The sequence below is a fragment of the Miniopterus natalensis genome, chromosome 1 (assembly GCF_054644295.1).
Source record: "Miniopterus natalensis isolate mMinNat1 chromosome 1, mMinNat1.hap1, whole genome shotgun sequence".
Taxonomy (NCBI): Eukaryota; Metazoa; Chordata; class Mammalia; order Chiroptera; family Miniopteridae; genus Miniopterus; species Miniopterus natalensis.
The window spans coordinates 84968414-85112592 of NC_142081.1; the positions used below are offsets into that span (position 1 = coordinate 84968414).

Consider the following 144179-nt stretch of genomic DNA (forward strand, 5'->3'; position numbering starts at 1 on the left):
AGTAAATTATTTTCTCTCTCATAAAAACAACCACCCTGGAGCTAGTCTGTCTAGAGCTGACATGCCATTACTTGGTGCTAGAACACCAGGGTCTTATCTTTGGCTTCCGCTTCATAGTCCAAGATGGCTATTCAAACTCCAGCTATCACATTACATTGTAGCCAGAGGAAGAAGAAAAGTAGAAGAGACCTTTTCCTTTAAGGACATCCTGGATGTTCCATGGATTACCTCTGTTTATACCCTATTAGACAAAATTTTGTCACATGGCCACATCAAGCTACAGAGAAGCGAGGAAACGCAGTCCTCCTCTGGACAGAGATGGGCCCCACTAAAAACCAAGGACTCTACTAAGAAAGGAAAGGAGAAAACATATTGGGAGAAAGCCTTTTGGCCACAGAGGGCTTTTTTATTTGTGGTATTCCATGGGTAAATTTATTTACTATATAAATAGTAAATACTATTGAACAAAGAAGTAAGTTTCATATAGAAAACTATAAAAAATCTATTTTAGAATTTTGAAAATGAAATTTAATTTTTCTAAATGCTGACTTAAGATGGCTTATCTTCTTTGACATAGCTGATGAATATTCCTTTTTCTGTAAGTATATTTTGTGATGCAAGAAAGAATGAAAGCCAAATAGAAAACAACATTTTAAAAGGAAAGAATTCAGAACTACCACACAGTTGCATACCACCTGGCAAGCAGACAACTCTAACATAAGTTTGGAGCCGTGTCGATGGAGTCATATGGCCCTACTGGGTCGGGCTGCAAAAACATGGATGCCCCCTGCTGCAATGCATTTAACGCAGTGGCCTAAAAGTGCATAATGCAGGCCAATAGTGAACTAAAAGTATATTTGTACAGAAGTTATATTATCCCCAAATGATAATGAGGCTTAATCAAGAAATCTTGGACAATTACATGCATGAAATTATCAAAAATTTCCTTCAAACATGGCATGAAAAACTTGGTACCTGGTAATTCTATCCTAAATTGGATTAAACAATAGCCCTCCCTCGATCTATCTCCCAGGAATTTAAACTGAACAAACTGCTTAGATGTGCATGTTTGGAAGGTTTTACAGAATTAGATCCTATGATGTACTGATGGAGCATTAGGGTCCGTCAGGAGAGTGTTGACTGGGGTAATGATTGCTAGCTGCAGGATCCAGGGAAACGCTACCCCAACAAGAAATAATTGCAAAAAATATTAGAAACCTCTAGGGTTCTGCATCACACTCTACTCACTAGCAAATTTTACTTTCACAAAGAACCCCAAATGGGTGTAATCTTTCTAAAATTTAGGAGAATAAAAGGGTCCTAAGAAACCACTTGGAGGCTTTCCGTCCACTTTGATTCAAAGACAGATAATAATAGCTCAAGGACAATACAGAAATCTTTGAGGCAGTGATAGCTCTTTTTTTTTGAGAAATGCTGCCAGTTTATGTAGTTTCTAACATTATAAAAGGAATAAAACATTTATTCACAAGAAAAAAGTGCAGTAGCTTGGTAAAAAGTAGATAAAATAATGAACATTTTTCATAAAAGGAATTGGCTTTTCTATTTTAAAAAGTTGCTTACCATTTTAAGGTTTTTGTGCTGTTTTGCAAAAAATAATTATGTAGAGGAAAGTTTGCATTGTAAAATTATCTGGATAAACCAGGGATCTGAATAGGTAAGGCCTGAGTAACTGTTATTGTAGCACTTGAACTCCCCGAAAAAGTGAAGTTGCCTCATATATTATATTGAATAACTGGTCCTTCTGTTTTAGGGTAACTTCCTGGCAGAACAGAGGGCTTCCTTTGGATCCAGCCTGCTCTCTTGTAATATTGCCGGGGTTGCAAAAGAAAAGACTAAAATGGGGACCCAGAAACAATATTCCATCAGTCTAAAATTTTAAACTGTGAGTAAATGAACATAGGTACAAGTAGACCATGCCATGCAGATTACATTGATAATTGTGGTTTTGTGAGCAGGGATTGGTTAGCATTACGGGGTCATCTGATTATCCATTTCACATGAGATATATAGTATTATGGTTAGATGCTACTTTATCTGGATAATAAATTCTCACACAGTGGTTTTTACAAATTGTGGTAAAATATATGTAACAAATTTTACCATTCAAACTATTTTAAGTGTACAGTTTTATGGTACTAAGCACGTTCACATTGCTGTGCAGCCATCGCCGCCATCCACCTTGCAGCATCCCGTCCGAAACTGTGTGCCATTAAAGAACTCTCCCTTACCCCCTCTCCTCCCTCAGACCCTAGTAACCTATATTCTACTTTCTGTCTCTATGAATTTAACTATAACTGGCAACTCATCTAAACAGAATTATACAGCATTTATCCTTTTATATGTTTTATTTCACTTAGCATAATGTCTTCAAGGTTCACCCATGTTGTAGCTTGAATCAGAATTTCCTTCCTTTGTAAGGCTGAATATTTCATTGTATGTATATACTATATTTCGTTTACCTATTTGTGTCAATGGAAACTTGGACTGCTTCCACCTTTTGGCTATCAGTTTGAGCCCCTGCTTTCTTTTGGGTATATATCCAGAAGTGGAGTTGCTGGATCATATGGTGATTCTATTTTTAATTTTTTGAGGAATCTCAATACTGTTCTATGTAGTAGCTGCACCATTTTACATTCCCAGCAGCAATGCACAAGGATTCCAGTTTCTTTATGTTTTCATAACTTTTTTTTCTTTGTTTAGTAATAGCCATCCTAGTGAGTGTGAAATATAGTATCTCATTGCGTTTTTGATTTGCACTTCCCTAATGATTAGTGATGCTGAGCACGTTTTCATGTACTTATTGGCTTTTTGTCTATCTTATTTGGAGAAATGTCTATTCAAATCTTTGCCTATTTTTTAATGTTTATTCTTTTGTTCCTGTTGAGTGGTAGGGAGTTCTTTATATACTTTGGATATCAACATCTTATCAGATATATGATCTCATATGTTTTAAGGGGTTATTAAATCCTAAGTGATGGGTAAGTAGCAGAAGACTCATGGGGATAGACACAAGATTTGTATAAGTGAATGAAATATACTAACAAGCAGGTTTCATGTTTAATTGGAAGAAGGAATAGGTTAAAGCTAGAAACACCCCACAAATGTCAAAGAAAAAGGGTTTGATCCATCACCCTTAGGCACAGTGTTTTGTTTTTTTACTCCCCTTAATGTTGGGATATGGAGTTAACTCAAGTTTTGCCCTATTTTTCTCTGAACTCAACAACAATATCAAAGCCCACCCCAGATAGATCAATAATTTCCTTTAGAGCAGTGTTTCTCAAACTTCGCTCACTCAATTTTTGCCATATTCGCATAATATGTAACATTTTAAAATAATTTTCTTTAAGTCAACTCAATTTAAAAATTAATCTTAATATTAAACTTTAAAATCAATATAGTAAGTGGAAAACCAGAATCAGGTGAACTTCCAGCTATAGCAGATTACAAACATCAGTTACTTTTTTTGTCATCTAGGACAATCCTTGCTGGTGGCCCTAGATAAGCATGCCCTCTCTCTAACAGGGAGCCCACTTACATCTGCCAGCATGCTGCTGGACAAAGCTATTTATCAAACAGGGCATGCTGTTCAACGGATAGTGCACAGGTGTGTGCCTAGGGAGTAGAAATAGGCTGAAGGTGGCACACTGCCTCGAAACTGGTTTTTCCATACTCTACTTTGGGAAACACTGCTGTAGCCTAGAGAACAGTTTTTGAGATTTTGTTCTTGGCAGAAAAAGCCATAGATTCCCTCAGGGTATGTCTGTATATGTGAAGGAAAGGGAAAAAGGGGATGAAGACCCAGTTGACCCAGCTGTCAGTTCTCTGAAGGTAATTCTTTAATTCAGTAGTTCTCAAGCTCAGTGGTGTCAGGATCCCTTTACATCCTTAAAAATTACTGAGGACTCCAGAGTTGTATGGGTTTTATCTATTGATATTTACTATATTAAAAATTAAAACTGAGAAGCTTAAAAAATATTATTTAAAATAAATATGTTAACAAAGATATTCTTATGAAAAATAACTATTTTTCAGAACAAGAGTGACTTTATTTTGGTAAATCTCTTTAATCATTGGCTTAATGAAACTTAGCTGTAATCTCTTATCTGTTTCTGCATCCAGTCTTTGGAAAACATCACACATCATGTGGCTTCATGAAAACTGCACTGTACATTATTATTCAGTGAAAAAATAAAATGTTTTATTATTATGAAAAGTTTTGATTTCAAAGATCTTTTGAAAGGGTCTTAACTATTCCCAGATCATATCTGAAAACTTTGCTTTAATTCATTTAGAGGTAGCATATTATACTGGTTTAGAGGGGAGTTCCTAGAGCCAAACTGCCCCAGCTCTGCTACTTTTATTTTGTGACTTTGGCCAACTAATTTTACTTTGTGCCCTAGCTTTCTTATCTGCAAAATGAAAATAATAATAAGGTAAACATAAGGGTAATGTAACTATAAAATTAAGAAAACAAAATGGATCTTGAAAGAGGTACATGTAGGTGCTCAGCCTAGTTTTGAACTGGAAGGCCATTTATTTTAATTATTTCTTAGTTTATATATTCAGTTGAACATTTTTGGTATGTTTATCAGCCACTTGTATTTCTTCTTCTGACTCATCTTTTAATATATTTTATACAATTGTCTGTTGTTAGCTTTTTTATTGATTTTAGGAAGTCTTTGTATAGTATATATAAAAATTTCTTGATTTTTAAAATATATTGTAATTATTTCCCCCAAATCCTTAATTTATTTATATATTTTAAAATATATTTTTATTGATTTCAGAGAAAGAGGAAGGGAGAGGGAGAGAGAGAGAGAGAGAGACATCAATGTTGAGCGAGTCATTGATTGGCTGCCTCCTGCACACCCCCCACTGGTGATCGAGCCCACAACTCCGGCATGTGCCGTGACCAGAAATTGAACCACAATCTCCTGGATCATAAGTTGATACTCAAATGCTGAGCCATGCTGGTTGGGTCATAATTTATTTTTTAACTTTGTTGTGCATTTTTCATCATGAAGAAGTTTTAAATGTGTTTTTCAAATCTATGGGTCTTTTTCTCCATGGCTTCTTTGTTTCATATCCTGATACTTCTAGATCAAAACTATTCTAAAGTTTTAGTATTTTATTCTTCAATTTTTATTTAGAGATGTAATTCACCAAGAATTTATTTTTAAGTAAGATGTAAAGAGGGAATCTAATTTTTTCTTCAGAACTGGTAGCCAGTTATTTCAACATCCTTTCTTAATTATTCCACCAACTTTTTAAAACACACTGATTTGTTATAACCACATGGATTTTTGTACTGTTTAATGAATTCCATAGAGTATTTATCTCTTACAATATCCATAATACACATTTTAAATTACTTTAGCTTTATAGTAAATTTTAAGGTATGGTATTATTATTCTCTGTATTCCTAATTTCATTTAGTCCTAATTTCTTAGATTGACACCAGGTATTTTCACATGAAGTGCTCTAGTCTTCCAATTTGTAATCTCAACTTTGTGCTAAGATCCAGTAAGTGTGTAGTACAATGTGTCAATATAAGAAACATCCAAACCTGTAAATAATTTTTAGAAGAGTTTATTTGAGACAAACTGACAACAATACTGGGAAGCAAGATTTCAAATGTTCCATGGAATAACAGTTTTGCAGTTTCTTTTATACATTTGGGATTAAGGATGGAGCAAAGAAAATTACATGAAGGTGGGAGAAAGCAAGGTACAGGATAGTTAAGATTACGTGCACCCTTGAGGGTGGTTATGCCTTTGAGGTGTCTGGAAAAGAGAATTACTTATGGCATTTCAAGGTGTGTTAACCTAGATGCACAAGAACGATAGGCAGGGCTTGCTTAAAAACCTTTTACTAAAGTTACAGGCCTGGGGTGTGACTACCCACCATGACCTTCCCAGTTAGGAATTAATGATCAGATCACCTTGTGAAGTTACTCTTGGTCAGTGAACTGTTATATATCTCCTTTTCATCCACAAGTGTTTTAACAATTAGTAAGTTGTTAAGGTTTTTTAATTCATTTATTCATTCTTCAACAAATACTTATTGAGCACCAACTATGAGTCACATACTTGGGATATATCAGTGAGCAAGAGACAATGGTTCCTACGCTTGTGGAACTTACATTAGTGGGTAACAGGCAATAAAAATAATTAAGTAAATTATACAGCATGCTAGAAGGTCACAAGTTTTATAGGCAAAATAAAAACAAAGCAGAGAAAGGGAATTCATGAGTACATGTGGAAGGGCTTCAATTTTAAATATGGTGATCAAATTAGGCTGCCCGGAGAAAGTAAAAATTGAGCAAGAACTTAAAGGAAATAAGGAAGTTAAGCCAAGTGGATATATAAAAGAATGCAGAATAAACATCTTGTGCAAAAACCCTCAAGTGGTAGTATCCCAGATCATCTGAAGGACAAGGAGGCCATTGGAGCAAGCAAGGGCAGAGAATTGGAGATGAGGTCAGAGAGGAAGGGGAGAAAGGCTTTTGTATACCAATGTTATGACTGTAGGTTTCACTCTGAGTGATAAAGGGAGCCATTGAAAACTTCTAAGTAGATGACACAGTGATATATTTTAATCCTCACTCAAGGATATTTTTTTCCCATTGCTTTTCAGAGTGGAGGGGGAGGAGAAAGAGACAGACAGACAGGCTTGTCAAAACAAACTACCACAATTCTTTGAGGACAAGGTCCATTCTGCTCTCTCGGGCACCAGGCATCTATGCCAGAAATGTAGGCTGCTGTCTTCAAAACTGCTGTCAATGAACTGGGGATAAGGAAATGGGGCCACAGTAAGTTTAAATGACACAAAGCTCCTGAGGTTCAACAACCTTTTTCTTGATTGTCTGTCTGGTTACTGTAATGTTTGATTAGCTTCCAGAGTTCACATAAACTTGATTCTAATAATATTTGCAATTTATATGCTCTTTATGTAGAGGGACATATCCTTGGAGTTCCCTACTCGCAATTTTTGTTGACATCATCTTCAAGTGACTGATCTTGAAGAACCTCAACATTTGGTAGTGGAGTAGAGGAAGATGGGTCTATAAAAAGAAATGAGAGTAGCTGTCAGAGAGGTAGGATATAAACAAGGAATGTGATGTATTATAGAAACCAAGGGAGAAGGGTAATACAAAGAGAGTAGCTATTGGTGTCAAATATTCTAAGATCAAGAGGAAAAAGACTGAAAAATATTCAGTGAATATACATAGAAGTCAAAGAGTGGCGTTAAGATTATTTCTCAATGGGGTGAAATTGGTATTTTGATCAGGACAATTCTTAAATGTGGGGGACTGTCCTACACATTGCAGCATGTTAGGTATATCTGACCTTTGACAACTAAACACCAGTTGCATACCTCACCCTTGTTATAATCAAAATTATACAAGTCAAAACCAAAAATACACTGCCATACATTTCCAAATGCTCCGTGGAGAATCAGTACTACTTACTGAAGAAGTACTGCCTTAGGAACACATATTTTGACAAAATATGAATAGAGGAGTGAAGAATGAAACCAGGGAGTTGTCAGAGACGAGTCTTACTGGAATTTGGCTGAAGTGAGGAACGTGACAGCAAGTAATTGGGGTCAAGGAAGGTGTTTTTTTTGTTTGTTTTTTAAATATATCTTTATTGATGTCACAGAGAAGAAGGGAAAGGGGGAGAGATAGAAACATCAATGATGAGAAAGTCATTGATCAGCTGCCTCCTCCACACCCCGCTCTGGGGATCGAGCCGACAACCAGGGCATGTGCCCTGACAGGGAATCCAACCGCGATCTCCTGGATCATAGGTTGATGCTCAACTGCTGAGCCACGTCAGCTGGGCAAAGAAGGTTTTTCTTTTTTCTTTGGTCATAGGATTCAGATATGCTTAAAAACAAATGAAAATGATCCAGGTGAAAGGCAGAGTTTGAGTACACAAAGGAAAACTGATAGTGTAAAGTAATTGAAGGGGTAGAAGAAAAGCATATGTGAAGGAAATAGCCTTACAGGACAACACAGATGTATTCCAGTTTCCCTGCTTCCTTCCTTGTCATATAGACTACTCAACCACAGTAGGCAGTGTCACTTTTCTACTCATAATTCCATGGTTTCTCATCTCAGATTAAATTCCAACCTTCTTATAACAGCCTATTTGAGCCTTCATAATTTGCTTCCCCACCCTCTCTTTTAACCTATCTGACCTCATTTCCTATTACTTTCCCCCTCAGCCACTACATTTCACCCATATAGCTCTCATTATTCTTGAGCATACCAGCACACTCCTGCCTCATGACATTTGCTTTTACTGTTCCCTTTGCAAGGGACCCTCCTCTCCAGACATTCACATAGCTTGCTCCTTCATCACATTTCAGGTCTTTGCTCAAATGTCCCTTGCTTAATGACCATGCTATTTAAAATATTACTCCTTAATCTGATATTTCCTGTCACCCTCTATTCTCCACAGCACTTACTACTTTCTAAATTACTACCACATCACTTATGTATATTGTGCCTGTCTTTTCCCACTAGTATATAAGCTCCAGGAGGGTAGAGATTTTTTTGTATTGTTCATTAATGTATCCTCAGTACATACTGGGTACTCAATAAATTGTTGAGCAAATAAAGAGGATAAGTTGAGTATAAGTAGATCTGCATATTTGGAAGCAGGAAGAAATTTCCATTTGGTGGCTTTAGTTTAGGAGAAGTTACCTGCTGACAGTAAAGGGGAAGCAGTAAAATAAGGGGGATAGGTTCAATAAGAGTGGATATTTGAAAAACTTGCTGGAGTGATGGGAAAGTTGAACAGAAAAATGCAAGATTGCTGGGCTGTACTAAGGGTTCATTTGATTTGGGTGATCATGAGATTTTAGTGGAATTTATCCGTTCTATTGTTAAACAGTCTTCAGCAGCGTGTAGCTGCTCAGAAGTACTAAAAAAGTCAATAGTGGAGTTAATTCTGGCCAAAGTTTTGCCAGACAGAGGAAAAGGGTTTAGGGCAGTGATTTTCAACCTTTTTCATCTCATTGCACACATAAACTAATTACTAAAATTCTGTGGCACACCAAAAAAATGTACTATATTTTTTGCCAATCTGACCAAAAAAAATGTAATTTTATTTTTAATTTTTTTCTATCACCATTTATCCCCCCTATACCTACTTCCACCTCCAGCCACCCCCAGATATAATACTAATTCATTCACAACAGATGAGTATTGTTGTGTTGGCTGGTGTCATTTTTTAATTTGACAATCTAAGAGAAAAGAGGTCAGTGCCCCTGACTAAATAGTCAGGTATTGCATGTTTTCAAATTCTTGTGGCACACCAGTTGAAAATCATTGGTTTAGTGTATAGTTCTCAATCTTGGCTGCACTTTATATTGATATGGTGCTGTCCTGGAGGTTTTTATTCCCCTTTTGTAAACAGTGATTTTTGTTGTAGTTTTCCTATTTTTTCCCCACATAGTGAATGAAAGCTTCACATTATAAATCTGAGAATGAGGGTCTCTTTTCAGTTACGTATTGTAGTTAAAAAATAAACTCCATAAGAGCAGAGACCAAGTGAATTTGCTTAATACTATGATCCTAAGACATGATACACAGGTGCCAGGTGCTAAACTTATAATTTACTATTTACAGACAGACCTATATACTATCAAGCCAATTTTAGATATGAGGGAGCAAAATTTCTGAGATTTTAGTGATCTGCTAGTCAATGATGTAGCTAAAGCTCTACATTCTGTCATTCTGATTCCAAAACTCATGATTTTAAACACTATACTATGTCGAGTTTGAGGGGAAGGCAAGGGCAAGGAAAAAAGATACAAAAATAAAAAAAGGACGTAAAATTTTCAGGGAATACAGCCTTATTTTGTGACCCTTTTGAAATTCCAGCAAAACCTTTCTAAGGCCCTTTTACAACTAGAGATTGAGGACTTCACTTTTTGATTCTTCCTCCAACACTGAAATCAGGATCACCTATAGACTATGGGCTAAAAGTTCTCCTGCACTATTGGTTGATATGTGTTAATCTATTGGTAGAAATATGGGTCTTTTGCTCATTTACAAACTTGAATTCACTCTTTAGAGAGAAATAAAAACAGTAGCCTTAAGATGCTATACATGCAAATGTATGTACTTTTTCAAATGTTATGTTACAATATAATATTTTATCCATATTAGGAATAATCCAACTTTCCCCATTGTATTTGTGACAGCAGGGTTGGATTTATAATTCTTTTAGGAAAAAAACAGAAACAGAACCATACACCTTTTTCTCATAATAATTACAATACTTTGCTATCTTCTTTGTATATATTTTTATAGGCAAATATTCTATCATTCAACAAATATTTAAATGATATGTAACAAAGAACTTTCTTATTTATTTAAAGTTCCTTTATCGTTATTGTTGAGAATATTACAGATGTCCCTTTTTTATCCCCACTGATCCCTTCGACCTCACATCCATCCCATCCCCCCGACTTTCTCCATACCAATTTCTGTGTCCATGGGTTATGCTTATAACATGTAAGTTCTTTGATTAATTTCTCCCTACCCACATGCCCCCCTCCTCTGAGATCTCTGTTTGTTTCATGCTTCTATGTCTCTGGATCCACTTTGTTCACCAGTTTATTCTGTTTATTATATTTCACATATAAGTGAGATCATGTGGTACTTACTTTCCTCCGACTGGCTTATTTCACTTAGCATAATACTTTCTAGTTCCCGCCATGCTGTGCCAAAGATCTTTCCTCTTTACAGCTGCATAGTATTTCATGGTGTAAATGTGTCACAGCTTTTTTATCCACTCATCTACTGATGGGCACTTGGGCTGTTTCCAGATCTTAGCTATTGTAAATTGCGCTGCTATGAGCATAGGGGTGCATATATTCTTTCTGATTAGTGTTTCAGGATTCCTAAGCTATATTCCTAGAAGTGGGATCACTGGGCCAAATGGCAGGTTAACAAAGAACTTTCATTCTAGTGGGAGATAACCAATAGACAAAATATGTAACATATTATGTATCAAACTGTATAAGAAAAATAGAGCAGGGTAAAGGAGAAAGGGTGGTCAGGTACCATCATATATAGTCCTTAGAGGAAAGACCTGAACGATTGGTTTGAGGGGAAAAATTAAGAGCTTGGTTTTGGATATATTAAGTGTGTGATGCTAGTGTTTAGGATAAAGGTGTGGGCTAGAGATTCAAATGGGGATTTCATTTAACCAAAGATCTGGATGGGATTGCCTAGTGAGAGAGAACAGAGAGAGGAGAAGCAGTCCAAGTCGTGAGATTTGAATTCTAGAGCACTCTAGCATTTAGAGGCTGGGAAATGAGGAGGAACCAGCAAGGAGACTAAGAAATAGGAAGAGAAGCAAGAGGAAAGGCTATTGCTGATCTTGTGCAGTTTCAATGGAGTGTGGGTTCAAGAGGGTGTAGGAGAAGTGGAGGTGAAGTTTTTCTGTAGAGGAGAACAGATGACAGCAATGGGGTAACATGTGGAGGGAGATACGGGTCAAGGGTTTTTTGTTTTTGTTTTTAAACAAATGGTAACTATTAAAACACATTTATAAGTTGACAGAAGTGATCCAGTTCAGAGAGAAAAAATTCACAAGGAGAGCAGACAATTCCAAAGTAAAATGGAACTCGATGCAAAAGTGGCAAGTCTGGTCTTAGGAAATTTGACAGTTTACCGTTACTGTAGAGTGTAGCACTGTATTCAGATGTAGGAAGATTGGTAGGTGCAAGTGTGAGGAGGCAGGACTGTTATTTCTTCTATTTTCTAGAGAGATAAGCGAGATAATGACTTATGATTGAGGACTTGTAGTCAGCAGCCTAAGAGGGCAGGATAAATGGATTAGGGAAATTAGTCTGAGGGGGTGAAAACACAAGAAGCTCACTTCGGAGTTAGCATGATTGCGTGTTTTTCTCCAGCCAAGTTTAAGTGTTTCTGAAGCAAGCATACAGTGAATTAACCAGGGTTTAGGTAAAAATGGAGGAAGAGAGAATTGGAGGTATTTGAAAAGAGGATTTAAAACAACAGATAATGGAAATCTAAGGTAGGCAATGAGTTTTTAAAAATGGGTGTAACATTTAAATGTGTAAATAGTCAATTCTCATTATTTGAGGTAATGTTCTATAAAGTCACAATAAACACTGAACTGCTCCTAGGGGAAATACAGGATTAGGTACCTGACTCTAGTCACATTTTTGTCAACCAATCAGGAAATAATCTTGTTTTATGTTTCTGTTTAGAGACTTTATTTAACATATATTGATTTATTAACACTGAACTCATGGCCAAGAGCACTAGTGATAATAAGCCTGAAGGGAGCTTATGTAGGACATGTGTTTTCTCCACAAGACACAGCACACATAGCCTTCCTGTGCTTAGGAATGAATACCAGACAGCACTTCAGCACTATGCTGGGAGAGGGGGCATTTAAAACAGCAAAATCACCAATAAAAAGCATGAAAATATGAAACACTATATATATAGTGAAAAGCACGTTTTTAGTATGCAAGGTGAAACAATAAGGCTGAGTGTAGCCTTGTGTAACTTCATCTGAAAATGTGTCAAGCAAGTTAAATTTTTTGCCACTCTGCATATGGGTATGAATGCTGCATTAACTTGATTTTGGGTTTCTAAATAAATTTTAGTGAGTAGTCGAACCTGAAAACAGAATCTGTGAATGATGAAGACTGACTGTACATTGCCTGGAACTGTATTCTCCATAGATCAGCCCAGTTTTGCTGCTTTTGATCAAATGGTATATATATATATATCAATGTGAGCAGACATCTGATTATCAAACAAGAAACACATTTTGCTGCCAGTTTTCAAAGTTTTCTGCATAAGGTTTACACGTTACCTTTTGTGCTTCTCTAATGTGATGTCTCCTGTCTTCAATGTATTTGTTACAAGTGTTAGAAATTATGTAAGACTCTAGCTTTCTCATTTCAGTCATTGGCAGTTTTTTCTTTAGTTACTGACAGCTTAAGTGAGCATTAAGTAGGCTTTTACTAATCCTCACAAACAGCAATTATCTTAACATTTGGCTGGTGGATGTGACAAATTATGTAATTATTCTTATTCAATTGTGATCTCAGAGTCCTTTCCTCATATCATTCCATCTCTTCATTAGGTCCTAAAATAAGGTAACTTGTTGGATACCAAATAAACCAGTTAGTTTTTATATTGTTTTTTGGAGAGGTCTTGTTTCCTCCAATTTGTTTACTATTTTGCTTTTTTCTTCTATGAAAATAATTGTACTTTTACTTCATGTGCATTACAATCCTTTTTTATTACTGTTGCAAAAGGAGTTTAAGAGCACGAAAAAAATCACCTGAATACCACCACCCTCAAATAAGACTTAATTTTTTTGGTATACTTGACCCTGCCCCCCCCCCCCCATGCCAGTGTTGCTACCGTGCCTGTAGCAGTCTGTAAAATTAAATTTGTAGCAATTTCATTTAACCCAACATAGGCTTTGATTCACACTCCGAACCTCCAAAAATGAACTAGGAGAAAAATGGTAAATTAAGGAGAGGGTGGATTAGGCAAGGCTGGGGGTGGAAAATCTTAAGCAGGATGAGTGGGTTCAACACTTTTTCCAGGTCACCCATTCTCCTAAAACTCCAGGCTTATCCACCTTTTAATTCACTGCCCCAGCGGGGCTTCCTGCTCAGTCTCAGAATCTCCACTTTACATGGCGTAGGCACACGGCCTTGTTGTCCTCTACAAATTATCCCTAAAACCTTCACATTCGTCACTCCTCGCCGGGAAAGCTCGCTTCTGGAGATGTGACTTACTTCTAACATGCCGCGCGCAAGCTCCAAGCAGCCCGTGCCCGTCGCAGGCCGGTGGCGCGCTAGGCGTCGGGTTAGAGGCTGGTGCTCAGGCCCGGTTCCGGCTCCAAGCAAAGGGCCTGAGTGAGCTCCCCACCTCCATGACGGCAGCTTCGGTCGCTGCTCACTGGGGAAGCTCCGGGGTAACAGGTCGCCCACGGACGGATTTGCGACCACCCCGGCCAAGCCCGGAGGGGGGGGCACCCACAGGGCTCCCCTAGGGCGCCCTCTCCCTCCCCGCCCCGGTCTCGGCGCACGCGCAGTAGCCCCAGCCTCCCTTCCTTGTCCGATATGGCTTCTCTCGCGCCCCACCGTCCTCTTCCCGGAGGCGGCTCCCTCCCTACGCACCCCGGGGCCCCTGGGACCAGCCTCGAGCGGGTCCCCAGGCAGGACTCTTCTTAAACTGGAACGGCAGTGGCCGGACGTGAGAGCGAAGAAAAGCAGCAGCAACCGGAAAGAACTGACGGCGAGCCAGGCCTCAAAGGAAGAGGAAAACCGAAGCGAGCCGAGGTTTGCCGAAGGCGGCCTTCCGGAACTGCGCGGGGAAGGGAGGAGGGCTGAGGGTGGTAGAGGAGGGGCGCAGCGGAAACTGCCGAGGTTTGCCGAAGGCCGCAGCCTCGGAGTTGCCCGGATGTAGTTGGTGGAGCGGCAGCGGCGGCACCGGCGGCGGCAGGCGGAGGAGGAGAAGGGCCAGGCGGCGGCAGGGGGAGAGGAGGGCAGGAGGCGGCGGAACAGGAGTAGGTGAAGGCGGAGGAGGCAGTCGCTCTCCGCGGGGCTGAGCAGGACGCGTCTTATTGCCCCCCCTTCCCCGGTTGGCCGCTTCCGCCGTGTAGGTGGCGCCTCTCCCCGGGCTGAGAGTGAGCGTGGTGTTGTCGGAGGGAGATGGCCCGGGAGCGCCGGCGCCACTAACGGGGAGGTGCTGAGAGTCGCCGAGGGCGCGCCGGACCCTGGTGCCGGTGCTGCCGCCCGCCCGCCTGCCCGCCTCTCGCGGCTGCTCTCCCCCCTCCCCCGACACACACTCACAGGTCGTGCATTGATGGTAATGTATGCGAGGAAACAGCAGAGACTCAGTGATGGGTAAATTGGCTTTTCGTTTCTGGCTGGGCCGCGGCGGGGGCGGGGGTGGCGGCGGCAGCGGCGGCGGGTGGGGGGGGCTGTTCCTCCTTATCTGCTGCTGGCTGAGCCGCCATTTTTGTTGTTAACCCTGATCCGGATCGGACTGGGGAGGAGGAGCGGCCGCGCGAGCAGGCGAGGCCGGAGTGAGTGTGGAGGGAGCGCAGGGCTGGTTCGCGGCGTTTCGCCCTCGTCACCGCCTTTAAAAGGGCGAGTGTGCGTGTGCGGGCTCACCGCCGGTTCCTTTGGTAGGTGTCCCGCGGGGAGGGGCCCTGGGGGGGCACCCGTTTTCCTCCTTCTCATCGAGATGTTTCATGTCGCCGACTCTCTTCCTGTTTTTCAGCTGTCACGACCGGAGGGGGGACTCGCAGCCTTACCAGGTACCAGCCCAGACCGGGGAGGAGGGGTGGATGCGGGGACGGAGGGGGAAGGGAGGACCTAGTACTCGAGCGCAGGCTTCAGAAGTCGCTACAGGCCTTTCGGTGCAACAAATCCGAAACTAGCACCGCTGGTTTACTTAAAATGTTGTGGTTGGGTCCTTTAGCGCTCCCTAGCAAGGTTTAGTGACTTATTTTGACAGGTGAGTTGAGGAAGTTCAGTTTTTTAAGGAAAAAAAAAAATCATTCCCAATCAGAAATGACCTGACTCGATTATTTGGTATGAAAGAATCGTTGGGGTAAGGTGATAGGTGTCTTCTGAACCACATGTATTGTATTGTATTGTATTGGGGAAATAAAAGTTAATGTTAAGGTACTAAAATTAGATGAAGGGCCTGGGAAGAAACAACTAATTGTTTTGCAACTCTAAGTGTGTTGTAAACCACTGTCCCTTCCCAAGTTAATTGTTTTTGGTGCAAACAGTTGCCTTACTAGTTAGTGAAAGATAGTGCTTTTGGTTCTGTAGGAATTGAGATCTTTGGATACTTGGATAACTCATTCTAATGTCGATGGTTCTAGGGATGTAAGTTTCTTTTTGTTACTGCAGTTGCTGCATGTAAAGTTTTAAAAAATTGCGATACAGGTGGCGCCTGTTTTTAGAGGGGGGAAAAATCTCATAAATGGTTATGAACTATCAGATGACACTAGAAGTATCTATCGTCCGTTTACATTTAGTCACTTCAGGGATAGGAGAGCAGGTTTCTAAGCTGATAGTTAACTGGCTGGACCAAGTTAAAGCTCAAGTTAAAAACCCTGAATCCCCTGATTTGTAAACTATTGGCCATTATATTTGAATATCAAAGATTAAACCCTACTAAATCTGCTGCTCAAAAACATAATTAGTTACACTTGTAAAAGACTGGTCTATCATGGTTGTCTTAAGTATGCGATAGGATAAAATTAAGCCATTATTTTGAAGTAGTTCATTAAGTTTCATTGTGTTAGAAATATCAGCCAACTTTTTTTTATACCTTGAAATTGTTTCCCACACCTGTCGGTAGGTAAGGGAGGATTGAAATCCTTTTTTGAGTAGGAGAATTGGAGAAACCGATGCTTTTCCTTTTTTGTAGCTTTGCAGAAACATCTTTAATTAAGCTCATTATACTTTCATCTTTGCATCAGTTGTAGAGTGGAAGTAGATTACAATAGTACTCAGTTTTTACTTTTCTTTAGATTTACTTTTTAATTCCCAGAAAAATTTATTGAGGAATTAATGTATCAAGGTATTTGATTTCATTTATTTATAAGATACTTTATGGACTGGTCCCTTTTTTTTTTAACATAAGGTGGTATGATTTGTATGAGGAGCTTTATAATAACTGTTAGGCATTTACTTAGACCTTGTCTGAATAACTTAAGGGCATAATTAAAAATGGAAATTTTAATTTTATTGATATAAATTCATAAAACTTAAGTTAAAACAAAAAATTTTACAGTAAAATGAATTTAGAAAACTAAGTTTAAAGTTTCAATTTTTTGTCTCTTTTTGGGGGGGTGATGTTTTACAGGCACTTAAGTATTCATCGAAAAGTCACCCCAGTAGCGGTGATCACAGACATGAGAAAATGCGAGACGCCGCAGATCCTTCACCACCAAATAAAATGTTGCGGAGATCTGATAGTCCTGAAAACAAATACAGTGACAGCACAGGTCACAGTAAGGCCAAAAATGTGCATATTCACAGAGTTAGAGAGAGGGATGGTGGTGAGTAGCCTTTTTTTGTTGAAACTTTCACATATATTTATTTTAAACAATTGCTCTATGTAAAATAACAGGTGGCAGTAATATTTCTAGCTTGCAGACATTGCTGTATGGTTATGTCATGAAAATTTATTATTTCTATTTATTTGATTCCTGAACTAGTTATTGTAGAAATAAGATGCTGACAGGAGCATCTAAAAATTGGACTCCAGGGGCTAATAATACGAGAATGAATTTATGAATATAGTCTACCTGATGCTTTATTAATTGTGAGGGAAATTCAAGACATTTTCCCAAGAAAGGAACTTTCACCTTTTTAAGTAAAGATTTCACTTTATTTGGCTTAGTTAATTTTGAGATTCTTGTTGTTGTTTGAACCTATATATTGAGGGCCTCAAATGTGTTTCCTAATGATAAGTTATGAATTTAAAACAGGTGTTTGGAGACAGTTCACAGGTTAAAAAGCCATTTCTGATTTTGAGAATTACTTTTGGGTTTTTGTTGTAAGCATTTAAAATTTATTTTCCATGTTTCCCTGGATCTTATTAATGTACCTTCTATGTTCATTCAGATATTCAACTTTTAAAAAGTTAGCCTCATTTCTTTTGTATAATGCTAGTACCTTCAGGTATTACCCTGCCTTCAGCTCTCTGTGGTAGGAGGTTGAGAAAAATTCAAATAAACTCAATAACTATTTTCAGGCTTAATTTCCCCAAATTTACCAAAATACAGGTTTCACTTCTAAATTACCTTTCACTAAGATAATTAAGACATCTATATTTTCCCCACTATAAGATCTTATATCACTTAAATGAATATTGTTTGAGATAAATATACAATATTGATTGTGCTTTTAAAAGCTTCTAAAGAAATTCAGAGTGTACCCAGTGGCTTTCTGCCTCTGATTGTCAACTAGCTTCTCAGACTTTGCTTACTTTTAAAAAATACTCTGCATCTTCTGGTTCTCTTTTATGTCTCCTAGGAAGAGTTAGTTTTACTCAGTGTGATCAAATGTTGAGAAACATTTGCCTTCTCTGTGCATAATTACTAGGTTGAGGAAATTAATAGTTAAGGAGATTTCATTGATATGGAATAGAAAATGCAGTTCTCTCTTGAGTATAGCTATAACTTTGTGCTACTTATGCAGGTAAACCATATTTTTGTTTGCAAGTAATAGAAGGTGGGTTTGGTTATTAAAGTATTAGTTCTTTGATGGCAAAATTACTTAAACTTAGTATTTTCAGTTTTGTGGGTAAATTTTCTATAGTGTTTTGTATAGTCTGAGATGATACTGTTATCAATCACTCTTCTATAGTGGTTTTCATTTCAAACCTTAGGTCTTGGAAGGCATGTGCTATGTACTGTACTGTGTTTTATGTTTAAAATTTGACGATTGTGACAAAATAGGATATAACACCTCATCTCCTTAAACATAAGTATCTTAGGTTCTCTTTTAGTGATTATGATCTGGTTATTCTGTCATCTGTCGTCAAATTCAGAAAGAAGTCAGTTTTGGTGCTCTAGAGAACTTGATGTACATTTATACTGAATCATGCTTAATAAATTCTTTTACAGGTGAAATAATCTTAAAAAACATTCTGTTGCTTATTTATTCAACAACATTGGGCATCCACTGTGCCAACAGTGGTGTGGTAATCCTGGAAGTAAAGATAAGATGCGTTCCTGCCCTTGAAGCTATTCTTAAAGGCTTTGACTCTTGAGAGTTAGCGGTGTAGCTGGCTTCTTTTTCCTTATTCCTGTTTTCTTCAGTTTGATTTTAATTTTACTTCCTATGTGAACTCCAGGTACCTCTTATTGGCTTTTAGTTTCCTTTTTACTTGCATCTGTTGCTGATGTTTTCTTAGCTCTATTTATAAGAAACTTCTTTATTTTTCTTTATTTGCCGAGTTAGGCCTCACCTCCTAACTTGCTTTTTAGCTGCTTGCCTGTCTTCCTATGGAGCCTGTTAACTAATTCTGTAACTCCATCCGTATTTGTACAATCTCTAAAATACTTGGCTGCAATATTCCTTTATATTTTGTAGGAATAATGAATACCATAAAATAAGAGATCTTCATTCTGGAGTTCAGAGTGCATCTTTGATGTTAATTCCGTCTTTTAAAGATGTAAAGTGGTGATTGTCCCTTCATATAATACTTAGACATTTAGTCGTTACACTCTAGGTGTTTTCTTTTATTGCTGATATGTGTTTGAAACTAAGCTTTTAAAAGTACATATGTTTAATTTTATTACAGGCATTTGTGTTTCCGTAGGCTTTTATCTTTAAATATGGATTGAAATACATATTAAGATTAATATATATAAAGTCAAAGTCATTATCCAGAGTCAAATGCAAGTGAGTTGGATTATCTATGCTCTCAGCATGTATAAGAAACAATGTAAGAATAGATTACTGCCCGGCTGGGCGTGGCTCAGCGGTTGAGTGTCGACCTAGGATCCAGGCGATCAGGGTTCGATTCCCGATCAGGGCACATGCCTGGGTTGCGGGCTCGATCAATGACTCTCTCATCATTGATGTTTCTCTCTCTCTGTCTCCCTCTCCTTTCCTTTCTCTGAAATCAATAAAGATATATTTAAAAAAAAAAAAAAAGAATAGATTACTATTTTGTTTATTGAACTCATTTCAAATTTGTTATTTTTTTACTTTAGGAATTTAAAACTAATGATTTTAGTAAATGTCTAATAATTTAAGTGGGTATGTGCTTTGATTTGTAACGCATTTTACAAAGCAAGTTAAACAAATGTATCTGTTGTTTTTCATGGCACCTTGGATTTCCTTGAAAAGTGACAGTTTAGAAATAATGCGCAGAAAGGAGTTTAAGGGATACAGTCAAAAGTTTGAAAGCAGGGATTGAGAAGGATTGTCACTCTAGAAATCTGTACAGACTTATTGCAACATAGTATGCACATATAAAAGAGGTTTTATCCCTTAGGATTTATTAAGGGAATGTAGGTTATCTTGTAAATTAAGGGGAAATAAGTTGTTTTATATATTCTGTGATCTCTCTGCAAATCATAATCTTTTGTTTAGAAATAATCAAAAGCAAGAATCTTTTTTTTTTTTTTTTTAAATATATCTTTATTGATTTCAGAGGAAGGAAGGGAGAGAGAGAGTTGAATTGAAACATCAATGATATGAGAGTCGTCATTGATCGGCTGCCTCCTGCACGCCCCCAACTGGGGATCAAGCCCGCAACCTGGGCATGTACCCTGACCGGAAATCGAACTGTGATCTCCTGGATCCTAGGTCGATGCTCAACTGCTGAGCCACGCACGGCTGGGTGACAAGCAAGAGTCTTAGGTACAGTTTTTAGATTTGTTCTTTGTAGCTGAGATATGTTTTTAAAGGTTCATCTGACATCCAAACCTCAAAAGAGGGAACATACAATACAGGTTGAATTTGTATTCCATTTGGTTTAAGTATTTTTGTGTGTGTGTGTGTGTGTGTGTGTGTGGCTTTTTGTTTGTTTTTTGGGGGTTTTTTTTGAGGACCAGCTCTAATGATTATTTTATCAAATAACTTTAAATTTAAGAATGATGATAGTAGTAAAAATGAGTTTAGGAATGTTTACAGGGTTTTGTTGTTGTTTTTAAATATATCTTTATTGATTTCAGAGAGAGGAAAGGAGAGGGGGAGAGAGAGATAGAAACGTCAATGATGAAAGAGTCATTGATTGGCTTGCAGCCCGCAACCGGGGCATGTGCCCTGACCAGGAATCGAACCCCGATTGCCTGGATCCTAGGTCGATGCTTAACCACTGAGCCACGCCCGGCCGTGCTACAGGGTTTCTTTAAAGGTGTTCCATAAAACTTCAGCCTCTTTAGGCTTGTTCTATTTTCCTCATCTTTCATCTCAGAATTAGCTAAGAAACTTATAAGACATATTTGGAATACCTCTTAGAAACATCTTTTTAAGAGATGTCTTAGCTCAATCAGTTAATTGAAAAATATTCTTTATTGGGTCTCTAATTTGTGAACTTTAGTTAATTTGCATAGCTCCTTAGGTAGCATTCAGATCTCTTTTGAGTACAAAGGAAAATTGCCTTTGGTGGTTTGGTAACCATTGTTTCTAAAAGTTTTAAAAATTTTTATCTGCACAGTGAAAGTTTTTATCTTGTTTTGTCATTTAGCCATATCTGGAAATATTTGAAAATATATTTGTAACTAATTTTCAAACAAAGATTACTGTAATTAACATTTGAAGGAATTGTTCAGTGGGGCCATTTGGGGATAATTGGTGTTTTTATAGCTATTTAAATATAATTTAGTAATGTTTGAATCTTTTCACATTGGATAATAGACTGGGGTACTTGTATAGCACAGCCTTATAGTTGGTTATTCTAATAACTCGGTTTTGAATAAAAGGAAATATGCTTTGCATTTGTAATGTTAGACAATACTATGAAAATGAAGTCTCATTTCATCCTCGTTTTGATCTTGGAAGGCAGATAGAACAGAGAATATCTCTGTTTTACGGTTTTACAAATGGAAAATTTACTTATATAAAATTGAACAGATAGGGCTGAGTCTAGAAATTAGTCCCTTCTTGGTAAGTTGTAATTGCCGTTGGAGGTGAAACATAAGGCATACTGAAAGCTTACTTGGTTAGTATTTACTAAAGCACAAATTAGTTTAAAGGTGATTTTGCTTGTATTCTCTCAGTGCTTTACCCAACTTCCTCCAGTGTGGTTACATTTTACCTAATATAGTACATTATCAAAACCAGGGCATTGAAATTGATACATTGTATGTGTATATTTGTAGTCTAAATTATCTCGTCAGAGTTTCACTTTGGAAAATAAGTTTTAATGTGAAAGCTTGCCAAAATTTTTACTGGGAAGAAGCCATTTTTCTCAAGTTAAGCTCTTACATTCCAAAATTTGTTTTCAAAGCAACTTGGAAGTTTTATACAGAATCTAAAATTTGGATTTCAATACCATTAACTAATGTTAAGAATTTTTCTAATGAAGATCAGAGATAGATATTACCTATTTTTATTGATTGATGCTTTATAGAGAAATGTTAAACTAGGCAGATAAATTTGCATTGGATTTCCATAGATTAGTTTTAAAAGATCACAGGAAACGGTTATTCCATTTCAAGAGAAACAATACAGTTGCCACATTAGCAGTATTAATATTTTTGTTCTTCAGTATTTTTTCCTTAATTTAAAAAAATGCTTTAAATATTTGTGCGTGTATTTGAACCCATAGTCTTAGTCATTAGATTTTTAACATGTTTTTTGTTTTTTTAAGATAAGCTTATTTTGTATTGTTCTTGATGCGATGGTATTTCTATTTCACAAGCAAAATATTTTGGGCCCTAGCTGGTTTGGCTCAGTGGTTAGAGCATCCGTCCACAGACTGAAGGGTCTCGGGTTCGATTCTGGCCAAGGACACGTACCTCGGTTCAGGCTTGAGCCCTGGCCCTGGTCAGGGTGCGTGCTGGAGGCAACCAGTGGATGTCTCTCTCTCACACTGGTGTTCTTCCCTCCCTCCCTCCCCCTCTCTCTCCCTCTCTTTCTCTCTCTCCCCCCTCCTCCCCTTTTCCCTCCTCCCCCCCCCCCCCCCCCCCCGGAAAAGCAATGGAAAAATCCTCAGGAATGGTTTACTTTGATTTTTTAAGGCAGTATTAATTGAACTGTTTTTTACTTGTGCAAGATGTATTTAAAGTTCTTGGTGTAATATACTTAGGATTTTTGTCCATAATTCACAGAAAATTTATATATTCTAGATTGTCTCTCTGTTAAACATCTGTTTATTGTCTTATTCTGTTGTACAGAATGGTTTTGGTGTATGTAGTATATCATTTTGTTAGGATGCTGGAAAGAGTGAAGATAGCAGTGAAGCAGCAATGAGCTGGGGCATCTGTTACAGGGATTCTGGTTTTTTTGGTTTTTGTTGTCTTTTGTCATTACTCAAGGATATATTTTTATTGATTTTTAGAGAGAGGAAGGGGGAGGCGCAGACAGACACAGACATCGATGTGAGAGAGAAACACAGATGAGTTGCCTCCGGTACTCTCTTTGACTGGGGATAGAATCTGCAGCCTTTTTGGTATATGGGATGATGCTCCAACCAACTTAGCCACCCAGCCAGGGCTTTACAGGGATTTTGTAACTGGAACCACATCTGTAACTGGATTCTGCTTTGGGGACTTCATACTAAGAACTGTAAATAATATTTGTCAGTTATGTCAAAAGCAGTTATTGGGGACTTAAAAATATATCCTATGAAGAGTCTACTTTTTATGATTTATATGGTATTTCTTAATTTTCAAAGCCCTTTACATTGTTTCTCACCTGATTCCTTTGAAATAGGTTAATCAGATTATTCCTGTTTCACTGGAATAATCGCTGAAAAGTATTCAGCCTGTTGCTGAAACTGGAAAGCAAGTTTCTTTGCTATTCTTAAAATCTTATCTCCACCTTCAAATTATACTTCAAGTATAACCACTTCTCTGTACTTAAAATACAACCATTGTAGTCTTGGCTTAACACCTTCTCTTACCAAGACTCTGCAAGAGCCTCCTGAATGGTGTCCCTGCATCCTTTTTGTTTCACACAATTATTTCTCCGTGCATTAACCAGAATGGTCCAGTTCAGAAGCCCTTCAGCTCACATCACTCTCATACTTGGAACCCTCCAGTGACTGTTACTTACCAAGGCCTATAAAAGACCCTGGTGTCTGGGTGTTTTTTCAGCCTCTTCAACCACTCTTCCTGTCATTTGTGCTGCTCTGTCCATACTCACCTTATAGGAAGTTTATTCTCGTCTTAGGAGTTCTGCACATTATGCTCTTTACTGGGATGTTTTTCTTTCTGTATGTCTTCCTGGTGCACTCTCTCACTTCAGTAATGTGTCTGCTTAAATGTCACCCTCTCACAGAGGCCTTCCCTACCCTTCCTGGTCACTCTGAAGCAGGCATCCCCATCATTGTCTGTCCTTTCCACTGCTTTGTTCTTTCCTTGTGCTTAACATGACCTCATACTATTTACACATAGTCATTCTACCTGACATAATGTATTCCTGAAAGTTACAATGCTACACAAAATCGCACCACAGGATTTATGGGGAAAATGTGTTTAACGGGGGACCAGAGTTAAAAAATGTCAGTGGTACATTAAAAAGAAACATACTACCTAACAAAAATCATAGCATAACATATTAAATGGTTAAAGAGTACATGAACAATATAATACATATGACTTTACCTTGACAAAGACCTGAAGTAGGCTTGTGGAAGTGGACATCTGTTGGAAGGATTGCAACTTGTGAATCATTGTGAAGTGATGGAAGGAGGGTTATCTGAAATAACCCTCTGAAAGTTGTAACACCAGTTGTGGTTGGATATGACAACTCATACGGTGAACTAAGGTAGCTGGCAGATGTTTCAGGTATGTGCGCGCATGCTTTGTGAATTCCCTGTGTAGCTTGGTTCAGCTGGTTGCAGCTAGTGTTTCTCGAGGTGAAATTACTCATAAGTAAGTGGGAAATTTGTGTTGTGCTCAAATAATTTCCTGGTACATCTAGCACTGAAGCAAATTTGTGTTTTCAAAATAAGTGTTATAGCAGAACTGACTGTATTTTAGTTAATGTTTGCTAGTCTTATAAGCTCCACAAGAACAAGGAGTGTGTTTGTTTTGTTAATAATTTTATCCCTATGTATCACTGTTGCCTAGAACTGTGTCTGACAGCTTGTGATAATATTTCAGTATATGGGTGGACAAAAGAATATTGGGATTGTCATGATTTAAGGGAAATGATTGCAGTTTTCTTGAACAGTGATTCTCAGATTTGAATGTTTATACTATTACGTGGGGATCTTGCTAAAGTGCATATTCTAGTTCAGCAGTTCTGGGGTGGAGCCCAAAGGTCTGCCTCTCTTTAACAAGATCCCAGGTGGTACCCATATTGCTCTCTGTATGTGAGTAACAAGGTTCTAGAGCCAGCACTGTCCAATGGAAGTATAATGTGGGCCATAAATGCAAATCATGGCATGGTTTTCTAGTAGCCATATTGAAGTAAAAGTGAAGTGAAATTTGAGTATATTTTATATATCTTAATATATCTAAAATATTATTTCAACACGTACTTGATATTTAAAAAATGACATTGCAATCCTCATGTTGTGCCAGGTCTTTGAAATCCAGTATTTTACACTTGTAGCATATTTTAGTTTGTAACTAAGCACATCTTGTGTGCCTATTTGCCACATGGATAATCATTGGCTTCTGAATTGGACAGCACAGTTCAGGAGAATATAATCATCTTGTTCTGTGTAGCTTTACAGATATTCCTGTTTCCCTAAAGAAAAATTTTATATGCCTTATTTTTAATTTTTTTTAAAGTTCTTTTTTTTAAAAAAAATATATCTTTATTGGTTTCAGGGAGAGGAAAGGAGAGGGAGAGAGAGAGAGAAACATCAGTGAGGAGAGAGTCATTAATCGCCTGCCTCCTCCACGCCCCACTCTGGGGATCTAGCCCATAACCTGGGCATGTGCCCTGACAGGGAATCCAACCGCGATCTCCTGAATCGTAGGTTGATGCTCAGCCGCTGAGCCATGCCCAGCCAGGCGTCTGCCTTATTTTTTAAATATACTAAGGTAAGGTTGGAATTAACAGATTCTTGAACAATGGGCATACTTTGGACATTTTGCTGGTAGAGGGTCTTGCCTTTGATTTGTTGAAGAAAATGCAACATCTGGAAAGTACAATAAAATGATGTATGACTGTACATAGTTCTTGTAGTAAAAAATTTTTGTTCATACACACAGAAAAATTAGAAAATGGCAGAAATGGGGAAAATAAAATTGCCTCAAATCCTATCATCTTGAAGGTAAATCAGTTTTTTCATAGGACATGTTCTAATGCCATAAAATGTCTGAAGGATTTTATAAATAGCCTTTCCAGGATTTTTATTAAAATGCTTTCAAATTGTTCTGTGCTCCCCGTTTTTTTTTTAGTTGTTATTTAATATCTGCATAGTGGACTCAACAGACACTTGGTGTTAACAATATCAATCTGAGAGGATCAACTAGGAGTACTTTTTAGTGTGTGCTTAGAGATTATTAATACTTGCCTTACCTCTTATGCTTAACTAATGACTAAAATTTTCTTTCAGTTTTGTTTTAAAGATTTGTTTCAAATGCTTGTGACTAAGTGACCTTAGAGACACTACTAATATCTGAGTTCGTGTGTCCATTCCCTAAGATTGTTGTGGGGTTAAATGAAATTATGTACACAGAACACTTATAAACATTTAGCTAAGTGCCTGGACTGTGACCCAGTATATTATTAGGTTTACTCTTATTCCTTTGACTAATGAGTTAGTGTCAGCTCAGCAATTTTAGGCCTCAAGCCCCTGCTTCCTTCTTCCTTTAGAGTTAGGAAGGAAAATACTGGCAGTCTGGCAAGGGCAATTCTATCTAACTTGGTACCTGCTCTTACCCAGGACCTTGCAGTTTAGGGGCTTTTACCATAGATGTAGGAGTTCAAAAACCAAAAACACATTTAGGGTAATTTCCTCAAATTTGGCAGCTTATTAGAATCACCTCAGAAGCTGTTAAAGCTACAAGTGCCCCGACTCCATCTCCATTTGTATTACTTTGAATCAGAGCAGCAAGGAATGGAGCCTAGAAAACTGGAACTTCTAAATATTTAATTTAAATTTTTATAAACTGCAGATCTAGGGAGAATACACACAGGAGGAACAACTCTGAACTGGACATTAAGGAATGTGAATTTTATCATTAGGAATCTGGAAGAGTGGTGTGCGTGTGTGTGTGTGTATAAAATTTTCCAAATTTATGTTTATGTGTTTTGAGTTTTAAAGAATTTTCTTCTGTCATCTTTTTTCTTGATTCACAGATGTGTGTGCATATTATAGTTTGTACAATTTGTATGCATTAAATATTAAAATTAAACATTAAATAGCTAATTTAATATTTTGTGGTATGGACATCTTAATACCCTAGATCAGACCTAATGCCAGACAGTGGAGAAGTTTCTAAGCATATTAGCAACTGGACAGGTCAGTAAGATGTATTTGAGTAGTATCTGGAGCCACTGCTGTTGCTTTAAATAAGTCTTTGGTACTTCATATTTTCCCCTCCCCTACCCCCATCCCTCAGTCCCTGAGACAGTTAAGTGGTAAATTTCATTTAGCTTTTATCTGTTTGAGAAAGAGCCTTCACTTGAGTTGTTATACTCGAACTGACTTGAGGTGTTAGCAGATAGTTTTCTTGAAATGACCTTTAGGAGCAATTGCATTTTAAAATAAATTTATGATTAGTGTAGTTGATATATTTAGATAGTGCTAGTCTTTTGGTTTAATCTTTGATCGCTTCTAAATTGTGTGACAGTATGTCAGAAAAGCATGACATAATGTTGGCATCTTCTGAAAAGTTCTGACCTGTACTGGACTCATAGGAGCAGTACTTTCTGGTAGCCAAAACGCAATACTAGTAAAATATTATTTTGGAATATTTTGGCTTGGATGAGGAGAGGATCAAAATAAAGTGTTTTGCATTTAATACTTGATTTGTGAAGAAAAATTTTGCAGACTCTTCTAGCTTCATAAAAGTGTGCTGGTGGTTGATCATGAAAACATTCATTATAATAGGGAAAAGCTAGGGAAGTTGGAACACAGTATTGATGCGCTGTTAGCAGTTTTCTTGACTGCCTGCAGCCTTTGCTAGGATGATTTGGTCAGGTTGTTTCTGCTACCCTGTTCTTTATCAGGGTTTTAAAGCTTTCATGTTTAATTTTGTGTGCATAGATAGTGAGTCTCATTTATCACAGGATCTTTAAATTAACAAAGAATATTAAGGGTTAAGTCACAAGGCTGTACTTTTTAAAACTGTAGACTAACCTTAATTTCATATTTTTGTGTAATAATGTTCTGTCCTTGTGGTTTTCATTCTTCAGACCCTGTCCTTTGATTTTCAGTCCCACAATGTTTTGGTTATTAGACACGTTTCATAAAATCTTTTAGCTTGAGTATTCTCTGTCCTTGTTAATGCTTGATAAGTCATCCTTGGTGTTTTTTTTATCCTTTGTTTAGGGGGAATTCTAGACCTTACCTCATTCTTAATGCTATAAATTTAAACATACTATTCCCTTCATTAACCCTTAAAGCTTGAATTTTATAGTCCTTCATTATGTTCTAGTGACAAAGTAATTGTTCAGATGTATGAGTTTTCCTCCCTACTTCCTCATAGACTTGACTGGGAAATCTTCCTATCTCCTATACAGAGAGGACACTGAAGTGAAGAGAAAACACTATCATGTTCATGCTGGAAAGTGAGCATCTCAGAATAGATTTCTGCTTTTAAATATAGCTTGAAAATTTGAATAATTTACAATCTCTGAGTCACCATTGCCAAGAAGTCCAAGCATCTCTTCTCAACTACTTGCTCTTCTCCCTTACACTAGTCATGCAGAACCACTTACCTAGTCCTAGAACATCAGATGCTGTTGTCCCTTTGTTTGTGTTTTCATAGCCAAAACTGTCCTCTCTCCACTCCTACCCCCTTTTTTTTTTTTTTTGCAAACCTCTTAGTTTTTTAAGATACCATTTCTTTATTGTGTGAAGTCTTCCTTGAACCTACTTCTGTTACAGCTGTTTTACAGTGAGTTGTGATTATTTACATAAGTGGCTTGCCTGCTCTACTGTAAGCTCTTAGAAGGCAGAGACTACGTTTTAGTTTTTATTGTGTCAGGGCCTGGCATATAAATGAAGGTGCTCCATAAAGTTAAATTAATGTCTTATATACCATTTGACATATCTTGTACACATGTCAGAAACAGGGGAGTGGCCTCCAGAGAATTAATTGGTTTCGATTGAAAGTTAATTTGTTACTATTATAGAATTCCTAAAATGGTTGCATTGAAGTTGCTTTTGTACTGTTATTTACGAAGGAATTAAATAGTTTATTCACACCTTCAGGAACCTATGTAGACTTTTAGTTATAAACTTAAAGAAAATGTGTACATAATTGGTATGTTAATCCCAACACATTATTACCAATCCCTTAAGTGGTCTTGATAGTTAGACTAGTATTAGTTTCTTTATTATAATCCTATAAAATACTATGTAATTTGAATAATAAAATGACATTTGAAATTCTATAGCCTTTTTCCCTCCTACCAGGTTTGGCTCAGTGGTTAGAACGTCGGCCCACAGACTAAAGGGTCCCGGGTTCACTTTGGTTGTGCGCTCGATCCCCGGCCGTGGTTGGGGCAAGTGCGGGGGGCAACCAATGGATGTGTCTCTCGCACATCAATGTTTTTCTCTCTCTTTTTTTCTCTCTCTTCCTTCTACTCTGAAAAGCAATGGGAAACACCCTCAGGTGAGGATTAAAAAAAAAAAAAATTCTATAGCCTTTTTAAACTAATTTTGACTGCTTTTCTACATCATTGTTTCTCAAATTCTCTTAAACCCATGCCCCCACTACTTAATTAGATTGAAGTTTTACTTTATATATTAGTATATTAGGCAGAATAATCAGTTGGGCTTTGGGGTTTAGCTTTTTGGGTGTCTGTTTTCCAAATATAACTAAATTTGAATAGTCAATCCAGTTTTTCAAACTTACTGAAATTAAGAATTTCCCTAGAAATTCTTATATGTGGTTCTCCATTTCCTTTATCCTTGAGAATCATTGCCCTAATTGTTTTTAATGATAAATTCATTGTGTTGATTTTTATTCCTAAAAATGACTGAAATGTTAACTGCAGATCATTTTGTATCAGGAAAAACAAAGTTCAAAAATAACGTGGCATGCTGTATAGCTCTTGAACTTGTGCATTTTGATAATAAAACTGTGACTTTTTAAAAATAAACTCATTGAAAGAATATAAACTTTCAATCCAGCAGCGACTCAGTTGAAGCCTTTTGGGATTGAATTCACATCTTGTTGAATATTCAAGAGCCATAGTAACAGATCATTCTTAATTTCTATTTTATTTATTTATTTGACGAATGGGGAAAGAAACATTGATTTGTTGTTCCACTTATTTATGCATTCATTGGTTGATTCTTGTACGTGCCCTGACCAGGGATCGAACCCGTAACCTTGGCGTATTTGGGACAGCACTCTAACCAACTGAGCTACCTGGCCAGGGCTTAATTTCTCTTTAATCCCATTTTGTTTTTGATCTGAAACAATGTTAGCTAACTTTCCTTCTACCTTATTTACCAATGTTTTCATTGAATTAGTCATTATTTTTAATAGTCAGACTTCAATTAAAAGATTAGCTTCAGATAATTGAGTGAACATATTACAAACACTGAAATGGTTTCTCAAAGAGAATAAATGTTTTGAGAATTGACATCAAGGAGACTCCTTAAGGTGAATGCTTTGAAGGTTCCTATTGACTTTTTTGTGTGAGTATTCTAATTTTTGTTTTTTTTTTAAATCATTACATTGTCATCTTTCCAGTATTTTCTCAGTGTATATTATTTAGGATATATGTGGTTTTTCAAAAACTATCGTCTCCCTTTAAAAAAGCACTAACTTTTGTAGAATTTGGAATGATGTATTATGAGTTTTCCTCCCCCTAGGCTCAGAATTGATTAAATCAGGAGAAATTCAGGTTTATTGTTCAGAATGATACTTAAATTTTCTCTTTGTTAGTCCTGTCTCTTCTTTATGTGTGTGTTATATGCCTTGAGTCAACTCTGACTTTTGGTGACCCAATGAGTGATGTCCACAATGCCTTGTCCTCACTAGCCCTACTCAGCAACCCTGTGGACTCATGGATAAGTTTTATGGAGTCAATCTATCCCACACTTGGTCGTCTTCTTTTCCTACTGCCTTGTTTTTCCCAGCATTATTGTCTTTTCCAAAGAACCCTGCCTTCTCATGATGTGACTAAAGTAGTTAGAACAACTTCAGTTTTTTTGTATTTGCTTTCAGTGATATTTCAGGCTTAATTTACTATAGGACCCGCTTTTCTAGGACCCAGTTGTTCGTCTTTCTGGCAATCCAGGGTACCCGTAGAGCTCTCCTCCAGCAACATATTTGAAATCTTTTTTTTTTTTTAATCAGCCGTCTTCATTGTCCAACTTTGGCATCTGTACATTGGAAATATGAGGGTGTAGATGATCTTAGCCTTGGTCTCTAATGACACATCCTTGCTCTTAAGTGATCCCTAATTCTTTCATTGCTGCCCTTCTGAGTCGCAGCTTTCTCTTCTCTGCTTTGCTGCGGTCTCCATTTCAACTGATGACTGAACCAAGGCAAGCAAAATCTTTTTGTAACAATTTTGATTTCTTTATTGTCTATGTTCAAGTTGTGTATTTCTAATGTAGTCATGATTTTTGTCTTCTTGATGTTCAAATACAGTTCTGCTTTGGCACTTTCAGTTTCATCAGAAGTTTCAAGTTATTGCTATTCCACCAATTTTTACTTCTTTCTCTGAGTCTGGCCTAGTTTTTCCTATGACATGTATACAGATTAAACAGATAGGGAGATAAAATGTACCCTTGTCTGACATCTTTGTTTATAGGAAACCATTCAGTCTCTCCATATTCTGTGACAGTGACTTCCTGTCCACAGTATAAGTCACACATTAGGACAATCAAGTGCTGAGGTACACCCATTTCTTTCAGAGGAACTCATAGCAACTCATATCTTATGATCCACTCAAAGGTTTTACTGTAGTCTATATAACATAGTCTAACTTTGTGAAATTCTTTGAAGTACTCCAGTATCTCTGTCTAATCTTTTCAACGTCTTTTAGATTGGTACCAATGGAGAAAGACAGAGAAGCATATAGAGAGCTGATTTGTTTAGTGCAGTGTTATTTAAAAGACCCTTATTGGCTGACCTCTGGTTTTTTAATGTACATGTCAAAGCATCATGTTAAGGAACTACTGCCAAATAAAATTTAAAACCTAAAAAAAAAGGCAAATCCTAGAGCCAGAACTATTTGCATATTAACTGTATTCTGATTATAAGAAACTTTCTCTTTGGAGACATTGTGTGTATATATATATATATATATATATATGTATGTGTGTATGTATATATTTATTGCTAGATAGAGATAGATTGTTGTTAACTGGATAACAAAAATTAAGGTGAGAAAATGTAAAGTGGAAAGAGCACCAGTTTTGACATCTGGATGTTGTAGTTTTTGTTATGTGGTTATTAGTTTTTTGACTGGACAAGTCATAGCACTTCTTGGCTGCTGCTTTTATTTTTTTCTTCCCCCTTTTTTCATTTAGGTTGAATTGATAATTTCCAAGGGCCTTTCCAAATAAATGGTTTGAGAGGGATATAGGAAAACCCTCTGATTTTTGTGCTTTAATTTATGCTTTCAGATACTAACTTTCAGATATAAATGTCCTGCCATTTCATGGCAACTAAAACTCTCCCTGACAAAGGTATAATAACAGTATGTTTGGCTTCTTGTGTTTGTGTGGGAATCTTTGGAATATTCCCCACCAGTGTACATTTAGCATGTTTTTCATGTCTATATAGAGAAGAGTAAAACAGCATGATAGTTTTCTTCGCATTTATTAATTTAGATTGAAAAATAAGGTTGAAAATTTTCAGGAATATTATAAGCAAAAGTCAAAGTTCTTATTGTATGTACTGTATATGCTATAAAAATCCGTTTTGTTTTTTTAAAAAGTGTTTAGTTTGTAACCTTGTAATACAGCTTCCAATTTATTGTCTTAAGTTGCCGATCAAATACAGTATTTTTTGTTTCAAGTTGAGAAGTACTCATTCTGACTCTCAAAATACTGAATAGTAAACATATTAAACTTAATCTATTGCTGAAATACCAGTTTCTGGTGGGTTTACTTTAAAAATAGCCCAGCTGGCATGGCTCAGTGATTGAGCATCAGCCTATGAAGCAGGAGGTCACAGTTCCATTCCAGGTCAGGGGACATACCCGGGTTTCAGGCTTGATCCCCAGTAGGTGTCATGCAGGAGGCAGTCGATCAGTGACACCCTCATTGATATGTCTCTCTCGCTCCCTCTCCCTTCCCCTCTGTGAAATCAATAAAAACGTATTTAAAAAATGAAGGAGCCATGGCCAGTGTGGCTCAGTAGTTGGGCATTGCCCCACACTTAAGGGTCTCGGATTGGATTCCTGGTCAAGGGCATATGCCTGGGCTGTAGGTTCGATCCCTGGCCCTGGTTGTGCCTCGTGAGGAAGGCAACGATTCACTGTCTCTCTTATGTCCATGTTTCTCTCTCCGCTCCTCCTTCCCATCCTCCTCCTCCTCCCCTCCCTTCACTCTCTCTAAGAAACAGTGGAAAAAATATCCTTGGGTGAGGATTAATAAATAAAAAATATGAGAGAGGCACTAATTTTATATTCCAGAAATTCTTTTATATTTATTTTTAATGTACAGTCTTTTCTGGTATTTACATCATAGGTGAGATACGTAGGGTATTATAAAACAAAGGCATTATGTAATTAATATAGTGCCATTTAAGATTGCCATTTAAACTGGTTTTAAGTTTCAGGTATCTTAAGTATAGTGTAAATGTGGTTTATTTTATGTAAATGATATTTTTTGTCATTTTTGTTTACAGCGGAAACTCTGGGAATTCAAAATTAATATCCTTGCTGTGAGCTTCTCTTAGGTACCAGAAAAAGTTTCAACCTTGTGTTCCATATTGTTCCTGTTTTTATCTAAATGAACCTTTATGACCTAGCTGCCATGCAGTTTTATGTGGATTCTTTTTTTCTTTTTTTTTTTTTTAATATGTCCTTATTGATTTCAGAAAGAGGAAGGGAGTTAGGAGAGAGAAAGATAGAAACATCAATGATGAGAGAGTCATTGATCAGCTGCCTCCTGCACACCCTCCATCGAGCCCACAACCCAGTCACGTGCCCTGACCAGGAAGTCAATGCTCAACCAGTGAGCCAAGCTGGCCGGGCTTATGCATTCTTCTGCCCACAATTTCACTTAGGAAAACCAAGTCCTCCTGGATTGCTTCATGCACACCTATCAGAGTGCAGCTCCTGGGACTCTTGCTTATTTTCCTTTTGGCTTTTTCAAGTTGGCTTGGGTAGAATTCTCTGAGTAATGAAGACAGTGTGCTTCATTACTCAGCTTTTTCTCAACCTTGTGTACCAGCTGGACTTGGATTTTCTGGAAATATTTCAGTTGAAGAACAGGAACAAAGGTTTTAATAGCTTTCCAACCACCACCAACTTCAATTTCCTTGGATGCTGTGACATTCAGCTCCTGTAGCTGGGCTTTGAGGTCTGAGTTCCTCTTCCGCTCCAGCAGAGCCCGGGAGATGTTGAACTCAAAACTCCTCCGACTTCTTCCCATTAGGCTTCACTGTCTTGTTGCTGAAACCAAACATGGCCTTTTCCTTTGGTGAGCGCTGGCCTGGGAAGAGCTAGTGTAAATGTTAATACCTAAATTGGCAGTATATTTTTGGTAAAAGTGGAATTTTCAAAATGCAGATATCTAGCATGAGTAAATATTTGTAATGTGTAGGTTTTTATAGCTATGAAATGAGCACTGAGGTTTGGGTGAAACATTGGTTGTCCACTTACTAGTTGTATGAGCTTAGATTCTCCTCACATCTTGGTTTTCTTCACTTTGCTTAGTTGTTGACTTTTTTAATGCCATTATCCTCCCTTTTCCCCAGTATCCACTTATGAGTCTCTTACATCTTGCCTCTGAAATAGCTCTTGAATCTATTCATTCTTTCTAACTCAAACTGTTACCTTCTTTTGCCTGAATTAAATCATTGGCATACTGTCCCTTCCCCCCAGTTTATTCCTTGCTAAGAGAAGCACATTTGCTCATTCTTTGTATAAAAATTTTCCGTGTCTTCCAACTGCCCTTAAGATCAATTACAAATGTTTCAATGAATATCTTGCTGCATCTCTTTGTATTTTTCTAGCCCTCCTATGTGCTTCAGTTCTTTGAAGATAAGAGTTCTGTCACACATAGAATTTCCACACATGCTGTTTCCTTTTAGAATACTGTTTGTCTTCCAGCCCCTTTTGCCTATTAATTCCTGTTTTTTGGTTTTCACTTTAGAAGTTACTTCCTCTAACCGCCCAATCCCCAGTCTAGGTTGGTTAGCACATATATATTGCATGTAATCCTTTATGATGGTGATTATCTTATAGTGTCCAAAACTGAGCTGCTTGTTTTTCTCTCTCAAACCTGCTTTTTGCAGTCTTTTGCATTTTGTTAAATAGAAACTACAGCCTCCTGGTTGCTCAGGCCAGTAATCTCAAGTCTCCTAACTGGTCTTTCTGCTTTCCCACTTTTCAACTCTTCAGTTTATTCTCAGTGCACCAATCAGATCAAGTCACTCCTTTGCTCAAAACTCTCTCAAAAGTCTTTTTAAAGGCCAGAAGGCCAGGCCCTATGTGGTTTGTTACTCCCTCCATTGTTATCTCTGTGACCTTAAGCCTCTAGATTCTACTCTTGCACTTTAGCCACACTGACCTTCTTGTAGTTCCTCAAGCATTTCAGGCACATTATTGCCTCACAGTCTCTGTCTTTGCTCTTCTTTCTCACTGGATATCTCATACTTTCTATCATTTAGGTTTGAAAATTACATATAAAATGGGTGAATAAGAATAATTACTAGAGAGTAATACCATTGAATGAATTGAAATGGTATAATCAAAAGGATTACAGTGATTTCTGTGGCAATATGGTCCTTACTCAGGACAGCAACAGATAGTTCAAATGTTTGGTTTCTTATAAGTCTTTTCTCCTGCCAGAGGAGTAAATATCTAATAAAGACTAAATCCAGTGCAGTTATTTAGGATCTTTAGAGGGCTGTTTTCTTTCTTTCTTTGTTTTTTATTAACAAAAAGTGAAAATATACTATGAACTATACTACCAGTAATCTTTTTAATACACTAATTTTTTTAAATTACAGTTTACATTCAGTACTCTGTATTAATTTTAAATGTACAACTAAGTGGTTATAAAGCACTTTACAAAGTGGTTCCCGCACTGCTTTAAGTACCCACCTGGTCCCATACATAGTTATCAAGATATTCACTCTATTTCCTATGCTGTAATCGACATCTGTGTCTGTTTTGTAACTGCCAATTTGTACTGCTTAACCCCTTCACCTTTTCACTCAGCCCCCAACCCCTCTGACAACTGTCAGTCTGTTCTCTGTATGTATGAGTCTGTTTATATTTTATCTTGTTCATTAGATTTCACATATAAGTGAAATCATACAGCATTTGTTTTTCTCTATCTGACTTATTTCACTTAGCATGATATGCTCTAGGTCCATCCATGCTGTCACAAAAGAGTTCATTCTTTTTTTACGGCTGAGTAGTGATTCCATTGTTTATATTTACCACAGCTTTAAAAAAAAAATTACTGATTTAAAAAAAAAATTTTGATTTCTGGGAGAGGAAGGGAGAGAGAGAGGGAGATAGAAACATCAATGATGAGTCATTGATCAGCTGCCTTCTGCAACCCCTACCTGAGATTGAGCACACAACCCAGGGATGTGCCCTGACTGGGAATTGAACCACAATCTCCTGGATCATAGGTCAGTGCTCAATGGCTGAGCCATACCGGCTGGACGTGTATCTCAGCTTTTTATCCATTCCTCTGTTGATGGGCACTTGGGTTGCTTTCATGTATTATATTTCCACTTATGTTAAGTTTTATAAGTTTTTCTGCGTTCTTCAGAACACGCTTCAGTATATTTCAGAGAAATTTATATTTGTTATATTTTAGAGAAACATTCTGGCTTTTTTTTCTTCTTTTTTCTCATGGTCAGAAACATGTGCCACTGTTTTTCAAACTGTGTTTCAGGGACCACTTTTCCCAGAATTGTTGGAGTTTTTAAAAATACTGCTCAGTCCCACTTAAGACCAACTGAATCAGAATCTCACATTTACTATCCCAAGTTGTGTTGATGCACATAAAACTTGGACAAACACTGCTTTTTGCTATGTGAATGATAAAGTTATATGGAGTAGAGGAACTACCAATCCCATGGCATGATTAGTGGCAGAAAGTCTGGGATAAATTTCAGTTTCAATTTTTTAAAACTTCTTTTAACTTAAATATATTTAAAACTTTAAAAAGACTATAACTTGCCCCGGCTGGTGTGGCTCAGTTGGTTGGAGCTTTGTCCCATACACCGAAAGGTGTGGCAGGTTCCATTCCCATTCAGGGCAAATACCCAGGTTCTGGCATTTGATTCCGGTTGGGGTGCATACAAAAGGCAACTGATCGATATTTCTCTCACACATTGATCTCTCTCTCTTCTCTGTCTCCCTTTCTCTCTTTAAAAAAAAAAAAAAAAAAAAAAGACTATAACTTAAAACTGTAATGCTAAGTTAACCTGGACCCTTTATATCTGCAGAAGTATCCTTTATTTTTTTCTGAAAGCAAATACTACATATTTTGGGTTTAAGTAGGATCCATTTGGAGTTGTCAGTGCTCAAGCACCTTCTAATTCTTAGTGACATTTTGTCACCTAGGAATTATACTAGAGAATATTAGGAATATTCTTTGGTCAAACCATAGAAACACAATACCCTAAAGATTTTTATAAACACCTACTTTATAAGGAAATATCTCTTTATCTCAGTGCTTTGGTTGCATCAGAAAAATTTAGGTGTTTGTTACAATAATTGTGAACTGTTTTACATTAGCACTCAGGTTTTACCGTGGATGTGAGTGGATCATTTTGGGTTGAGGAGGTCTGTTTTTCCTTCCTACTAGTGAGAACTTTACCACTTTAATCCATTTAGTTATATCGGTTTTAAGAGAGAATTGTCTTAAATATTTAGGACTAGTAATTGATGTGTCTTTTGATTATACTTCTGAAAAGGATGTATGAATCAAGATTATTTAACATGAAACAGTCTTTTTCTAATAAAAATGGGTGTTATACCCTGAGGTGTTTAGATATTAACACCTGTACCTGTGTAATTGATTAATAAACCATCAGGCACAATCTAATGAATTTTATTTTTTTAAATTAAATTTATTGGGTAAAAAGATTATATAGGTTTCAAGTTTACATTTCTCTGATACTTGATCTGTATATCTGTATATTGCATCCAAAGGCAAATCATTTTCCATCACCATATATTTGGCTCCTTTTATCCTTTCTTAACCCCCTTTTTCCACCGTTCCCTGTGATAACCACCATACTGGTACTTGTCTATGAGTTTTGGTTTTATATCCCACATATGAGTGAAATCTTAGGATTCTTAGCTTTTTCTGACATACTTATTTTGCTTAGTATAATGTTTTTAAGGTCAATCCACATCACAAATGGCTGTATTTTATCTTTTTTATGGCTGAACAGTATTCCATTGTGTATATTTATCACATCTTTATCCAGTCATCTATCGAAGGACACTTTAGTTGTTTCCTTGACTTAGCCACTGTGAATAATGCTGCAGTGAACATAGAGGTGCATATATCTTTGTGAGTAAATGTTTTCAAATTTTTCGGGTAGCTACTCAGAAGAGGAATTGCTGGGTCACATGGTAACTCTGTTCTTAATTCTTTGAGGAACTTCTGTACTGTTTTTCATAGTGGCTGTCCCCAGTTTACATTCCCAGCAACAGTGAATGAGGGTTTCCTTTTCTCCACAACCTTTCCAACACTTATTACTACTTGTCTTGTTGATAACAATCATTCTAATAGATGTGCAGTAGTATCTCATTGTAGTTTTGATTTGCATTTCCCTAATAGCTAGTGAAGTTGAGCGTGTTTTCATATATCTGTTAGCGATTTGTATGTCTTCTTGGGAGAAGTGTCTGTTCAGGTCCTCTGCCAGTTTTTTAATTGGGTTGCTTGTTTGGTGTTGAGTTTTATGAGTTCTTTATATATTTTGGATATTAACCCTTGTCACAACTGTTGTTTGCAAATATCTTCTCCCATTCATTTGGTTGCCTTTTTGTTTTGTCCTCAGTTTCCTTTGCTGTGCAGAAGCTTTTTAGCTTGGTATAGTCCCATTCATTTATTTTTGCCTTTACTTCCTTTGCCTTTGAAGTCACATTCAAAAAATGTTCTCTAGGACCAAGGTCCATAAATTTAGTACCTATATTTTCTTCTATGAAATTTATTTTGTTTCAGGTCTTATTTGTAGGTCTTTGATCCACTTCGAATTACTTTTTGTACGTGGCACAAGCTGTAATCAAGTTTCATTCTTTTGTAAGTGGCTTTCTAGTTTTCCCAGCATCGTTTTTTTGAAGAGGAGTTCTTTTCTTCATTAAACGTTTTTGGCTCCTTTGTCAAAAATTATTTGCCCATATACATGTGGCTTTATTTCTGGGTTCTCAATTCTTTTCCTTTGGTATGTATCTGTTTTTCTGGCAGTACCATTCTGTTTTGATTATGGTAGCTCTGTAGTATAATCTGAAGTTGGGTAATGTGATACCTCTGACTTCATTCTTTTTTACCAGGATTGTTTTGGCTATTTAGGTCTTTTTTGATTCCATACAAATCTCATGATTCTATTTCTTTAAAAAATGATACTGGGATTTTGATGGAGATTGCATTAAATCTGTATATTGTTTGGAGCAATATGGCCATTTTAACTGTTGATTCTTCCCATCCGTGAACATGAAATATCTTTCCATTTTGTTGTGTCTTTTTCAACCTCTTTTAATAATGCTTCGTAATTTTCTGTATATAGGTCTTCCACATCCTTTGTTAAGTTTGTTCCTAGGTATTTTATTCTTTTGGTTGCAATTGCAAATGGGATTGGTTTTTTGCATTTCTTTTTTTGAAATGTCATTGTTAGTATATGGAGAATGCAGTGGATTTTTGTACATTGATTTTGTATCCTGCAACTTTACTGTATTTGCTTATTGTTTCTAATAGTTTTTTGGTGGAGTCTTTAGGGTTTTCTATATAAAGAATCACGTCATTTGCAAAATGTGACTCTTTTACTTCTTCATTCCCAATTTGGATGCCTTTTAGTTCTTTCTCTTGCCTGATTGCTCTGGCTAGGACTTCCAGTACTGTTTTGAATATGAGTGGTAAGAGTGGACATCCTTGTTTTGTTCTAGGTTTTGAAGGAAAAGCTTTCAGTTTTTCACAGTTGAGTATCATATTAGCTTATTAGTATCATTTTGTCTTATATGGTCTTTATTATGTTGCTGCACTGTCCTCTATGTATTTTATTTAGTATTTTAATCATAAATGTATGTTGTATATTTTGTTGTTAATCCTCACCTGAAGATATTTTTTCCATTGATTTTTAGAGAGAGTGCGGGGCGGGGAGAGAGAGAAACATTGATGTAAGAGAGAGACATTGATTGGTTGCCTCCTGCATGTGCCCTGATTGGGGCCAGGGATTGAACCTTCGACCCTTCAGTGCAGGCCGACTCTCTTAACCACTGAGCACTCTGCCCAGGGCTTGATGTTGTATCTTACAAAATGCTTTTTCTGCATCTGTTGATAAGATCATATAAGACACTTATTTATTTATTTATTTATTTATTTTTAAAATATATCTTTATTGATTTCAGAGAGAGGAAAGGAGAGGGAGGGAGAGAGACAGAAACATCAATGATGAGAGAGTCATTGATCAAGCCCACAACCCAGGCATGTGCCCTGACCGGGAATCGAACCCTGATTACCTGGATCCTAGGTTGACGCTCAACCGCTGAGCCATGCCCGGCCGGGCTCTTTTTTTTTTTTTTTTTTTTAATGTATCGATTTGAGAGAGAGGAAAGGAGAGGGGGAGAGAGAGAGAGAAACATCAATGATGAGAGAGTCATTGATCAGCTGCCTTCTGCAACCTCTACCTGAGATTGAGTACACAACCCAGGAATGTGCCCTGACTGGGAATCGAACCTCGATCGCCTGGATCCTAGGTCAACACTCAACTGCTGAGCCACACCCGGCTGGGCTGATAAGATCATATAATTTTATCCTTTGTTTTGTTAATGTGGTATATTACATTGATCAATTTGCATGTTTTGAACCATTCTTGTGCCCTTGAAATGAACCCCACTTGATCTTGATAATGTTCCTTTTTATTTAATATTTTGTTGTATTTTGATGTGCTAATATGTTGTTTAGGATTTTTGTATTTCTATTCATGAGAGATACTGGTCTGGGGGGGGTGTGTGTGTGTGTGTGTGTCCGTGTGTCCTCACACAGTGTATTAAGAAGTACTGCTGCTTCTACAATTCTTGGGAAGAGTTTGAGAAGGATGGATATCAAATCTTAGAATGCTTGGTAGAATTCACTCTAATGAAGCCATCTGGTCCTGGATTTTTATTTTTTTTATGGAGGTTTTTGATAGTTGTTTCAATTTTTTCACTGTTGATTGGTTTATTTAGATTTTCTAATTCTTCATGATTCAGTCTAGGATGGCTACATATTTCTAGGAACTTACCCATTTCTTTTAGGTTATTGAATTTGATTTCATGTAGTGTTTCATATTCTAGTATGATTCTTTGTATTTCTGTGATATCTGTGGTAACTTCTTTCATTTCTGATTTTGTTTATATGAGTGTTTTCTCTTTGTCACTTTTATTAATTTTTTCAAAGAACCAGCTCTTTGTGTATTAATTTTTTGTGTAGTCTTCTTGTTCTTTATTTTATTCAGTTTTGCCCTTATTTTTATTATTTTTGTGTGTGTGTGTGTGTGTGTGTGTATCTTTTTATTGATTTCAGAGAGAGAAAAGGAGAGGGAGAGAGAGAGATAGAAACATCAATGATGAGAGAGTTGTTGTCATTAATCGGCTGCCTCCTGCATGCCCCAACTGGGGATTGAGCCCGCAACTCGGGCATGCGCCCTGACCGGGAATCGAACTGTGATCTGGATCCTATGTTGATGCTCAACCACTGAGCCATGCCCGGCTGGGCTATTATTTTCTTTCTTCTGCTGACTTTGGTCTGGTTTTTTTTTTTTTTCTTCCCTGATTCTTTAGGATGTAATGTTAGGTTGTCTACTGAAATTTTTCTTGTTTCATGAGATAGACCTGTAGTGACATAAACTTCCCTCTTATTACTGCTTTCGTTGCGTACCAGAAGTTTTGATATGTCGTATTGTCATTCTCATCTGTCTGTATGTCTTTTGATCTCACCTTCTTTTCTCTCTGACCCATTGTTTAGTATGTTGTTTAATCTCCACATATTTGTGGGGGTTTTTTGTTTTTTACTTTTTGCAGTTGATTTCTAATTTCAAAGCATAGTGGTTGGAGAATATGCTTGGTATGACTTCAGTCTTAAATTTGTTGAGGCTAATTTTGTGACCCAACATACGGTTTATTTTTTGAGAATTTTCCATATGCGCTGGAGAAGAATGTACAATCCGATGTTCTCGGAGGAAAGGCTCATTAGTTGTCAGTTATGTGCACTTAGTTTAATACATCATTTACAGCCGATATTTCTTTATTGATTTTCTGTTTGGATGATCTACCTGTAGCTGTCAGTGGGGTGTTTAGGTGCTCTATTATGATTGTATTTTTGTCAGTTTCTCCCTTTAGTTCTGTGAGTAGTTGCTTTATATATTTCATTGCTCCCTGATTGGGTGCATATATATTGAGAAATGTTATGTCTTCTTAATGTAGTATCCCCTTTATCATTTATAATATGTCCATCTCCATCTTTTGTTACTGCTGTTATTTTGAAATCTATTTTGTCAGATATAACTACGGCTACACCTGCTTTTCTATGGATGTTATTTGCTTGGAGAATCAATTTTCTACCCTTTCACTTTGAGTCTATCTTTGTGTTTGCAGCTTAGATGTGTCTCCTGAGGCAGCATGTGGTTGGCTTTTGTTTTTGATCCAGCCTGCTATTCTGTGCCTTTTTATTGGTGAATTCTGTCCATTAATATTTAGGGTAATTATTGCTGTATGAGGATTTTCTTTAGCCATTTTATCTTTTGTTTTCTGGTTGCCCTGTGTCTCCATTGGTTCTTTTCCTTTGTGTTTCTGCCTGCCGTTTTTGTTTGGTAGTATTCCACATATTTTCCCTCTATTTTTTAAGTTATGTGTCTTAGTTTTGGAGTTTTTTTGTATGGTTACTATAAGGCTTATGAAAAAGAAATTTTCATATATACAGCATTCCTTTTCCTTTTGAATGTCCCTGATCTTCACCCTCCTTTGCAAATTCAGACCTTTTCCACCCTTACCTTTTATGTTTTCTCTTTCACAAATTATCCCTGTTTATGCTGTTTGTTGGTGATCTTACTTGTATTTTTGTGACCTTTTGTTCTTTGTTTAAGGTAGAATAACCCCTTGAGTATTTCCTGTAATGGAAGTCTTCTAGTGATAAATTTACTTAGCTTCTGTATGTCTGGAAAAATCTTTATTTCTCTTTCATAACTTTGCTGGATATATTATTCTTGGCTGGTAATTTCTCTCATTCAGTAGTTTGAATATTTGGTTCCACTCTCTTCTAGTTTGCAGAGTTTCTTTTGAGAAGCCTGATGATAACCAAATGAGCTTTCCTATGTAGGTTATTTTCTTCTTTTCCCTGGCTGCCTTTAGAATTTGTTTTATTTTTAATTTTTTGTCACTAATTTTTGACAGTTTTACTACAGTGTGCCTTGGAGAAGGCCTTTTGGATCGAGGTATTTAGGTATCTTGTTTGATTCTTGGGTTTGAGGATCTTTCTGTAGGTTTGGGAAGTTCTCATCTGTTTGAATAGGCTCTCTGGTCCCTCCTCCTCCTCTTCTTCTGGTGTGCCTATTATTTTTATATTGCTTTTTTCTGGAGTCAGATAGTTTTCATAGAGCTGTTTAATTTTTTATTTTATTTTTTATGCTCAAGTTTTTCTCCTCTTCCCTCTGCATCATTTCTAGATTTCTATCTTTGATATCACTAATTACTTGGTGATATCTGGTCAGCTGTGTTTCCTGTGCTCACTAGTTCATTCTTGATATCTTCTATTGCGTATTTCATCTCCAGAATTTCTATTTTTTAAAGTTCTAAAATTTTTTCAGGACTGCAATCTTGAATTTTTTGTCATTTAAGTCATATATTTTTCAAGTCTTTAAATTTATTTTCTGGAGGTTTTTTATTTTATTTCTGAGTTACCCCATTACCTTGGTTATTTATGGTATTTGATGGATTCCTTCTGTCTAGGCATCTTATCAATTCTCTAGGAGATTGATAAGTAGTCTTTCTATTGTTTTCGAGTAGCTGGCGATGAATCTGAAGTTTTTTAGCGCTCTTGCACTTTGGCTTTTCAGACCTTTGTAGTGTGGTGAAAAATGGCCTGTGTTTCTTGGGAAGATAGACACCTCCCCTGTGATCTGGTCATTCTGGTCCCAGGTGACCAACCCTGCAGGGTAACACAGTGGACAATGAGGCTCCAAATCTGTGAAATCCCAGTGCTGCCCCCGCAGCTAGACACCACTGGCAGTGCAGTCTCTCGTGGGAGCTGGGTGAAGTGGGGGAACCTTGCTGCCTCCTTTGTTGCTTAGCCCTCCGAGTGGACCTCTGTGGAGTTTTCCCCCACCCCCACCTCCCAGCTTCTACCTGAACCTGGGATTAGTTGCAAAGTGCCCTTTGCTCAGGGAAAAAGTGTTTCTGTAACACCAGTTCTTGGGATTGCAGATAATGTGCCCTGCAGTCCAACAGGCAGGGGTGAGGGGGGAGGCAAACTCTGGGAAGTTAAGGGAAGGTGACCAGGCTCTGGCTCCATGGCTTTGTGTCTCTGTCTGGAATTCCATTTGCCATACAACCATGGCCGCACCTCTGTGCTTTGTCACTGTCCAGGTCACTGCGCTCACCTGAAGCTCACACTGATCACTCCAGAAATGCTCACTAACTGTTTTTGCTTCTCCTGGCTGAAGGGAGTTCCACCCACAACCCGATTACTCCCCTCTTAGCCCCACAATGAGATCTGGGCTGCAGGTCTGTGTCTCTCACTTCTTTGAGCTCTTTTTCCTTTTTGCCTCCCCAGTTCACTCCTTTAGATATTTCAATGCATGGATCTCTCAGGCGTGTTTGTGCATTGAGCAGGGAATCTTCTGTTGAATTATAGCTGTTCAAATTGTTGGAATTTCTGGGCTATCTCTCACTCTGCCATTTTTTGATGTCACTCCTCTATATTTAATGCATTTTCAAACTGTATTAATGTCATACAGTATTATCATTACCTATACAAATCACCTGACATTTTGCAAACTCAGTCCCTAGAGATAAAATCTACTTCAATGAAATTATTTTTCTTCAGTTTTATGTAAGCAAACCAACCTGCGTTGAGTTGACAATTTTTAATTTTCTCCTTGGTCCTTATTGTATTTAATTGTGTCAAAGGTTACAGTTATTGATATTAATGAAAGCCGGTAAAATAATACTGAGTTTGCCTCAGAATTAGTAAAATGTGGTATATGCAACAACTTCGAGGAATCCCAAGATGAGACTGTCCTGGGGAATAAAGACACTTTGCAAAGAGTGAGACATAATTTTTATGCGCTGTAGACCTTTTAGTTGATATAATTGGCAGACACCTAGAAGTCAGTGGTTGATTGGAAGTTGAAAGGTTAGAAAATATGAGAAAATTGTAATGAAGAATCTGTATTAGTGGATTGGTACAAATCAACCAAGTTGAATTTGTTGATGTATAACAAATGGAATGTGTAAACTAAGAAAACATTAGGGGGAATGTGAGAGATTGGTATGGCATACACAAATATATTGAGAACCTGTTGTGTGCCAGGCAGTTGGGATATTGCAGATAAGACTGTCAAGACTGTCCTCAAACTGACACTCTTAGGGGGAGATAGATAATAAACTAAGAGTTAGAGAAAAGTGCTGCCTTATAGAAAAATAGAGCTGAATAAGAGGAAATAAGATAATCTTGGGAAGTATGAGTTGCTGTATAGAAGTAGGTGTTGCTATATAGAAATGAGGACGGTAGGGTATAGGAATTACATTCCGGCAGAAAACAGTAAATGTCGAGGCCTTCTGATAAGACTGTGCTTCATGTGTTTGAACAAGATAAGATAGCACCAGTGTTTTTAGGGTGGAGAACTGATACAAGATAATATTAGAGAGGTAGCAAGGTCCTCATGGAAGGACTTCGTAGGCTTTGAAATGGATTTAGCCTTTTACTTTGAGTAAGATGAAAAGCCCTTGGAGGATATTGAGTGACTTAATCTGTGTGAATAAAAGAAGAGAAAGGTCACTTCGGACACTTGAGTTAGGTGAAGTAAGAGTTTAGGGTGATACAGTAGAAGTGGTGTGATTCTCGAAGTATTTTGAAAGTGTCATTTGGTGAACTGGAAGTTCAGAATGACTCCCAATATTTTTAGCCTAAGCATTTGTAAGCTGAAGTTGTCGTGTATTGAGATGAAGGCTATAGAACAGAAGGTTTGGGGTGTGGGGAGAATTGGGAGTTTTGTGTTTTGATTGTCTTAGATCTGTAAGAATCCTGTTTATGGCACCAAATCATGTGGAGTAGGCAAGTGGCTATGAGTCTGGAGTTTTAGGAAGAGATTGGGCTGGAATTATCAGCACTTACAGTGACTTTAAAACCATGAGACTAGGTGTCATTAAGACTCGAAAATGAGTTAAGACCAGGGGCCTGCAGGTTCTCTGCAGGGCTAAATAGTAAAGGGAATGGGTGTGGTCATATTTCACCAGCCAGAAGTTTGCCCACCTCTGCTGTAGACCCAACGGAATGGCTTTGGATTGATCCTGTGGTGCTGTAATGTTTAGAAATCAGGGACTTGACGAGGATTAGCAAAGAAGATTGAGAAAAAGCAGCCATTGCAGTAGAAGAGAACCTAGTCCTGGAAGCCAAGTGAAGAAGTATTTACATTGACCTGTTGAGAGCAGTTTCAGTGGACGTGGGGGAGTGAAGACCTGATTGGGATGGATTTCAAAGAGTAGGAGGTGAAAAAGTGAAGACAGTGACCAACAAACTCTTTATTTGCTATGAAAGGGAGATAGAGAAAAAAAAACTGGCTAGAGTAGGATGTGGGTTAAAAGACAGGATTCTTTTCTTTCTTTCTTTTTAGAAGATAGGGGCCACTGAAGCATATTGGTATGCTGATAGAACCAGTTCACTGGAGAGGCAATTGCTGGAGCAGTGTTGAGATTTAGTGTGTGAATTAAAGGATTGGCCCTACATTGGAGCATTAACATTTCACTGATAAAAAGAAAGCAGCTTATTACTATTATAGTGTATATACTGATTATTATTGGCTGTTTAATTATAGCTGTAGAGATCACTGGCACCGGTGGTTGTTGTTCAATTGATTGTAGAGGGAGGGAAGGAGAGAGGGAGGGACATCGATTTGCTGCCTCCCATATGCACCCCAACCAGGAATTGAACCCCCAACCTGGATTTGTGCCCCAACCAGGAACCAAACCCTTTTGATATATAAGACAGTCCATCCTCCAACCAACTGAGCCCCATCGTCCAAGGCTGTAGCACCAATTTTTAAATTAAACCTGGGAAGGTTTATCTGAACTAATAATGATGTTTTGTTCAGTGTTGCTTCGTTATAAAGTTGATGAGATGCCATAGGAACTTAACTTTTGTTTATATCAATTCTATTGTAAAATTGGTTTTGTTATTTGTTTTACTTAAAGTCTCAGAATTATCTATGATGCTGAGTGAGGACTTCTGTAGTTGTTAAATGGGTCTCCTTGATGCTTTCAAAATGTAGCCTTTGGTGCCATGTGTGTTCTGCAGAAGTGCCTTGCAGGTCACTGTTAGGAGCAAGAGAAGAGAGACTAATTCCACTTCTATATGTTTTGTATAAATCTGTTCTGGGTAAGATTCATTTGGAGTTTCTTTTCTAAAGGCTTTGTTGAAAACCACTTTTCAAACATATTCTGTAAATATGTAATGATAGATGTTGTGTTTAAAAGAACTGTAATGCAAGGTGATCATCTGCTCTAGCTCTCCAGAATTTTGTACTCCGCACTCAATTTAAGAAACAAAACATCAGTTAAGGAAGCCCCTCGTGCATTACCCTTTCTCAGTCGACACATCCTCTGGACAGCCCTCTCCACTCTCTCCCCTTTCCCAGAATTGTCCGGATAAATTCACATTTATCTATTTTCTTTTGAAAAATATTTAGCCAGAAACGAAAAATTCGCTCTTGATGGTGTCTTTAGAAAAGGATATCTTAAAACAGTTTACATTAGGGTGTGTGGATATGTGTTGTTTTTATGGGATTTGACCCTAAGTGGAGAAACGGAGATTATAGAACTTTAAAGTTTCTTCCTTAGGTGGGATTGTGGGTGAAATATATAGCTTCTTCTAGACTATTGATTTAGAATCTTTCTGGAGTGGGGGAAAGGTTAGGTGAGAGAGGAGGGAGACAGAGAGCCAGGAACTGGTTTGTGATTTACAATATGCTGCAGACATTTGAAATGAGTTCTATTTTCTAATTTTGTTTCACTTAGTTCCTTAAGGGCAATGACAGTAATTAAAAATCTGAGTCAAATAGAGTGGTCTAACCATTTATAGCATACTTCTGATACATGTTGCACTAGCATTTAGTAGATGGGGAGTAATGTGATTTAATGAACAAATAATATTATAGTTAATAGTTTCCAAATTTGAATACTTTAAGAACATACTTTTAAGAGATAAGAATGGTAACAAAAATTAATAAAATTGACAGATATTTTATCCCTTACCTGAAAGGGTTAAACTAATTAAATACTGGCTATCCTGTAGCAAATGTCAATTATATAAATAGTGATGCATTAACAGCATTGTAGTTGAATGAAAATAACAAAATTAGCATTAAGGCGAGGAACCCATGTTTGTCTTCCACTTACTATCTGTAGCCTTGTGCTTATTTAAATAGTTTTGTTTTTTTTTGTTTTGTTTTTGGTCTTTTATGCTACTGTTTGAGTAAAAATGTATTTGGATTTAGGCACAGAGGACCATATTATTCTTTCAGCATTAGTCTTTTGACGTAATCTCTTACAATAGTGATGTTTAGTAATGCCTAATATCTCTGTCTTTCCTTAATTTTGGCTTACAACTAAGTTATGAAACTTTGGAGTTAAACAAAAGGGGTAAAGTTATATGTGGCATTGCTTTTTCTTTTATAAAAAATATTTATTGAAATTTAACCTTTCAAAATGGTGTATTTTATAGCACTGATCAATTAGGTTTGGGAATTTCACAGTGAGTCTTTAAATGAAGTATCTTAACTCTTTTTTGTTACATTTAACTTTTTCAATTTATGGCAGTTTAATGATAGCTATACAAGAGATTCCACTGTATTTTTAAGGACTCTTACGAGAAAACAGTACTTGAACAGAGACTTTCTTCCTGAAATGGCATCAAATCCAGAAGTTTTTTTAAAAAATTGAGGAACAAGAACAATGGGAAAGGGAAGTGTAGTATGGAGTTCGTTGACACTGTTGTGTAATATTGGTGTTGTCAATAGAAAGCAAACTTATTTCCTTGGAGAAAGTTTTGATGTTGACTGAAGTCATTGTGTTGGGATGAGAAAAAAATCAGTGGAGATTAGATGAGTGTGTAGGAGTGATTAAACATACATTAGTGGAGATAGCAAGTTTAGTGGCTATAGTGAGGAGCCATGATGAAAGCACCTTACGCAAAAAGGACTTCATGTTTGGGGTCAGGGAGAGAAGAAAACTGCAACACCTATACTTGTTAATAGGCAGGAGAATAGAAGGAGCAGTCACATTGGGGTTTAAACCGCAGCGTTTGTTTTTTTTAAACTTGGTTTACTTCTTAAAAACCTTTTTATTTTGAGATGATTATAGATTTGTTTGCAACTGTAAAAAAAAAAAAAGGTACAAGAAGATCCATTATACCCTTTTTTCAGTTTGCTGCAGTGGTAACATCATGCATAATTATAGTATATTATTACAACCAGGAAATCAGTATTGATAATAATCCACTTGTCCTATTCACATTCTACCAATTTTACATGCGTGTGTGTGTGTGTAGTTCCATGCAATTTTATCACGAGTAGATAATCATGATTACCGCCACAGTCAAGATACAGAATAGTTCCTCACAATTTCTTCTGCTTCTCTTTTATGGCCATAGCTACCTCCCTCCTTCCATTCCTCCCTAACCCTTAGCAACCACTAATCTGTTCTGAATCTCTATAATTTTGTCACTTCAAGAATGTTATATAAATGGAATCACAGTATGTAACTTTTTGAGATTGCCTTTTTTTACTCAGCATGATTCTCCTGAGAAATCAAGGGATATTTATCAGTAATGCATTTCTGCTTTATTGCTGAGTGGTGCTCTATGGTATGGTATGCTTTAGTTTGTTTAACCATTCACTGTTGAAGGACATTTGGGTTGTTTCCAGTTTTTGGCTATTACCGATGTAGCTGTAAATTCGTGTACAAATTTATGTATGAAATAACTTTTTATTTCTTTGTTACAAATGTCTAAGAGTGTGATTGCTGGGTTATATAGCAGGTTAGCTGCTTAATTTTTTAAAAAAAATATATCTATTGATTTCAGAGAGAGGAAAGGAGACGGGGAGAGAGAGAGAGAGAGAGAAACATCAATGATGAGAGTCATTGATCAGGTGCCTCCTGCACGCCCCCTACTGGGGATCGAGCCTTTAACTCGGGCATGTTCCCTGACCGGGAATCGAACCCCTATTGCCTGGATCCTAGGTTGACGCTCAACCGCTGAGCCATGCCCGGCCAGGCACTGCTTAATTTTAAGCAAGAAAATCTTCACTTACTGTTGAAGATTTTCAAACTATTTTATAAATTATTGCTCTTGCCAGAATTTAATCTTCATCTATAGTCCTCTCTCTGATCACATACTTCTGTAAGTCATTACACAAGTACCTGAATTTTTTTAAGGAAAGGAATTTTACTGAATGCTAATTTAATGTTTCAATAGTTGTATCTAATGTGGAATGATAGTAGATGTACCTGATTTGCTTTTTATTTTGCTCAGGAAGTAATATAAACAGCTCTTCTGGATAACCTCTATTTTCGTATTTGGTCATGATATTCAATGGAACAAATATACTATTTGTTCAGTATATTATGGCAATTTATTTTTAACCTATCAAACTCTTGAGCTGTTATATTTTCACAGAGGTACGTTTTGCTGCTACTCCTTTTTTTCTTTTTTTCTTTTTTACATTTAAAAATCATTGAGTGCTGTCCTGGCCACAGTGGCTCAGTTGGTTAAGTGTGTCCCCATGCACTGAAAGGTTGCTGGTTCTATTCTGGGTCAGGGCACATGCTCAGGTTTTGGGTTCAGTCCCTGGTGTGTACAGGAGACAACTGATTGATGTTTTTCTCTCACATTGAGTTTTTTTTCTCTCTCTCTCCCCCTCTCCCTCCCTGTAAAAGTCAAAAACATATTTTTAAAAATTATTGAGTGTTCAAAAGTAGTGACAATCTAGAATCTGACATTGATAGCAAAGTGGCATAATGTACTACACTGCCATTGTCAAACAAATTTACAATAGAATAAAATACATTCATTGATAAATTACTGGACGTTATTCAATCTATCTTTGAAGATTTAGGAGACTTGAAGTTGCAGTATGTTGTAGCTATGGTAGACCTGTAGTTATAAACTTGGCTATCACAATTACCTGGGAAAATTCAAACATACTTGAAAATCCTTTGATTATTAAAGGTAGTGATATGGGACTAGGAATCTTAACTGTTTATTAAGCACTTCAGTTTCTCTGACACATGGTTAAGTTTGGGAAACTAAGTTCCAGGGAAGAATGATTTCTATCTTATTCTGTTAATGTCTTTGGCATACAGTAAATGATTAATAAATTAAATATTTGTTAAATGAGTACTGTGGGGGTGGGGGTGGAGTGTTATTGACTGCTTTTATAAAATAAAATTACAACAAAGGAAAAGTTTAGAGTATAGTTCGAGTACATTAACGTTTGCTGTATAATGTCAGCCATTTGGCACAAAACGAACAATTATCAAAATAAACACTTGGTAATCATAAGTGGCTGTTGATCTCAGATATTAAGCAGATGGGTTTAGCTGCATTCAGTCTGAAAAGACTGCCAGTCTTTTTTATTTGTGAATTTGTATTGATTTTTCTTGTGATTGTGTTAGTCCTGTTAGTCATGAATGACATCCTGGTTGGGGAAAAAAAATTCTTTGAGTCACATCCATTTTTTTCTTTTACCGCAAGACATTACTACATTGTCTTTTGGCAGTTAGTGTTTCTATGGAGAAGTCTGAGACCATTTTTTTGTTTGTTTTATAAGTGATATGCTTCTGCTTCCTGGATTTTAGGATTCTTTATTCTTAAAATTCAGCGACTTCACCAGGATATGAGGATGTGTCCATTTTTATTGATTTTTTATGACTTTTTTCTGGTACATGGGGAGCCCCCTTCAGCCTCCAGATTGAGATCTTTTTTTATTTCAAGAAAGTTTTCATTTCTTATACTTGTGAGTGTCCTCCCTGTGTTCTGTTCTCGTCTTCAGGACCTCCAGTTTTACATATGTTGGCTTCATCTTATCTGGCTTCTTATCTCTTAAGTGCTGTCATCTCTTTCCTTTTATCCTGTATGCTTTGTGATATTTCTCAGGTTTGTGTTACTTATGGTTGACATTACTTTCAGCAATGTTGATTCTTTTATTACTTCAAATGTAGTTTTTGTTTGTAATGATTTCATTTCTTTAGGTTCCTCCTCCTGTTTATCCTAGCTCTCTCATTTTGTATCCTCTTGTTTTGTTTTGTTTCTTAGAATTCAAGTTCTCTCTACTCTTTGACATAGAACAAACAAAACAGTGTTTGTCTAAGAAGTTACTGGTTTTAAGTATTTTGTCCATCTGCTTTATGTTATATACTCCCACTTTGGTCTCTGCACAGACTGTGATGGTTTCTGTGTACCTGTCTTGAGTGAAGTTATTCTGTTGATATATATACGGGGATGGGCAGAAGTAGGTTTATAGTTGTGAGTACATGAAACAGAGTTTATTCTTGTATTAATATTATTATTTATTTTACAACTTTTGCCCACCTGTATAGTGTTTTCATATTCTCTTTTATTTTCTTATTCTCCTGGACACTATTTTGATTGTAACCTTGGAATTTGGAGGTTCAAATCTGAGTCTAGATGAGGGAAAGAAGTGTGGGAGGTGTCTGGAGGAGAGAGTGATGCTACGGAAAAGTAGCAATTCATTCTGTTTTCTCTGAACTTTCTCTGTATTTGATTAATTTGCTCATCCATGTGAAGGTTTAGAGTGGCAGGGCTCTCCTAATTCAGGTAGTTTTCTACTTAATTGCGCCCAAAAAAGTAAACTTACTGGGCCAGTCAACCCTTTTGTCCCATATGCCTGCCATTGTTTTCAGAATAAGTATCCTAACAGACGTTAGAGGAATTGAATGTTGGCCTTCAGTATTATTCTGCACTTTAGTATAGATTTAGTTGTCTCTTGAAACCATTTGTTGGAACCAATTTGTTCGATTGCAGTGCCTATTCCCTTATTGGATTTGATTAATTTTTTTGTTTGTTTTGATGTTTCTATGTTTGCTATCTATAAAACCTATTCTCATGCTGTCATCTTTTGGGGAAAATTGCCTTTAATGTAATTTTCATTATCAAATTTTTGCTCTGATTTATTTGTTAAGATATAATTATCATTCCAATCATTGAGTGGCTTTTAATATCAATTCAGAAATAGTCTCTTAAGATGATTTTTGCATGCTTCTTTTCAGTGTTAGATACTGCTAGTACCATTTTTATGCGGGTTAGGAATTCCAGCATCTAGATAAATAGTAAATAGGGAACATAAATGTTCCTCTGATTATATATTATGATGTGTGCATGCAATGTGGAGTGTAATGTTGCCATTAAAAGTGATAATGAGGTCCTGGCTGGTATTGCTCAGTGGTTAGAGCATTGGCCTGCGCACTGAAGGTTCTCGGGTTCAATTTCCAGTCAAGGGCACATGCCTGGGTTGCAGGTCTGATTCCTGCTCGGGTCAGGGCATATGCAGGAGGCAATCGATCCACATATTTTTGTCACGTCGATATTTCTGTTTTTTCTCTCTCCCCTCCTCCGCCCTCCCACTGTCTCTAGAATCAATGGAAAAAATATGCTTGCCTCCCTCATGTGAGAATTTAAAAAAAGTTGTTGTTTTTTTAATATAGTAAGAATCACATTTGTTGATGAGAGAAAATATTCCTGGATTTTAAGTAGAGTAATCCATATATAAAGTAGTATTATTGTATCTTTGAGTATTATATGTACATTTTGAAAAAAGCCAATGAGGATAGAGTTATCTCTCCTATATTCTTTTCTGTAGCTTCTGATTATAATAATAATACCTATTCTTTCTTGATAAAAGTTATTGCAATTTCAAAAAATTGACAAAGTCTCTTAATTGGGAATCTTGGTATTAAAAGGTATTGCTTGGTCATGAATGATCATTATGTAAAAATCATCCCTGTTTGAAATTTATCTTTTTCAGAATCGGGAAACATCCATCTTTTGCTACTTTTAGTTTTTAATGCTTTTTTAGAAGCATGAATTTTATCAGATGCCTTCTCAATATCTGTTGATAGCATAGTTTTTAAAAATTAAATTCAAGATTTATATTCGTGCAAGTCTTTCAGTATTCAGCCATTGTGCATTCCTGGACGGGGGGTGGGGGGTGTGTGTGTGTGTGTGTCCCTTAATTCTGTTATTGCTCTATGGTTCTTGTCATCTTTGTCAGGATTTTGTATTTGGTTACTTTTATGATTGAGTCTTTCTGGAACAGTTTATACACTACAGGAATTACTGTTTCCTTGAGAGTTTGAAGCAGTTCCTCAATAAACCTATATAATCTAAGTCTGGCTAGAGCTGTGATTGGACAAGAAGGGTTGTGATAATAATAGATTGGGACTGGAGGGAGAGCGAAGTATGTAATACTTGTCCAAAACATGTTGCCGTAAAATTGGTATGTAGGTTAAACATTATCAGTTGTTCCCCAACTTCATCTGTCCTTGGGTTTAGCTGCACAAATGGCATTGGTTGGGTCTTTGTTCTCTGTTTCCCCAGGCCAGGGTGATTTAAGGTATGTATTCTTTGGTTGAGGGGAGGGTATAAACCATTTGCTTACAAGTGTCCTTGGTTAGGGAAGCTAAGGTCTTGCAGTTGGCAAGCTGCTCAATTTGTCTTTGTTTAATTTTCTTGCCTCAGTTTCCCCATTGCACTTGCCCAGGGATTTTCGTAGCTTCTTACTATCCTGCTACACAACCATTTAGCCACACCGGCCAGGACCTTTCTAAATGGTGCACATATGGAGCCAAGATGTTCCAAGATTGTGACTGGGCTAGTGATCCTTAATCCCACACTACCCACATTGCAATAAGAGCAGCTCCTGTTTTAAGTGTTGGGCCTCCAATCATTCATGTATTTTATTTTAGTGTCTTCTGACAGATTCGAGCACTGTTGTAATTACAGGGATTTTAGTCATCCCATGTCAGGCAAGGTCCCTCTTCTCAGAGAGTTTCTCTCCTCAGAAGGAGACAGACAATATAAAGTAGATAAACAGGATGGCTTCATACTATGATTTGTGCTATAAAGAAAATAGTGATGGCAGGGAGCAGAAGGTGGCCAGGGAGAGACTTTTTTAGGGTGTGGCTTGTGACTTGACACTTGAAAGATGAGTAGCCAACCATATAAGGAAAGAATTCTATGGCTTAAGGTTGGGGGGAAATATTAGACAATTTTTCAAGAAAGACTCCTCTTCTTTAGTCTTTTATGTTATCCTTAAAGATACATACTTTTAATCTGCTTTTTCATGATGCACCTGGTACTGTTCAAAAGCATCAAAAATAACTCAAAAGCAAAAATACAATTCTTAATTTTTTAGATCTAGAGTTCTTGTACAGAAGAATAAAATCTGTTTTTTGCTTAGTTTGGCTTGTAAGGCCATTTAATGGCCTCTAGTTTAATTTAGTTTTACACCACTTTTATTTCATACAGGAATCTCCTGTTCTTGTTAAACTAGTTTTACTCATTGCCCTCAGAACTCTTGTTATCCTGTGCTTTCTGACTTTCATGCCATTGCTCATATCGTTTCCCTTGACTGAAGTTTATTCTTCACTTAATTGTACCCAGTTAAATCTCCTCTTCTGTTAGGTAATCTTTGTAGTTTACTTTCTTAATGTAACTGAGAATTTAAGTGTATGAAACATGAAGGCATTCTATATACTTAGTTGAAGATTCCTTTGCATTCATTTTTCATCCATTCTTAGATTGAGGAGTTCCACGAGGCTTCCAAAGTTGAAATCATCTACTTCTTGCTCCATTAGACTCAGAAGGTTAAATTACTTGTAGAGAGATCTACAGGAATGCCAGGACCTTCCTCTTGTTCTCTTTTTTTGCTGTACTGTGTCTCTGAAGGCATCAGCTTGGCAAAGTATAATACTCGGTTTTTCAATACATTGTCCACCACTCACCCTTTCCGATTCTTATGATAATTTGATAACTTTTTCTAAAACCGCTTTTGTTATTTTTCATACTAACTTTTTTCCTTAAAGGGATGCTTTCATTACACTAGCTGCTTAACTAATTTAAAAACAAGAAAACATGAAGTAGGTGAGATGTACTGTAATTACACTGCTTAAAAATAGCTAGTGAGGAGTGGTGTGTGCTATGATAGGAGGATTGTATTGGATGAGGGTCAGGGAGGGCTTTTGTTTTTCTAAAGAGTGGCATTTAAGCTGGAAGAATGGCCAAAAAATGGCCAGGCAGAGAGTGACAGAGGGGAGGAGACAGGAGGATTTAGGGTAGGAAAGAACTGAGCATGTTCTCAAAGAACTCAGCACAGTTCAGCTAACATGCTCACTGCACATATGAGCAAGGTGATGAGTGCTACAGGTTAAGGCTGGAAAGGTAAGAAGGGCCAGAGGAACTTGAATGGCTTCCCTCTCTGTTCATTAAAATTGAAAACACTTGTCATAATCTGAGATACCTGTTTAAAAGATTACTTTGACTATTCTGTACAGTGTTTTGAAATGTAAATGAGAACTAGTGGGAGAGCAGTTAGAATACTAGGGTGAACCTAGGGAATTTACTGGAGTCAGTAAGAATGAGGAGATCCTTACTTACTCTACAAAGCCCTGTAATGCTGTTTGTTGGTCTCAAGTACTTGAGATCACTGAAGAGTCAAGACATGTTGATCATTTTTCTAAGCAAAGAATAGTAGTATAAGGCACTGAATCTTCAGGGTATAAGCAGTTAGAAATCTCTAGCATTTATTGTTACTTTATTAATAAAGCCTTCACCAATTACTCAAATAGAAGGGAGGATAAAAGTCTTAGTCTGAAATATTCACTAATTCCTTTAGTGATGAAAAGTCAGATGGCAGAGGTTAGTAACATAAGTATAGCATTTATTTCAGTCTTGTGATATTTGTAGTCCTACACACTGTCAACCATACCCTATTTGATAAATAAAGGTAACCATAGAGGTTAGATGGCCTCATTTTTATTTAGCAAGGTGGAGGCAAAATACTGCATAGCATGTAGCAGTACTTTTTATTGCTGAATAATATTCCATTGTATAGATTTGCCATGTTTTGTTTATCCATTAATGAGTTAATAGATATTTGGTTTGTTTCCATCTTTTGGTTAAGGATAGTATGCTATGACATTTGTGGACATAGGTTTTCATTATTTTTAGACATATATCTAGAAGTAAAATTGAGGTCACGTGATAATTTGTTTTACCTTTTCAGGAACTGTCAAACTGTTTTGTTTCAAAGTAGCTGAGTATTTTACATTGACAGCAGCAAGTTGTATGAGGGTTTAAGTATGTATCTTCATGGGCAGTTATATAGTCTGTCTTTTTTTAAAATATATTTTTATTGATTTTATTTCAGAGAGAGGGAGGGGGAGAGAGAGAGAAAAACATCAGTGATATGAGAGAGACATTGATCGGCTCCCTCCTTCCCACCCCACACTGGGGATTGAGCCCACAACCCAGGCATGTGCCCTGACCGGGAATCGAACCACTATCTCCTGGATCATAGGTTGATGCTCAACTGCTGAGCCATGCCACCTGGACATAGTCTATCTTATTGACTATATCTATCCTAATGGGTGTGAAATGGCGTCTCACTACAGATTCCATTTGTATTTCCCTAATGGTTAATGTGTTGAGCATCTTTGCATGTCTTTTTTAGCCATTTGTATGTTTTCTTTGGAGAAATGTTTGTTGAGATCTTTCACTCATTTTAAAATTGGTTTATTGATCTCTTTTATTGAGTTGTAAGTCTCTACTAGTAGGGACTAGATAAAAGTTCTTTGCATATGACTTACAAACATGTTCTCCCATTCTGTGGATTGTTTTCTTGAGGACGTCCTTTGAAGCGCAAAAGTTTATCAAATTTTTGCCCTTTTTTGCTTGTCCTTTTGGTGATGGTTTATGCCTATATTTTTTACAGTTTTAGCTCTTGCGTTTAGGTCTATGGTTCATTTTTAATTAGTTTTTGTATACAGTGTGAGGAAAGGGGGTCCAATTAAACTTCATTCTTTTGCATGTGCACATTCCCTTAAATATTTTCTAAAATCCCCATTTTTAGTCTGTAGATAAACAATATATGCTGCCTACTACACCGTAAGAATAGGAGACAGATGGATGGCTCCAAAGGAAATGATGTAATGATGTAAATGTCACAAAGATGGTTTTAATCTCTGTAAATATTTAGCATATTTATTTGGGATAAACATAGGATAGCAGTGCTGTTTTAAAATGAGCTTTATTAATGAAATCCAGTGAGAGCTGCTGCATCTTTAATTTATCTGTGTTAGTATGAAAATTTTTGGTCCTAGCTGTTAACAAAGGAATTGCCTTGATACCATTTGTTCGAATTAGATACAAGCGCAGATGTATTGTATGGTAATGAGATTGTTCTAAGTAGTGAACATCTTAGTAAAAATTTGAAACAAAAACTAAATACTCTATAGTACAATTTGTGTAACAGTTACATCCCTAAAAAATTCAGCATATTGTATAAAGCAGAATTAGGTACGGGGCTCAGCTCAATTATAAGCTGATTTTTCAGACATGGGACAATTCTTTTGAGAAATGTCCTACGCACAGTAGGCATCCCTGGCCCCCTTTTTCTTAAGTGTCAGTAAACACCTTCATTTAGAGCAGTGCTGTCCGGTGAGTTGCGTATGCAATTTAAAATTTTCTAGTATCCAACATCTGGAATTAATTTTAGTAATATATACTATTTAACCCATTATGTCAAAAAATAGTTCATGTAATCAGTATAAAATACTAATGTGCTGTTTTACATTCTTTTTTGTACTGAGTTTTTGAATCCAGTTTGTATTTTGAACGTACAGCACATCTCAATTTAGAGTAGCCACATTTAAAGTGCTCAATAGCTATATGTGCCTAGTGGCTATCACTGGGATAGCACAAAACTAGAGTGAGTAACTCAATTACAGGGGACTGTCAAATGCAAGCCTGTTGTTAACACACACATCATTTTATCCATTTCTCCCCCCCCCCCCACCCCTCCCCAAGAGACATAGTCTGGTTACCACAAAGTTTTTTTTTCACCATCATTGGCTCATATACAGTTGGTAAATTGGAGAATGACACCAGTAGAAACTGAAGTTGTGTTGGTTTATACATGAAATTTTTTTAGGCAAGGAAGATCAGAATAGCAGGATTAGGATTAAACATTCAAATAGAAAGGAAAAAGCCTCGACCAGCTGCTGCATAGGCAAGGCACCCAAAGAAAATTTAAGCCTGCTCCCTAGCTTTGCATGGCTCCTTGTCTGTGGGAAGCTGCACTTTCTTCTCTGTTCATGGTAACTAGACTCTAGTCAGTGCTCAGAACTTTACTTCCATGTTCTCAGCCTCAGCAAACAGCATTTTTGTTTTAATGTTTTTTGCATTTTTAATAGCCCCTGCAGCAGTCTACAACTGGGCTGAGCTGCCTGCCTTTGCTGTTGAAGTTTTTGTTTAGTGTTCTGGTTATAATAAAGTTGCATAATTTTGAATGATTTGCTCCTACTCTTTTTCCCATAAGGCTTTGTTTTTACTGTGCAATTTTGTAGAATTCAAGGTGTTTCAAGAAAACATGTTATGGCAAAAATACCCATTACGGACATATGGCTTTCTTTGTGAAATCCCTTTATTTTAAATGGTTGTGGTCTTTGGTTTTGGAGTGATGAGGACAAAAACCAATGGAAGGCAAATCAGTGCATTACTTAGATTGAAGTATGCCTCAGATACTGACCGCACCAAACAATCTTGAGAGTGCTTAAAAAATTTAAGTCTTGGACCCTAGCTGGTTTGGCTCAGTGGTCAGAGCATCAATCCAGAGATTGAATGGTCCCGGGTTTGATTTTGGCCAAGGGCACATACCTAGGTTGCAGGCTCGATTCCCAGCCTCAGGAATCACTAGGCAGTTCCATTTTTAAATTTTGAGGTAACTCCATACTGCTTTCCACAGTGGCTGCACCAATCCGCATCCTTGCCAACACTCGCTGTTTGTTGTTTATTTCATGATAGCCATTCTGACAGATGTGAGGTGATACCTCATTATGGTTTTAATTTGCATTTCTCTGATGATTAGTGACATTGAGCATCTTTTCGTATGTCTATGGCCATCTGTTTATCCTCTTTGGAGAAGTGTCTATTCAAATTCTTTGCCCAATTTTAATTGAATTGTTTCTGGGGGAGGGGCTTGGTGGTTGAGTATTATAATTTCTTAATTTTGGATATTAACCCCTTATCAGGTATATCATTAGTGACTTTGTTGTCCCATTCAGTGGATTGTCTTTTTATTTTGTTGTTGGTTTCCTTTGCTGTGCAAAAACTTTATTTTTAAAAATATATCTTTATTGATTTCAGAGAAAGGAAGGGAGAGAGAGAGAGAGAGAGAGAGAAACATCAATGATGAGAGAGTTGTCATTGCTGCCTCCTGCATGCCCTCCACTGGGGATTGAGCCCTCAACCCAGGCATGTGCCCTGACTGAGAATCAAACTGTGATTTCCTGGATCCTAGGTCAGTGCTCAACCTCTAAGCCATGTCCAGCTGGGGTATGCAAAAACTTTAGTTTGTTGTAGTCACATTTGTTTATTTTTTCTCTCCCTTGCCTGAAGAAATAGATCAGAAAAAAATACTGCTATGAGAAATGTACAAGATTTTGCTGCCTATGTTTTCTTCTAGGATTTTTATGGTTTCAAGTCTTTAAATTCATTTTGAGTTTATTCTTGTGTATGGTATGAGAAGGTGGTCTAATTTCATTTTTTTGCATCTATCCGATTTTCCCCAACACCATTTATTGAATATATTATCTTTACTGTACTGTATGTCTTTGCCTCCTTTGTCAAATATTAATTGACAATTAAAGCATGCGTTTATTTCTTGGTACACTGTTCTATTGATCTATATGTCTGTTTTTATGCCAGTACCATGCTGTTTTTATTATTATGGCCTTGTAGTATAGCTTAATGGCAGGTAGTATGATTCCTCCAGCTTTGTTCTTTCTCAAGGATGCTATGGCTATTCGGGGTCTTTGGTGGTTCCATATAAATTTTTGGAATATTTGTTCTAGTTCTGTGAAATATACACTTTTGGTATCTTTATAGGAATTTGGTTGAATCTGTAGATTGCTCTGGATAGGATGGACATTTTAATGATGTTAATTCTACCTATCCATGAACATGGTATATGCTTCCTCTTGTTTGTATCTTTAGTTTTTTCCTTTAGTGTCCTACAATTTTCCAAGTACACGTCTTTTACGTCCTTTGTCAGATTTATTCCTAGGTTCTTTAATTTTTTTAATTTTATTTTTTTTGTAAGCGATTCTTAAGGGGATTGTTTTCTTAGTTTCCCTTTCTGATAGTTCATTATGCAACTGATATCTGGATATGTTATTTTGTATCCTGCTACTTTACTGAATTCATGTATCAGTTCTAGTCGGGGGGGGGGGGGGGGGGGGTTTCTAGACTCTTTAAGGTTCTCTATATACAGTATCATATCCTCTGCAAATAATGAGCTTTACTTCTTCCTTTCCAATTTGGATGCCTTTTATTTCTTTTTCTTCTCTGACTGCTGTGGCTAGGACTTTCAGTACTATATTGAATAAGAGTGGTGAAAACAAACAACCCTGTCTTGTTCCTGATCATAAGGGAAATGCTTTTAGTTTTTGCCCGTTGAGTAAGATGTTGGCTCTGGGTTTGTCATAGATGGTCTTTATTACATTGAGGTATGTTCCCTCTCTCCCCACTTTGCTGAGAGTTTTTATCATAAACTGGTGCTAGATTTTATCAAATGCCATTTCTGCATCTATTGATATGATCATGTGGTTTTTTATTCTTCATTTTGTTTATGTGGTGTGTCACGTTTGTTGATTTGCAGATACTGTACAACCTTGCATCCCCAGAATAAATCCCACTTGATCATGGTGTATGATCTTTTTAATGTATTGCTGGATTTGGTTTTGCTTATTTTATTGTGGATTTTAGTGTCTATGTTCATCAAGGATGTTGGCCTGTGCTTTTCTTTCTTCATAGTGTCTTTATCAGGTTTTGGAATTAGTATAATGCTGGCCTCATGAAATGAGCTTTTTGGGAATACTTTGAGGACAGGTGTTAAATTCTCGGGAAGACATCCGGTCCAGGACTTTTCGTTTTTTGGGAGTGGTCCTTGAAGTCTTTCATTTAGTATTACTCAGTATACCTTACAGTTATTAGTAGAAGGCATAAAGACTTAATTTCTAAGTCTGAGGATCTGGTGGTGAATTCTGGTGGTTGTCATGTTCTGAATAAGGACACAAGTACCATAATATATATTGCCCCTCAGAGGGAAAACTATTGTTCACCTTTTGAAAAGCTGGTTGTGTTTCCCAGCCTTGTTTGATCACTTAGAATTGTCTGTACTTTTCACTTTCCCTCTTTTCCACCTCCCTTTTCTAAGTGGGAGGTCAGTCTTATTTGATTAATTCTCCCTTCTTGCTCAGTCAGGTGTGTTTGCTACATTTTTTGGCCAGTTTTGCAAAGTACTTACCTAGGGCTCTGTTTTACTCAGACTGTGGGTTGTATCTTTTGCACCCTTATATCCATCCAGCTTCTGAAGTTTTAGAGGATGCCACGTAGGAATTATTCTGCCTTTTAAATATTGAAGATCCTATCAAGTTAAAAATCATAGGATTTCTTTCTTGGAAACCTTTAAGACTTGCTTCTTACTACTTTTTTTTGCATGTACTACTTTTCTCAAGATACTTTTAATTAAAAGTAGCAAGTCTTTTTTGGTAATGTACAGAGAACATAAAGAGTACACTGGACCATATGGACAGCTTTTGCTTCCATGACTTTGTTGGGCCAAACAGCATCCCTGAAACTCTCACTGGCACTATGTATTATCTTCATTTGTTCACTTGAGTAATCACTGGATTTAATTTTAAAATTCTGAGTTTAAGTTTTATGCATGGCTCTATTCCACAAATCACTTCCTGTTTCTCTCAGCCTTAGATGCTGCCATTATACTACTACTTTTTAAAAAACTTGTGTTCTTATCCTGAAATACACAAATTCATTGTGGGATAGGATGCAAAAAATCATGTGAGTTTTAAAGATGAACAGGAGATTTCAAAGAATTTGTGTTGTAGCACTTTATAGGTATGGCTCTGGAAGATCATAACTACCATCGTCATTACTCTGACCCTGGAGAGGGTGTGCATAATCAATTTGCTTGTGTGTTACTTCAGTTTGGAAAGAACTACATGGAGAAATTAAAAGGCTCAAATGAAATACCCCCAAAATGCTCTGGAAAGTAATATAAAGTATAGCTTTTATTATAGAGAGTTAGCTTAGCTAATTATAGTCATGTTATTCAGGGGCATATCTGCCTCCTTTTAGTTCTTAAGCACATTCTTATGGCTGGAATCAAAGATCTGTTGCCTCTGTTATCATATCATGCTTTCTGTAAAACTTACCAGGCTGGTGGAAGACATACCATTTCTTCAGAGGTTAATAATTGGGTGCTTGTCAATTTTTGAATTTTTATAAAACTAAAATGAAGTGAATTCCTGGATCTTAACCTCACAAGAGATCAATAGACCTCATTCCGAACATACATTATGTTTATAGAGTATTCTGCATATCATGCCTTTTAATCTGTAATGTGGTACTTTTTTTTCTTCTCCATAGATTTAAGCTATTTCATAGAATGTTTTACTGAAGAATGTATGCAAATAAATGGCAGGGCATCTAACCCAGGGTTCCTAATGGATTACTCTGGAGTTCATTTCAGTCAATAAGATTGGCCTTTTTTTTTTCTTTTTTTTACATTATTGCTGACATATTTATGGAAATTTTCATGACAATCTCAACTCTACTATTAGTGTATAAGTATGATATTCTAGTAGTCCATATTACTAGGTGTGTTTCTTATTTTTGTAATCAACTATAAACCTGATTTTTAAAAATTTTATGAGTTACATCTGAAAAGTACGAATTCCTGCGTAATTTCCTTTAAAACTTGGGAGTATTAATTTTTCTTTGTAACTGATAAGAGGACTCACAGTACCCAGTATATAGTCATTATCACAGATAGGATTTATTATCGTGAAAGGATGCAAAGCGTAATTAAAGGTAAGGGGCAAAATCTGGAGGAAACCAGGTACAAGCTTCCGAGAATCATCTTCCAGTAGAGTTACACAGGACATGCTTCATTCCTTCAGCCATGAATTGTGACAACACTTGCAAAATGTTGTGTACCAGGGAAACTTACTAGAAATTTAGTACCCAAGACTTTCACTGAATTTGGCTTATTACATAGGCACCTCTGCCTAGCACTTACCAAAAGTCTGGATTCTTGGTAGGAAAGCAGATGTTAAGCATAAATCATATTGGCACAGTGAGCAGCTCTTACAGTTACTGTTGTGGGGATGCAGTAACTGAAATCTTGGTTCCCACATGCCAGTCAAGGGCAAGCTATACAAGCAAGCTTTTCTAGGGATAGCAGTCTTCAGCCTGCTATTTTAACTTTTCTGTCCATTAAACTTATTTTTGACCAATTTCTAATTGATTTTTTTTTCATTCATACAATGTTTATTGAATAATTTATAGTCTACTTTGTTAAAATAGTTTAGTGTTTTAAATAAATACGTACTGTACAGCAAAATAAAATTAAAAATAAGTAGATGAAGAAACCATCAGGTATTTCAAACTGCAGGCTTGTTGGGAAATTTCCTCTTTGGTACCACCTAAATTGTTCTCAGTAACTAGGTAACCCTCTTTTGTATTTTGTTACGTCACTGGCTTTATTGGGTTTTTCAGTCTGCTTTTAGCTGGCCCCTATCCAAGGTTAAATCTTGGCCATTGCCCTTTCTCTTGCCATACTCTTATTTCATTCTGAGTTAGTGCTTGCTTATTATATGCAAGACAAAGTTAAGAGTCCCCTACTTTTCACTTCTAATGGAAGAGACTTCAAGATCCACTTCAGAATCCTAGTTCTACATAGATCTGCTCACCATTTCTACTTGAATATCTAAAACCTTATAGTCATTTTCTGTCTGTCCCAGTTCACCTTTTTTATCTTTTTAGTTTTTCCTGTTGATTGCAATAGTTAAATGTGTTCTTACTCATTTCTACTCATAAAAACTTATTCTGACTGCTAACTAATTTCTGGACCATTTAAATTGTTCTTCCCTCTTCCAGTTTTTGTTCATTATAGTGTAACCTCCATACCATTGCCAACTCAGTTAAAAACAAAAATATAAACAGTTGAATTACCTTGATGCTGAAAAATAAATATGTGGAATGAATTGAAATACAATTAGATTTATAGTAAACCTTTTTGTATCATTAATCAGTGATTTTGCAAGTCTGGATTTTTATACCTTGGCTTTTCTTAAGACAAGAAAAACTGTCATCCCTGATGATCTCTGTGATGTGTAGATTATTCATAAAGCTTATGAGTTACATTTAGACATTTTTTAGGTAGAGTTGATCCTGTTATTAGAAAACTTCATGACATTTTTTATGACCTTGAAAGGAAGCACATTCCATGAGACTTAACTTTTTGAAAACTTGATATTGTTTTAGTTGGAGAATTGGTGAAACTATTTATGAAACTGAAAAATAATTGCAAAAACATTAATTGGATAATTGTGAATTTCGGGTCTACATTGTTGAATTTGTATGCCTTTTTTCCTCGATATGTGTTGTGTTTCTGTCATTCCCTAATAAAACTTTTAATTTTTAAAAAACCCTAGAAGTTGCTAGAAATGAGGTTTTGCTCATCTAATTATAAATAACATTGTTCCATAGGATTAGCCGTGTAGCATATGTACTCATTAACCCACATCTTTAGTAGGCTCACAAATACTTTATGTATTAATAAAAAGCATGAATATGTATGTATTCCTGATACTATATAAAATTACTTGGGGATTTACAATGATATATTTAAGATATATGATATGATAGACACCAATTTAAATTAAACATGAAATAAAACTTGTAATTTATTTATTTTTTTATTTTTTTTTAAGGGACCAGTTACTCTCCACAAGAAAATTCACACAATCACAGTGGTCTTCATAGTTCAAATTCACATTCTTCTAACCCAAGCAATAATCCAAGCAAAACTTCAGATGCAGTAAGTATATAAACACACTTGATTTCTTTTTTAATTCATTGCAAAAACAAAACAAAAACCCCTCACACTAAGTCTTGTTCAGTCTAATGTCCTAAAAAAATGTTTTTAATCTAAGTTAACCTTTTCTTAATGTATTTGAACTACTGAGATAACCTTATTAGAACTGAGGATAGTCTGAGGACACCATCTTGATATTATTTCATCAGCATTCCTTTATAGAGCAAAATTTTACCATTGAGATATAAAGAACCTTAGATTGTGAAACTTCTATAGCTAAACTGGTTTAGCTTGAGCTCTTCTTTCCATTATATATATATATATATTGAGGATCTACTGTGATTGCATACTCTGTTAGACCCTAGTGACATGTATTAGAACTTTTTCTCAAAGTAAGTTCTGATACATTTATTCAGCAAAAATTTAATAAGGTTTTAATTTGTCAAGCATATGCTAGTTTGTAAATACATAGAACTAAAAAAATGTGGTTCATCTTAAAGGAACTGTCGGGTCTGTGGTGGAGACTGAAAAAGAAACAAAACAGTGTGAAATAGTATAGCATGTTTGGAGAACTATGTGATTCTGATAATATGGTAGAATAAGAGCACTTCAGGTTACAGAGATAAGTGGGGGTCAGATCACAGAGTTATGTATCTTGCCGAGGAATATGAAGTTTATTTATATAAAGGCACTGGAGACCTACTGAATGATATAACTGGTGAAGTAACATCATATTTGCAGTTTAAAACATATTTTATAACTGTGTGGAAAATACATTATAAGAAGGAAAGAACAACAAAAAGGCTATAGAAGTGTAGATTGAATCCAACAGGTTTTTGTCTTGAATATCTGAGTGATCATTAGACCTTAACTGGCATTGAAAGACCCTCTCAGGGTTTATTATTTGTCTCTAGTTGAAACAGTGAGGATAGTACAGTTCCATAGAAAACTGAGACATCAATGATAATTTCATAAAAACAAATGTGGAATAGTTTTAAATATTGTGGTAATCAGGGTGTAGTTGGGAAAACTGTAATACCAGCTGTTTTTAGCACAATTTAATAACAGTTTCATACATAGGATTGATTAAGCAGTACTGCAGGTATTGAGAACTGAATAAAACCAAAAGGGACACTGAAGGGAACACATATATGGTAACCACTCCTTTGAACTGAGGAGCAGTAGGAAGAGGTTGGGGTTATCAGAACTGAATAGCTTAGAGGAGGAGCCCTGCAGAGCTGGTGATAGTGCCATTGTCTAAGCTAGTTCAGGTTTGGGGCAGATAAAAGAAAGCTGGAAACTGAACTGTGTCTTATAGGCTTCTCCTTTCTCCTGCTTTTTAGTCTTTCTCTAATGCCCGCTGTTGGCAGAATCTTAACAGGATGCCAGCTGGCTAAATAGAATGTAATTTGCATTATTCTAGTCCTAGCATCACAGAACAGAATATAGGCAGGGGCAAGAGCTTGATAAACCATTACAGGTGTTATCATCAAACTGCTTGTGATGAGTCATTTTAAATGAGACATATACAGGATTTTAGAATGATTAGCTGTGTTTGTGTGTGTGTAAAATGGCTTCATTAATTCACAAAATGACACCTCTAAAGTTCTATTTATCATTCACAACTCAGATTTGGTGTTTGTGTGCTGTTAGGACAGAGGCAGGGCATGCAGACAAGACATTGTTTTGGTTAAAAAACACAAAAAAACTTAATCAGGGAAAACAAATTTTGATTATTTTGACTTTTCAAGAAATGGATTAACAGTGAAACCAGAAAGAATAAATAATGGGCATCAGATAGCCTTGAAAGAGTCAAATCATGAAAGGTGTCAGGGAATTTAATTATAGAAGTGGAAACTGAAGACCGTCACCAGAATGGATTTGTTATGTGTTTTTGGGGTTGTTTTTTTAATACTTTTTAAAAAAATAGGTTTAATCTTTATTGTTGAAAGTATTACAGATGTCCCCTTATTTTTCCCCCATTGGCCCTCTCCACCAAGCCTTCCCCACACTGTTTTTTGTCCATGGGCTATGCATATAAGTTCTTTGATTATTCTCTTCCCACACATCCCCTCCCCCCTTTCTTCTGAAATACATCAGTCTGTTGCATGTTTCAATGTCTCTGGATCTGTTTTGTTCATCAGTTTATTTCATTAAATTCCACATATAACAGAGATCATGTGATACCTTAACATTATGTGTTTTCAGGATCAGGATTCCCCCTTACTGTAGATTTCAAATATAGGTATATAATTAACCTATAAGTAGTGGTCCTTTTCATTGTAATGTACCCAGCGGTTATAACACATTGGTTACAAACTAAATTTAATCTTACCTGAGAAGAGGGCTTTCACATTTCTGAAGTTTTCTTAAAAACTTTCTTTGCTTAAAATCACTTCCAAAAAAAGTTTTTGAGTAGTGAGTATAAGATAAAATCACCTTTCATCTAATATTTTCATAATGAAAAAGTAAGTGAACAGATGACATTACTTTAACCTAGGTTAAAGTAAGGAATAGCTTTTTTTTTTTTTAAAGGTTTTTTTCCTCTTTGAAGTATTCACGTTTTAAAACTGTCTTTGAAAATCAATAACAATATTATTTAGATTACTACATAGACATTTGGATAACTGTTGAAAGTCAAGTTGAAATTACTTTATTTTTTTAGTATTAGATTAAGATTCACATGTAGTTCCCTCCTAAGTCCTATGATGAACATTTATTTTGTGTTTAATGCAGAGCCTACCTAGCCCATGGTGAATATTTAAGAAAAGCTTGTTGAATGACTCCTCCTCTGTAATCTAAATCATGATAGGACTTACAGGTATTATGCAGACTATTTTAGATAAGTTATGTGTACTTGTGGTTTTTATAAAAAGAGGCCTCTGGATTTCTTCATTTACAAAAAAGTTTTTATTTCCTATTTTAAAGACATTATAATTGAAATCTTTCCTTCTGAGTATCCTTCACCAATTTTGATTTGCTGGGAAATGTTTTAAATTCAACCCTGGAGGACTTTGCATTATCTTCCAACTCCTCTTGTTACCAGTTACATACCTTCTGCATATTTTGGATCTTTTAAGTTTGAGGCTCTCAAGATCTATTCTCTGTAACCAATCTTGCTTAAAGATATTTATTCTACTTAATTTTTTTTTTAAGGAAATTTATTAGAGAACTCTTAGGTCTCCATGAAATTCTTTGTTACATTGGATGTCATCTTTGATGTTATTATTTTATGAACTATTCTTTATTAACAATTCATAAAATAATTCCAGGATTGACTTTTTCCCCATAGTTTAACTTGGAGAAGTAGTAGTCAGACATGTTTTGAAGTGAGTAGAAAGGAAGGTGCTTTTAAGAAGAGAAAAGCAACATTCATAAAAGAGTACTAAAGGACATTTTTAATTGAAGGAGAGCAGATAAGTGGCTTAGTAACTGTTCAGTGCTAGTCTTTTAGAGGAGCCATTTTTAAACTTTTAGTCTCAAGACTTCTCAACATTCATGGACATTGAGAGCTTTTGTTTATGTGGACTCAATGCAGTATTTACCATATTAAAAATTAAAATTGATAAATTTGAACCATACTTAATTCATTGAAAATCAGTTATAAACCCATTATATGTTAACATGTAATATATATGTGTATTAAATATTTTTATTTTCTTTTTTGTGTTTTGTTAATCCTCACCCTCGGATATTTTTTCCATTGATTTTTGAGAGAGTCGAGGTGGGTGGCATCGATTTAGTTGCCTCTCTCATGTGCCCCATCACTCTGGGATCTAACCTGTGACCATTTGGTGCATGGGCCAATGCTCTAACCATTGAGCCACACTGGCGAGGGCTTTTTTTTTGGAGAGAAAAGAAGGGAGAAGGGGAGAGAAACATCTATATGAGAGAGAAATATCTATTGGCTGCCTCCTGCATGCCGCCTACGTGGGATCGAGCTGCAACCCTGGCATGTGCCCTTACCAAGAATCAAACCAACCTTTTTGGTGCATGGATGATGCCCAACCAAATGAGCCACCCAGCCAGAGTGACATATGTAATACATTTTTATGAAAAATATTTCTAAAACATCTCTTTAAATGCCTGGCTTTTAAGAAGAAGAAGATACCTAGAATTTCATGTCTTCATTCGGTCTTTTGTAATCACAAATCTGTACAGTTTGAGAAAACACTGTATTCTTATGATAGAATGAGGAGAAAACCAGTCATCTTAGTTTTATTATGAAAATAGTTTTGAATTTATGAGATGATCTGGGAGTCCCTCAAGGGTTCCTGAACAACACTTGGAGAACTGCTGCTTTATAGCATATGTTGGCAACTACATCAAGCCTAATTTAGAAAACTTGCAATGTTTGCAGGCCTTTTGTTTGGTTAGTTCTTAATTTTAGACTTTTTTAAATGAGAAGCTTAATACCTGAGTGTCTAATATATAACATAGTGACAGTATTGATAACAGCTCATTGTATATTTGAAATTTGCTGAGAGAACTTAAACGTTTTCATCAAAAAGAGTAAGTATTATGTTAACGAGATGGGCGAAAGAATCCATTCACAGTGTAAATGTATATCAAATCAAATAGTAATTTAAGCAAATTACTATTTTATTTGTCAGTTATACCTCAATGAAACTGAAAAATACAGTAGAACAAAATTTAACACCTGCTGTTTGTTGCACATTAACATTTTAAAAAATTATTCCATTAAAGTTTTTCTCCCCCCACCTTAATCTTTTTTGAGGATGGAAGTGGGGTGGTGAAAGCTAAAGTTGTTGGTATGTGATTATAATGCTGTACCCTGGAACACATACTTTTACTAACCTAAGATTTGATAGGCAAAATCAGTGCAGTATAGTAGACCCATGCTCATCAAGGTTCTGGTCTTTGAACTTTTAACTGTTCTGAAGTTGTGCCAGGATATAATTATCATTAAATAAACTGTGTAGTTTAGTTGATTGAATTTTTTTCTTAAAGCAAGACTTTTGACTAGGGAAGCAGTATTCTGATGCAAACTCATCATCTCCTCCAAGACAAGCAACAGTTTGCAAACCATCTCTGAAAAGCACTGGTCTGAACCGCTCTCATCTGCTCTGGTGTCTTCTGTTCACCTGCCTCAAATCTCATTCTGTTGCTTCAGACCAAATTAGTAATCCCAATATAACCACTTGCCAAGCAAAGCAAACCAAAATTTTCCAGATATATTCATACAAGGGCTCAGTTTGTGTAATAATTTAGGTATAGGGAGCAGTGGGTGGTGAAGAACTTTTGAATTTTGCCTTCCAAGATTCCTGCAGCCTGAATTCTGCAAGCTAGGAGGATTGAGCATTAACTCTCTGCTGATTTTAGAGGTTTGGAGGCACAGGGCCGATTTCCAAGTAGCTTCATTATTTTGAGACATAAACTTGAGAGTATAAGTATAGCAGAGTCTGCATTATTTCTTCAAGTACCCTGAAAATTAATACGGCATTTCCAAAATTGGTGTTGATTTAGTGGAAATAGTGGAATATGCAAACCTGTGTTTTGATCCTTTTTCTACTACTAATTAGTTCTGGGACCTATCCTACTTGGTAAAATTAAAGCTGAGTCAGCAGGCATAAAAGTTCTTTTCTCAAGCTTTAAAATTATATCACTCTACACTGTGGTGAATCCAGAAGAAGGATATGCTACCAAAATATAACATTGCATTTTAATCTCAAAGCTTTTTTAAAAAAATAGCTAAATTCATCTGAAGTATACTTGGGATTCTAACAGATTTCCTATGGCCAGTGCAGGCACTTAAACTTTTACTTTTTGAGATCAGTTCCATGAAAACTGGGCCGTTCAGATTTTTCTAATTTCATTCTAATTTTACAGTGCCTTTAAAATACCTGCAAGAGACTGTGTTTAAGAACTTTCAAAAGACAGAACAGTTTCAGTTACAGGAAAAATTTGTGACACTGCTGATTACTATTATGTGAGATAAGGTTTAGTGAATACCCATCTCATGTGTTTTGAAGGTGAAATAAATTCATAGCCCTTAATTAGATTTGTATTTACATTTTAAAATCTTTTGCTTTTTTTTTCTCCTCTGCTAAATAACAGTAAATACAAGCGGGTTGTTCTCTATTACACTTTATGTGATAACTATTGTGCCTTATGAGTTTAGAACTGATGTGCTCTTGTGCCATCAAATCAGTTAGGTGAGAGAGTTCTCTTAACATCCCCTCACCCCCAATATGACTGGATTTCGGCAATTAAAATGATCATAATGGGGAACTTTTGTAATGCTTTTCAAAAGTCAAGATGCTATGAAATTTTCTTCCTATGCCTAGTAAACTAGAATTTATTAATTGTTTAATTGGATATTTATTAATCTGCTTAATTTGATATTTTATAGGGTTTTCCATTGTTATCTTTGAAGGTTTTCATAGGCTAAGGTTTCCTAAAGTATGTATTTTGATAATTACACCTAGATCAGGGCACCTTTATCTTCATAGTCTTTTTCCATATGTATACTTTGAAAGCCATTGACATTCTTGATATTTCATATCAAGTGATTAAACAGTATTAACATTTTCTAATTTTTAAAAATATTTTTAAGCCTTATGATTCTGCAGATGACTGGTCTGAGCATATTAGCTCTTCTGGGAAAAAATACTACTACAATTGTCGAACAGAAGTTTCACAATGGGAAAAACCAAAAGAGTGGCTTGAAAGGTATTTGCTCTTAATCTAATTGAACAGTATTTCTCATTCTTGATTCTGTAGGTTAACATATGAGAACATTAAACATTGTAAGTTTAGGTTTCTTACAGTGATATTTACTCGTTTTAATTGCAGTGACTGGCTCATCATCTGTGTTTGCCGTAATTTCTTTTTACCTTAAAAAAACTAGAACAGACACTAATCAACTGTCCACAAGGGCCTTGTGAACAGTTGGTATAATTAATTTAAAAATTTATATTAGTCTACATTTACTCATCTTTCTTATAACTTGTAATAGAAACCTTTATAGTTCTTGTAGGAAAATATGTTTCCTTCATATATATAGAATTAATACTGCAGAGCTTTGGTTGTAGGATTAATGGCATATAAATAATTGGTATAATAAATATTGCCACCAGTGAGAAACATTAATGTTTTGTTTGCTTCATCCCGTCTGCTACACCAGTTAAGTAATATTATGGCCATATTCAGTTCTTTTATTTTGCATATACCATTTTGTTGAACATTTTAGCCAGAAGTTTTATATGTAGATTCATTGTACCTAATACAATTATTATGGGTTTATTTTTTATTTTTAGAGAACAGAGACAGAAAGAAGCAAACAAGATGGCAGTTAATAGCTTCCCAAAAGATAGGGATTACAGAAGAGAGGTGATGCAAGCAACAGCCACTAGTGCGTTTGCCAGTGGAAGTAAGTATTGTTTTCTTTGAAACAGTAATGATGTTTGATTCTTTCCTGTAGTTCATTTATGCTACAAGTCTAAATGTATAACCATTTATATATGTAAACTAAAATAAATAAAAACACATAGGGTTTCCTTTACGTTGGATCTATTCCCCTAACCTTTACCACTTTGTTTCCTGAAAAAGGAAAGTATGCACAGTGGAATAATGCACACATGTATTCATTACTATCCTTAATGGCTGTAATGGCATTAAGTTGATAAAAATAAATTAAATATTGTGTTGTAGATTGACTTCTTTTTAAAACAGGAGCTTCCCCTTGCCCACCCGCCACTTCCCCACCCTGAATTGTGTACTAGTTTATGGGCCCTTTATCAAATTTTGAGAAGAATTTTTAGGTTTGTTCTAGGAATTCTTAGATTTTTAAGCATTTGAATTTTTCCTCCTATAATTCAAAACAAAAAAGTAGGGGATCTGTTTAGTCTTAGTAGAGGACATTAATATTTTGATGGGAAAAACAATTTGAAATGAAACAGTAGCATAGTTCTGTGGAACTGAATGTTTAAGATATATTTCTTGGAACATTTAAATTTTTATATTAGTGGAATTGTACTCAATTCTTAGAAAACAAAATGCTTTAAAGTACTAAAGTTAGGAAGTTAGGAATATTGTATTTTGAGATGGAAGACTTGGGTTCTAGTCCCATTTCACTTAATATTTTAAATAACTGTGTCTTTTTGCAAACAATTAGAAACGAGATAAAGGCTTTCCTCTCCAGGTTTTTTTAAAAAACAAAAACAAAAATAACAAAAGCACCCAGCTTGTGGGCCTTTTGAACAAATCGTGTGGGGAGGTGTGGGTGGGTATTGAGGAAGAGTGGCAAATGGGTATAAAAAAAAACAAAAAACTTCTTTAGTTATTGGGTTAGGCTTCTCCACTTACTGGCTCATGGTTTCCAGAGAGGAAGAAGGTCAGAGCCTAGTATGTCTGCTTTAGTCTTTCCAAAATAACCTGTCATTTAAGTCATTCCTCCTCCATTGGGGTAGATAGAGTAAGTGATGAAGGGGGTAATTCGAGATCTGATAGAAATATTAATGGAAGTGAAAATATATTTTTTGCTTTTTAAGAAACCATTTTTAAGAAAATCAAATAAGTTGTGTTAATCCCATGACCCAGAAACAGTTGGGGACATAGAATTTTTTTTCTATCTGCATGTAAATGTGTACATGTGTCTCTTCCACCAAAAATAGAATTACATGTTACTGTTCTTAGTCTTTATTTTCAGTAATATTTCAAGGGTATGTTTTCATATCAATAGCTCTGGGTTTGGTATATTGACTGCATGGTATTCTATTTTTAGATGTGCCGTCATTCATAAATAGTCTTCTATCCATGGATATTTTAGGTTGTTTTTAGCTTTTTCCTATTGTAAACAGTGCTTTGATTCCTGTCTTTGCTCACTTATCTGATTACTTCCTAAGGTAATGTTCTAGAAGTGGCAAATGATGGTTCAATAGGTCTTTGTTTGTGTTGAAATATAGTCACTCTTTTTGAGTTTTAAATAATGTTTGAGAAAGGACCTTTGGCCATATTGTTGCTTTTTTTCAAGTGGTCAAATGAACTGTACTTGGTGTGGTGTAGTAATAGTCAATAAGCCATTTAAATGTTTAACTTTCTCTATCCAAAAAATGTTGACAGTTTTCACATGTGACCAGTACTTTGATTTTCATGTAGGGTAAGACTGAAAGCTCTGTAATTCCAACTGCCAATAGAAAGAGAGAGAGAGAGAGAGAGAGAGAGAGTATGTGTGTGTGTTGTATGGAGAAATAGATCTTAGAGCAGTTTTGGGGTTTTTTTTGCAATATAGCAAATAATGTTATCCAAACTTGACATTGAAAATTATGTAGATAAAATGTTTAATTTGATGTTACTGCTACTAGATTATTTTTGTCATCTTGAATATGTGCATCATGGAGTGTTTGCTCGATTGTTAGAGAAACCTTAGCTTGGGGTTTCTCAACAGTAATACCAATGATACTTGGAGTCAGGTAATTCTTTGTTGTGGGATGCTGTCCTGTGTTGTAGGATGTTAACGCACCGTACCTGGCTTCTATATTCTAGATGCCAATACACACCTCCCTTCTCAGTTGTAACAACCAAAAATGTCTCCCAACATTTGTGAAATGTCCTTGTTGTGGGGGATGTGCAAATAAAGTCACTGCTTTAACTGTTCTATAGAATTGTGAATAATAGAAAACTGTTGCAGCTGTATCTTTCTCAGTTCCTATAATGCTGCTGCTGTTTGGTTTTTTTCCCAAAGCTTACAAGTGTTAGAAGAAATATTGTCTTTAGTTTTAATCTGAATATATTTACATTTTGACTGTTGTAATCATACAGAACTAAAAGGGATATTTGTGTGTGTGTGTGTGTGTGTGTCTATGAAATAAAAGTTCTAGGTAATCGAGTGACAGGCTTGGTGGGAATTGGGCATGGTGTTATTTCTATTATGTCTGTTCCTAGAAGTTTCTATTGTAGTAATCTTTTCAGGAAGACCCTAAAATAAAACTTTAAGTTTTATGTACATGCAAGTTGATAGATTGAAGTTTTTTGGCAGTACCTTTTGTTTTGGTTTAATATGTAGGAGTTGTGCACTGATGAGTTGAAAACTGACTTGTAGTTTCAGCATACGTCCTTGTTTGTGCTGTCTTGGTCTCTAGACTTGGAGGAACTGTGAATTGGAAAAAACAATACAGTATTCAACAAGGAGGGCATCCTTTGGTAATATTATCATTACATAGAATATGCTTGAATCTTAAAATGTTTCTCTACTTGGAAACATAATAAACGTACTGTTTTAATTCTTTAGTTACTGATTGGACTGTTGTAATGTAGGCTACAGATTTTTTGATGAATTCAAATTTTGTTACCATGATTGTTTAATTTTTCCTTCTTTTATACTCTTTGTGGAGGCAAAAATACTCCTGAATTTAAAATAGTTTTTTTTCAATTTAAATTGGAAGAAGATCTGTTCTTCAAGTAACTAAAAATAGCAAATAGATTTTTTTTTTTTTTTAACTAAGCTGTGCATGTAGGACTCCTATTTTCAGATAGCATTATCTATAACTTGATTTTATAACTACTTCTATTTGTTTGCATTATTAAAATATTAATTGATTATTTACTTACTGAATGCACAGTTAATTCAGGCATCCCAAAATGAGGTCATTTAAGTCCTAGTACAAACTACTTTAGAGCCCACTAATTAGCTGCTTTAGCATTCAGAAAGATCAGACTAATAAAGCTAATCTGCCTTTGCCGGTTAATCATTGTGGACAGTTCATTTAATTATTATAACCAAAGGTCAATGTTTTAAAAGAATGGACCATATTTACTTTTAAAATTATTAAAATATTAAAAATTACTTAAGTATTTTTAATGTTTTATTTGAACAACTGTGATTCTAAAGAATCCCAAAAAAATTGTAGTCCACTTGAAATCTGAGTATAGATTAGTATTTATAGTTGAGCCAAAATTCTTCCAGCATTTAGATATTTATATGCTAGTAGTAAAACTGCATATACTAACTGGGCTTGCAGTTTTATTAAAAGTACAAGTATGTTGCTAAATTAGCTGATGTTCAAGACAGGATTCTAACATAATCTTTTTTCTTCCCCCTTCCGTCACCGTCATTCCAACATCTCTTTTTTCCAACTGTGAACTAAAGTGGAAGACAAGCATTCCAGTGATGCCAGTAGTTTGCTCCCACAGAATATTTTGTCTCAAACAAGCAGACACAATGACAGAGACTACAGACTGCCAAGAGCAGAGACTCACAGTAGTTCTACGCCAGTACAGCACCCCATCAAACCAGTGGTTCATCCAACTGCTACCCCAAGCACTGTTCCTTCTAGTCAATTTACGCTACAGTCTGATCACCAGCCAAAGAAATCATTTGATGCTAATGGAGCATCTACTTTATCAAAACTGCCTACACCCACATCTTCTGTCCCTGCACAGAAAACAGAAAGAAAAGGTATGCCATTATTACTAGATGTGCTGCACGTTGAACTATATATAGTTTCTTAATTTCTGATTATATTACATTATTTCCGTTAGCTTAATAAGACTCTTAATTATAAATTCTTATTTTTAAAATCTGAGAATGTTACTGCATACATGTAGGTCTAGAGTTAGCCATATTTAGTTTTTTATTTAAATTTTTAATTATGAAGCCTCATAACTGTTTTTTGCCTTTTACACTTTAAAGTCCAGTACTTAATTTATAATACTTAGTAATGGTTTAAATAACTTATCAAATCCAAATGACTGTCCCTTCATATTTGTGTAATTTTTGTTTTTTTGGTGATAATTGTCATGATGGTTTAGTTTAGAAATTGTCTCAATTTTCTATTAATTAAAATTTAAGTATGAATAGAGACATTTTTAAAACTCGACATTTTTATATAATGTTCAGTTATTGGTTTCAGCTTGTGAATTAGAAAACTGATGGGCCACAAGATAAGGAGTCTTAATGTCTGAAGAGTAGAAGTTAAACTTTGCAGCCCAAACTATTTATCCAACTCAGTGCTAATAACCATACAGTGTTCAAAAAAGTTGTAACTACTACTTGGGAGGTGAGACATAAAGAGAAGCAAAGCGTATTTGTATTTGCCTAGGCCACTCACAGTCCTAAACTTATGCTTTATATTATGTTTAAGAAACTAAGGAAATGGCCCTGCCCACTGTGGCTCAGTGATTAGAGTTTCGGCTCTCGAACTGAATGGTCATGGGTTCAGTCCCCCATCAAGGGCACATACCTCAGTTGCAGGTTTTGATCCTGGCTAGATTGGGGTGGGTGCGGAAGGCAGGCAACCAATCGATGTTTCTCTTTTGCTCTCTCTCCCTCTCCTCCCACTTCCCTCCCTCCCCTCCAATTTCCCTCCCTCCCTCCCTCCCTCTCTCCCTTCCACTCTCTAAAAATCATTAGAAAAAATATCTTTGGGTGAGGATTAAAAGGAAAAGGAAAGAAACTAAGAAAGTGAAAAGACAATACATAAATAAATGTGGGTAGGCCAGTTAGCAGGCTAATTACCTGATTAACATTAATAAATGTCAAGGACAGACTTTTAAGTGTTTTATGGGTTTGGGAGATGCTGCGTGGATATGATGAGATCCAGCCACACATGGACCTCAAGCCACATCTGAGCTGATCTCTCCTTGACCCCCACCCTATGCCTAATCTTTCCCCCTTCTAGAGCCCAACTTGAGGGCCAGGGGTAGGTGTACAAATCATATTTATCCTGATACAGAATTAAATTAACAGAGAGAATTCTTGAGAGATGAAAACTGTGTGCCCTTTATAAAGGATGTTACGGTTTTTCAGTTCTTAAAGTCTATTTCATTTTACTTGTTCATTTTAACACTTTTTAGCTCTCACCTCCTTTTTGAAATTCCTTTCTTTCCTGTCATCTGGGATACTGCTCCTCTTTTTTTTTTTTTCTTTTTTTTTCCTTTTTTACTGCTACTCTTAAATTTCCTACTTCTATTATCTTCTTGCCCCTTAAATAGCAGCAGTGTTCAGTCTTTTACTGTTTTGTTTGTTTGTTTGTTTGTTTGTTTTGCCCAACGTATTCTCTTTTGCTGGACAGTCATTCTTGTCTCACATGTATGATTTCCTTCTATAAGCACTTGGTGTATGTTATATGTCCTCAGAATACAGTGTGTCCCAAAGTCCTCCCTTTTCCCACAATTTATTCTTAGGTTCTCTGTGACAACACTATTCCCCCCCAAACTTTACTTGTTCTTCAACATTTCCAGCCCACCTCCCTCTACCTACCCAACCATGGACAAATCTTGGATTCTTCCTCCTATATCTTATTGCATATATTCTTTATCTTGTTTATGCAACTGCCAGTATTGAAACTCAGGTCATCACTCCTGAACTAATCTGATTACTGCTCTGCTTCCTTTTACCTAATTTGTCCACTTATGGTGGCATCATTGTAAAATTTAGTTTGGATTGTATCACTTCCTTGTTTTAAAGTTTGTGATGGTTTTCCATTATCCACAGGGTAAAGTTCATACTTTATAGTGAGATTAAAGCAAGTACTTGTCTGTCTAGTTGCAGTCTGTCTTACTAGCTTGACCTCTAACATTCCACTCTTACATTTCCTATAATTCATCTGTTGCAAATTTGTACATTTCTTAGGGCATGTTATGTTCTTTCATGTTTGGAGCCTTTGCTGAGAAGAAAGACATATTTCTTTTATTCCTATTCTGTTGAACTCAGTACCCTTTGTTTAAGAGCCAGCTCTGATATCATTTGGTTCTAAGCATTAGTTAACTTCTCCCAATCTTTGTTTCCCAATACTTTGTACTTTTGTTTATTATAGCATTTATCACATTATAATTTTAGTTTCTTCAATTAGACTATATCCTATTTAGGATTAGGTGTTATGTTTTACTACATTTGTACTTTGTTCACTTTCTATCCTCTTTGTCCATGCTTCAAGCACCATTTCTTACAAACAACAATTAAAAATTAACAATATACCACATTTGGTGCTAGGTGTTTTATATACGTTTTAATTTATTCCTTAAAACAACATCGTGAGGGAGAAGATATTCCCTCATAGATATGAAGAGCCTGAACATTGCCCCAATCTAAACACATGGTGTTAGTGGCAGTTTCTCCAAAATTCATGCTCTTTTCATAAAACCATAATGAAAGACCCAACAAATATATATTGACTTAAACTCCTGTAATTTAATAAATTTATTGAACTTACAGGAAGAAACTCAGTTACCTTGGAATTGCCTATTTATATGGGGAAAGTTGTACAATCTTTCCAGGTACTTCTCCTTGCATGTGAACTGAAGACAATATTGTTTCCTTAAATTAAACAAGAATTTGGAATTTTTTCCAGATTGCTTTTGGTCTAAATTTGTGAAGCACCCATTAATTTGAAATATATATTGTTTTCCTCCGTGGGAGACACTGTTTAAATTAAGCTTCCTATTGACTCTTCTTACCAATGTAGTTATTTCCTTGTTTGGATTTTCCTTGACAATTTATATGAAGAGGTTGATGGTTCAAATAAAAGTGGTCTCTTGGTCTTAAGTGCTAATAGAGTAGCTGTTTCTAGGGATGTCAACAGTAGGATGCTGTAATAAATAATAAAAGGGCAGGATCTTTCTTAACCACTGATCTATCCATGATGCTTGGCAAATAGTAGGCAGTCAGTAAAAATTTTCATAGATGGATAAATAAATGAAAGAATGGTAATGAGTTTGTTCAGGGTTGGGGAAACACATTGGTCATGATTTTTAAAATGTATTTGGAGAAAAAGAAGAGTGTTACATGTGTTGTGTCTCTAATTAAAGGATACCAGCAATAGATTTAGATATGTTTAATGCCAGTGTGTCTTTTGAGAAAAAGAACCGAAGATAAATTAAAATCTTACCTTTGCTTGAAGTTTTGAATAGACATAAGTGTGAAAAGGTGTCAAACGACGATTTTGCAGAGCAATTCTTGTGTTGGATAGGGCGAAACAAAGAGGAAGTCAGATCTAACTCCTTTCAGATTTGTATCTGTTAGGGTAACATTTGAACATCTATTCACAAGATTAATTTATTGGACAATCATATAACAAAGTAACAAATTGTAAAATATCTAAAACTGATTTTTGTCAGTTGGCACCCCCTTGTCTGTTCTATAAACTGGCCCCAACTCCACCCTCCCTTCTAGATTTATGGAGTGACAAAATATGCAGGAGACATGGATCCTTTTACTTTGCTTCGGCCAATTAAATACCAGAGTTAGAAGAGTTTAATGACCTTAATTAACAAGTTTCTTACAATTTATTAGCATAGATAAGTTTGGAAAAGTAAACATGGCGGCTGCAGAAGCAGACCTATGCAGTAACTTCAAGCTACTCTCAGAAAATTAGCATGTCTAATATTCACGTAGTTACTTGCTGGTTCCACAGTTTCCACCTTATGGGAGGGACAATTATTCATTTATTAATTCGAGGTATGAGTTAGTCACAGGAATAAACTATCCTTTTGTGTTTTGATGATATTTGTAGACTGGGTGAAATTCTAATGAACCTGAAGATTTATATCAATGTGTCGACAATGGCCCTTTATAGCCAACAGAGAAGGTCGTTAACCGTCTGTAGCCAGTGACATTTAGCCTTCTGTTTCTTCAAAATAATTTTTGGGATTATTAAGTACTAATGAAAAATTAGAAAGATTGGCCATAAAGTTACTCGAATATTGTTGAATAACTGAAGTGGGGTAATTTAGTCTGCTTCAGTCAATAACTTCAGAATTATGTTTTATAACTTGAGGGTTATGGAAGGTCTTTTAAATCAAAACCCAGGCCTGGCTGGGAGTGCTCAATGATTGAGCATTGACCTAGGATTCAGGAGATCACTGTTCGATTCCTGGTCAGGGCACCTGCCCTGGTTGCAGGCTTGATCCCCAGTTGGGGGCGTGCATGAGGCAGCTGAGCAATGATGACTCTCTCATCATTGATTTTTCTCTCTCTCTCTCTTCCTCTCCTCTCCTTTCTCTGAAATCAATAAAGATATATTTAAAAAACTAAAAATAAATCAAGACCCTAAGAAGCATTGCCTTAAAAGAAAAAGCTGAGATTTGACCACATAGGACATTTAAAACTTCTCTATGACAGAGATGCAATAAAGGTTGAAAGGTGAATATCAAATTGGGATAAAACATTCTCAATATAATAGTACATTGAGGATACAATTAAATATTAAAGCAATATGAAAAAGATATCCAATAGAAAAATGAGCAAAGGATATGAGCAGGCACTTATAAAAAAGGAATTTAAAATCACCAGCCTTGCCCTGGCTGGTGGTGTTGCTCAGTAGTTAGAGCATTGGCCTACACATCAGAGGGTTGCAGGTTCAATTCCCAGTCAAGGGCACGTACCTGGGATCCCCATCCCAGGCTGGGTGAATGCTGGAGGCAGCCAGTCAATGTATCTCTCTCACATCGATGTTTCTCTCCTCCTCCCTCCCTTCTGTTCTCTCTAAAAACCAATGGGAAAATACCCTTGTATGAGGATTAAAAAATAAAAATTGCCAACTTTGCCTTACAATTAAAAAATTAACTCAAAATGGATCCAAGACCTGAATTTAGGAGCTAAACCTATAAAACTTTTAGAATAGAGGTGTGGACCGTCTGGCCCGCAGGCTGGATAGGGCCAAGAAATCATTTGGCCTGGCCCTGCCAAGGTAACCGGACTTAAAGTTCAATAAACCTAGGAGCTTTTTTCATAGCTAATTTTTAAGTTGATAATTTTGTATTGTCTGCGAAATGATGTTATAAATATCCAAATGGCCCTTGACAGAAAAAGAGTTCCCTAGCCCTGTTTTAGGAGAAAATGGGAAAATCTTCATGACGTTGCTAGTTAGATATGACACCAAAAGCACAGGCAACAAAAGAAAATCAATTAGACTTCATCAAAATTTAAAACTTTTTTCCCATGAAAAGACGACCTACAGAATGGGAGGAAATACTTGTAAATGACATGCCTGATAAAGGATTAATATCCAGAATATATAAAGCCGTATAACTCAATAGCAAAATGAAACAGCCCAGTTAAAAAATGGGCAAAAGACTTGAACAGATATTTCTCCGAAGAAAATACTCTAATAACCAATAAGCACATGAACGGGTCCTCAACATCATTAGTCATCAGGGAAAGCAAATTAAGACCACAATGAAATACCACTTCACACCCATTAGGATGGCTATTGTAGAAACAGCAATGGAAAATAACAAGTGTTTTTGAGGATGTGGAGAAATTGGAACCCTTTTGTGTTGCTAGTTGAAATGTAAAATGACAACAGCTGCTGTGAAATACAGTTTGGCAGTTCATCAAAAAGTGAAACATAGAATTTTGTCATAGGATCCAGCAATTCCACGCCTAGGTACATAACCAAAAGAACTGAAAGCCAGGGAATCAAACAGGTATGTATACACTATGTTCATAGCAGCAATATTCACAATAGCCAAAAAGTGGAAACAATCCAAGGGTCCATCAACAGGATACAGGGATAACCAAATTATTATACGTGCAATTGTGATATTATTCAGTCTTAAAAAGGTGAACCTTGAAAACTTTGTGCTAAGTGAAATAAGCCTGACACAGAACGGACAAATACTGTTTGATTTTAATTATATGAGGTACCTAGAATGGGCAAATTCAGAGAGATAGAAGGTAAAACAGTGGTTACTAGGGGCTGGGGAGATGGGGAACTATTGTTTAATTGGATAGAAAGTGTCTATTTGGACAGATGAAAAAGTTCTGGAGATGGATAATGGTGATGGTTGCACAACAGTGTGAATGTACTTAATTCCACTTAATGTAAACCTAGAAATTATGATTATAATGGTAAATTGTATGTTACATATATTTTACCAGCATGAAAAATTTCAAGAGCACAATTATCAGTGCATATTGGAAATTAAGATTAAAATGAAAAACATTAAAATAAGATTTCTCACTTCAAGATTAGGGGCAGTCGAATGTGGAGAAACACAATTGATGTGTAAGTTATTGCAGAGGTCACTTTGGTATAGCAAAATCTGTTAAAAGTTTTATAATGTGCTCATCCTTTGTATTAGCATAAAGATTTTCTCAGTTGAATAAAAAAATCAAGTTGAAAAAATATATCTTTATAACATCAACACTTACGTACATTTGTAAATGCATAGAAAATGTTCTGGATGAATATGTGATTAAAGATATGAATTTTATTTTTTAAATATATCTATTGATTTCAGAGAGAGGAAGGGGAGAGGGATAGAGAAGGAAACATCAGTGATGAAAGAGTTATTGATCAGCTGCCTCCTGCATGCCCCCTGCTGGGGATCGAGCCGAAAACCTGGGCATGTGCCCTGACCAGGAATTGAACAGCAATCTCTTGGATCCTAGGTCAACGCTCAACTGCTGAACCATGCCTGGCCATGCAAAAATATTTATGAATTTTAAAATTAAAAAAATTGAAATGAAGGTCACAGATTATATGCCAGGTGTTGTAACCTAGCTATCCTACGTTTTTTCCACTAGTACACTTTTTCTTTTATAACTTCTCCATGTTGTACTCTTCTGGGTAACACCATTACTAGAAAATAGAACAGGCACGTACCTTGTTGTACTACTAGTTTTGAGCTTTGTTCACACATCCTGTTCAGTATTAGAGCAACTGTCAGAACACTGTAGGAAATTAATGGTTAGAAATGTAATTAGTACCTTTTACTACTGTGCAGTGTCTTTTTAGATCTTATTGTAGATCACAAGGAGTAACTTGGCATAACAGAGAAATGTAGGTCAGAAATGAATTTGACTTTATGTTTTCTTGGGTAATTTGAAAGGGTGCTATAATTTAAAAAGGTAAATGATATTACTTTAAACCTTAATAGTTATAGGTTATGCCCAACTGGCATGGCTCAGTGGTTGAGCCATCAACCCCTGAACCAGGAGATTGCAGTTCAATGCCCGGTCATGGCACATGCCCAGGTTGCAGGCCCAATCCCCATCAGGAGATGTGCAGGAGGCAGCCAGTCAATGAACCCTTTCTCATCATTGATGTTTCTATCTTTCTCCCCCTCTCCCTTCCTCTTGCTCTAAAATCAATTAAAAAAAAAAAAAATTTTTTTTAAAAAGGGGGTTCAGGCAAAAATGTTGATAAAAATTAAATCGGTAGAAAAAACGAACTCAGTGACTGTTTACTTGTTGTGAACAGTAGTTTCGTTGAGTTTTTGTATAAAAAACGTGGTTATATATTTTATAAGATTATTTTAAATAAGTCTAAGTTAAATTTGTTTAAGACTATACAGTGTTAACTCAGCTTTATGAAAATAGCATAAAGTGAGCTGTTGTCTGCTTTGTCAATTATTTATGGCAACCATAGGCTTTCTCCCCCATTATCATAAGTTTAAAACCTAGAGAGAGCACATATTTGCGCACCTAGACCAATCATTATTACAAATTTAGGCATCCAGTCAACAAATACATGTTGATGTTATCTTGGTGCCAAGCCCCATTTTGTACCAGGGCTATAGAGATAAATACAACAAAATTTCGCTCCCGCGGGAGTTTATGTTCTAATAGAAGGAGGAGATGGAAAAACCATGTAGTAGAAGATGCTGGATAATATAATAGATCTGTGTTAGGGCACTCTAATCTATGTTTTTCATAACCAGCAAGGGATGCCAGAATCATCCATAGAACTTTGACAAGTTCAATATGTGCTTGGGCCTTACCAGGTTCATTAGACCTGGGGTAAAGCCCTGGTATCTGCGTTTTCCCTTAACTTCGCAGGTGATTTTGATAAGAATTCTGTTGAAAACTGGTATTTAAAAGAAAACTTTTTTAGAAGAGAAATTCTTGCCTTTAGGCATGTCACTTGCTTCAACTGGTTTCCATACTATTTATCAATAATGTTTTCTCATAAAACTGTAAAAAGTATCGTCGGAGTAAATAAACATTAAAACTAGAAGTTAAGGGTTCTTAGTTTTACTTTATTTTTTTATGGTATAATACGTATTAGTTTTCTGTGTTCTTGGATTGAAGGACAACACTGAAGAATTTTCAAGCATGTGTAGACTTAGCAATACCAAAACAAATTTGAAAACAATTCACACCTTCTTCTCCAACTCCTGTCATTAAAAGCAAAATAAAATCACAGTAGAAATAATAAAAAGAGAGTAAGGATCATTTCAGAGGGGTGTGGTTACTAATTCGTGCAGGAAGTAAAGGAAGTTCATATAGGAAGTAAAAATATAGAACTTGTTTTGCTCTCAATATTAATCAAGATGCCTCTAAGTTGTGTATTTCCTAATATACAGTTAGAGAAAACTGTTACCATGGTCTATAATTGCCTCATAAAATGTAATAACTGACAGCTGGTTTTCAAAATCAAATTTCTTTACACTTGTCTCCAGGCATGGGCAAAAGTAGGTTTATAGTTGTGAGTATGCAAAGAGTTTATTATTATTATCTATTGTCATATGCTTTTCCACACCAACAACCATAAACCTACTTTTGCCCATCCCTGTATGTATCCAGAATAGCAAAGCTTAACATCATAGGCAGTCTGCCAGACTTATACACCCTCCTTTAAAATGTTTCCCTTCAAATATTAAAATATCTTAGGCCTTCTCACTTGATCATAATTGATCAATACATCCTGAGGTTCGTATTTTAGAGAGAGCTATTGCCCCTAATTCTTTCGACCATTACAGTAATAGTCTTAAATCAGTTATATAATATACATATGAACTTAAATCTTCAAGAAATGTGTATATATGGAAATTAAAGATGCTTTAGCAGTTTTTTCCCCCTAAACAGTGGTTTTACTGTTTGAGTACATACACATTTTATGCAACCAGGGCAGGGGCTGTGAATGACTCATTTCTGTTTGGGGGGAGGACTCGTTTGATCTTACAATATTGAGCCAAATGGTGTATGCCACTCAATCAGATGGAATTTAGCACCCTTGTCCTTTCTGTTCCCTCTCAAAATGTTTTTCAACAGCAACAGCTTTCTTAATTAAATGGTAGAGCTCCTCAGGAAGATCAGGAGCAAGTCCTTTGGACTTAAGAATTTTCAGGATCTTATTGCCTGTCACAAAGCGTACTTTGTGCACTGTCGTGTGAATCAGGATCACACCGATTTGTGAGGGAGTCAGGCCCTTGGCCAGTTTGTAGATCTGCTCCTTCACGGTGTCAGACATTAACTTCAGCCAGGTGGGAAGGCTGCATCAGTAGGGTGGAGCTGACTGGGACAGGCCTTTCCCTGGGGTGTGCATTCGACCAATGATGGCAGTGGACAGGCAGTGAAAAGTGTAAATTTTCTATATTTAGTCTTTAGACCAATATTGTAAGAGACTATGTATGAACATCTTGAGTAGTCTAGTCTTAATGTTGTTACCCATAATAAGGTCTGTTTCTAATGCTCTTTTTCCTCCATGAAAGTCACTGTATTCCATAGTATGAAAATATCAGTTTGTGTTCATTTTCCTGTTGGTGGACATTTGGTTTGTTTCTAGTTTTGTAGTAAAATAAAACAAACATAATACTATGATAAAAATTGTTGAATGTTTCTTCTGGTTTACACAGAGTTTTTCTAAGGGTATATACCTATGGGGGATTAGTAGATCACCAAGTGTATGCAGCTCCAGTTTTTCTAGATAATGCCTAATTGTTATTTTCCAATGTGTTATATCAGTCTAGTCTCCACCAGAAATGTGAAGTGTTCCTATTACTCCTTGCTAACGTTTGATATGGTCGGGCTTTTAAATTTTTGTCCATCTTGTAAAAAGATACCTTTTTGCTTTTAATTTGCATTTTCCTGATTATCAATGAAGTTCAGCATCTTTTGCAGTTTTTTTATAAAGCCATTCAAGTTTCTTCTTTGAAATGCCATTTCATGTCTTTTGTTTGATTTCTTTTGTGTGGTTTGTCCTTTTTGATCATTAGGAGTTCCTTAAAATATTTTGGTTACCAGTACTTGTTTTAAATGTAAGTTTTTTTTATCTGCCAAGGCAGGCCGCTAGTTTTGCTCTTTATCATATCCTTAGCCCATTCTGGGGTTACTCACCATGATGCCTATCCTGTTTTGTATTAAGGCCATTGCTATATTTAGGTAGGTTGTTATTGTGGTCATAAATATTTCACCTTAAGTTATTTTATCAGAGTTGTAACACTAAGTCCTGAAGAATTGTATTGTCCCTTTATCCTAATAGAAGCTTACTTGAATGTGTAGTTAATACATAAATGTGTCTGAGACGCATAAACTGAGTGGTACTTTTAGAATCAGACATGGGTATGGGTGAATCACTGCTTTACCAGGTTTTGTGACTTCAGCAAATTATGTAATCTTTCAGTTTTCTCACCGATGAAACTGGAACATAAAAATGCCTACCTCATCACTTTAGTCAGTCATATTTACTGAGTCTTTTCTGTATGCTAACTTGTAAAGATTAAATGACATTATTTGGGTTGGGCTCCTGGCACATGGAAGCTGGTTCCAGTTCCTCTATTCAAGTAATTTTTATCAGCCTTATTATCTCCTGTTTATTTAGAATCTACATCAGGAGACAAATCTGTATCACATTCTTGCACAACTCCTTCCACATCGTCGTCTTCTGGACTGAATCCCACATCTGCACCTCCAACATCTGCTTCAGCAATCCCTGTTTCCCCTGTCCCACAGTCACCAATACCTCCGTTACTTCAGGATCCAAATCTTCTTAGACAGTTGCTTCCTGCTTTGCAAGCTACACTGCAACTTAATAATTCTAACGTGGACATATCCAAAATAAATGAAGGTAAATTTTCATGCTAATAATTTTTAAAAACCCAAGTGCATTGTGTAAAATTATGTAATTAGTAAAATTCCCATTTTAGGAATGGTCTTTGTTTAATTTTGAATTCACATTTGCACTTCATTATTTGGAATTTATATCCACCGTAGTTTAATGCCTTTGGTATTGTATTTGAGTTAGCGATTGAATTTTCTGTTTATTTTTCAAGACTTACCATATACCTGGTAGTTACTGGAGATAAGCTATTCTGTCTGCTTAATGTATATGGCGGGGGGCTTTTTAAGTACAAACTAAGGAGCACTTGCTAAAATTGATGTAAAGATACTTGATTTCTTAGTTTATTTTAAAAAAACAACAACACCTGTATATGGGTATATAATTACTTGGAATGTTAAATATGCTATTTACTAAAATTAGGCATTTAAGTAATTCCTCCTTACAGTACTTGAAAAAATTTTGAGAAGGGAGATAATGTATAACATATCATTTTTCTCTTTTTCCCAGTTAATTGTATTAATTCCATCTTCGTTTTTCAGTATGCTAAAGTTTTTAGGCAGTGATCTAAAAGAAGTCTGAAAGTATATGTACTTTTAATTCATAAACCAATTCAGATTCAAATATTAAGTCCTAAGAGCATTGCAGAGTTTTCTATTTCTGTACATTTTACATAATATATTTAACAGTAATGTTAAGTGGTTAAGTTTTTCCTTTATCTTAAAAATGGAGCTCTCTTAGGGTGGTAATTCATTAATCTTTTGTTCTTACTGTCCTCAACTTTCCTGTATTTTGATTTTATTCTCTAAGGTAACCATGCCATTATCTTGTTTGATAGGTGAACTTTTTATTAGGCAAAGTGGGTCTTTTAAACAGTTTGAAGAAATGATAGCATAAGAAAATGTCAATAATAAAAGCTCTTAAGCTTTGGAAAACATGACTTTTCTAAGTGCCCAGCTTTTTAATATCCACTTTTAAAAGATGGTTGGAGTGGGTGTTGATGTGTAGGGTTTGAGTGATCAGCTTGTGTGAAAAAGCAATCTCATTAAATAGCTGCCATTTATCGAATTAATTCTAAGTAACGTATTAAGTATTTTATGTATATGTTGATACATTTGTGGTGTAATTGGAAGTTCCAGCAAATACTCATTTTACTGTTTTTTAAAAGTCTCATAGAGGCGTTTTCTTGAACTGAATACCTGAATTTTAGTGTAAAGGAAACTCTATTCTTTTCCTTTATTATAGGCCCATTAAATATCTTGTCCTCTGCCTGAGATCATTTCATATCTCTAGACCCATTATATTACTCCTATCCTTTTGAATTTTCAAGTTGTTACTAATGCCACATTTGCCTGTGTTTTATTTGAATTTAAGATATAGTATGTTTTTAGTTCTTACAGCAGCTGTGACACAAGCATCATTGCAGTCTATAATTCATAAGTTTCTTACTGCTGGACCATCAGCTTTCAACATAACTTCTCTGATTTCTCAAGCTGCTCAGCTCTCTACACAAGGTATTCATATTCTTATATATCTTTAGCATTGTATCTTGACTTGGGATTTTAGCAAATATTTTTAGACTTTGAGCTTATTTGCTACAATAATGGTTTTATTTTATGCTTGATTTTTTTTTCCCATCACTGTATTTGACAGTAGTATTTTAATTTACACTTTCTTTCAGATGAAGCACGCTTTGACATCTTACAGTATTGCTATCAAATCTGTAATATAGTATATATTTCATGCTGAATTTATGTTGCTGATAAGATATTTTACTCCAAAGCTGAAAGTAAATTATGATATGCCCTCAATCTTTGTAAAATATTGAGTATATCTTAAGAGTTGAAGTTTGGTTCAGGTTGATGTTGGATGGTTTTTGATTAGAAAACAGATATAGAAATGCTCAAGTCCTCCCTTGAAATAGCTACCTCTCTTCTTCATGAAGTTATTCAATGGAAAGAGATACATACAGGAACAAAAGAGAAATGAAAGGGTCACTTTGATTTCTCCTCTGGCCCCAGTTCAAAAAGCTGGTAAATTGAGCAGGAATAACTGGTCTAAAATTGAAGTATAATAGCGGAAAGACTTTGACAAGCCTCTAGTTAGCCTCATGAGGCAGGAGACTAAGAGGGAAACTGGGCCTAAATATAGAAGAAGTAGTAAGGGTGATGAGGATGCCTTCCATGTGAGAATAGGTCCAGGCTTACGTTCCTGCTCTAGCCTTAACATAGAACCACATTGAGTGTGTGCCTATGTATAACACAGCTCATTTTGTCAGTGTGGCCCCAGTGAGTATATCACATTCTGTCTTTTTCAGATAAGTTTTTTTGGAGGGAGGGGGTAGGGGGCATATAGAGAGGTGCAAAGATCTCCATATATTACAGATGTTTTTGACTTATTTGAACTTAACTGCTTCATTCTTTTGCAGCCCAGCCATCTAATCAGTCTCCAATGTCTTTAACATCTGATGCATCATCCCCAAGATCCTATGTGTCTCCAAGAATAAGCACACCTCAAACTAACACAGTCCCTATCAAACCTTTGATTAGTACTCCCCCTGTTTCATCACAACCAAAGGTATGTCCCCTTTTAGTGAAATTTAGAAGCCACTTAATTTTGGAAAAACAAGTTTAATAATGTTTTAGAATCATGTATTATAGAAAAATGAAGTGGAATGAATGACATGTAAGTAAAAATAGATGCAGGTTAGAATCTCTCAGTTAATTGAAGGATGGAGGAGGGAATTGCATCTATGCTGCTTTTTTGCACTGACTCTTCTCTTTATTGGCTTTGGGATTTGTGACATGGAGAACAGGATAAAAGAGGGGCTATTTAACTTTCACATCACGAGACTCAACTATTTGCCTCAAATAAAAGATAAGAAAATTAAGCCTTTGGTTAAATCTAGTTTTTGTGGTAGAGTCATTATTTGAGGCCTAAGTCTTTCTGAATGCAGAACCCATTTTACTGTACTGCCTGTGTTGGTTCAGGCAAAATCATACATGGATGGCTCTTCAGGGCAGTTAGAAAATCGCTGTTCTGTTCTTGTTGGACTATGAACAGGACCCTATAATGCTGCAGTCAAATTTTATACTACATCATTTGGATCTTGCCTGCAAATTCATAAGCACATCCCAGTCAGACTCATGCTTTGCTTTGTAGCATACCACCAGTAAAACACTGAGAGCTGGAAGTCAGTATATATAAGTTGTGACTTTTTTTACTTTTAATGGTAAATGTAGGGGAAAATTATTTTTAGTTGTTGTAAAAACAATGGGCTGTTTGAAATTTTGTGCCAAAGAATTCTTTGTTCAGATAAATCATAAGCAGAAGCCTAAACATAAGAGTGCATGGAAACATAGCTGGAAATTGGTGGTAAGCCAGGTTTTAGGTCTTCTATTGGCTCATCTCTTCCCTGCTTCAGCCATTTATCTATGTATGGTTTAGGGTCAATCTAGTTCGATTCTTAAAATTTTGAGTTACAATTGTTAGTTTATTATGTGATTACTTTGTGTGTGTGTGTGTGTGTGTGTCTCTCTCTCTCTCTCTCTCTCTCTCTCTCTCTCTCTTTGGAGGGGGGCAGTAATCCTCACTGAAGGATATTTTTTCCATTGGTTTTTAGAGAAAATTGAAGGGGAAGGAGGTAAGGGGAGAGAGGGAGTGTGTGAAAAAGACACACGATTGGTTGCTTCCTGCATATGGCCCCAGGCCAGGGATTGAACCTGCAACCCAGGAATTAAACCCGAGACCCTTCAGTGTGCAGGCTGGCATTATCCACTGAGCCACACTGGTCAGGACCTTATTGTTTATATTTTGATGTGAGAAGAATTAAAATATGAGTTTCAGCAAAAGAGATCTTTTTCTTAATGCTTAAAACTTATCCTAGGGTGGTGTCTTAAGAGTACAGCAAATGATGACTAAAAATGAAGTAAGTGGTAGTATTGGTTTTACAGTCAGTTTTCAAAATTAGCATTTCAGATCCCTTATATCAGGTTTTTACATTCAAAAACTTTTTCAGGTTGTTTTTAAAAATAAGTGGACATTCAATGTTATGTATATCTTATGGAAATGTTCTTTATAAAAGAAGAGTTGTTTTATATTCAGAAGTAGCAAGGCCATCCAGATTTGTTTGGGAGAATGTTAATCATTTAAAAAAATCCAAATGAAAAACTTTTGCTAGAGGATATGACTTAATCACAGATGACTCCATCTGCCTTTGTGCCTTAATTTGGGGCTTATATTTAAAACTGCCTCTTTTCTCTCTGTGTGGCTTCTGAATATGAATAGTATGTGCATCCCCACTGGCAACTATGGACCTCTTGGTCTGTCTGTAGGGTACCATCTCTTTGATGACCACTCAAGTTGAATTTTGTATGGGCCATAGCTCATTCTCTGATAGACCAATCTATACTTTGTCTCCATATGTGGTTGAAATTTAAGCAACTGTATTTATGTGGGGTAACAACATTTATTTTTACTGATGTGGAAGTAACAGTACAGTCATGCATCACTTAATGATTGGGATACGTTCTCAGAGATGTGTCATTAGGTGATTGCATTGTGCAAACATCAGAGTGCAATTATACAAACCTAGGTGGTATGACCTACACACCTAGGCTGTATGGGATTGCCTATTGCTCTGTAGGAGAGGAAAAATAATTTTCCCAGTAACCCTTCTGGCTTCTTGACTGAGATGTACTATAATAATAAATAGATTAACAAGAGGAAAGCAAAAGTTTAATAATATGTATGCCTCCTGTATTCATGGGAAAGACCCAGGAAAACTGAGTAACTTGCCAAAATGACTGAACCCACCACCTTAAACACCATCTTTAGCTGAAGACAAAAAAAGATGTTGGGGGTGAGAGGAGTCATATATGGGCTGTTACTGGCAAAAGCACCGTAAAAGGGTAAGGTTGTTATGCAGGTTTAAGTTCTTGTCTTTTGCATTGATAAGAGTTTCTGTACATATCCCCCTCTTACTGGTACACTGAGGGAGACAACCTTACAAATGGAGATTTCCCTTGCAAATATAAATGTCTTTTAATTCTGCTTGGTTTTCATGTCTTTTGTTTCTTAAAATTAATTAGCCTAAAATAAGCCTTATGCCAGGTAGACATATTTTAGGGTGACAAATTCTGATCCTCTGCAGCTCCTTGGTTACAAAACCTGTACAGCATGTTACTTACTGAATACTCTAGGCAGTTGTAACACAATGGTAAATATTTAATTATGCATTATGTTATGACTTTAAGTGGCCAAGATGTCACTGAGGGGCTAAGATGTCACTAGGCATTAGGAATTTTTCAGATCTATTATAATCTTATGGGATCTCTATAGTGTATGCACCTTCCTTGACCAAAAGGTTATGCAGCACATGACTGTAAATCAGAAGAGGTATTAAAGTGTCTTGGAAAAAAAACTGGGCTCAAAATCAGGAGAACTTGTTTCTTATGTTGGTGTATTAAGAAAGTAATTTTATGACCATGTGCCATTTTATTGTATAAATAAATTAGATCCAGGTTTCAAACCTTGACTCTTCTAACTACATGACCTTTGGAAACTCATTCTACTTTTCCTTATTCTCTAGATTTTATGGTGTTTAAGATTATTACTTAGATTTGGAGGGGTATGTGAATTTGGGGGCCTAAATGACAGTACTTTACACAAGTAAGTAGTTAGTCCCCACTCTGTTATCTGCTGTTTCAATTATCCATGGTCAGCTGCTGTTCAAAATATTAAATGGGGTCTTGGCTGGGTAGCTCAGTTGGTTAGAGTGTCATCCCAGCCTGTCAAGATTGTGGGTTCGATCCCTGGTCAGGGCACATAAAAGAATCAACCAATGAGTGCATAAATAAGTGGAACAACAAATCGATGTTTCTCTCCATCTCTCCTATTCTCCTTCTTTCTCCTTCCCTCTCTCCATCCTCTTCCTCTCTCTAAAATTAATAAAAAATAAAAACAAAAATATTAAATGGGAAATACCAGGAATAAACAATTCGTAAGTTAAATTGCATGCCATTCTGAGTGCCCTTAAGAAATCTTGCACTATCTTGCTTCATCTCTCCCTGCACTAAATCATCCCTTGTCCAGTATATCTATGCTGTATATGCTACCTGCCCATATAGTCACTTAGTAGCCATCTCAGTTAGAGAGCACATTCACATAACTTTTATTACAGTATATTGTTATCATTGTTCTATAATATTATTAGTTGTTATTGTTAATCTCTTACCATGCCTAATTTATAAGTTAAACTTTATCATAGATGTGTACGTATAGGAGAAAACAGTATATACTGTACTAACTACTTGCTTAGCACCGTCGATTGATTCTGTGATTTTAAGCAAAGCAACGTATAATGAAACCACTTTTTACTGTAGGCTAATTGATATAAAACAAGAGTTAAATTTCTATCAACTTTACAATGAAAGGACATTGAACAAAATGACATTATTTGAGGACCTGCTATATATATAGGATTTGGTGCTATCCGTGGTTTTCAGGCCTCCATTGGGGATCTTAGAACGTATCCTCTGTGGCTAGGTGGGAGGACTATTGTCTGCCTGTATCACTAATATCAGTCTTACTGGGAAACAATTTAGGACAGTTCTTGTTAGCTTAAAAATCACTGAAGAATAAAAGTAATTGGGAAGTTTTATTAATAGAACTTCTGATTTCGTTTCCATGCCATTTGCCATTGTGATAGAAGCTTGTCTCACCAGATTTTGACATTTCAGGTTACTACTCCAGTAGTTAAGCAAGGACCAGTTTCACAATCGGCCACACAGCAGCAGCCTGTAACTGCTGACAAACCACAAGGTCATGAACCTGTCTCTCCTCGAAGTCTTCAGCGCTCAAAGTAAGTTGATGTTATGTGTTGAAACTACATTATTTTTTCCTTTATATGGCATACTGCATTGTTCAAATATTATAAATATGTATATATAATAGAACTTGATCTTGGAAGCATCCATGGAGAGCCTAACTTAGTTTTATGTGCTACAAAAATAACAAAGGCAAATCTGCAGCAAGTAGATTGTTGTCTCTAGTAGTGAAGCCAGGATTATTTTGAGGATAGTGGCTCTTCAGAATTTCACTTAGTAGAATATGATAGGAGTAATAATATGTAATATTTGTACAAAGAGGGCACATGGTTTTATAATATTTTATTTGTTGGAAATGAGACATTTTTAACCTCCTTATAGCAGCTTTAGATTTGAGTGTACTGATGAAGCCAAAACTCTCGCAACTAAAACTTGGGCCAATAATTGCCAACTGGTGTGTGTCAGGTTTTCCTCTTTGCTTCAACTCTGCTCCTATAAGGATTACTTGTCATATAAAGCTGTGGTGTGCTGTCATTTTTCTTTGTTAACGAACAAATACAGCTTTAAATGATTTTCATTTGATTGATTTCCCTGTTTTTATTTCTTGCTATGAGGGGGCAAAATAATTCAACTGTTCTTTTTATTGTTGTTTTCTAAACAAGCATGTCAGAACTTACACTTCCAAATGAGAGTTGTTCCCTTCAAAATAATTACCTTGGGAAGCTGTCTACTTACTCCAGCAATGTTGCCATTGCTCAGACCATTTGGGGGAAATTCTTCTTTTATATTGTCTTTAGAGGCTTCAGTATTATTTTAAGTATCCTCAGTGATGAAAACTCTTCATCTTTTGGGAGATTTAGTTTTTGAAAATAAATGAAATTCATTCAGAGCCAAGTTTGGTGAAGCACATAGGAAATCAAATTGGGTGATTAAATTTTTGGTTCTTAACCACCATATCCCCAAACCTTAGCCTAAACCATATAGTTTTAAAAGAAGATAACCAATCTCAGTGTTAACTTTTTTTGGTCTTTGCCACTAAACTCATTCATTGCTATCTAATAAAATGCCTGTATTTTGCTTCTCATTATTTCACCCTCTGATTCAATACTTTTTCCTGATGTTAATCAAGAGCAATATATATTTTCCCTTCCTTATCTACATGTATTTAAGAGATAATATTCAGGTGTGCCTTGTATCTACAAGTGTTAAAATGTGATCATTTTTCCCTGGCCGGTGTGTTCGGTGGTTAGAGCATCGGCCCACGCACCAAGGGATCTTGGGTTCCATTCCCAGTTGAAAGCACATACCTGGGTTGCATGTTTGATTGAGTGCGGGAGGCAACCAATCAATGCCTCTCTCCCTCTCCTTCCTTCTTTCCCTTCCACTCCCTAAAAATCAGTGGAAAAAATATTCTTTGGTGAGGATTAACAAAACAAACAAAATGTGACCATTTCTTAGTGACATTCTTATTAGTGTTTGTGGTATACTAAGTCTTCAGGTTCTGCTATCAAATTTTGAGAGCACTGTTATTTTAAATTTGACTCTGACATTAGTTTTAAAAGGCCCCCCCCCCCCCAAAGTGTGTTGAGGAATATATGGTATAAATGTACTTTGAATTTTAAATTCTGTTAATGTTAAAATAACAAATTTTTCTTAGGTATTTGGATGTCTTTAATAGACAGTGTCGACATACAATATCTAGGATACCTACTTGTAGATATACTACACATTCAATTGTGTTTTCTCTTCCAGTAGCCAGAGAAGTCCATCACCTGGTCCAAATCATACTTCTGGTAGTAATGCGTCAAATGCAGCAGTTGTACCACAGAATTCATCTACCCGAACTACATGTTCATTAACACCTACGCTAGCAGCACACTTCAATGAAAATCTCATAAAACATGTTCAAGGATGGCCTGCAGATCATGCAGAGAAGCAGGTATGTTGCTTGATTCACATTAGATGTTTTACCTTTGGATGACTAAAAAAATATAATTTAAATCTACTTTTAAAAAAATCTGATCTGGACCATTAAATTCAAGCTATATTTAAAACAACTAACTTCTAATTAGATTGTCTAATTATTTTATAAAATATTTGATACATACTTACCTATAGGGTATTTGTGAGGTCACTTTTGTGCTTTCACATAAAATATTTTAATGTAATTATCATTTATAGCTACTATAAGTACAGCATTTAGTTCTGTGTCAAGTGCTTTGTTTTCTCCACTTAAACTGCTAACCAGTACAAATGGTGAGTTTTCCCATTTTATCAATGAGGCCCTTAAGACCAAATAAATTATACCAAAGTCACCTCATTGATACAGTGGTATGGTTTAGAGCTAGTGTGCTTTTTCCGTTCATCCAGTCATTCTGATAGTTTTAGAACCTGTTAATACTGTTAATCTTACGACTCTCCCACTAGACTAAACTGTTAGAAGTTAAACATTTTTATTTAGAATGAGGGCCCTTAGGACATTATTCTGAAATTATTGCCATTGGCTTCACGAACTTTTTATCAGATAACTGACCATCTGAAATGTTCCACAAGTTCACAGAGGTATATTGTGTATCTCATGATACAAGAATACAGTGAGGCCCTTTTATCAGTGTTATACCTGAAATTGGCTTTGGCTGAGTCAGCATCTTTTATTAATGACAAATCATGAATTGTACTATCCTAGTGATATATTGTTCTAAGCACCTTCCACTGTATGAGACAGTTTTTTGTTTTGTTCTTTTAAAGAAAATCATTTCCCCCTTATATTCACCAGCATTTTTGTGGGTTTAAAGGAAAATGATTATTCTGTAATCTTGGTAAAAAGTTCTCAAAAATTTAATGTTTTATTTTTATATGTGACTTGTATGTTATGTGGTTTTCCATAATTATAGGCATCAAGATTGCGAGAAGAAGCCCATAACATGGGGAGTGTTCACATGTCAGAAATTTGTACTGAATTAAAAAATTTAAGATCTTTAGTCCGAGTATGTGAAATTCAAGCAACTTTGAGAGAGCAAAGGTAGGTTTTTCACTGAAATAATTTTTGTTTCTTAGCATTATACATCTTAAATCAGACTGAAGAACATAACTTTAAATTTCAGAAATGAAATTTAATCTTTCTTTGATATATTGTATTATGTTCCATATCACTGTAACTTATCTACATCAGGTAAACAGTATAGATATTTTTAAATACCTGTTTCAGAATTGAGGACAAATGGCTTCACATCCTGTCTGTATAAGAGTTAATCTTGTCATGAAACCACACATATTTAGTAAAATACCAAGTTGGGATTTATAGTAATTTTGGAAAAATTGAGTTTTTTATCTAACGTCTCAATTACTAAAATATCTGGAGGTGTTTTTTAGTATCAACTGGGATTTTTCTTACTCTAGGATTGCTCTGAACAGAGTTGTAACATACATAAAGCTTAACTTTATTTTGACTTGCTAGACAGATTATTTAGCTTTTAGGAAATTATACTATTTTTTTATTTCAATTTATTAAAACAGTATAAACAGCAAATATCAAGCCAGTATAGAAGAGATTTTATAAAGGTTATGGAAATCTAGTTAGCTGTGGAGTTTGGGTTTTATTTTTTGTTTTAGATATACATGTCTGTGGGACTTTGACTTGTCTCCATTTTTATGAACTTACATTTATATCAAGAACTGTTATTCAAAACGATTAGCCTCTTGCCCATAGTTAATTCCCTAATTACTAGACTTATTATAGCGTAGTTCAGAAAACATGCAATATTAGGTTTATCTCATGTTCATAATATCCACTGCCTTTGTGTATGTGTGATGATACAGTAAACACTATTTTATATCAACCTTTATATTCAAATTAATTATTGAAATTGAAAACTAGCAAACATTCTAACTTTTGTCATTTTTATGTAATATATTCAATGGTTATTTTGTCTTAACGGAAGACATCAGTTTTTAATTATTTTATCTTAACTAGTAGTAACTCGTTTTCTTTAAGATATTTTTGTTGTTAAAAGTTTGGTTTTTCTGTAACATTTATATGACCACACACTGCTAATGCCTTCTCATTTTTTTCAGGATACTATTTTTGAGACAACAAATTAAGGAACTCGAAAAGCTAAAAAATCAGAATTCCTTCATGGTGTGAAGATGTGAATAATTGCACATGGTTTTGCGTACAGGAACTGTAAATCTATTGCCCAATCTTAACATTTTTGATCTGCATTTAAGTAGACTTTGGACCGTTAAGCTGGGCAAAGAAATGACAAGGACGGGGGTCTGTGAGAGTTAATTCAGGGGAAAGAGACAAGATTGATTTGTAAAACCCTTGAAATGTAGATTTAATGTAGATGTATTCTTCACGTTGTAAATATGTTTTGTAGAGTGAAGCCATGGGAAGCCATGTGTAACAGAGCTTAGACATCCAAGACTAATTAATGCTGAGGTGGCTAAATACCTAGCCTTTTACATGTAAACCTGTCTGCAAAATTAGCTTTTTTAAGAAAAAAGAAGGGGGGGGTTTAATTTATCATTCAGAAATCTTGCATTTTCAAAAATTCAGTGCAAGCGCCAGGTGATCTGTGTCTAAGGAGATACAATTTTGAACCATATGGGCAGTGTACAAAGTATCATGAAACAACTATTTCCACACTTGCACCTGATCAAGAGCAGTGCTTCTCCGTTTGTTTTGCAGAGAAATGTTTTTTCATTTCCCGTGTGTTCCATTTCCCTCTGAAATACTTGATCTGATTTTATCCATTTTTTTTTTAAGTCTCCTCTTTTTTCTCCTTTCTTAAGGCACTGTTGCTATGGCACTTTTCTATAACCTTTTCATTCCTGTGTACAGTAGCTTAAAATTGCAGTGATTGAGCATAACCCACTTGTTTGTATAAATTATTGAAATCCATTTGCACCCTGTAAGAATGGAATGGACCTAAAAGTACTGCTGGACGTGAGTGTGTGCTGAAAGTACATTGATTGCTCAAATGTAAGGAAATGGCCCAATGAACATGGTTGTGGGAGGGGAAAGAGGAAACAAAGCTAGTCAGATGTGAATTGTATCTGTTGTAATAAACATGTTAAAACAAATAAAATGTTATTTTTCTTTTCCTTTGGTCAAATGCATATTAGAATTTAAACTACCTGGGGATTCTTTATCAGAACTATTCTTGTTGAATATTTATACTTAATTGAAATAAGTCCTTAAGGGAGGTTTCATTTAAAGCAGATTAACAGGAAATGTGTATAAGATATTTAATGAAATATGAAATTCAACAAGAATGATTAAATCACTTCCCAAGTGGTTGTCATTTGTTAAATCCTGGTTTACCTGTCTTGCTATTATGACATTTCATTTTGAAGGATGTTTGTGTTGTAGCTAACTGTTCAAGTCTGGTGCTGACTGCTGTTCTTAGCCATCACAAAACGCTAAATTTGTGTAATTGGAGCTTCCTACTGTTAGCTGGAAATGGTGGAGAAGCTCAGCTTTGTATATTGTTTTCCTAAAGTATATTAAAATAAAAAAAGAAACTATTGCTACTATAAAATTACCTTGGCTTTTTTTTTTTTTTTCTTTGCTAAAATATTGGTCACCTGGCCTTAGCATGACACTGCCAATATTATATCAAATCACAAGGGTTTATGCAGAAAAATCTTAATCAAAATCTTACCCAATTTTAGAGCCTTTTTTTCCTGTTGAGGCAGATGTGTTCATGTGCTTTCAGAGAACTGCCAGCACCAAGGGCTTATTTTGTGATGTTAGACATTGTTATTACATTCTGGGATACTAAAATTTTGAAATTGCTCTTGTTGCGTTAAACATATTTAAAGTATAGAAGATAATGCTCAGACTTTTCAATAAATTTTAAAAAGTAAACTGTAAGTGATAGTATGGATATTTTCTAAAATACAAAAATGTTCCAGTATAATTAAGAGGAATTAGAATCTTATACTGGAGACTGATTTTTTTTTTTTTATTGTAACTTGAGCATACTTTTAAAATGTAAGAAGAAACAAATGTCATAACTTATATCGTCATGGAATGTTTATACCTGTGAGATTGTTAACATTTGCTGGACTTGATTAGTGCATGTAAATGAAACTCCGAAGAGCTATGTTAAGCCAGAACCCTTACTGATACAGTCCTGTATATTTCCTGGAAAGAAATAAGCAGTTTGCGATGTGGTAGGCAAAAGTTTCCTGATCATATGGTAATTCATATATAGAAGATGCCTGATTTGAATTTCCTGGTGAATTTTTAAACACAGAAAATTAAAATTTTTTGTAGACTATTTTTACAATACTTAAATCACTTATTCTGTAGTAAATTATTTTAAATATTGCACTTTAATACAGACATGGAGTCCAGCTACTAACCTTGAGGTAACCAGGGACTATTTATTAAAATAAATCTTTGGCCTTTTAAAATATATTTTGTGAAGGTGGGTCTGTTGGAAGTCTCTAAGCTGAAAAACCAGCTTCCCTACTATTTTTTCTGTGTAGTGCAACTAACTTTTAATTTTAAAACTTGGACTATATTTCCAGATTTTTAGCCCACCGAAAATTCCATGCTTCAGCCCTTTTTAAAGACATCATGCTTTTAATAGCCCAAGTGAATTGTTTTATCTTCTAATTTTATATATGTTTCACACTTGTAAAATCTTGGAAAGGAGGTGCTTAAAACTTTGCAAAGAATGAATTGTTACCCCATTTCAAAAATAATCCATTGTTCTGTTTAAACAGCCTTAGCTTTAAGGGATTACTTCCCAGGGGAGGGGACAGGGCGTGAAGTAAGTCACTCTGCAAATCAGAACTGTTCTAGTTCTGATTTGGGCTTAATCAGGACTTAACGCTACTGTATTTAGATGTGGGGTTTGAATATACGGATTTCCTTTCAATACCTGTAAATATGGCTATATTCTTGTATTTGTACTGGAGTGTACAACATGACACTAAAGAGTAATAAATATGTTTTGACTATATTGTGCAGTTATTTCAGAACAGTCTGTTTTGAAAGTCTTAGAATGCATAATTTGCATTTAAGAAAATTAAATGCCAGATCACTGCTAGAATTTTAATAGTTGTCATGTATTAGTCACAATATAATTTCTTAATTGCAGTATTTTAATAAAAATTTTGGCTTAAAAGTTGGGATATTCTTTAGATCCTGTTCTAATTTGCTGTACACATTTCCCCCCCTGATTTCTGAATTTTGAGAATGCCCTGAAAAGCAGTCTGCCTAGGTAATCTCATCCAGGCCCTTGACTTTAAGAACCTCACTGTAAGGTCAATTTCATTCAAATGACCTTTAGTTTTGATCTCTAATTTGAGCTTTCAACTGACTGTTTAGATACTTGATTTAACTTTGCAAATTCTTTAAAAATGAGCTTTTTGTTTTGTTTTCAAAATATTACAGATATTCCCCTTTTCCCCCCATTGACCCCTTCTACCCCACACCCACTCCCGGCCCCAGGCCTCCACCACACTATTGTCTGTGTTCATGGGTTATGCATATATGCATATAAATTACTTGGTTAATCTCTTCCCCACTGCCACCTTCTCTCAGATTCATCAGTCTGTTCCATGCTTCTATGTCACTGAATCTATTTTGTTCATCAGATTATTACATTCTTTAGACTCCACGTATAAGTGTGGTCATGTGATCTTCTGTGTGTCTGCCTGGCTTATTTCTCTTAGCATAATAATCTCCAAGTACATCCATACTGTCCCAAAATGAGCTCTTGATTTGTGCTTCAGATTTAATTCTCTAGGGTTCCCATTTTCAGTAATTGGCTCAAGACCCAAACGGAGAAGTCAGCCTTTATTATTTTTCTCTCTAACACCCACATTCTGTATTCAAACCATCAAGATTACAAGCTCTGCCTTCAAAATGTATCTGGATCTGTAGCTTCTCACCACCTTCATGTTTACCATTCCAGCCCAGTTCACAATCATGTTTGAACCATACCACTGCCACAAGCTCCTTACCTTTGTCTTAGCTTCTACTCTTACCACCACCACCACTGCCACACACATACATAGTCTATTCTCCATACAGCCACCAGAGTGAAGTGCAAATCACACATTCTTTTCACAATCCAAAATTCGGTGCTCAGAACAAAATTCAAAGCTCCTACTGTAGTTTACATGTTTAATCCTGTAAATTATATCACCACAATCTCATCTAGTTTCTCCCTTGCTTGTCTTTCCACCTTAGGGTTTTCACATTTTCTCCTTGCCTGCCTGGTAAGTTCTTTTCTTCCAGACTTGCACAGCTTGCTGCCCATTCAGTCTCTTCCCAAAGGTCACCTCAAAAAGTCCTTTTCCTGATCTATCTAAAAGGACACCACTATTCTTTCACTGTAGTTTTCTTCAAAAGGATTGTGATACATAGTACTCCATAAATACCTGTTGAATGAATTATGAATACTAAAGAACTATGTACAAAATTTAAGAAAATTTACTGAAAATTTTTCAAATTTTGGTTTTGTCCTCAGGAGATAGGAACAGCAACTAGCTTTTTTTTTCTTTTTCTTTTTTCCTTTTAAGAAATTGTTGCAATTTATTATTGGTTACCAAACCTAACTGCAAATTTATTTTAATTGTTAGCATTATGAAATGTGGTCTCTTTAAGCAAGATTAATCGACTGAACCAGTAATAATTAGAACTTCCTGTGAACACGTTAGGAGTAAGTAAACCAATGGAAAGCAAGATGCTACTTCTGATGTGATAAGCTTTGGGAGATGGACCAGCAGGACCTGGCCCTGCTTCTGAAGGGCACGATTGGGTGAGTTTTGTGGGTTGGGGACTATATCCTGGTTTCACAAGGTAGGACGCTTTGATAGTCCGTATCTTTGGTTCAGGTGATCCCTTGATATCCAATCAGGCCCTTCTGACTGATTTTTAGGACAGAGTATAGCTTAATAAAACATTTGTACTGCACGTATCCATCGTATGGAAAACGGCTGAGATTGAGAATTCTGTACCTTTGTGAAGATTAAAGATTGACAGGCAGCACTTGATGCCATGTATATTCCATAAACTCGTTAAAAATACGGTGCCCATTAATTGCCCAATTTGACCAGTCTATGTGGATCTTTTAGGATCACAAGTTTTCTTATCCTGTTTAGGTGGTTTCAAGGTTATTACCTTAGATGAGAAAGGTTAGGATGCAAGGACAGTTTCAGTCTCCTGTGTATTGTGTATTCCCATCACCTAGAAAAATTAGCACAAAGTGGGTGCTCATATTTTTGCATGAAATAAAGTACACATTTAAATATTTGCTCTGTAAGATTGCTCAATTTTGTATTTAATAATTAAACTTAACATTTTCCAAAATACTTTCAAAAATCATGATTAAAGAGCTCTAATTTTTAAAATGCCAATGCAGTCTCAAGCTACATCTTTCTTTACTTGTTTCACAAGCACAAGAGCTCCAAAGATGCTATGTAAAATACTGATAGTGCATTTCAGGATAAGAAAGCTGATATTTCCCATGTTTAAGAAAAGTATTTAAAGAGCCAAAATACTCCTCCAGAAACAAAAAATACGAAGGAAGCACAAACCTGTTATAAGGTGGTAGCTGGAGAGAAAAAGGGAGATAGAAAATTCTGTTGTAGTTTAGCACATCTGATCACCCCTGGGTTTGTCAGGCTCCAGTCAGAAAATAGAAGTGACCCTGATTATTGCAAAAGGAGGGAATTTGAAACTGGTGGAGGGTAAAGCTAAGGCAGGCCTGACTGGAGAAAAGGACAAGGGAGGGAGAGCTGGGAGCGTGGACAGATGGGACTGCTTTCCAGGAAGCTGAGTCCAAGTAAAAGACACATCCACTTTTTGAAGCAAAGAGAGAAAGCCAGGCCTTCCTCCTCCTGGTCCTGCCTACATTGGCAGAACTTAGAAGCCAGAGCAAGAGCACTTGTGACGTCTGCAATGTTGAATGAAGAAGGGGAGAAAAATGAACCTGAGAACAAACAAGCAAATAACCAGCACAGCCTGTCCTCACTAGCAGAACAAGGCAAGAAAGCATACCAATTTGAGCAATATTTCCTAACAAGATAATGGAGCAATGTCTATGAAGTGCTAAGAAATATGTACTGTGATGCAAATATACTTAAATAAGTTCAAATAGACAACAGAGACTCCCTGCACTCATTAGACCTCAAAGAAAATAACTCAGAAGATCTGAACAAGAGATAAAGAATAGTAGTAAAGCATTGTTGGTGTTAGGGAAGCAGTTTATGTGTGCAACTGCAGAATGATGGTATATGTGATAAATTATTGTAGTAAAATGTGACTTTAATAAAACGGGACATAGAAGGGAGGAAATATATATATTTAGCTAGGAAGTCCAATGTTCACTGATCAGTATTATGCACTGAGCAGGTCAGGTTCTTTTGTGACAAAAACAGTAATAAAACAGTTTCAAAAAGTAAATGCACAAAAAATTCAGAATTCAATACACAATGTACATTAAATACAGAAATAATTGCTATTAAGGAAAACCCCCCAAAAGTAGGAATTAGAGATCTACAAAGGTATAAGGGTGAGGGATTTTAGATCATGTAGTTAGAAAAAGCCTCCCTGAGGATATGACTTTAGCTGAGGCCTGAGAAATGAGAAGACAGTCATGTGAAGCTCAACGTCATATCATGTTTAATAACAAAGCAATAGAAGCAGTACCATAAAATCCAGACTATCACTTTTGTTATTTTCAATACTGTCTGGGAAATGCTAGCAAATGCAATTGGACAAGAAGAAAAAAGCTGTAAATATGAGATAGGAGGAGGGCAAATTATAATTTTCAGTGATGTGTATCTGGAAAATAAAAAGAAAAATCTTAAAAGTATTCAGTAAGGGGACCAATTACAAGTTTAATATGCAAACATCAATAGCTTTGTTGCATAGGAAATAAAATAGTGATTTAATTTACTCTGGCAATAAAATCACAGATTCAACTTTTCAATAAACAGTATTGGGAAATCCGGATATTCACATGCAAAATAATGAAATTGGACCCGTTTTACACTAACAAAAATTAAATTGAGATGGATTAAAAACTCAAATGTAAGACCTGAAACTTGCAAAACTCCTAGGAAAAAGCACAGGGGAAAAGCTCCTTGATACTGGTCTTGATTTTCTTGGTATGACACCAAAACCACAAGCAGCAAAAGCAAGAGTCAGTAATTGGAACTACATCAAACTAAAAAGCTGCTGCACAGCAAAATAAAAAGGCAACCTATGGAGTGGGAGAAAATATTTACAAATCATATATTTGACAAGAACTTAATATTTGAAATATATGAGGAACTCGTACAGCTCAGCAAAGAGTCGTTAAAAAATGAGCAGAGGATTTGAATAGACATTTTTCCAAAGAAAACATACAAATGACCAACGAGAGTACATGAAAAGGTGCTCAACATCACTAATCATCAAGGAAATGCAAATTAAAACCACAATGAGATATCATCTCACACTTACTAGAATGGGTATTATCAAAAAGAAAGAATTGTTGGTGAGGATGTGGAAAAGGAACCCTTGTGCACTGTTCGTGGGAATGTAAATTGGTACAGCCACTATGAAAAAAGTATGACGGTACCTCAGAAAATTAAAAATGAAATATATGATTCAGTGATCTCACTTTGGGTGTCTAAAGGAAATGAAATCACTGTTTTGGGATATCTGCATCCTCAAGTGCATTGCAGCATTATTTGCAATAGCCAAAATATGGAAAGAACCTAAGTGTCTGTCAGTAGATCAGTGGATAAAGAAAATGTGTATATGTATACAATGGAATATTATTAAGCCATTAAAAATAAGGAAATCCTGCCATTTGTGACAACATGGATGAAACTTGAAGACATTATGCTAGTGAAATAAGTTAGAGAAAGACAAATACTGTATGATTTCACTTACATATGCAATATAAAGCTGAACTCAGAAACAGTTAGAATGGTGGTTGCCAGCATTCTAGCAGTTGGGATGAAAGGCTACAAACCAGTTATAAGATGAATAAGTTCTGAGGATCTAATATACAGTATGGTAACTATAGTTAATATTATAGTGTATACTGGAAAGGTGTACTAAGAGTAAATGTTATAACTACAAAAAAATATGTAAAGTGATGGGTGTATTAACTCACTGTAATTTTGAAATACGTACACACATCAAATTGTGTTGTACACCTTAAACTTACACATTGTTATATGTCAATTTTTTCTCAAAGCTGAAAAAAAGACAGGGTCTATGTGAAAATATAATTTAAAGCTTTTCTGTGAGATATAGAATATAGATTAAATAGAAAACATTCTTTTTAAAAATTTATCTTTATTGAAAATATTACAAAGGTCCCCCTTTTCCCCCCATTGATCCCCTCCCCCCTGCACCCCTCCCCCCAGGCCTTCACCACAGTATTGTCTGTGTCCATGGGTTATGGATATAAGTTCTTGAGTTAATCTCGCCCCACCCTCACCCACACCCCCTGCCTTCCCTCTGAGATTGATCAGTCTGTTCCATGCTTCTGTGTCTCTGGATCTATTTTGTTCCTCCGTTTTTTTGTTCATTAGATTCCACGTATGAGTCAGACCATGTGATACTTGTTTTTGTCTGACTGGCTTATTTTACTTAGCATAATACTCTCCCAAGTCCCACCATGCTGTCTCAAAGGGTAAGGGATCCTTCGTTTTTGCAGCTGCATAGTATTCTGTGGTGTAAATGTCTGAAAAGATGCTTGATATGATTTCAGTCTTCTTGAACTTGTAGAGACTTTTGTGTCCTAACGTGTGGTCTATCTTTGAGAATATCCCGTGTGCACTTGAGGAGAATGCATATTCTGCAGCTCTGGGGTGAAATGTTCTGTAAATGTCAATTAAATCCATCTGATCTAGTGTGTCATTTAGAATCACTGTTTCCGTGTTGATTTTTTGTCTGGAAAATCTATCCAGTAAAGTCAGTGGGGTGTTAAAGTCCCCTACTGTGACTGTATTGCTGTTGCTCTCCTTTAAAGTCCTCCAGAAGTTTTGTTTGTTCGTTTGTTTTTGTTGTTTCAGCCTGTGTGAGTCTTTTGCTCTGAGGTGGATCTCTTGTTGGCAGCATACACATAAACAAATATACAGAGAGGCATATACATAAAATATATTTTGAATAATCATAAGGAACCGTTAATAGTGGCTGACACTTAAGAGAATGGGAGTGAAGGAAAAGAGGCTTATTTTCATTTAATATGATTCTGTATGCTTTGAGTTTTCTGCTGTGGCTTTCAGTGGTGTGCTGGAGCCAAGCTCAGAAGTGGTTGTGCAGTTGTGCACATTTATTCCCAACTCTGTGTCTAGTGATCTTGCATTGATAGCTTGAAACTGGCCATGGGGGTAATATTCCAGTAAAAAAATGGGCTAATCCTCAAATCAGGCATCATTCCCACAAAAGCTTTTGTTAAATATCAGCGTACCTCTGCATATGCTACTAGTATAATAACAGTAAAAAGAAAAAAAATTAAGAAAGCCATGGACAAATCCTCAGGCCCCAATCTCCTATGTACTGGAGATGGACATGGCTAAAAGGAAAGGCAGTAGGCAAGGGAACTCTGCCAGACCTTTTCAACCAGGACTGGCCTCATGAGGAAGTGAAGAGGCTGCACCCTGCAAATATGACTCCCAAACACTCTTCTTCACTCAGTTACCTTGGAGAAATCTCACAGCAGGCCTGGAGAGAAAGGCTGCAGATCAGTGGGACCAGAGCCTTGCTCACAGAATGCCCTTCCCTGGCCTTTGTGTGACTCTGTGGTATTTCCAATTTCACGAAGGAATTGCAGAAATTTTAAACATTTATTTTAGCTAAATATATGTCAAGAACTTTTTAGGTGACTGGAGTGATTAACTTCAGAAACAATGGCTCTCCTTTTCCTTGGCAAGATGGCAGAGTACGACTTGACTACTTACTTTGCGTGCTTTTTGGATCAGCATCTAGTCTTTCTGTTGCTTGAGTTTCTCTCTGTAAAGGAGATATATAATGAAAAAGAATTATTACAAGGAAGACTGGATCTTCTTTGTGATATCAACATGGTAGACATTGCTACGGATGTATACAAAAACCTTTATTCTGATGATATTCCTCATGCTTTGAGAAAAAAAAGAACCACAGTTGTTGCACAACTGAAACAGTTTCGGGCAGAAACAGAGCCAATTGTGAAGATGTTTGAAGGTCCAGAAACTACAAGGTAAATGCAGTCAACCTGGGATGGTCCAATGCTGTTTGACTACCTAGAAGACAAGCATGGTTTTAGGCAAGAATATTTAGATACAGGTATGCAAAATTCCAGTATGAATGTGGGAATTTCTATGGAGCAGCAGAATATCTTTATTTCTTTAGAGTGTTGGTTCCAGCAATGGATAGAAATGCTTTGAGTTCACTCTGGGAACAACTGACTTCGGAAATCTTAATGCAGAATTGGGATGCAGCCATGGAAGACCTTACGTGGTTAAAAGAGACCATAGGTGGTAATTCTGTGAATTCTCCACTGCAGTCTCCTCAGCGGTGAACATGGCTCATTCACTGGTCTCTCTTCAACCACTCGAAAGGTGCAATAAAATTTTTTATTTCTTTTACCAGCCACAGTATCATTTTTTTAAAAGATTTTTAAATTGGTTTTTTAATGAGAGAGGAAGGGGAAGGAGGGAGGGAGGGAGAGAGAAACCAATGTGAAAGTGAAACATCAATCAGCTCCTGCATGCCCCTCTGCCAGGAATCAAGCCCAGAACCCTGGCCTGTGACCTGACCAGGAATCAAGCAGGCAACCTTTATGTGCTCCAGATGGTGCCCAACCAGTTGAGCCATGCCAGCCAGGGCAGCCACAGTACCTTGATGCAATTCAGATGATGTGTTCACATATTCTTTGCTATTTGACTACAGCAGTCATAAAAAAGATGTTCAAAAATGCCAGCAGGTACTAAAAGATCTAGTCAAAGTTACTCGACAGAAATCTTACATATACAAAGACCCCATTACAGAGTTTCTTCTGTAACAACCAGAAGAGAGTGAAACTTCTCAAAAACTAACCAACTCAACTCCCAGGGCCAACTCCAAGTCTTTGCTGTAGGCCAGTGGTAATGTCTTGGCAGCCACTCATCCTGAAGACCCCTTGCCTGCATCTTCTCTCTCTCAAATAATCACTCATGTTGATCATAGTATGAAGTCTTCTATTAACGCTGTGTGCAATTTACCATATTTTGATTGGTTGGAGCCACTGAGCTAATCAAGCAAGGAAAAATTACTTACCTCCAAGAAGGTCTGATGGTACCCTTGAGGTTGATGACTGGAATCCAGTCCCACATCAGTCAACTTGCCCATAAGCGATACTCAGCCCCTAGAAGGAACGGGTATGTAGGGTCCATATTTCTGAGTTTGGGTATTTGACATTTGGGCTATGTCTAACCTCCTTCCTCACACATCCCAGTGGTTCTTGTGACTTTATTTTGAAAACTATCAAACATACAAAAAGTTGAAAGACCTGTACAATGAACACCTGTATAGTTCCTATCTAGATTCAGTCATTAACAGTGCCAAATTCCTGCCACCCTGCCTCTCTTTTCCCAAACCATTTGAACACCAGTTGCAAACATTATGGCACTTAACCCCACTCACTTTAGTGTGACTCTCCTAAGAATAAGATTATTATCCTACAAAATCACAACACAACAAAAACAAGTACAATCTGATGCAATTTGGTGGTTAAGGAAAAATTAAGAGAAATATGTATGTGGAGGGCAAAGCAGGGCTGATTTGGCTTCCTATTGTATAATTGGGCTTCTAGAATCATTTTTTACAAACATACCTGAAAGTTTTACAATGAGCATATTCTTTTGCAGTCAGAAAAACAAAACAAAGTGTTTGAAGCTGCATCAGGACCAGTAATTCTCAGCAGTGTGTGACCACTTGGCTCTTTGTAGGTCTGGAACATCTCTCTGCTGACAGTGACACCAGGTCTCAGTTTTGGGATACATTCAGCCTGACCATTCAAATTGGGAGAAGCTCCCCAAGAAAACTTAGAGATAGGGCAAGAGGGGAATGGTTACATTTAAAAAATGTGCGTTAAAACTGTGAGTAGCCCCTGAAGAGAGATGAAGGGGGAAAATGATGGAGAACTTATTTTAATGACACTTCTTGCGCACTGGCTCAGGAGTCTGACCTACTGAATTCAAACTCGGGTTCTGTCTCTTCGGAGCTGACTTACCCCGGACAATCCACTTGATCTGGAGAAGGCTCAGTTTTGTTCTATCATATGTAGGAAGGCTGGGAGGGATAAATGTGACGATGCATGACAAGCCTTTAGCACGGTGCCTGACATGCAAGTGTGTGCGCTATGTTGGCTATTGTTAAGATTATTCATTTTTCTCCAGGATTGAGTCACTCTTGACTTTATCCTTTTTTTAAAAAAATTATTTACTGATTTGAGAGAGAAAGGGAGGAAGTGAGAGAGAAACATCAATTTGTTTTTCCACCCATCCATGCACCCCGCTAGTTGACTCCTGTATGTGCCCTAAAAGGGGCTCTAACCCAAACCTTGGCATATCAGGACGGCACTCCAGCCAGCTGAGCTACTCGGCCAGGGCTGACTTTATCCTTTTGAAAACCTTTTCTACCTCTACTCTGTTTGGCCTCTTTTCCAGAGCTACCTGTGTGTTGGGTAAACAGTGGATTCCTTTGCAGGGTTAGGTAGGTGAACAGCATTATGTGTTCAGAGGCTTCTGCATCAACCCAGGCCTTAGAGAGCCTGTCTGGTAGTACAAGTGACTTGGGCAAGGTCCTGATTTTTTGTTCAGAAAATAGTGGCCCAAAACCACCCTGGAATGAACTGTGGCTGGAGATATTCCAGGCTGACAATGTTGGTACAGGCCTACTTAGTTCTGATCTTTACTTTTTCAGTGAGGTCACAGAGGAAAACAAAAGGAAGCAGAATTCAGCTGGAAGAAAGCAAATCTGCTAAATAGAACAGCATTCCTCTCTTTTCCAAATGGACGGAGAATCTGAGTTAGATTTAGCAGTTAACACTTGAGGATATTTCTCTTGAACCAGGAATCTGTGTACGCATGTGCTTTGCTCTCTGTTGTATCTTCATTTATGCCATCCTACAATTAGAAAGCATGGAGAGATTGATCAAAATTATCTAGTCATTTTTGTACAAGTGACTGCTTCATGTGCTACGTTTCTCTACCTTTCAGCTTTCCTTTCCAGGCCAGCCCATCTACACAGCCAGGACATTAGACTTATTCACATGGGGCAGCTACCAACCAAGCCCCTGGTGCCGAACAATGGTAGTGAGCCTCAGAAATACTGAACTGTCTTGTAATGGCAAATACAGCTATCCTTCCTGGGCTGAAAAGGCAGATACTGTCCAGTAATTTATTAAGTACCTACTATGTATAAGCTGATTGCACAAAATTGTCTGTATAACCAGTGCAACAGCCTGTGGGGTAATTGTCATTCACCTGCCCAAGTAGTAATTGGGTGGTTGGGAGTTAAACCGAAGTCTTTGAACCAGACCAAGCTGCTCACCGCACTATGCCTTCTCTGAAGAGATCACATCCAGGGAATCCTTGCCCACCTTTCTTCTATTTTGGCTTAAACCAGTGATGCCAGTTTAATTTCAGCTGTGCGGTAATCTCTGAGATTCAGACATACCTGGAAATTACCAGGAAGGGGTGTGTTCACCAGGGACTCTTGGGAGTCATGGAGCACCAGCAGAGTGGCTTCATTGCCTAAGTGACAAGTTGTGACATCTGTTGATAAAGAGACTTTTTCTTTTTTTTTGTTCTTTCATGCAACAAATATTAATTGAGCCTCTACTCATGTGCCATAAAACATCCTCGATACTTGGAATACATCAGAGAACAAAAAATCCCCTGCCCCAAGGAACATGCATGCTTGCATGGGGAGACAGACAATAAATGATTAACATCATAGATAAGTACATTACATATGAGTTAGAAGGTGATAAGTGATGTGAATAAAAAAGAGCAGAATAAGAAAATCCAGATATGTGTCAGTGGTGGGAGAACTGATTGCCATTTTGAATAGATGATCAGGGTCAACATTGTCAAGTGGTGACATGGAAGCCAAGACTTGAAGGAAATGAATGAGTTGGCCACATCAAGAAGAAGAATAACTAGAGCAAAGGCCCCAGGTTAGAGCATGCCTAGTGTCTGGTGGGTGGAGAGATCAGCAGGGGACTGGCAGGATATGAGTGTAGGTAGATGGGTGACGTGGTCCAAGTCACATGGGCTTTGCAGGCGTCGTAACAACTTTGGCTTTTACTCTGAGTAAAATGGTCCCATTGGAGGGTGACCTACATTTTAAAAGGCTTCGTGTGTATGTACGTGTATGTATATGTATATGGAGGGAGTGGGCTGTGTGTGGAGAATGGACTGAATGGGGGTGGTGGTGAGGAGAGAAGCAGGGATACCTTTTAAAAGGCCGCTGCAATAATCCAGGTGTGAGATGTTCAGGGCTTGACCAGGCTGTGGCCCCTGTAGTCGTGACAAAGGTAGGATTTCGAGAAGATTGTGAGGGCTGCCTGGTAGCATTGCCTAGTGAATTGGATGTATGATGTGAGAGAAAGAGAGAAGACAAGGATGACCCTGAGGTTTTTGGAAGAATAAAGTTGCCAATGAGTGAGATGGGGAGGTTGCCCCAATTCTTTATAGCATACGGTAGAGCTTTGGGACATTGGGGCTGTGAATAAGTGTCACTTTTGGCACCTTGCAGCACTGGGGGTGATGGGAGGAAGCATCTATGTGGGGGCCCAGTCATCCAGTAGAAGGACCCCATTTCCACTGTTCAGTCCCAGTAGACCTGAAGTGACTTAAAGAAGCAGACTGTTTCTGCTCCACCCCCTACAGCCCCTTACAGGCTCTGCCTATGGCTCTGGAGACTCCATATAAAACCTGAGGTTGTGTCCTCAAAACTGCCTCTGCAGCTGGGGAGCTGCCTACTCACCTGTCCTGTGAGTAAAAGAGCCAGCCTCTTGGATGGATATGGTATTAGAGTTCTTCACACTAAAGTTAAGGTCTAGACATCCATTCGGGGCAGAGAAGACACCAGGGCTGCTACTAAAGGCTTCTTATCCCATATGGCGCACCAAGAAGTAAAACATGGGATTAGTGTTGTTCACAACATACTGGACTTCCCTCTTTCTCCTGCCCCCCCATCATTCAACCTTCGCCACAACTTCTGCCCCTCACAGCTCTGTAAAGCCAGAGTCATCGAGGCAGGTGTTGTTGGGGGAAGAATGGTAGCCCACATGCCACAAACTCAGAAGTGCTAATGGAAAGGAAGGCAGGGGTGACAAATTAGCTGAAAGTTGCTAGTGTCCTGTCCTTGTCAGACCCTTACCAGACAGTATGGCATCAAGCATTGGATTCTGCAAATCGGAAGTGATGCCCAGAGCTAGAGGAGAGGTCACAGGACAGCTACAGTGGTGACAACTGGAATGATTAATGTAATGAAAAGGTTTGGGTCATGTATTTCAATGGTCTTCAAATACATCAAGGGGGGGTGGTGCTTATCTGTTCTTGACTTCAACTAAGGATGATCCAAGGAGAAATGCAATTTAAAAATTCTGTAGAATTTGACAAAGGAAAACTTTCCAGGTAGATAATGAAGGTCCCTCAGCCCCAGAGGGGATGCAGAGGGCAGTAGAATCTCCTTGGGACAACCTCAAGGCCAGGCCTGGTTTGAATGTGGCCTGTTGAATGGAGGGCCCTCCCACTAGTTTGGGGTGTGTGTGTGTGTCTACAATCTAAGTTAAAGAAATGGGTTCAGGGGACAGAAAAGAATGTGGAGACCAACAGGCAGCCGAGCAATCCATGTTTAGTGTGCGAGGTAGCAAAATGAGTCTCAACACTGACACCTTCTGTCAACTAAAGGAGAAGTGAAAATATTACTTTTATGATGATACCATAAGTATAAACTATAAGTATAAACTAATATTTTCATCTGTGACCCTTGAGCAGAACTGTTGTTGAGGTCATTTCTTCCAGAGGCACAGCCCATGACAGGCTTGTAGGCACCTGATCAAATACTAGCCTGGGCTCAGCAACAGTTATGAGCTGTGAAATCCTCACTCTAGCAGACCCTTCATTAATGTCAGATGAGGTCTGCTTAAGCAAAGCTACAGGATAAGGTCTTGAGAAGGTTTATTTATCTAGAAAGCTGAATCAAGGTTGAATCTCAAACCAAAAAATAACTATGTAGGCTGGATTTAGGAAAAATACTATTACAGTATTCAGAGCCTTAGTGTGGCATCTCCTCATTTAAAACTTATTTAGAATGATGGTGTTTAAGATTTTTAAACTTTGCAAAAACCTACTATACTTTATGGCCTTCATTCACCAACCTTCCAGAAAACTGTATCAAAGCAAGCATGTACCTTTTGTGTTGGAGAGTTGCCTTCTGCACTTTCTCCTATAGCCCAAGGACCCTGCCTGGAGAACCTTTGGCTCCTTGGAGTTTGGGGCAGGAATCTGCAATAAGTTTGCAGAGCATTAGTCATTCTTTGAGATCTCCTTCCTTGTTGAAGCAAGATTTAAAAAGTCAGAAACCCCTGGCCGGTGTGGCTCGGTTGGAGCGTCATCTCATGCACCAGAAGGTTGCAGGTTCAATCCCCAGTCAAGGTGCGTACAGCAGGCAGGCAATCCAAGTCTCTCTCTCACATCAATGTTTCTTTCTCTTTCTCTCACTCTCACTCTCTTTCTCTGTCTCCCTTTCTCTCCCTGCCCCCCTTCATCCCTCTCTAAAAATCAATAAAAAAAGATTTCTAAAAAAGTCAGAAATATGCAAACTATAGAATAGGATGAGCTATGCTAGGAATCTAGACTCTAAATTAAAAGTTTGTACTCTGTATATTTCTCTATATTCCTTTAGCTGCATTTCATAAATTATGATATATTGTATTTTTATCATTTAGTTTGAAATATTTTCTAATTTTCCTTACAAATTTATTTTGACCCATAGATTGTTCAGAAGTGTGTTTTTTTTCAAATATTTGGGATTTTCCTGGTTATCTTATTGTTATTGATTTCCAATTTAATTCCATTGTAGTCAGAGAACATACTTTGTATGCTTTTAATATTTAAAAATTTATTAAGACTTTTTTATAGCCCATCATATAATCTATCCTGATAGATGTACCTTATGTAACTTGAAGAGAGTATGTATTCTGTCCTTGTCAGGTTTAGTGTTCTTAAAAGGTGGTTGATAGTGTTCACATCTTCTGTGTCTTTCCTGATCTTTGCTTACTTGTTCTATCGGTTGCTAAGAGAGGGTTGTCAACATCTCTAATTATAACTGTGGAAATGGCTTTTTCTCTCTTTAATTATATCAATATTTGCTTCATGTATTTTGAACCTCTTTTATTAGACACATGCACATTTATGGTTGTATGTGTTCCAGATATTTAGATCATTTTAATCATAATAAAATCTTCTTCTTTGTCTCTGGGAATACTTTTTTTATACACGTCTCTATTTTAACGTTTAAAAGAATCACACACTCATTCTGACAGCTTTACCAGGTGTGGCTACCCAATAAGTCACACACATACTCAGCTGCTTTTGGAAGGTTACCGCACAGCTCCTGAACTGATGTAGTCAGGGCAAAGGGGCCACTCTGCCCACACTAGAATCTGAGTTCACCTTCCACAAAGATGCCTTACTCCAAACGGGCTGCGGGGCAGCTGTACTTGAACCTTGCCTCCAGATGATGAAATCAGTGAAGTTAGCATGGTTCTCGCAGCTACTTTCATGTTTATTGAAGTGGAACTTTCTCAAAGGGGAAGATGAGGTACTTCCTGCTCAGTAAAAATATAAATAAATAAATAAATAAATAAATAAATAAATAAATAAATAAATAAATAAATAAAATTTCCTGTAGCATTTTAGATTGCAAGCAGGCAGTCGCCAGTAAGATAATGTCAGGAGCCTGTTTCTGACCAACTATACAGCAGCCTTGGTTCATGGCTTTCTCCTCCTGCCAGAGTTTTAAGATTGCGTGCTAATTGATTCGTTTTTTCTTTTTGTTTATCTTATTTTAAGTTTCTTTATCTTTATTGTTGAGAATATTACAGATATCCCCTTTTAATTCCCGTTTATCCCCTCCACCCCACATCTATCTCACTCCCAGGCCTTCCCTACACCAATGTCTATGTCCATGGGTGCTTATAAACATATAAGTTCTTTGATTAATCTCTCCCCACCCACTCCCCACTCCCCGCCCTTCCTCTGAGATCCCTCAGTCTGTCCCATGCTTCTGTGTCTCTGGATCCACTTTGTTCATCAGTTAATTTTGTTCATTGCATTCTACATATAAGTGAGATCATGTGGTACTTGTCTTTCTCTGACTGGCTTATTTCACGTAGCATAATACTTTCCAGTTCCCTCCATGTTGTGCCAAAGGCTAAAAGATCCTTCTTTTTTACAGCTGCATAGTATTCCACGGTGTGAATGTCCCACAGCTTCTTTATCCACTCCTCTACTGATGGGCACTTGGAATGTTTCCAGATCTTAGCTATTGTAAATTGTGCTGCTATGAACATAGGGGTGCATAAGTTCTTTGTGATTGGTGTTTTGGGTTCCTTAGGATATATTCCCAGAAGTGGGATCACTGGGTCAAATGGCAGATCAATTTTAAATCTTTTGAGGAAACTCCATACTGCTTTCCATAGTGGCTGCCCCAGTCTGCATTCCCATCAGCGGTGTACTAGAGTTCCCTTTTCTCCACCAGCACTTGTAGTTCATTGACTTGTTGATGGGAGCCATTCTGACAGGTGTGAAGTGATACCTCATTGTGGTTTTAATTTGCATCTCTCTGATGATTAGCGATGTTGAGCATTTTTCATATGTCTCTTAGCCATTTGTATGTCCTCTTTGAAGAAGTGTCTATTTAGGTCCTTTGCCCATTTTTAAATTGGATTGCTTGTCTTGCTTTTGTTAAGCTGTATGAGTTCCTTATATATTTTGGATATTAACCCTTTATCCAATGTGTTGTTGGCAAATATGTTCTCCCATACAGTGGGCTCCCTTTTCATTTTGTTGATGGTTTCTTTTGCTGTGCAGAAGCTTTTTATTTTGATGCAGTCCCATTTGTTTATTTTCTCCTTAGTTTCTCTTGCCCTATGAGATGTATCAGCAAACATATTGCTATAAGAGATGTCTGAGATTGTGTTGCCTATGTTTTCCTCTAGGATTTTTATGGTTTCATGTCTTACATTTAAGTCTTTTATCCATTTTGAATTTACTTTTGTGTATGGTGTAAGTTGGTGGTCTAGTTTCATTTTTGTGCATGTACCTGTCCAATTTTCCCAACACCATTTATTGAAAAGACTGTCTTTACTCCATTGTATGTTCTTGCCTCCTTTGTCAAATATTAATTGACCATAATGGAGTGGGTCAATTTCTGGGTTCTTTGTTCTGTTCCACTGATCTATGCCTGTTCTTGTGCCAGTACCAGGGTGTTTTGATCACAGTGGCTTTGTAGTATAACTTGATATCTGGTATTGTGATCCCTCCAACTTTGTTGTTCTTAAGATATCTGTGGCTATTCAGGGTGTTTTTTGGTTCCATATAAATTTTAGAAGTGTTTGTTCTTGATCTGTGAAATATGCCACTGGTATTTTAATAGGGATTGCATTGAATTTATAGATGGCTTTGGGTAGTATGGACATTTTAATGATGTTAGTTCTTCCAATCCATGAACATGGTATATTTTCCCATTTGTTTATATCTTCCTCTATTTCTTTTTTCAGTGTCCTGTAGTTTTCTGAGTAAAGGTCTTTCATATCTTTGGTTAAGTTTATTCCTAGGTATCTTATTTTTTTAGTTGCAATGGTAAATGGGATTGTTTTTTTAGTTTCTCTTTCTGAGAGTTCATTATTGGTGTATAAAAATGCCATTGATTTCTGGGTGTTAATTTTGTATCTGCTACCTTGCTGAATTCATTTATTTATTCTAGTAGTTTTTTGGTGGAACCTTTAGAGTTCTCTATGTACAATATCATGTCATCTGCAAATAATGACAGTTTTGTTTCCTCCTTTCCAATTTGGATGCCTTTTGTGTTTTCTTCTTTCAGATCTCTGTGGCTAGGACTTCCAGTACTATGTTGAATAAGAGTGGTAAAAGTGGACAACCCTGTCTTGTTCCTGTTCTTAGGGAAAATGGTTTTAGTTTTTGCCCACTGAGTATGATGCTGGCTGTAGGTTTTTCATGTATGGCCTTCATTATGTTGAGGTATGATCCCTCTATTCCCACTTTGCTGAGAGTTTTTATCAAAATGGATGCTGGATTTTATCAAATGCTTTTTCTGCATCTGTTTATATGATCATGTGATTTTTGTTTTTTAACTTATTTATGTGATGTATCATGTTTGTTGATTTGCAAATATTGTACCAGCCTTGCATCCCTGGAATAAATCCCACTTGGTCATGGTGTATGATCTTTTTAATATATTGCTGGATCCAATTTGCTAATATTTTGTTGAAAATTTTAGCATCTATGTTCATCAGAGATATTGGCCTGTAATTCTTTTTCTTTGTAGTGTCTTTATCTGGCTTTGGAATTAATTAACAAATTCTTCTTCAAAAAAAAATCCAAGAGGAAGGAACACTTCCAAACTCTTTTTACAAGGATAGGTGTTAATTCTTCTTTGAATGTTTGGTAAAACTCCCCTGTGAAGCCATCTGGGCCAGGGATTTTGTGTGCTGAGAGCCCTTTGATTACTGCTTCAACTTTGTCAGCAGTTATTGGCTTATTTAGGCTTTCTGACTTTTCCTGATTAAGTTTTGGAAGGTTGCATTTTTCTAGGAATTTATCCATTTCATCCAGGTTGTCGAGTTTGATGGCATATAGTTGATCATAGTATTTTCTTACAATCCTTTGTATTTCTGTTGGGTCAGTTGTTATTTCACTTCTTTCGTCTCTGATTTTGTTTATTTGGTTCCTCTCTCTTTGTTTCTTGATGAGTCTGGCTAAAGGTTCATCAATGTTGTTTATCTTTTCAAATAACCAGCTCTTGGTTTCATTGATCTTTTGTATTGATTTTTTTTTTGGTCTCTATGTCATTTATTTCTTCTCTGATCTTTATTATTCCTTTCCTTCTACTTACTCTGGGCTTCTCTTGTTCTCTTTCTAAGTTTTTAAGTTGTAGGGTTAGAGAGTTATAAGGTTAGAAGTTTTTCTTGTTTTTTAAGGTAGGCTTGTAGTGCTATGAACTTCCCTCTCAGGACTGCTTTCATTGTGTCCCATAGATTTGGAGCTGTTGTGTGTCCATTTTCATTTGTTTCCGAGAAGTTTTTTTATTTCTTTCTTGATCTCTTTGGTAACCCATTCATTGTTTAAAAACATGCTCTTCAATCTCCACGTGTTTAAATGTCTTTTAGTGTTTTTTATTGTAGTTGATTTCTAATTTTATGCCACTGTGGTCCAAGAAGATGCTTGATATGCTTTCAATCTTCTTGAACTTGTGGAAACTTGTTTTGTGTCCTAACATGTGGTCTGTCTTTGAGAATGTCCTGTATGCACTTGAGAATAATGTATATTCTGCAGCTTTGGGGTAGAATGTTCTGTAAATGTCAATTAAATCCATCTGATCTAGCCCTTTGCGGTCGTTTGTCTACTCTCAGCCACCAAATATTTTTTACCATTCTGGTCGTATGTCTGCTCTCAGCCACCACAGCAAGGAACCGTACGAATCTTAACTCTATTCATTCATGTATCAGTTCATAATTTCTCTTGTTTATCCTTCATAATCTTGCATGTTATGTATCACTGCTCTTTCAATGGAAATTAATTCCGACCAGTACGACACCCATGTCCAAATTTAATACGACCGTGTGTCATTTAGGGTCAATGTTTCCTTGTTGATTTTTTGTCTGGCAGACCTATCCAGTGAAGTCAGTGGGGTGTTAAAGTCCCCGAGTATGACTGTATTGCTGACAATCTCTCCCTTAAAGTCCTCTAGAAGGTTTTTTATAAATTTAGGTGCTCCTATATTTGGGTGCATATATGTTTATCAGGGTTATATCCTCTTGTTGGATTGTTCCCTTTAGTATTATGTAATGACCTTTCTTGTCTCTCATTATGGTCTTCATTTTGAAGTCTATTTTGTCTGATATGAGTATTGCTACCCTAGCTTTTTTTTTTTTTTCCTTTTGCCTGGAAAAAATTTTTCCATCCCTTCACTCTCATCCTGTGTGAGTCTTTTGTTCTGAGGTGTGTCTCTTATAGACAGCATATATTTGGGTCGTGTTTCCTTATCCATTAGCCACCCTATATCTTTTTATTGGGGCATTTAATCCATTTACATTTAAGTTTATTATTGAAAGATACTTATCTACTGCCATTTTGTTTCCTTATGCCTATGTTTCTCATTCTCTTTATTTCTACTTCTAATTATAGTAGTCCCTTTAACATTTCCTATAATGCTGGTTCTGTAGTGATAAAGTCTTTTAGCCTCTTTTTGTCTGGGAAGCTCTTTATTTCACCATCCAGCTTGATTGATAATCCGGCTGGATAGAGTAGTCTTGGACTACTCTAGAGTAGTCAGGATCAAGATTTCTGCTATGTCATTCTTCATTTCTGACTGGTAATTTTTCATAGTTTCCATATCTTTTTTCATGCTGTTGAGCATCATTACAATCAGTATTCTGAACTCTGTATCTGAGAGATTGCTTATCTCCATTTCATTTGGCTCTTTTTCTGAAGACTCTCTTGTTCTTTCATTTGGGCTTATTTTTTGGTCTTTCCATTTTGGCTACTTTTTTGGGTTTGTTTTTAAGTGTTAGGTAGATCTGTTAGGACCCTCAGTCTTTTTGAAGGTTCTCTGGTACAGGCCAATTTCAGACATAGTTTGTGACTGGCCCTGAGTACCCTGTTTGGGGCTATTAACAACACTAGGCTTGAGGTCGCCACTGCTGGGGCTGGGTGCGTTTGGACAGGACCAAAATGCACACCAAAGTCTGCTTTTCTAAGGCCTGGGTCCCAAAGCAGATCAGGCAAAGACTCAAAGCACCCTGAGGTCTGCTTCTGCCAGCAGACTGATTAATCTGATTCTCTTAATAAGCCTCAGGCTGTAGAAACTCCTCTGGGCAGGGTGGGAGGCTTTCCAGCAGGGTGGGGCAATTGCTTTCCCCCACTCAGGCAAATGCCGAAAATTCGAAGCCAAAGATGTCCCCCACAGTGTGGGGGAATGAATCCAGACGGGCATCCCCTGATCTCACTCTCCAGAGCCACAACCCCAGACTCTCCCCACATAGCTCTAGTCCACTCCATCCCCCCTCCGCCAGAGCCCAAGGTAAGTGGCTGCACACAAAACTTTGTGCACTGGCTCTTTAAGAAGGTGCCTGCTGTTCCAACTGCCCCTCCCTGTCAGACAGAAACCCAGCTGCTTTTCACAGCCAGGTGTTATGCGGGCACCTTTCTCAGTTCTGGTGCTCTTGGCTGGAAAGCCCAGCCTGGGGTTTAGGTCCCAGAGTCCTGAGTGGGACCCCCCATAGCCGAGAGATCCCTCCAGACCTTCGGCTGCTGCCTGGGGGAGCCCAGGCAGCCCTCTCCTGTCTGCACTTCCTACCAGTCTGTGCAGTCTCCACTTTTCCTCCTTGGTTATGAGGGTGCTCTCCAGCTCGTCTTCGGTTGGTTTTCAGGATGGTTTTTCTGTGTTTTAGTTGTAAATCCAGATTGGTTCCGGGAGAGCGTCAGTGTAGCTTCCACTCAGTCTGCCGCCACCTTGGATCTCCTACATCTCTTCGGTTTTTTGGCTACTTGATGCTTTTGAAGGATTTGCTGTGAGCAGGAGGTGTTTGAGTACTTCTTTCAGGGTGGCATAAAGCCCCTGGCTCCCTCTGGTACAAAGTCAGGGAATGTTAATTCAGGTCATGGTATTTTTTTATATACTCTTGGTATTTGCTTGCCTCAAAAGGAGGCTTCCCAACTAAAAATTCATAGCAAAAGACTCCAAGGCTCCAGAGATCCACCTTTTCATTGTGCATTCAACCTTTAGTTATATCAGGGGGAAGGAGTCCAGGGTGCCACAGAAGGTGGTTCTCTTGGAGGATGGGGCATGTACGGACCACCCAAAATCTTCAATCTTATGCTCTCCAGCTGATCCATGGAGCAGATTCTCTGGCTTAACATCTCTCTGAATAACTTTTTGAATGACAGTAAGACAGGGCGTTTGACAATTCTGTGATATAATTAGTTCTCTGCTCATCAAACGTGGACAGTTTCTGAAGTTCTCTATAGGCAGCTCCAAGAGGTACATATTCTAGAATTAGGTGAACTCTGGCAGCATCATGGAAATAACCATACAATCTAAGAATATTTGGACACCTAAAGTGGTACTGTATGTCTACTTCTCTTCTTAGCTGATGCTCAATTCTTGCTTTCTCTAGTTAACCTTTAAATAAGACTCTCAGGATAAACTTGCTTTGTTTTTCTCTCACTTTACATTACCAAACTTTCCTTTACCCAGATGGTGACTAATTTCAAAATCTTTTTTTTTTATTCTTTGTTTTTCTGTTTGATGCCAGTTCCTTTTCAGAATTATTTCCAGTGGCTGGGGCTGCTCACTCATTTGGGTATTATTCAGTGGCCTGGAGGTAGGATGAGGGACACTGGTTGCCTGCAATTGCTTTTGCTTCAGACTCTGAACCGGTTTATGGCTGGAGGCAAGAACTGTCTGGGAGAAACTTGAAGTACACAAGGCCCACTGAACCTGGCCACTAATTGCAGATAATGGATGCCAAGAAGGTAATTGCTGAGTCACCAGAACATGTTTTGGACCGTGACCAGGCGGAATTGTAGTCTTAACAGGCCCTGAAATATAGTTTTCTTTAGATTTATCCATAATGTCTGTTGGCCCCAGCCTCCGACCCAAGGCCCTGAGTCTTCCCAAGAGCCAATCTCTGAGAATCCTTTTTATCTTGACACCTATTTTATCTGGTATTAATATAGCCACTCCAGTCTTCTTATGCTTAATGTTTGAATAGTGTACCTTTTTCCATCTATTTTCTATCAATGTGTTTCCAGATCTTGGCTGCTGTAAATAATGCTGGGGTGCATATATTCTTTCAAATTGGTGTTTCAGGATTCTTAGGATATATTCCCAGAAGTGAGATCGCTAGGTTAATAGGCAGTTCTATTTTAAATTTTTTGAAGAAACTCCATATTGTTTTCCATAGTGGCTGCACCAGTCTGCATTCCCACTAACCGTGCAGGTTCCTCACCAGCACTTATTGTTTGTAGATTTATTGATGATAGCAACTCCGGCAGGTATGAGGCGATATCTCACTGTGGTTTTAATTTGAATCTCTGATGAGTAATCACATTGAACATTTTTTCATCTGACTGTTAGCCATCTGTATGTCCTCTTTAAAGAAGTGTCTATTCAGGTCTTTTGCCCATTTTTTAATTGGATTGTCTGTCTTCCTAGTGTAGAGTTGTATAAGTCCTTTACATATTTTGGAGATTAATCTCTTATCAAATGTATCATTAGGGGATATGTTCTTCCATATAGTGGGTTCCTTTTTCATTTTTAGTTTGATGTAGTCTTATTTGTTTATTTCCTTCTTATTTTCCTTGCCCTAGGAGACATATTAGCAAAAATATTGCTCCAAGAAATGTCTGAGATTTTACTACCTGTGATTTCTTCTAGGACTTGTATGGTTTCATGACTTACATTTAAGTCTTTTATCTATTTTGAGTTTATTCTCATGTATGGTGTAAGTTGGTGGTCTAGTTTCAATTTTTTGCATATGCCTGTTCAATTTTCCCAGCACCATTTATGGAAGGCACTCTCTTAGCTCATTGTATATTCTTGCTTCCTCTGTCAAATACTAATTGACCATATAGGTGTGGGTTGATATCTGTCCCTTTGTATTGTTCCATTTATCTATATGCCTATTCTTATACCAGTACCAGACTCTTTTTAGTACAGTGGCCTTGTAGTATAATTTGATAACAGGTATTGTGATACCTTCAACTTTGTTCTTCTTTCTTCAGGTTGCTGAGGATATTTGGAGTCTTTTTTCTTCCATATAAAGTTTTGGAATATTTTTTCTAGATCTGTGAAATATGTCATTAGTATTTTAGTAGGAACTGGGTTGACTCTATAGATTGCTTTGTGTAGTATGGACATTTTAATGATGTTAATTCCTCCAATCCATGAATATGGTATATGTTTTCAATTGTTTGGATCTTCTTCAATTTTTTTTTCTCAATGTTCTATAGTTTTTTGAGTACAGATATTTTATCTCCTTGGCTAAATTTATTCCTAGGTATCTTATTTTGTTGTTGTTGTTGTTGTAATAGTAAATGGAATTGTTTTCTTAGTTTTTCTTTCTGATAGTTCACTGTTGGTGTATAGAAATGCCACTGATTTTTCAATATTAATTTCATATCCTGCTACTTTGCCAAATCCATTGATTAGTTCTAGTTTTTTGGTGGAGTCTGTAGGATTTTCTGTGTACAATATGTCATCTACGAATAATGACAGTTTTACTTTCTCCTTTCCAAATTTGGATGCCTTTTATTTCTTCTTCTTGTTTGATTGCTATGGCTAGGACTCCCAGTACTATGTTGAATAAGAGTGGTGAAAGAATCCCTGTATTGTTCCTGATCTTAAGGAGAATGCTTTTAGGTTTTGTCCATTGAGTATGATTTTGGCTGTAAGTTTGTCATATATGGCCTTTATTACATTGAGGTACGTTCCCTTTATTCCCACTTTGCTGAGAGTTTTTATCATAAATGGGTGCTGGATTTTATCAAATGCTTTTTCTGCATCTATTAACATGATCATGCAGTTTTTAATCCTTCATTTTGTTTATGAAGTGTATCATATTTATTGATTTGTGGGTATTATACCAACCTGTATCCCCAGAATAAATCCCACTTGGTCAAGGTGTATGACCTTTTAAATTTGGATTTGGTTTGCTAATATTTTGTTGAGAATTTTAGCATCTATGTTTATCAGGGACATTGGCCTATACTTTTCTTTCTTTGTAGTGTCTTTATCTGGTTTTGGAATTAGGGTCATGCTGGTTTTGCAAAATGAGTTTGGTAGTCTTCTCTCCTCTTGAATTTTGTGGAATAGTTTGAGAAGGACAGGTGTTAGTTCTTTCTTGAATGTTTGCTAAAATACACCTGTGAAGCCATCTGGTCCAGGATTTTTATTTATTGGGAGTTTTTTGTTTTTTTTATTACTGCTTCAATTTCACTAGTTATAATATGTCTATTCAGATTCTCTGGTTCTTCCTGATTCCGTTTTGGAAGATTATATTTTTCTAGGAAATTATCCATTTCTTCCACATTGTCCAATTTGTTCACATAGAGTTGTTCTTATTTTCTTAGAATCCTTTGTATTTCTTTGGTGTCAGTTGTTACTTCTCTTTCATTTCTCATTTTATTTATTTGGGTCCTCTTTTTTTCTTGATGAGTCTGGTTAAAGGTTTGTCAATCTTGTTTATGTTTTCAAAGAACTAGCTCTTGGTTTCATTGATCTTTTGAATTGTTTTTTAGACTCTGTTTTGTTTATTTTTGCTCTGATCTTTATTTTCTCCTTCTAATCACTTTGGGCTTTGTTTGTTGTTTTCTCCCAGTTCCTTTAAGTGTAAAGTTAGATTGTTTATTTGAGTTTTATCTTATTTCCTGATAAAACTCAACTAGGCTTGTAATGCTATAAATTTTCCTCTTAGGAATGCTTTCATTGTGTCCCATGGATTTTAGGTTGTTGTATTTCATTTTCTCTTGTTTCAAGGTAATTTTTGATTTCTTCCGTCATCTCATTCTTAACCTATTCATTGTTTAGTCACATGTTATTTAGCCTCCATGACTTTGTGTATTTTTCAGGTTTTTTTTTTCTTGTGTTTTATTTCTCATTTCACATCAGTGAAGATGCTCGATATAATTACAATCTTCTTCTCTTTATTGAGACTTGATTTGTGTGCTAACATGTCTTTCATAGAAAATATTCCATGTGTGCTTGAAAAAAAATGTATTGTCTGCTGCTTTGGGGTAAAATGCCCTGAAGGTATCAATTAAATCCTTCTGCTCTAATGTGTCATTTAAGGCCATTGTTTCCTTGTTGATTTTTTTTTTGTCTGGAAGATCTATCCATTGATGTCAGTGGGGTGTTAAAATCTCCTACTATAGCTGTATTACTGTTAATCTCTCCTTTTATGTCCATCAAGATTTGCTTTATACATTTAGGGGCTCCTACGTTGGGAGCATAATTGTTTACCAGAGTTATATCCTCTTGTTGGATTGTTCCTTTTATTATTATATGTTTTTCTTTGCCTCTTACTATAGCCTTTGTCCTAAAGTCAGATATAAGTATTGCTACCCCAGCTTTTTTTCATTGCCATTTACACAAAATATCTTTTTTCCATCCCTTTACTTTTAGTTTGTATGTATCTTTCATTCTGAGGTGGGTCTCTTATATACAGCATATATATGGGTCTTGCTTTCTTATCTATTCAGCTACCCTATGTCTTTTTACTGGAGTACTTAAGCCATTTACATTTAAAGTGATTATTGGTAGGTATGTATTTATTGCCATTTTATTCTTTTACCTCTCTTCCTTCCTTCCTTCCTTCCTTCCTTCCTTCCTTCCTTCCTTCCTTCCTTCCTTCCTTCCTTCCTTCCTTCCTTCCTTCCTTCCTTCCTTTTTCCCTCCTCCTCCTCCTCTTCCTCCTCCTCCTTCTTCTCCTCCTTCTTCCAGCAAGGACTTTGACATTTCTAGTAATACTGGTTTGGTGGTAACAAACTCCTTTAGCTTTTTCTTGTCTAAGAAGTTCTTTATTTCTCCTTCAATTTTAAATAATAGCCTTGCTGGGTACAATAATCTTGGTTGTAGGTCCTTGCTTTTCATCACTTTGAATATTTCATGCCACTCCCTTCTGGCCTGGCATTTTGAGAAATCAGCTGACAGTCCTATGGGAACTCCTTTGTAGGTAATTAATTGCTTTTCTCTTGCTGCTCTTTAGATTCTCTCTTTGTCTTTTCCCTTTGACATTTTAATTATGATGTGTCTTTGTGTGGGCTCTTTGGGTTCATCTTGTTTGGGACCCTCTGCACTTCCTGGACTGTGTGTCTTTTTTCTTTCATCAGGTTAGGGAAGTTTTCTGTCATTATTTCTTCAAATAGGTTCTTGATCCCTTGTTCTCTCACTTCTCCTGCTACCCCTATGATGTTCATGTTGTTATGTTTCATGTTGTCCCAAGTATTTGTTAAACTATCCTCATTTTTAAAAATTTCTTTTTTCTATTTACTGCTCTGATTGTCTTCCAAATCACTGATTTGATCCTCTGCTTCATCCAACCTACTTTTTATTCCTTCCACTGTATTCTTGATGTCAGATATATTATTCATTTCTAACCGGTTCTTTTTAATGGTTTCTATGTCATTTTTCACACTGTTGTAGCAATCACTAAGTCCATTGAGCATCTTTATAACCATTATTTTGAACTCTATATCTGATAAGTTGCTTACCTCCATTTCACTTAGCTCTTTTTTTCTGGAGATTCCGCCTTTTCTTTTTTTCTTTTTTTTCTGGAGATTCCTCCTTTTCTTTCATTTGGGGCTTGTTTCCCTGTCTCCTATTTTGTATGTATCTGTGTTTCTTTCTATGTATTAGATAGAATTACTATGACTCCCAGTCTCTGTGGGATGGGCTTATGTAGTAGATGTCCTGTGGGACACAGTGGTGCAGTCTCCTTGATCTCCTCAGTTGGGTGCATAGTTACATGGGCCCTCCTATTGTAATTGGGTCTTGATTTCTGTTGGCCCATTCAGGCTGGCTGACTATGAGGCTCAACACTGAGCATGGCTTGCAAGCTTCTGTACTGGTGCTGACAAAACAAACTAAACAAACAAACAAAAAAACTCCAAAAACAATAACAACAAAAAGAATAAGAAAAGAAAAAAAGAATGAGAGAAGAAAAAAACATGAAAAGGAAAAAAATAAAGAATAGGAAAAGAAAAACATAAAAAAAAATAAGAAAAAGGAAAAATAGAATAAGAAAAGGAAAGAGAAATAGAAAAGAAAAAGGGGAAAAAAAGAATAAAGAAGAAAAAAGTGGAATTTGCCTCAGCATAGTTTCATGCCTCCTTCAATCTCTCTTTGGATATGATGTTTGTGAAGCTTGTTGGATCTTGCTCCGATGTTGTCTGAAGCTGGCCACTTGGTGTGCTGATTTTGGGTCTCTTGTGAGGGACTTTGGTGTAAACCAATGTCAGACACTGTTTATTCCTGGCCCTTAGCAACCTGTTTGAAGAGTCTCAAGGTGGCTTGTTCTGTTAATTCTTGGTTATATGTCTCCTTTTCAGATAGTCTTTAGTTGGTAATTTAGGGTGATTATTCCCCAATTTGGTTGTATTTCCCCAATTTGGTTCTGGGAGGAAGTGAGAGCAAGATCCACCTACTTTGTCATCATCTTGAAAAGCCCTGAGGAAGTTTCTATGTTTCCTATCTTGTTAATGAAGTTCTCACTGAGATCACTGAGCATCCTTATAACCAGTGTTTTGAACTCTGCACCTGGTAGATTGCTTGTCTGCATTTTATTTTGTTCTTTTTCTGAAGTTTTGTTCTGTTCTTTTATTTGGTACATGTTTCTTTGCCTCCTCATTTTGACTGCATCCCTGTGTTTGTTTCTGTGTATTAGGTAGAGCTGCTACATCTCCCAGTCTTGATAGAGTGGCCTTATTTAGTAAGTGTCCTGTAGGGCCCAGTGGCACAGCCTCCCTGGTCACTTGAGCTGGGAGCTCCAAGGGCCCCCTCCTGTTGTAGTTGAGCCTTAATTGCTGTCAGTGGGATTGCCCCCAGGTCTTTTGAATTGCTGCCTCAGCACTGGAGCTGAGAGCTAGTGAACCTGAGTAAGTCTGTGTGTGGGCCCTTTTTAGAGGAACACTTGGGGCTCTGGTAGCCCTCTGTCTCAGCCACAATTCCTGCTGGTTTTCACAGCCATAAGTTTTAGGGACTCCTCTTTCTGGCACTGGAACCCTGGGCTGGGTTGTCTGGTGTAGGGCTGGGACCCCTTGATCCTCAGAAAAGACCTACACAGCTGAGATACTCCTCCCAATTTTTAACTGCCACACGTGGGTGTGGTACCAACCTGTTCTGTGTCTTCACCCCACTTACCAGTCTCGATGTGAGCATTATTAGAAAAAGGTTTAGAATACTAGAACCAGGAAAGACTTGAGAAGCCAATTTTCAGGTTGGCTCATTTTATAGCGAGGGATTCTGTAAGCCCAAGGGGCTGAGGTCTGATCCAAACCCAGGGATCTGGTGTCAAAGTGACATTCAGTCCAGTGTTCATCAACTGCATCCCACTGCTTCTCTTGTATAGAGATCACAAAGCACCATGCAATTACTACTCAGAGAAGGAGGTACAGTGTGGAGGAGCAAGGCCAGATGGGGAAGTTGGGTTTGATTAGACCCACTCACCTTTAGCCCAGAGGTCAGGGCCCCAGAGGAAATCATGTCTACCCTCCTTCGTTGGAAAGATGAAGTTATCTCCAGGTTCTTAGTGATTGCTGGGTCTCTCACCCATGGCCCTCAAAATGGAACCAGGTATGGACCTCAGGAGCCCTGAGGCATCCCTTCCATGGAAGCTACTTCCTTGCTTGGTGTGAGGATCCTGGTTGGTGTGAAGGCTGGGATTCCTAGTTGCTTCTGTTTATGTGCCCCATGAGCAATGAGGGTCAGGGTCATGGAATTTCCAACATCATTTTTCATAGGAGGAGGAACAGAAGGAGCCAACGTCTGAACAGAAGGAGCCTGCAAATAAAATAAAGTTTCAAGGAAAACAATCACTGATAACTACCTAGGCAGGCTGGTTCTGGCAATGAAAGCTGAAATCCAAGAATTACCCAAAAACTCATTCTCAGAAATCCTTACTTTGGGTTCATAAGAACTGAGAAAAGTTAGGGAGCGTTAGTGAAACAATTAATTCATAAACAGCTTTTATTCTCAGCAGTAAAAGTTCTCTTTCTCCTCTCTCCCTTTTCTCCCTCAGATTACTCCATTTGTCAAGAGGTAATTTTACCTTATATTATTGCCAAAATGATTCTGTGGAATTTTAGCTCAAAAATACTAACAATTTCTTTCAATATTCTTGTTCAAGGAGAAACCACTGTTTACCAGTGAATATGATGCCTGGTCATAGCTTCCCACTTTTGAAACAGGTCAGAAGGTGGTGCCTTGAGCCAAGAGTCTCAGTGCAGCTGGTGTGACTTTTGGGAGCCATTCAGTCTCCTCTAGGTTTCCTCAACTGCAAAGTCAGAGATGGTCATCATCATTTCCATGATTTGATATAAAGAGTGGCTAATGTAACTCTTAGTACACTGAGGAACTGTTTGATTAACTTGATCAGTCTCAACTGGCCACTCATGTGGAGTTATGAGGCTGAATTATCCCATTAGTTGCTCTGTTTCAATCTTGAAGGAAGAACAGTCAGATTTTCATGTCACTTTGGGGGTGTAAGCATAGCCCCAGCATGCATCTCTAAAAAGCTGTGCTGGGTCAATCACCCATCCTTTGGTGTTATGTGGCTCAAGAAAGGGGGGGGGTGTCTTTGTTTAATTCATCTGATTTTAGGTTTTCGCTTGCTTTTTAAAGTTGATCAAAATGGTTTGTAGATTTATAAAAACAATGCACACAATTAGAATTTAGAGATTAGGGGCAATGCTGTACGGTGATTCTTTTCAATTAACACACTTCTAATTTAAAATGTTAAAAACTGGACTGGCTGGTGTTGCTCTGTGGTTGAACGTTGCCGCTTGAACCTGGAGATCAGGGTTCGATTTCCAGTCAAAGCACATGCCTGGGTTGGGGGCTTGATCCACAGCTGGGGCTGTGCAGGAGGCAGCCAATTGATGATTCTCAAAAAAAATTCAAACTCATAGAGGCTAAATAGCAAGTTATTAAACAATAAATGGGTTACCAATTAGATCAAGGAAGAAGTCAAACACTTCCTGGAAACAAATGAAAATTAACACACAACAGCCCAAAATCTATGGAACACAGCGAAAGCAGCCCTGAGAGGGAAGTTCATAGCACTAAAGCCCTCCCTCAAAAAACAAGAAAATTTTTAAATAAAATATCTAATCCTGCAACTTAAAGAATTAGAAACAGAATAACAAGAAAAGCCCAGAATAAGTAAAAGGAAGGAAATAATAAAGATCAGAGCAGAAATAAATGACATAGAGATTTAAAAAACAGTACAGAAGATCAATGAAACCAAGAGCTGATTGTTTGAAAAGATAAAGGAGATTGATGAACTTTTAGCCAGATTCATCAAGAAACAGAAAGGACCCCAATAAATAAAATCAGAATCGAAAGAGGTGAAGTACCAACTGACACCACAGAAATATAAAGGATTGTAAAAAAATACTATGAACTACTATATGCCAACAAGCTGGACAACCTGGATAAAATGGACAAATTCCTAGAAAAATATGATCTCCCAAAACTGAATCACGAAGAATCAGAAAACCTGAATAGGTTGATAACAACTGATGTAATTGAAGTAGTAATCAAAAAGCTCCCAGCAAACAAAAGCCCTGGTCAGGGTGGTCTTGCCAAACATTCAAAAAATTAACACCTCAAGCTGTTCCAAAAAATCCAAGAGGAAGGAACACTTCCAAGCTCTTTTTATGAGGCCAACATTATCCTAATTCTAAAACCAGATCAAGACACTACAGAGAAAATTACAGGCCAATATCCCTGATGAACATAGAAGCTAAAATCCTCAACAAAATATTAACAAATCAGATCTTACAATATATTAAAAAAGATCATACACTATAGCTAAGTGGGATTTATTCCAGGGATGAAAGGCTGGTAAAATATTCCCAAATCAATTATTGTGATAAATAACATAAACAAATTGAAAGACAAAAACCATATGACTATATCAATAGACACACACAAAAATTGACAAAATCCAGCACCCATTTTTTTTTCACTTGTTTTTTTAACCCTCACTTGAGGATATTTTTTCCATTTCTTTTCAGACAGAGAGAGTGAGAGAGAGGGAGAAACATCTATTGGTTGCCTTTCACATGCATCATGAAGGGGGCCAGGGATCACGCATGCAACTGAGGTATGTGCCCTTGACTGGAATCTAACCTGAGGTCCTTCAGTCTGCAGGTCAGTGCTCTAACCACTGAGAAACTGGCTATACAGCCAACACCTATTTTTGATAAAACCTCTCAGCAAAGTGGGAATAGAGGGATCATACCTCAACGTAAAAAGGGCCATATATGACAAACCTACAGTCAACATCATATTCAATGGGCAAAAACTAAAACCGTTTCCCCTAAGAACAGGAACAAGACAGGGATGTCCACTTTCACCACTCTTATCCAACATAATACTGGAAGTCCTCGCCATAGCCATAAGACAGGAGGAAAACATAAAAGGTATCCAAATTGGAAAGGAGGAAACAAAACTGTCACTGTTTGCGATGACATGATATTGTACATTGAGAACTCTAAAGGTTCCACCAAAAAACTACTAGATTTAATAAATGAATTTGGCAGTGTAGCAGGATACAAAATTAACACCCAGAAATCAATGGCATTTTTATACACCAATAATGAACTCTGAGAAAGAGAAACTAAGAAACAATCCCATTCACCATTGCAACTAAAAAAATTAAGATACTTAGAAATAAACTTAACCAAGGAGGTAAAAGACCTGTACTCAGAAAACTACAAGAAGTTGCAAAAAGAGATAGAGGAAAATATAAACAAGTGTTCATGGATTGGAAGAATTAACACTACTAAAGTGTCCATACTCCCCAAACAATCTATAGATTCAGTACAATCCTTATTAAAATACCAATGGCATATTTCACAGATCTAGAACAAATACACCAAAATTTTATATGGAACCAAAAAAGACTCCGAATAGCCACAGATATCTTGAGAAAGAAGAACAAGGTTGGAGGGATCACAATACCAGATATCAAGTTATACTACAAAGCCACTGTGATCAAAACAGCCTGACACTGGCACAAGAATAGGCATATAGATCAATGGAACAGAACAGATAATCCAGAAATCGACCCACGCCATTATGGTCAATTAATATTTGACAAAGGAGGCAAGAGTACAGAATGGAGTAAAAACAGTCTCTTCCATAAATGGTGTTGGAAAAATTGGACATGTACATGCAAAAAAATGAAACTAGTCCACCAACTTAGACCATACAGAAGAATAAACTCAAAATGGATAAAAGACTTAAATGTAAGTTGCAAAACCATAAAAATCCTAGAAGAAACCATAGGCAGAAAAATCTGCCTCCTCGTAATATGTTTGCTGATAGATCTCCTAGGGCAAGAGAAACAGAGGAGAAAATAAACAAATGGGACTACATCAAAATTACAAGCTTCTGCACAGCAAAAGAAACCATCAACAAAATGAAAAGTGAGCCCACTGTATGGGAGAACATATTTGCCAATGATACATCTGATAAGGGGTTGATTTCCAAAATATATAAGGAATTCATATAACTTAACAAAAGGAAGACAAACAATCCAATTAAAAAATGGGCAAAGGACCTAAATAGACACTTCTCCAAAGTGGATATAAAGATGGCCAAAAAACATATGAAAAAATGCTCAGGGCTACTAATCATCAGAGAGATGCAAATTAAAATAACAATGAGGTATCACCTCCATCTGTCAGAATGGCTGCCATCAACAAACCAGGGAATGACAAGTGCTGGTGAGGTTGTGGAGAAAGGGGGAATGCAGACTGGTGCAGCCACTATGGAAAACAGTATGGAGGTTCCTCAAAAAATTAAAAATGGAACTGCCGTTTGACCCAGTGATCCTGATTCTAGGAATATATCCTAGGAATCCTGAAACACTAATCAGAAAGAATATATGCACCCCTATGTTCATAGCAGCACAGTTTACAATAGCTAAGATCTGGAAACAGCCCAAATGCCCATCAGTAGATGAGTGGATAAAAAAGCTGTGGGACATTTACACCATGGAATACTACGCAGCTGTAAAAAAAAGAAGGATCTCTTACCTTTTGATACAGCATGGAGGGACTTGGAGAGAAACATGCTAAGTGAAATAAGCCAGTCAGAGAAAGACAAGTATCACATGATCTGACTCATATGTGGAATTTAATAAACATAATAAACTGATGAACAAAATAGATCCAGAAGCACAGAAGCATGGAACAGGCTGCTGAATCTCAGAGGGAACGTGGGTGTGGGTGTGGGCGTGGGTGGGGAGAGATTAACCAGAGGACTTATGTGCACATATACCTAACCCATGAACACAGACAATAGTGTTGTGAAGGCCTGAAGGAGTTGAAGAGGGTAGGTGGGGGGTGGGGGGAGTAGAAAAAAAGGGAGACATCTGTAATACTTTAAACAGCAAAGATAAATTTAAAAAAATTAAAAATATACATAAAAATAAATGTTAATTCCTCTGCCAAACTCTAGATATTTTTTAAAAAAGAAAAAGAAAAAAAAGAAATGTTAAAAACTAAGGAATGAATAAGGGTCAGCCAGAATATAAACTCCTCCTTGGGAAGCCCCTTTGCGTGTTGGTGGGTGACACAGACACTTGCAGGCAAGGGTGTTTTATGTAGAACAATGGTCACTGTTCCACAGCAACCCTGGATCTGCTTCCACCACCTTCTCCCAGCCTCATGCTTTTAGAGAGGAGCTTATTCATTATTGTCCGAAGACCTAATAAGATTCTGGAGACAGTGCTCACAGTCCTGTTACTGAGGTTACTGCGTGACATTCAGACACGATCATTAAAATACTGATTCTAAATTTTCCCTGGAATGCCCTGGCTTCCTGGGTCAACAGCAAACAGCAGCTGGGTGCTACTTCCCTCTTACCACCAGAGGGCGACAGAGACCCGCCACAGGTCCCCTCCCTCCTGAAGGGCAGTGTGTGTAACCAGAAAGTGGAGAAAGTTCTGGGCTGCAAAGACGAATGCGTTTTATTCTCTGAAAAACTCAAGTGATAATAGATGTGAAAGTTCCAGTGTTAGCTTAGGAAAAAAGGGTTACCCTGGTGAAGAATTTTTTAACCTAATTATTCTCTAGGGAACAAACACATGATTTTAAAATATGTTTTTAAAATGATCTGGGGATGGAGCCTGCAACCCGGCCATGTGCCCTGACTGGGAATCGAACCTGCAACAAATTCTCGGTGCACTGGACGACCCTCAACCAACTGAGCCACACCAGCCAGGGCTATTTTAAATAACTTTAATGATGCATGTGTAAGAATTCAAAGGTGTGATAAAGTAGGGTCTGATCATTTGCAACAGAAGCCCGCTCCTGGCCCTGCTCTCTTGCTGTAGGGAGATGTGAGCGGAGGACATTGGAGAAGGGTACTGGGGACCACAGTGCTTTCAAGAGAAGGAAAGCCACTAGGCTGGGGTACAGTGATTCTGTTCCTGGATCTAGAAGGTCCAGTTCCAGGGTCACCTCAAGGGGTGTACTTTTCAAGGAAATTAAAATAATGTGTTAGCAAGAGCTGGGAAAATAAACTACAAATACACCATGAAGAACTATATGGGAACTGTTGGGGTTCTCCTTTTCCTCCTCCTCTCTTCCTCCTTCTGCCTCCCCCCATTTCTTTGGTCTGGAATTATAATATGATATGAAATGCTTTATGAGGAAGGCTCTTAGAGCCTGCCAACCAGAACTGGTCTTTGTTACCACAGAAAGTTAAATCTGTTCATTTGTCCCCTGAAAGAAGATGGACAGGAGGTATTGTTTAGACACTTATCAAGAAAGAGATAAAGGAAGTGCCTTTTGGAAACGAGCAACACAGGCTTGAGAGAATCTATGCCGAAATCTTAATGGCTTTAAGATTTTTCTCCTTGGTCTTGGATGAACCTCAAACTTGAGTTGGGAACCCAGTTATCTGCTGTCTTCACATACGCTGACTTCCCTTTGCAGCCCTAGCTATAATTCCCCAGCAATGAACTAGTCCTGTTGTTACCCAGGGTCTGGGTCTTAGGACTGTGACTGGCCCATACTAAGCTTTTTTTGTGAATTAGAAAAAGGCACTTCCTCTCAAGCAGTCAAAGCCAGCTTTAGGGTGCACAGTCTGTCCTGAGAGTGGGAGCTGAACGTCAGCCTCCATTCTTCCCCTCCGCGGGACATCCTTGGTCTTGAACAGATCAGGACAGTCTGAATTGACTCTTAGGTCCTCACTCCTTAGATGTGCCCAGTACCCAACATTTTTCCTGCTTCTGCAAAATGACACGGCATTGCACTGCCATCTATAGTAAGTGGTAACCAGAAGCTGTAGCTGTAGTGGTAACGTCTCAGCATTGAAAGTGACTTTAAAGGGTCACCTGCTCCAACAGTTAGTTCAGGTGTCGGTCAGGGGACTTCCCCTGGTGTTCGGGAACCAAGGCCTCTCCAGGCAGCATGACTGCTCCGGAGTGCTTTCTTATTTTAAGCCTGCTTCACACCTTCCAGCTGGGCCCTCTGCAATTATACAAGCAAGCCTCCCCTTTTATTGTTGACAATCCTTCCTTCTAGTGATAAAGTCAGCACAGGGATGTAATGTACAACAGGGAAGGCACTCAGTAATACTGTAATAGCTTTGCTGGACTTGGGGTCATTGTAAGGCATATAGGCGTCCGGTCACTGTGTTCACACCTGAAACTGACGTATGTGAGCGATCCCTTCATCAAAGCACCACCCGCCACGGGGCCCCTTCCCGCCCGTCCGCCGCCACGGGGCCCCTTCCTGCCCCGTCCGCCGCCACGGGGCCCCTTCCTGCCCCGTCCGCCGCCACGGGGCCCCTTCCTGCCCCGTCCGCCGCCACGGGGCCCCTTCCTGCCCCGTCCGCCGCCACGGGGCCCCTTCCTGCCCCGTCCGCCGCCACGGGGCCCCTTCCTGCCCCGTCCGCCGCCACGGGGCCCCTTCCTGCCCGTCCGCCGCCACCGGGCCCCTTCCCGCCCGTCCGCCGCCACCGGGCCCCTTCCCGCCCGTCCGCCGCCACCGGGCCCCTTCCCGCCCGTCCGCCGCCACCGGGCCCCTTCCCGCCCGTCCGCCGCCACCGGGCCCCTTCCTGCCCCGTCCGCCGCCACGGGGCCCCTTCCCGCCCGTCCGCCGCCACGGGGCCCCTTCCCGCCCGTCCGCCGCCACGGGGCCCCTTCCCGCCCGTCCGCCGCCACGGGGCCCCTTCCCGCCCGTCCGCCGCCACGGGGCCCCTTCCTGCCCGTCCGCCGCCACGGGGCCCCTTCCCGCCCGTCCGCCGCCACGGGGCCCCTTCCCGCCCGTCCGCCGCCACGGGGCCCCTTCCCGCCCGTCCGCCGCCACGGGGCCCCTTCCCGCCCGTCCGCCGCCACGGGGCCCCTTCCTGCCCGTCCGCCGCCACGGGGCCCCTTCCCGCCCGTCCGCCGCGCTCACGCGCTGCCCTGCTCCCATGCGGGTCATTTTTAAGACCTCACTTGGGTTCCGAGCGAAGAGGCAGAAGGGAAAGGGGTCGCTGGGAGCAACCTGGGACCCGCAGCGGAACACGGACGCGGGGCGGGGAGGGGCAGCCTGCCCCGGACACCTGCGGACGCCGGCCTGGGGCATCTGTTCAGAGCAGAAGCCTGCTCCCCCGTTTCTCTTTGGAAAAGCGCGGGTCACACGTCAGTGCCGCTCAGCTAGTCGCAGTGAGGGCGGCGGGCGGCGGGCGGGGCGCGGGGACCCGGGCGGGCGGCGGGCGGGCGGCGGGCGGGGCGCGGGGACCCCGGGCGGGCGGCGGGCGGGGCGCGGGGACCCCGGGCGGGCGGCGGGCGGGGCGCGGGGACCCCGGGCGGGCGGCGGGCGGGCGGCGGGCGGGGCGCGGGGACCCCGGGCGGGCGGCGGGCGGCGGGCGGGGCGCGGGGACCCCGGGCGGGCGGCGGGCGGGGCGCGGGGACCCCGGGCGGGCGGCGGGCGGGGCGCGGGGACCCCGGGCGGGCGGCGGGCGGCGGGCGGGGCGCGGGGACCCGGGCGGGCGGCGGGCGGGGCGCGGGGACCCCGGGCGGGCGGCGGGCGGGGCGCCCCGGGGCGGAGGGCGCAGCGGGCCCGGGGGGCGGGCGCCGGGGCGGGTGTATCCGCTGATGTATAACAGAGCGGAGCCTCCTGGCGCCTCCGCACCATTACCTACAATTAAAATAATTGGTCCTCCTCTCCCGCGCTCGCCCTCCCCCGGGATCCCGCCCGTCCGTCCTTCTCCGCCGCGCCCCCCGCGCCCCCCGCGCCCCCCGCGCCCCCTCGCCCTCGGGCACCCGTCCGCTTTCAGCCTCTGCAACCTCGCCCTCCCTCCATCGATCTGTTCTTTTCGCACGTTCTCCCCGAGAGCCCTCCCTTTCTAGAAAGGACACTAATACCCCATCGATTGGTCTGAAATAGTTGTGGTGCTGCCAGTTTTTCTATTTTCAATGGAAACTTAGAAGCACCTGCATTACCATTTATTTTATACTTAAACCGTTATCTCCAAATACTCCTTTGCTTCCATTCCAATAATCCAGGAACCAGTAAAAATGTGTGGAGCCTGCAGTGAACTTTCCTGAAAGGCCCTGGACCTGTCATATGGGAAGTTCACCCTTGGCTACCACCCCCAAGCCCCCCAGGCCCCCCTTCTCTTTATCCCGTTTCTTGCTGGAGTTATGCTGAGTGATGGAAACAAAAATATTTTAGATCTTAAAGGCTTCCATTGTGCCTCGATACATTATGTCTGACAAAATACGTACATACATACGTACGTACATACATAAGCTCTCTTCTCTGCATGTAGGAGGGGGCTGAACTCACCTGTTTCCAGAAAAGCTGTGCCAGTCTTCAAGGGATGGCTTCGAAGATTAGGAAAAAAAAAAGGAAGGTCAGCACCCTTTCCCCAGCCCTACCCTCCATTTCTACAAACTTTTGTTAAAACTAGGCAGTCACCTAAAGGAAGGATGGCAGGATTGTAAGCACCTTGAGGGCAGGAGCCCCCTCAGTAATCTTACTGATCACCCACAAAAAGGAGGTGGCTCATGGGTGCAGTTAGTACTCATGATCAACCAGGATTTTATTGGGAAATGCTCCCCTCTGACTGAATTCTTGACATCAGACTTCCCTAAAATGCTACTGAATTGGACCTGTGGGATCCTGTTACAGGGTGGAAGATACCTTCTGTGTTTCCCAGAAGACCAGAGGCATGAATTATGGCTTCTTGTGAGCAGCTAAATTTCTTGCATAATAAGGTAACCGAGCAGTTTGTCTCTGCTGATTCTTGAACTATTACCAGCCGTGGGAGCTGATCTTTGTTGGCAAGATTCACGCTGTGTGTAGAGGGATTCATCACCCTGCCGCGGCTAGACTGGCGGTGACGTCATTTTTACTTTAAATCTTCTGATCTGGGAGAAGAAAATCCTGGGCCCACTTGGGGAGTCCTGAAGCTAAATATATTCAGATGATTAAAAATGCATTTGAATAAACTTTTTTTTTCTATGGAAAATCACTTGAGATTTCTATAGGGTTTCACAGTTAACAGAACTGCGCAAGGTAGATGATCTCATGCTCCCCCTGTAGCAATCTGCTTGGCGGCCAGGCTACCTGCCACTGTTGCCCTCATTTACGGAGAGGAAACTGAGGAACAGAGGGAATGATTGATGCCACACTGAATAATGGAGATAACTCAGATCTTCAGTCTCCTCACTTAGTGTTGTTTCCTCATCTACAAGTTACATTGTTTCCATTTGAAATTCATTGACATTAGTTCATCAAAACTAAAATTTATCTAGGACTACACCGTGAAAGGCATTAATGGGAATAGAAAGAATGATAGAGATGCTTTCTGATCTACAAGGGTTTATAACCTCCTTGAGTAGCCAGAAAGAAAAGGAAAGTTAAATAACCAGTTGAGGGAGCAAAAAATAATCTTCCCAGCTTTCTAAGTTCGCTAGATAGGCTAATAATGAAATCAACAGGAGACAGATTAACAGGGAAAAAATGCCCAAAATTTAGTATGAATGTACATGCGGAAGTACCATAAGGACATGAAACCTGAGGGTCAACTCGTCAGGTGGGGTTTATATGCCATCTGGGCAAAGGAGAGGGAGGAAGGGTCTGGAATTTCAAAGGGAAAGCAGGTAATTTACAGGTAGATGAGAAAAAGCAAACATGTAGTAAACAAATTCTTGCTGGGCCACCCAGAAACAGGTGGACAGAGGGAAGTTCAGCAAGAGGTTTTGCTAGATTTCTCCTTATTTGTCACATTTAGTTTATGTGACGATGCTAAGGTGATGCTCCTTTCCTTTGAGTACGTTTTTCTATCTGAATTCCTGGAGGTAGGTAAAGGGGGATGGTCAAAGGTTTCTTTCTGAATCTGTTTAAAATATCCAAACTACATGCTTGGAAAAAGCCAAATGATTATTTACCCCAAATTTCTATCTTTCTCAGGAAACTGATATAAAGCTCTTTTAGTTGCTATTGTCAACTAAAAAGACAGAATATTCAAGGTTGTTCTATATTAAATATAATCCAGGAGTTGAAAGTGGTCCTGTGATCTTGGACTCTGGAAAAGCTCTGAGCGGTTAGTCTGTACAAGATGGGCTATCTTCATTTGGTTACATTGAGTTTACTCTTGATGGCAGCAAACACTCAAGTAATACATTAAAGAAATGATATAAGTTCCACTCACTAATACTTTTTTAATAGGTGAGTTAAATAACTTTGAGTGTATCATATATGTTACAGGGTGATGCAAAAATAGGTTTATAGTTATTCCTATGGAAAATAATACAATAATTAATAAACAATAATATAAGAATAAATTCTGTGTTTCACATATTCACAACTGTACCTCCTTCCACCTGATCTTCCTGGCCTACAACCTTGATGACAGGCAGTAACATGTTTTAGATCAGCTAGGACCTGCCTAGCGGCACGGACCATAGACTAAGCATTTGGAGTTGGCTGTCCATAAGCTGAACAGAACCCATGTAACTTGCACGTTAGATTCACCTGAGGAATTGGGAATTGGGAAGTTGAAGGACAGTGGTAGCTTGCAATCATGGCAGAAGGCAAAACAAACTCTTGAGCATTGCCACTCTGTATAGTTGGATCAAATCAAAGTAGAAGTTCTGAGGCAGCAAAAACTAGAAATGAGGAGAAAATGCCAGCTCACTGGTGAAGAGGTGAGAAGCAAAGATAGCTCTGAGAAAAGAGACCCAAGTCTAGTTTCCAGTTCAGGAAACTAGAGTAGTTGTATCTTTACAATAAGCTTCTGTATCTGCACAAGAAACCCCTCCTAAGTTAATTAGTCTTAAGTGGGTCTCTTTTCCTTTTAATTAAACAAGTCTGACTGAAGAATGGACTATAAATGTGCACATTTTATTTTATTTTTTAAATATATCTTTATTGATTTCAGAGAGAGGAAGGGAGAGGGAAAGAGAGGGATAGAAACATCAACGATGAGAGAGTCATTGATTGGCTGCGAGCCTGCAACTTGGGCATGTGCCTGACCAGGAATTGAACCCCGATCGCCTGGATCCTAGGTCGATGCTCAACTGCTGAGCCACGCCTGGACGGGCTAAATGTGCACATTTTAAATGATGACTTTGAAATGATAGGCTAAAAATAGAAGTGACACTAAACTGTTGTCGGTGGAAGTGGAGTTCTTGGGGTGCTGCAAGAATAATTTCCTGAGGCCCCCATGGGAGGATGGGGTTTTGTGGAAAGCCTTATTGATGATGTAAAATTAAGGGAGTTTCCCTCCAAGGTTCCATCTCCGTCCATCTTGCCATGGAAGAAGTCCAATTTTGTCTTCAGCAGGGCTAGAATTAGGCCATAGTTTCTGTTCCATATTGAAGTCAGTCCAGCATCTGGCTAGCTTAACTTGTGTTCCCAGCTGCAGTCCATTGCATGTGGGGTCTGCATGGCCATGGGGCTGCTTAAAGCCA

General features: G+C 37.5%; 1 protein-coding gene and 5 pseudogenes across 5 annotated transcripts; 2 read left to right on the forward strand and 4 right to left on the reverse strand.

The window, feature by feature from the left end:
- Positions 1–14089: 14089 nt before the first annotated feature.
- LOC148094250 (uncharacterized) lies at positions 14090–14906 on the reverse strand (annotated as a pseudogene).
- WAC (WW domain containing adaptor with coiled-coil) lies at positions 14326–103205 on the forward strand. 5 transcript variants are annotated; one of them, XM_087823734.1, is made up of 14 exons: positions 14326–14382; positions 15329–15365; positions 16931–17126; positions 66553–66659; positions 73234–73349; positions 73937–74049; positions 77767–78075; positions 89165–89410; positions 90793–90915; positions 91830–91978; positions 96142–96263; positions 97981–98167; positions 99123–99250; positions 100303–103205. In XM_087823734.1, the coding sequence occupies exons 3-14, from the start codon at positions 16988–16990 to the stop codon at positions 100370–100372; spliced, it is 1809 nt and encodes a 602-aa protein (XP_087679860.1). In that variant the 5' UTR covers positions 14326–14382; positions 15329–15365; positions 16931–16987; the 3' UTR covers positions 100373–103205. The 5 variants fall into 5 exon arrangements, with proteins under 5 accessions (XP_087679860.1, XP_087679855.1, XP_087679875.1 ...); XM_087823729.1 differs by lacking the exon at positions 14326–14382 and adding an exon at positions 14590–14949 and having other exon boundaries at positions 97984–98167; XM_087823749.1 differs by lacking the exon at positions 14326–14382 and adding an exon at positions 14591–14949 and having other exon boundaries at positions 16889–17126.
- On the reverse strand, positions 33693–34481 carry LOC107536123 (small ribosomal subunit protein eS7-like; annotated as a pseudogene).
- On the reverse strand, positions 87459–87892 carry LOC107536113 (small ribosomal subunit protein uS15-like; annotated as a pseudogene).
- Positions 103206–110065: 6860 nt separating the features above from the next.
- LOC107536116 (eukaryotic translation initiation factor 3 subunit E pseudogene) lies at positions 110066–111239 on the forward strand (annotated as a pseudogene).
- A 12758-nt stretch (positions 111240–123997) lies between these two features.
- LOC107536115 (aurora kinase A pseudogene) lies at positions 123998–125107 on the reverse strand (annotated as a pseudogene).
- Positions 125108–144179: the final 19072 nt, after the last annotated feature.

Bases quoted from the DNA above. Each gene is read 5' to 3' on its own strand.
- WAC (XM_087823749.1), top strand. From the start codon at position 14,909: ATGGTAATGTATGCGAGGAAACAGCAGAGACTCAGTGATGG. The intron at 66,660-73,233 runs GTAAGTATATAA...AATATTTTTAAG, and splicing joins CAAGCAAAACTTCAGATGCA to CCTTATGATTCTGCAGATGA. The intron at 73,350-73,936 runs GTATTTGCTCTT...TTTTATTTTTAG, and splicing joins CCAAAAGAGTGGCTTGAAAG to AGAACAGAGACAGAAAGAAG.